Below are 115073 nucleotides of genomic sequence, written 5' to 3' on the forward strand. Positions count from 1 at the left end.
CCTGAAAAGAAGCAGATCAGGAGATGACCATGGATGCACCACTAAGCCAGGTTATCAGTGTCTGCGCTTGGGTGATCTGTGTTTTTTTGAAGAGATTGTGGGCAGAGTTTATGTGTTGCCACCTGGCCCCAAGTGGAAACGCACCAGGTTTATGAGTCAGGGGCACTCAGCTGCTCCCTTGGCTATGCCATTGCTGCTCTGCAATGATGAGCAAATAGGATCCTGCATCTGCAAGCTAGACTCACACTGAAGCACACACCAGTTCTTCCACTCTTCCCTCCCTCACTGCCCTCATGAAATGAGTTCCTTCTCCTAAAGGCCGTGGCCCAGCTGCTACCTGAGCTAAGAAGTGGGGAGCTCCTTCCTGCCCCTGACCAAAAGCTAAGCAAAGTTTATCCTGAGGTCACCTTTTCAGCAGGACACACATTTCTGAGAATGTTCCTGACCACAGAGTCCCCACCGTGCTTTGCTTCTGCTGAACTGAGCCAAGAGCCTATAGATTTCCTGCTCTTAAAATACATTAATGTAATAAAAGTCAGAATTACGCAGGCTGGTGTTTGTGATTTACAGCCCCAGGCTAAACACAAAAAGAAATAAGAACATCCTGTGGCAACTCAAACAATCTAAGTCTATTATGCAGGGGTTGAACTTTTTACCTTCAGTGGAAGAGAAGAAGTATTGAGTCTACTAGAACCAAAACAAAGTTGACAGGGAAACATCTGCAATACTTTTTTTTATTTTTTAGAGCAAATAGATCAACATTACTAATGGCTGGCCTCAGCAGCTGTCCTGTCTAATTACCAGCTGCTCTCGGGCATTATTGTCTAATATTAATACCAGTGAAATCCTTATTACATTCAGTGCATCATGATGTCATGTCTGGCTTCTAATCTGTCCTCTCTAGGTCTGCACAGTTAACCTAGAGCAATATCAGACCCTGCTTCCAGACTGAGCTGAGGATGTTTTTCAGAAAAGTGCCCTAGGGCAAGCAAGGCACTGTAGTTTTTGCTCTGTGACCAACTTTGTTCTGTCTATTTTATTATTTCCCACACAAACACCCACAACAGTATTTTTATACCCAAGCACTAGCCCTGTGACCAGCTAATGAAGCTGAACTTTAACTTTAGAGGGTTTTGGCCTGGAGATTGCTCTCATTCGCACTTACTGAAAGATTTAGGTGAACACTCAGTTCTAGAACTCAGGTACCGTATGTTTAGCACTCAGGAGAAATAACCCAGGTTCAAGACCACTGCCTTTCATATCTGCACATAAAGGACAGAGCTGTGCTTTTCTGTTAGCTTCAATAAGTGGTGAGTGTCTCATTCAGTTTAAATGAATGACTACCAGCATTTCTGAGGGGAGACCTAGAAGCTGTCCTGTTCAGGGAGAAGTCTTAGGTTATGAATTACATTATACTATTTACTTAAGATACCAAAATACCAGAGAACAGTGCATTGGGGTGCTAACTCAGGGTCTGCATACTCTCCTGAGGGCAGTATAGGCTGTAAGTATCACATTGAGATCACAGAAAATCAAGTTCTGTCTAATCTCTAGATTAAACACAAAGCAGATAACAGGAGCTGGTACATTTGTGAACAATTATTGTCAAGGATGAAGTGAAGAGTAATGTTTCATCAAAAGTCTCTGATGAACACCATGAGAACTCACTAAGAATTGCAACCACTGTCATCAAACCAGACACTGATACATTCGTTTCATAAAAACAAGGTTAAATATCTCACTGTTTTCACAATTTCGTTGCTCTGTTATGTTTTAATAAAAAAATACTATAAAAAATGTTTTGTTACTTATATACATTTTAAAAAATGTATAAATATTATATATTTTATATGCTGCTCACGACAATTCCTGTTCGCCCAGTGCAGCCCAGGTAAGCCAAAAGGTTCTGACACCCATGAATAACAGGAAAATCTTTTGCTAACTGTTCTCCTGCTGTAACTTTTGCTCTTTTCACAAGCATAGAATCATAGAATTTATCATAGGGTCATAGAATGGCAGAGGAGTTGGAAGGGACCTCAAAGATCATCTAGTTCCAACTCCTCTGCCATGGGCAGGGTTGCCAACCACTAGACCAGACTGTCTAGGAATCCATCCAGCCTGGTCTTGAACACCACCAGAGACAGAGCATCCACACCCTCTCTGGGCAGCCTCTGCCAGTGCCTCACCACTATCTGAGTGAAGAATTTCTTCCTAACATCTGATCTGAACCTTCCCTCTTTCAGTTTAAATCCATTCTCCCTTGTCCTTTCATTATCTGTCTGCATAAAAAATCAGCTCTTTTGTAAGCTCCTTTCTGGAAGATGACGATGAGCCTTCTCTTCCTCAAGCTAAATGATCTCAACTCTTTCATAGGAGCAATGAACACTGATTAGGACTGATCAAAGAGTATATATCTGGTTCTGCTTCCCTTAGCTATGTTTTGTGCTTACACAATAAACACTAAATTCCCATCAATAACATAAACAACATACATTACAGACATTATGAAAACAAAAACGAGGAAGAAAAATAGGAGAACATTTGGAATCAATTCTCATATTTTATCTTTGTTAATAAACATAATCCCCCAGAAAACAGAAGATAAGGGTTTTCATAGTATTCAGCTCTATTTTCTGTAGTACCCAGACACAAATCACCAAATGATAGTGAAACAAAACAAAAATGTGAAAGCTGGAAGCAGCTGGAAAGTTCAATAAACCAGGTTAGGGCTTGAGTTGGGTAAAACTCAAATGGACCTAAATAGTACAAATCTGGAGGCTGCTGCATCTCCAGCCAGTATACAGCAGCAACGTGGATCTTCACACTCTCCCTGGTCCTGCATTTCTGATGCCACCACCATTGTGGCACCCTGCCTTGGTTCACTCATGCTCTCTCATTGGTTTGTAGTTCTCCACACTTTTCTAAGAGGCTGTGTTTTTTAATGTTTACAGCCATGGAAATAGTTTCAGGAGTAATAAATTAATATTTATCTTGCTTTTGCCAGTGAGATGGGATTTTCTTTCAATTTCTGAGTTCAGGAGAGAAGTTGTGATGATAATTATTTTTGTTCTTGAAGAACAGAGTATCAAAGACCCACGCAGTTACTTCAGACCCCATCACTTGTATTTTACACTGATTTCAATCCACCAGTTTTCTTCAGGTGGATGTTCTTGCTGTTTTCTTGGGACCTACACAGCCACACCCTTATAAGAAGGCTCACAACACTGCCGCAATCCTCAGCTGGCTACTTGTTTTCTTGTGATACAAGTATAACCCTCAAAAGAGCTGATCTCAGTCCACCTGCAAGGAAGAACTTATTTTCTCATTCGAATGCTGAAGCAATATCAGGTAAGAAACCAAAATAAGCCAGAGAGGGAGGGCAAGAGGTCCTCAATTAGAGAACTCCAAACCACATCAGTTTTGTTGCCTCCTTTCAGCACGAGCCCCAGCTGTGCCTCATTCATTGGTGACAGAGCATGCCAGCAATGAGGAGCCAGATGGCAAGGTGGGATCTGATACTTAATCCACCCAAGCCCAGCCAACTCTGACCAAGGCCTTTATGGCCAGCAGGTCTCAGATGGTGAGGAGCAATGCTGCTTTTCTTCTCCAGGGCTGGCAATCCTCCCCTACAAACTCCTGCATTTGCTCCTGATACCTGTAAGGGAAACCTGTGTAGGTGGGGCTAGTTACGGCAGGCAGTGGAGCTAGAGCATCAACAATTTTCTGTCTTTGTGGATCAGAAAACCTTCCAAGGCCAGTGCAGCTAAAGGGCCATGAACACTGCTCGTCTCAGCAACATGGTAACAGGCCAAAAACCACAACCCCTTCATGGTGGTTGAGTTTGCTGTCTTCATCATAGCTACCAGATCTGGAAAGCGCAGCACTGCCGTCCAGCTGGACCAGAAAGCATAAGGCTGAAGCCCCATCAGCCTGGGGAGGGAGAGCAGAACCTTCCCTCCCAAATCTAAGTCTCTAGCTGATATCCCTCCTGCCTCAAAAAACCCGCCACTATGGCATGAAGAAAGCGTCTTTTCCCCCACACAGTACTGCAGGTGTCTCTTTTGCTGTTATTCTCAGTATTAGTTCCCCATATTAAGCCACCACATGAAAGACCAAATGAGATCATAAAAAGCAGCCATGTGTGTGCAGCACAGTTAAAGGTCACTACCACGTGCGAATTTACTTTTAAAAATAATTAATTGAACAACAGCCTGACATTTACCCTGTAAGGGGATTTTTGAGAGTTTGCTTGCTGAAGCCTGATGTTCACAGGCTGCAATGTTTACTGCTGGGGGAGTGGAAGATCATTGTTATTCTAGAACAAATAAAATGAAAATTGATCAAATTCAACTCTGAGTAAAGGAAAAATACCCTATAGGCAAACCTTTCATTGGATTCATTCAGCTTCGCTCTTTCCCCTCTCTGTTCCGTAGGACTGGTGACTACCATTAAGGCTGAGCAAACATTTCCAACGCAAAAAGTAATTTCCATTTGCATATAACATCTTTCCTCAGGGCTGAAGTTTCACACACCATTTCTTACCTTAAAAATATTTTCATTAATGTCATTTGCAGGAATATGAGCATAGATAATGGTCAGGTAGCTTTTTCAAGGGTAGAGAGGAAGGAGGAATAGAAAAAAGGAAATTGCATTCTCCTACTTACTTCTTTTTAATTGGTGTCTCAGTTTTAAGTGCTTCATTCCTCTGCTTCACAGGTGGGCTGAACTGAGTGGCCTGACACTGACAACTTAAATTTATTCCTTTTACACATGTGGCTGCTGCACATCCATGGGCCACCAATTTCCTGCTATGTCCACCATTTCAGACCCTGTGAGGAACACACAACAGACTCGTTATTGTTGACAGAACACAGCAGTCACTCAGTCAGAACTGTACTCAAGACTACATTCATTAAGCATTTTGTCATAAAGAGAACTAAAAACATAAATTTTCATTGTGGAACTTGGGCCAGACTCCACTCCATTTTTAAAGCATCTGAAATGGGAAGGGCAAGTGTGTATCAGAGCATCTCATCCTCTGGCCAGCTTACAGTACATCAGAAAAAAAAACCCCAAAATTTTCCTCCACAGTAATTTAGTTTCTTCAGTAACCTCTAGTGTGGAACCTTGAACAATGCTGCTTGGAAACCCCCACATCCTATCTACAAGACCCTCCTTATCCACATACTTAGTGGAACCACATGAGATTTCAGGAGAAACACAGGCTGTGTTTATATCTACACGCCCAGTGCTCTTCTTGTTTTCTATCAACCCTACTTTCTTACCACTGCTGGGAATCAGATGCACTGCTCTGTAGTTCACACAGTGCCCTCTAGAACCTCTATTATAAGGGGAGTTTACAATAGGAATTTCAACATTCCTTTAAAGAAAGAAGCTCTTCATGTGCAGTTACACTGATTTTAAGTTTTGGCAATGAAAACTTCCATTCTAGTTTATGTTCTTGTACTCATCATCAAGTCTATAATTCTTAGCATTACAGCAATTGACAGCCAAAGCTTAATTTTTCTTTATTTATCACGTACCTCGCTCAATCACCTGCTGTTTGTTGAGTAACATTCAGTTTAAAAGGAAATTCACACATTGATTATCACATTGTAGCAACTGGCATTATAGAGACAACACCTATGATCTCAATATAAAACATTTTTCTTCAAACAGCACATATTTGCACAATTAGCTTTTGTACGATTTGCCACAGGCACAGCTTCAGTCTGCTTTCTGAACACACAGCAATATACACAGTGTCACACTGCAGACTATCCAATGGAAACATACCTTCACCAGAGCTGGGAATTCTGGCTTAGGTATCATATAGTTAGAAGGGATAATCACAGAGATATTCTACTGGGCCTGGGTGGACTCTGCTGTCACATAAGACTGACTGGGAAATTGACCTTATGAGTTCTTAGCGAGCTCTGAAAGTAATGGTGCAGTTCTTACTACAGCCTTAGAGGACATTCTTAAGAGGCAGATGGATGGAAGAAAAAAAATCATTTTAGTTTCCTAAAGACATATTATGAAGCCAGTTCAACTAATGAAAAGGAGGCCAGATGTTGGCCTGGAATCACCAGCGCATCTTGATTTTGGATCCTCTGTCTGCTGGCCACAGCCATTTGTTGGCCTTTGTGCAGGTGACACTCTGGATATGGAACCCAGCGCTCAGGACTGGGGTCCTTCACCAGTCATTTGTTTCTCAAGTGTGGCTGATGCACAGACATGGCTGGCAAGATTCTCAACCTCCAGAACTAAGATTTTGCAATTCCTTTATCTACAGATTTCATCGACAGAGCTCCTCCTGTTTACAGATTTTGATCAATCAAGACATGTTTAATTCTGCACATTTCTTACCCTTGGTTGTTCTGGTGGTGCTGTTTTGAACGCCATCTGGCTGCTTTGGATTGTGCTTCAGCTCAGCAGAACAAAATGCAGCGTTGACATTCTGGAGCTGGAAACGGCTGTACAGACCTCATGTATAAGGGAGCCTCCAGACTCCTTAACGATAGCAGTGCTGACCATGGTGGTCAGACACAGCATGGGAAGTGGCACATCCCCCTCTCACTTAGCAGGGCAGTGACGAACATAATCAGCACAGATTTCCAAATGCAGTGATGCATAACAAAGCTTTTTAAAGAAAAAGTGCTCACCTGCAACTGGGAAGAAGTCTATGATCTGAAAACAGAGGAAGAGATGGGAAGAAAAATGTGGGCTTTAGCAGCCACTCTTAAAGACAAAGCAGAGTCAACAAAGAGGTCTCCAAGAAATTAGCGCTGAAAATGGTCATAGTCAACATCTTTCTCATAAATGGGAGCAAATAGTAAAAAATCACATGTTGTCACAATATTGAGCTCTTCTTTTTTGCCTATTTATGGCAAAAATTTCAGAAGAATCTAAATGGAACCAGATGGGCAGAAAATCCCAGATAAGCTATGTTATTGAGCTAAGGAAGGAAATACACTTGGGGAAAAATTAGCCTACCTACACCTACATATTGGGATGCTTGAATGGAACAGTTATAACTCAGGAAAGAGATCTTTAGAGTCATCATTGACAACTCTCAAAAACTACCAGCTCAGCATACAGGAGCAGTCCTCCTTAGGTCAGAAAACCCTAGCATGATTTGGGCATTGTCACAAAGGATAGTGAAAGCAAGACAGAAAGGTCCATTTTACCACCATGTAAGAATTTGACTGCCTACATCTAGAAAATGGCATGTAACTTGCATCTCTACTTTTCAAGAAGGACATAGTAGAATTCAAGAAAGCGACAGAGAACAGCTGAAGTGATCCAGAGGATGGTGCAGTTGATATTGGAGAAGAGGTGGTAAGAGAGAGGAACTTTGGCTTTCAGAGGACAATGTTGAAGAGCATACAGTGCAGTACTGCTACCACAATATAATATCACTAAGGGGGCGGCCATCTGAGTGCCAAATTATTGTTCACCAGATCTCACACAGTAAGAACTAGGAAACGCTCTAGTAAATTGGCTGAAAATAAGCTTAAAAATAATGTAAATGAAGGAAATTCCCTACACAAATAGGTAGTGAACTTCTGGATATTGTGGTCACAGGAGACTGTGGATGCTGGTATTATCTGTAGATTTAAAAAGGAATCACAGACAATCCACAAATGATTTCTAAAAGGACTAAGGGAATATATATTTTGTATAGTTTTTATGAGTGTGACTGTGGATGCTGGAGAAGTAGAAAGGGTGTAGACCAAAACAGATAGTAAGGCTCGCTTAATCTCTTTGAACAGCACCTGCACTGATGGATACAGACTGACGCATCATTGGCATTGATCATTTCAGACATTTCTTTTGTTCCTTACTCATATCCCAGCTACAGTCTATGAGAGTTTTGCAGTCATCTTCAGTGAGACCGCTGTATCACAGAACAAATTTAAGGTCCTGTATGGTGAATTGGACTTGTTAGCAATCCAGTATGTAACGATTGTGATAGATTAAACTCTACTTGCTAAGAAAGGTCACCTTCAGGCTCAGAAACTTCAGGGCACTTCTACAGTTTTGACTGGATAGCCCAGTTCTATCACACACAGCACAGGGGAAATTTCATCAGGTCACCTTTGGCAAAATTTGAATGTGAACTATAATACATACTGTTTACCAAAAATGCAAGATGCTCCACAGTGCGCTTCCCTGTAATTGAATACTGCAGAGCAGCACATTTTTCTATCAGCATGTTAAGGATACAGCGTCTTGACCTTCACATTTTAAGTCTGAGACAGAGACAACTCATCATTTGGGAAAGAGCCATGAACAAATTGGGATTCCTTCAGCTGCATCAAGGTTTATCTGAGCTTTTCATTCTCTTGATTTAGAGTATCACTTGAGCACGTACCATAAGGACACTGTCAAGATCAACGTTCTCATTCATATTACAGATCTGTAATATATGCCCTAACCTCCCCACCTTTAATATAATACATTTTTAAAGAGTGAGAAATGTAGACTAAAACAAAAAAGCTTGAATTCTCAGTTCACCCACCAAAATCCCAGATCACATTATAGCTTATTCATCTGCTTCAAGTTCAGTCTGTCACAAAGAATAACAAAACTGAAGGATGGGGCCGTTCGTGATAGTTTACTAGATCTTTCCTAGGCCAGTTTTTAGTTGGAAGGTGTTGTGGTTTTATGTAGTACTACTCATAGTGAACAGCCTAAATTCTATACTGTGTGTCAGTCGGTGTTGTCAAAGGTAACACACAAGAGAAACACTGATGCTTGCAGCAATTGGTGAATCCCAAGTAACTGATCAGAAAAGGAGATGTCTGATAGTAAGACAACACTGAGAAATACCAGTAAAACTTCACAGAGCTCTGTGGTAACCCAAAATGATAGTACCGTGGTAAATTATACTCTGATCACTAAGATATCTCACTCTCTAGGACCTGGTAAGCCACTGAGTCTTCTGTAATTCGGATTGGCTAATTGGAAACTACTGGCTTCAGTTTTATTATCACAAAGCCTGTAATGGCTGCAGGAATTCTGTAGGTACAACTCATATGTGCCAGCCTATAATTTGCCATCAACGTATGCTGATAAGAAGGTCTTGAAGGAATGCACATGAGCATCGTATCTCAAGAATCAGAGCTAAAATTATACACTTCCTCCAGTTAAAAGGCCTGTTTCTCATTGCAACACACATGAACACTCCCATAATCCTGTTATATTGCCTAGTGTCCCAATTAATGTCTTGCACCACCAAATCTATTCAGATCCCTACAAATTATTTTAGAGAGGAAGAGGTAGCAATGGTCACTTCTCAGTTATCTGACACAGTAACTACAGGTACTGAATACACACAGAAGAGTACTGATGTTTAGTTCCAGAAACAGTAACCTTTTACTAAGACACACAGACACCTTTAACTCCATATGAACGTGTGATTTCTTAAACTGTTTACTTCATTCCAACAATTTTCTTTGCACAAGTTCATTAGTGTTAATGATTGGCTAACAAAACACTTCACCTCTGTATTACAATGATGCATTTGTGTGGGAGCATTACAGTGATTCCTCCTAAGGTTCACATTACACAAATTCCCCCTCTACTCAGCAGCCAAGACACTTTCTGTGGAATTTCTTGGGAGGCAAATGAAGGAGCAGATCAAAACAGGCTGCTGTCTACTGCCATCCTAGGTAAACCCTTTTGAACATACTTACCTAGAAACCTAGACAGAAAAGATCTGTTCATATCGTCATGGCTTTTTGATGTGGTTGTGCATTACAGCAACCTGAATATTCACTTTCTATTTCAAAGACTCAAAGCAGTGAGGCTGAGCTTCAATTTTCTATCCCTTTGATGGAAATTTGGATCTGTAGGTTTTTTCCTAATATCCAACCTGAACCTTCCTGGTCCAACTCAAGGCTATTACAGCTTGTTCTATTGTTGTTATGTGAGAAAAGAGGCTGACCCTCACCTCTCCACAAGCTCCCTTCAGGCAGTTGTAGAGAGTGATAAGGTCTCCCCTGAGTCTCCTATTCTCCTGACTGAACAGTCCCAGTTGCCTTGGCTGGTCCCCCTAAGACTTGTGCTGCACACCCCTCACAGCTTCACTGCTCTTCTCTGGACACACTGCAGGGCCTCAATGTCTTTCTTGTAGTGAGGAGCCCAAAATGGAACCCAGCAGTCAAGGCATGGCCTCACCAGTGCTGAATACAGGGGGATTGTCGCCTCCCTGCTCCTGTTGACCTAAACTCTGAGAAATGAAGTTCCTGTTCCATATTCCTCCAGGTACAACAGACCAAAACGTATCAATCCAATATCTTCTCGAGAAACCTTTAATGTACCCAAACAAAACGCGTTCAATTTGCTAGATAAATACATTCTGGAGATGAGTGAGTCTCAGCTGCCGGGAGGTCCATGCTGATTAGCAAAGCAGCATGGCCACAGAGGGCTGGCTGCCTGCTTCCCAATTGGCACTGCAGTTCCCAGCCCCTGGCCGCAGAAGGCAGCTGGCTCTGCAAATCAGCACACATCACTGTGCCAGACACATGAAAAGTCACTACTAAAACCTACAGCTGAACCAACTATACACACGACATTGATTAGCATGGGAAATTACCAAAGTAAGCAGCAAAAAGATTATGCTCAATCTGTTTGCACGCATGTTCATCTGCACGTGTGTGAGCAGTAACCAGAAAAGGTGCCCATTCAATCAGAACAACATATACAAGTGGATTTAAAAGGTTAAGAACAAACACGCCAAATGTATTCAGTGAATACAGCTGTTTGCCTGTTTGGTTATACTTCATTTTACAGACCATTTGTTTACACCTTTAAAGTAGCCATATGCACAGAGAAAAAGCTGTTATCCAGCTATTTGCCACCACAACTATCCTTTTAAGTCTTTACTACACACAAAACAGCTGTTTTGAAGGTTGATCAAGAACAAAAGGCAGTTTTCCAAGAACCTTCCACTCCATGCAGTCCTCAAACATCACACACTGAAGAGAGCTGATGAAAGGAATAGCTTGACCTTGGACAGCCTAAGGAGAGTAAAGGAGCAGAATGTACCTATGGTGTAGAGTCCTCCTAGGGAGGCTACCCAGTGATCTGCAACTCTTAATAACTCAGATCAATGTTTGGAGGTTGCACACAGCCTAAAACTAAGCTGAGACTCCAATGTTGCAATAGAGACTGTCTCCAAAATCATGCAAATATGTCTATATATCTCTATCTATCTGTGTGTGTATATATAATGTGCCTGCGACAAGTATTACTTCATTTTTGGCAAATGCAGAGTGGATAGCAACACTCATCTGAAGCACTGTGAGCTAAGGGGAATTGACAATCTGTCCATAGCCTGCTGCAAAGTGATCTAAACAGCAAATAAAGTTATTAACTTTCAGCTGGATCCTGTTACCCTTACAAGTTGGTTGCCAGAAATAACAATAGTAAGTGGTTCAAAAAAGAGTTCCAGGCACTGAAAATGTATAATTGTTTAGAATTTCAGGCTTTATTGTGGGGCGTCTGTCCTGTAAGAGCAAAAATGAAACTTGACCCAGTGGCAAGTGAACCACCATAAACATTAACAAAGTACAGAATATTCATAACCGTGCTTGGGAAAACAGAACCTTATCTTTACCGGATTAAAGTTAAGTATAGGAATACTTGCTCACTGCTACGATAGGGAAGTAAAATTCCAAGCGTCTGAAAAAATAAACCCCTCAGAACTCGATCAAGTTACAGAATGACAGCTACAAAATTACATCTTTCAGAGCTTCACCCTCCAAATATTTCCCTCCTAGATGACCATTTGAGTCAGTTAAAAATATTGGAAGCATAAGCCCTGATGATTGACACCTCAAGGAAGAGTTGAAACAGACAAAAACCAAGGCAAATTTCATGTGACAGGGACTGCATTAAATAATGAAATAGCAACTGATAATGCATGTTAGGCTAAACTGTGTGAGTGTGGCTAAATTCAGATTGGATCTACAAAACAATGATGTTCTCTGATAAACAAAGTGTTTCCGATGAAGAACTGGAGTGGCTGTGATGCTGGAAGAGGACAATCAGAGGAAATGAGATTTTATGGATAGATAAAAGACGAATAGCACTTCATAGAAAGCTCTGAATTTGGGCTCTAGGTCCTGCCATCACTTTCCATAATGAGGGCCTGCTTCTGCTGGAGATGTCAGTGTTTTCAGACTGCAGTAATCACATGAGCTACCGCTCCAGAGGAATGCATGTTGGGCAATAAGCAGCAGCACCATCCCAGTGTCAGGGAAGGAAGAAGGTGAAAGGAGATGGAGCTCCCAGTTCCCAGAGGGCCTCAGGCAACAACCAGTACAGGTTCAACAAGTAAGTGCACCAGGGTAAGCAGATAAAATCATTTCAGTTGCAAGCACAGTCATGCAAAGCAGCTCAGAGCTTATCTGAAGTCCAGTGCTAAATTTAGGTTCAAGGCTTGGGAGCTTGCATCATATTACAGCAGCCTATGAAGTCAGGTTTAGCTGAGAAGAGATGGGCTTGCTGTGGGGACCACTGTCCTTAGAAGCCCGGCTATTTTCTTCAGATCCCTGAGATAACAGTTCAGCTCACATTGCCCTTTGCATTACAGGGCAAGTTCTTCCATATAAGAAAACCAACGAAGCAGGACAAGGAAGGAGGAAGGGTGAACAAGTGCATCCTTCCTATTAGGAAAAGACATTCCTGAAGGATTCTGTGGTTCCTTCACCAAATCCCACATGCAAAACCATCAACAGCCTGGTGAAAACACTGCCTGACAGTGCTCAAAATGTGCACAGAGATCAAACTGCTGGTATCAGCATAAAGCAAATGGATGAAGGAAAAGTTAAGCAAAAGCACTGCCCATAAACAGAGGAACAAGCATACAAGCTCAGTTGTAGCTGGTGGTCAGATTTCAGCTGTGAAGTTAGCTACTCGCAGTGGCTCAGGACCAAACCAATTGGTTGGTTTGTTGCTGTTTTGTATAAAATTTAAAAAAAAAAAAAAAATCACCCAAACCAACAACAACTAATTCTGCTTAAAAAAAACCCACATCCAATAAGAACATAGCCATTGCACTCTAGATTATTTCCATATGAAGTCTTAATTTCAAACAGATGATAGTCGTTATGTGAAGCAAACACGAGTAAAAAGCCTGAGTAATGGACTCTGAAATCTAATTATTTTAAACGGTCTACTTAAGTAACAGCTAGCATACTAAATCCACACATGGACACTTAAGAAAGGGAGGGATGAAGGCTGAACACTTCCCACTGTGGCAGTTGTACTGCCCCATCCAATGTGATGGAGGCCAGTGGCATGGACACGTGCTCTGCTCCTTCCTCACCTCTCCTGTTTGATCTTCAGCATCATCCAAGCATGGAACAGGATCTTCCTGCAACAAAACAGCAACCAAAGCCAGATCACACATAATGAGTCAAAGGCATGGTTTGAAACAGTTTCCCATCTCAGCTCCTCGGCACAAATGCACCACTAGCCATTTAGTCTCAGCTTACAGGTTCACAGTTGTATCATTATTTTAAGTTAGAAATGGACCATGAGATGTTATTCATATCCTATCTCCCAACATATATACAGCATTCTTAGTTTATTGGAAATAACAGGAAACTTACTTGCCTTCTGCAGCTCTGATACAAAAGTTCAAGACAATTTTAGGCCAGTTCTTGAAGTATAATAAAATATAACCACAGAAAGGAAACTTCCCAGGAATTACCATTATTTTCATCCTGAAGAGCACAGTGGAAGCCACATGAGACTGTGAATTTCTTACTTAATTTTGAAGTAAGGAAGACCTAGGTTTAAAGTGTAGAACACATACAGTCTCATTTTCAAGGCAGAAGTTGAGCAGAAAGTAGCTAAACAGGTAAATGAGCAAGTGACTTTGTTTAAAACTCACAGGGAAGCTGCAGTTCCTGCAGTCCTCCCACTTCCCCCAATAGAAAAAGACCATTTCAGTTTGCTTACCCACACAAGCAGAGAAGAGACCAATTTTCTGCAGTGTGAATTACTACCTGGAGCTACCTCATCTCCTAGGGCACCTGCTAAGCAAAGTCTGCAAACTGGCTAAAAGTCATTGATGACCATCTTAAGAACTTGTAACTAGTGCACTCTGTATCAAAATACGGTGCCAGTTGTAGTCTGGTTTTGCATAGCTGGCTGCAAGTGGTTGCACTGTCATCTGCACAGCTGTTTGGTAGAGCTCAGGGTCAGCTTCTTCACTCTTCGTATTCCTCTTCAGACAGAGAATGCATGACTGCTCTGGAGGAGGTCAACACCATGCTCATCCCAGCACTTCAGGCAACTGTGGCAGAATTTGACAGGACCACTGGTAAATTGCTTCTAACCCAACAAGATCCTATCATTTCAGATCACAGAACTTATGGCATTATTAGAAACGGTAAATAGTTTAGAATTTTTTGCATATGTTTTTACCTTCTCCTTGGACATCTGTACTCACAGTAACTTACGCACCCAGGTGGAATGACGGAAAATGGGGAAGCCCAAAAGTCTATCCAAAACTAACATTTCTAACCTGCTGTAAACTGTAACAAAATAGTTTTCTGTAAGATTAGATCACTTGTTGCTGTGCAGAAGGTTTTTCTTGCAGTGCACAGAAAGATCTTCATTGCACAGAGCAAAAAAAAAAAAAAGACTATTCATCTTAGGAGAAACTCACAGAATTGTGGGCATTGGTAGGGATTGAGTCCAACCCTCTGCCACAGCAGGTGTCCTAGAGTGTGTTGCCCTGGAAAGCATCCAGGTGGGTCTTGAATACCGCCATAGAAAAAGACTTCACCACCTCTCTGGGCAGCCCATCCCAGTGCTCTGCCATCCTTACCGTAAATAAGTTCTTTCTCATGTCGGTATGGAACTTCTCATGTTCCAGTGTCTGCCCATTGTCACATGCCCTTCTGTTTTGTTATTGTTGTTTGGTTGCTGCTTTTTGTTTTGTTTTGTTTTTTGCACCGTTAAAACACTGTGTCAAAACTTCAAACTGGCATCATACCCCAACAGGAACCAGTGCTGGCATCAGCCCACCACCTGGTGCCAGCAGGCATAGCTGGGTCCACATCCGTGTGCCGAGGCCTGCTCACTGGGCCTGTCATGGCCTCACAGCCCAGAGCAGGTGGCATTTTGAAGTGCAGTACTGCTGGCAGTTCCTGGTTGGAAGCCTGGAGGAGAGGGCAGTGATTTGGTCTGGTTTGCTGAGTAATAATCACATGGAACAACAGTCTGTAATGGTGTAAGCAGGAGGAGGCAGGGCTGCTGGAGTATTTACAAGTAAGGAAAGCACAGTGCAGCGAAGAGCAGCAGGACATACACACAACCCCAGCTCTGCCTGGGTTTAATCCTCTGATGTAAACACATCTTTGGCATTTGAGAGAAGGGAAAGGAGGGGTGGCAGGATTAAAAGACATGCTATGATGCCAACAAAATGAGGCTCAAACCAAACAAGAAAGAGTGAGCTCTTTGAAATGTCGTCATTTTCAAAATACTTTGCTGGTTCTTTACAAAATGAAGCACATATGCTTTAAGATTTCTTTTTTCCTCATTGAAAAGCTGCTTTCTGTATTTTTTCTCTTTCCGTGAACTAGATATTCATTGTGACAGCTGCAGAACACTGACTAGTTGGGATTTTTGTGCAGATCAGTGGAGACAAACAGGATTAAACACAGTCTTTGGCTCTCTCCTTCCCCACCTCTGCATCCTCCCTTGGTTTTCCTTTGACTATTAAGCAAACTTACTAACCTATTCTATGCATGAGAGGAAAGGGGATTTTACATTAGTAAATTCCATCAACCAGTGACAGAAGAAGGAAGAGAACTGGCCTTTCAAAGAAAAGAGAAAAATGGTTTTGGGGGGCTTTCTCCCTTCTGTCAATGAGAATTGACAAGGAGAGAGAAATAACGATGGCCATTTTGGATCAAACGCCTTTAGGAATCAAAGGAAACATCTCTGCCTGATTTCTGGGTATGATGCTGCTTTGGCCGTACCAGTACCCATCAGCCTTGGGAGTGCTCACCTCCACGAGAATGTCCCATTGACACAAATGATGCTATGGGAGTGACAAGGAGTCAGAAGAAACAGTGGGATGCCTCTTCAGTTGAGTGCTTCCCACTCATTTCTAGTTGTCACTGCATCCTAACAGTCTGCTGCTCTGTTGTCACAACACCCTGCCTCGGTGTCTGTGAGAGCACCCCAGGGCCCAGATGCCTGGGCAATGCTCAGCAGCAGGCAATGCAGTGTATCTGCAGCAACGACAACACAGAGCTGGTCTTTCTCATGGAGCCGATCACTCCTCACAGGAGTGACAGTCTCCATCTGCCTGGAGGCAGTGTGTGAGCTCAGTACCTTGTTTCACGGGAAGGATTTGAAAATAATACGTTTGAGTTTAGATGAAATCTGTAAAGATGCATCTTTTTCTAGTAGTGATTCAGGTACATTTTTTTGGCTCTACTCTCTTAATGAGAAATAATTTGTCTTTCCTAGGACTCAGCTATATGTAGAATTGTAAATTATTTGAATCAACTAGAATGAATCCTAGGACAGCGTTGCCCCTGTGCTGACCCTTAATATTTCCAGCCTAGAGCAGTAGCATATACAGCAAGAACTTGGACAAGAAGATAGGATGGTTCAGATTTTAAAAGGATTCTGTTTTCTGTTTCAGTAAGTACTAAAAAAATTAGTCTTTCAGAATTCAGACCAGCAACATAATCGGTTGTTTAGTGAGTATTTTACTATCCTCCTAACTGTGACAAGTTACTATAATACGGTCACTAGCAGGGCTGACTTTCTTTGCATGGTCTTTCTTGATGCAATTCTGAGTTCCCAACTCTTCTATTATCAAGAGAGATATGGAATCATCCAATGGTTGTGTTAACAACTTACTCTGTACCAATAAATTACTTGAAAGAGGGTTTCTTCTCACAAACAGTAACTTCATGAACACCTTACCAGTGCTACGAGTGCTAGGTGCTCATGCATCTACATGGGAGGCAGCAGGAAGACGCACAATAATACAGCCTCACTGCAGTGAAAAGTCCACATCTACCCTTAAAACACTAGTGTCCACAAAACTGAAGGACAATACAGTTCCCTTCAGTTCCTACAGCTTTAATTAGCAATATTACAGATATAGGTAACACTGTGTAATCTTTTTTGCAAGATGAAAACGTCTTGCAGGGAAAAGAGCTGTATGCTACTAAAAGAGCTGCCTTGCATCTGATGTGCTTGCCCAAGACCAAGCACAGAGGAAGTGCTTCACACAGTGCTCCAGTTTTCCACCAGAGGGTCTGAAAGAAGGGACATCACTGAACAGAGAGCAATAATGACCATCAGTACAGGCTCCACCAAACCACACTGATTATCACCACACTGCCACTATTACTGTGAGTCCAGTTCTGTCATCTCTTTGACAGATGATGAAAACTTCTATGTCACTGTCTGGTGCAACCAAAATCATATTTAATAGGCGACTTATCCCACACAGCACTGACGTGATGAACACTAACGCATCTTGTTGATGTCCAAATCGAATGCAATTAACAGACGGACCCAAAAGGCCCCATTTCCTGAAGGGAGTTGATTCCTCTGGTATTTCTTATGCAATATGTAAGAACTTAAGGAAATCAGCCCATGTATTAGGATGCTCAGAGCATGCAGTAAATGAGCCACAAGGAAATCTGAGGCTTAGTGCACCAGTATCATTGGTCAACCGCTTCTGCTGTTTACTTTGCTGTGGATATTACATCAGCCTGGGAGACAGCGTTATCAGCTGCAGGTAACACACCAGCAGCACTTGGCAAGAGGCATCACTTGTTCAGAATACGTGGCCGCCTCTCCTTTATCAACCAACAAACTGGTTCTCTTCTAAGCAAAAGCTTCACATGGAAGCACAACATTTAACCATATACCCAGACAAAAATTGGAACAGAAACTCCCACTTTACTATTAAATCTGTTCCATCAAAGGAAACATTTCAGACAGCAGTTTGTGATCTTCCAAATGAGACCATCCATCCAAGCTATTGGAATCCAGGTGTCTACCTCGGGATGAGGCAAAGATGGGCTGCCTTGCACCCACGGATTGCTGCATGGTGGCAGGAGGAAAGGCAATTGTGGGCAGGTTGTTTCCAACACAGTGCAGAGATGAAGGTGCTGAATTGGAGTGAACTGACATAGCTGAACAAGCCTCTCTAGCTACAGTTCGTGACAGAGTAAAAAAATAAAAAAATAAAAAAAATCCCCTTCTCTATTTACAAAAGGGTCAAGTGGGGCCTCTGGGGAATCTGAGGAAAACAATGGATCAAGTGATGTTGGTGTTTATTTAAGATCATCTCTGACATTTATCTCAAATCTGACTGGACTGCACTCAAACAGCCTCTTCAGTTTCCAGAGGAATGGAGTTCAGAGATCTAGTTGGAATGTAGCCTCAGAGAACTGCAGCATACCTTAAGGGACTGGTCTTGACGCATTCAAGGGATTGAGTAGGCAAGTCATTAGCTGGAAACAAATCAGACTTTGGGAGTCTGGTGTTTTGTAAAACCCCTGAATCGCACAAAGATATTACGATTTTCAAGAGGTGTTTCAGAACTGTAGCACAGGGCTGAAATGAACTTGTGCAAGGCAAGGAAACCACACAGAAAAGTAGAAATGGGATACAATGCCTCCTAGCAGCTCAAAACCATGAAAAGAAGCCATAAAAATTAAGCATTTCATCCCACCGGGGTGTTGGCACCAGCTGCATCCTATGCACAGAGAAAGACAGGCAGGGCTAAGCATGCCTGCAACAGGTAACACAGAGGTAAACTTGCTTTGAGCAACAGAGAGCCTGCACTCCTGCTGTGGGATTAACCTCAGTATTAATTGGCTGAGCTGGTTTAGTGCTTTGTCCAAATTGCTTCACAGAAATTCATACATATGCACAATCCGCAATTAAATAATTCTTTGCATTTTCTTTTAAGGATTCACATTCAAGATCACACACACAAAAATATCTAGGCCAGATCAGAAGAATGATTGGCTTTGACTACAAAGGGCAATTTAGAGAACTAGCACATTCAAAGCAGGCCATAAATATGGCTAGTACAGAATCAGTTCCTGTGGTTTTGAGCATCTGGGAAGGAGAAAATTTTTGGTTTTCAGATTTGTCTCTAGTCCGATCACCATATTAGTACAGCCACATCTGAATGGAATTACACGTGCAACTTGATCTCGCTGTCTCAAGGATACTTTTTTTTTTTTTAATATCTAATTTTATTTCACATGGGGGGAGATTCTCTACCCTGGTAATGGAAATGACACTTTTCATTCCCATCATCTTCCTGACTGAGAAGACTACAGGAGATGTTGCGAGGAGTTCATCAGCATTCAACAGGCCATTAGTTACCACGTCACAGCAATTACCTGCAGTGACAGCTGTTACATCTGAGATCCTAGCATATTTGCTATCAGAACTGCTCATTTGCACTGCGTCCATTTAATGGGCACAGGTCTGATTACCACTTTGCTAATCTATTACGTGGTTAGCTATTTGAAAACATTTTCAGACCAAAAAGATCCATTAGAGACTCACATGCTGCCATTAATCAATTCATGAACATCGAAACCATGACAGAAAACAGCAGCCAGAAAATTCCTCCTGTTTTCACAGAGTTTGAAATGAGATCTCTGCTGTGAAACAATCCAGATCTCCTCATTATGCAGCCAAGGCAACTACAAAACTTGTTCTCAAATTATTTGGTCTGAACATTCCCAGCTCTGAAGTCACCACACCAATGAAGGCTGGGCTTCTTTCCCACTTTCTATGGGCTGGACAAAAACCCAACAGTTTTTCCTGGACCACTTCACAGCATAGGTGCTTTCCTTTGCCAAAATTGAGACTGTAGGAAAGGCTTATTTGTAGAGTTCAGAGGAAGTGCTGCTGAAATCTCTTAAAAGAAAAACACCGGTTAATCTTCTTTCTACCAGCAATTCACCTCCAGTAATGCAAGCTATCCACGGCCAAATGATTCTAGACCCAGCAACAGCACAGTGACATAGCAGAGAATATTAGAACAGGAAAGATTCATAAATTACTGAAGCAAGAATTCAGGCTAGATTTGAAGTTAAAGCTGGATTCTTAGAATCAAAGAGACAAGGAAACCAGTAAAGATGCTTTCAAAGGCAGGTTACTGTCTATACCCCGAAGAGATGCTATGGCAATTACTTGGTTTATTGTCAGACATAGCAGCTTGCTTTCATCTCAGAGGTTGGTTTTGATATGGACTAGCATCACCCAGCTGAACGGCTCAGCATGAGCTCAGCATGGTAGGGATCAGATGACATGGCATGAAATGGAAGCAGAATGCTACAACTGCTTCTCTAAGATTACAAAAAAAAGTGAATTGTGCAGTGAGTTAGTTTTCATCTCAGCATCTTCAGTCTCAAGGTAATTTAATAACTATTTATGCTGCTTCGATTTCCTACATTAAAACTCTTTTGTTTTTAAACAAAGAAAATACGAATTTGCTATTCAAAGTATCATACACCGTGAATATCATCTTCACAGAACATCACAGCTGAGTCTGGTCAAACAGTTCTCAATTATCAGTGTCTAAGGGTCAGACAAACAACAATTTGCTTGAAGATGCTTGTATGGAATTCTAATACAGACCTGAAACTAAACAACTAAATGGCATTCTGATCCTGATCATTTTAACCTGACCCTAAATCTCTATTATTACAGCAGAGTTCAAACAAGGTGCAAGGTGTAAAAGGCATTAAAATCTCCTCTGTGACCAATGACCATTTCCTGCATTTTTTCACTACATTAACAGTTTTTCCATGCTCTCAGATTATGGAAAGTTTAATAACAATTTCCCAGTCTTTAGATGGATACTTGTCACTTCTTAATTGGAATGGGACATACAGCATAAGAAATCTGCCCTGCCAAGGGTCTGCTCATCTCTCTGAATCTGCTACATTACTTGAACAACCAGAGCAACGAAGACAGATTCTGCAGAGAAGGAATTAGAACTGTCACCTTAGTTTTGCAGCTAACCTGGAACATAGAGGTTCTCCCTTCTTTTAACAGTACTGTCTCTGATTATATCCACTGCAGTTACGATATGGAAAGTTAAGCTCTTTTGTACATTACCACCATAAAAATAAAGCCACTAAAATACAACTTAATTTCATATTGAAAAAAGCTAGCAGAGTAGTTACCCAAAGGTCATACCATAATGTGTAATACATGTCAATTCAGTTAAAAGGCACTGGTGTTTCTCAATAAATGTCTTTGCACAGCCAAATGAGGAAAAGATGAAGAACAGAACACTATCTTTAGAGCAGATACACTAGGAAACCTACACTAAACATACTGAAGGCATACTGAAGGCAGTACAAAAGAAGAATTTACTAATTCTCTCCAAAATATGGCTCCTGATCTTCTCACTTACCCTACATGCATTTGCTGTCCATGTCAAACAGGACATCCATGTTCTGTTTTACCTCCTACATCTGACCTGAACAAAGCAGCTCTAAGTGCAGAGGTGCTGGAGACAATCGTCTCCAGAGCCCAGAAATTATTCATATTCTTATTAACACAGATACATTACACACAACAAAAGAACAGAATGCTATTTTTCAGAACAGATTGAATGCAATAGGTACAGAGATTCTAAAAATTCCTGAAGACTTTAGCACGAGAGGAGGGATTAGATTTAAAGGAATTACGTATTTAGAGTCCACTAATACTCCCATTTGGAGCTGGGACATAAAAAATACGATGCCTGACAGTGGAGGACCAACACTGGGAGTCAGCAGGTAAATGGAGACACCAGGTTCAATGTCAGCAGTGAGCTCCACTGACAGCTGCCACAACCACTTGGTAAGAAAAGCAAGAAAACCAGGTGTGGGAGCTATTCTGTAGCTATATTTGGAAGATGTTTAATGCCACAGCATATTTGAAATGCACACCGCTGAAGGGACAGTGATTCTTTACAAAAGCCACATGTTGTCTCCCAACACAGCCTCAGCAACTGCTGAGCACAGGCCAGTGACACTGGCAAGCTTAGCCCAGCCAACCACCACCAACCAGCCCCAGTCAGCCCTGCCATGGGATCGGGGGAGTGAAGGGTTTTGAACCAGGCACCCAGAGGCTGCAGGGAGTCTCCAGTCTGCTGCTTCTCCCCCCAGTGCTCAGCAGGGAGCAATCACTAAGGTACAGGCTGCACATCACAATGAGTATTTCAGTTTTCCAAACCTGATACCTTGACATAGGAATTTTAGTTGTGCAATGATTATTATCATAATATTATCAACCAATGCATGATCTGCTGAATACAGGTCAAAATCCATCAAAGTTATGGATTGAAAAATTACAAAAAAAAAGTGTAATTGCCATGGTTTAACAGGATAAGTATCACAGAAATGATCATAAGAATTAAAAATATAAACTGAAAGTGTACTGGTTTTTAGGTGTTCACTGATGAATCATATAAGTTCCAAAGCTCTAAATTAAGAAACTTTTAAAACGTCCAGAACTTATACACTGCTCTTCTGATTTTACTATTACGCGCTCCACGAAAGCTTAGTCAATCTGAATTAAAACTTCTTTTCTTGCAATGTTTTCAAAGGGATGTAATTCTGAGCTTGGGAAAATGTTTCTGAAATATCACCTAGCCTCATGCTTAATCCCCTGCATGCTCCCCCACCCTGCTCTGCTCAAAGCTTCTTTGCTGAGATAAAGCAAAACTAAAATGCCAAACATGATCCAAAACATCACACTCTGATACAGCATCAGACTGCAGTCAGTATCAGGGTGGGCTAATATCCAGTCTCAGGTGAACATCAACTGTGCCTCATGAACAGTATAAAGACATGAAGGACAGCAGACAATGTAAGGAGCAAGAAAGCGTGCCAACTGTAACTGATGACACTGTCACCATCCCATCCTCTTCACCAACCGCACCAAAGGGAAAAATGTTTTTCCATACAACCATTAAGACAGTCTTTGTTTTAGTCCTGCGGGCACACGTCAATACCTTCCTAATAACTGCACCATGCAATTACTTTCATTAATCCACTTCTACCTCATGAGATTTGTAGCGCTTTCCAAAAGAGAGGGCTATGAAAGATACCTGTATTTAGATAAATATAACCACATCATCTCATCCTACGGATTTTAAATAGCAGTACAACACAGCAGTTTTTTCTTTAAAATTTTCCCATTGTGCAGATGAAAACTCTTGTGTACTACTTCAGAAATAGTGGAGATAACACTGCCTAAAGCAATCGGGAGCAGCAGATATAGAATGGCAGTAACAGTCAAATATAATTCCACACAACTTTTGCAGGAGTCTAGATTTAATTTGCTTTACAGGACAGTTGGCCAAACAATGACATTTATCATAAAAATATCCTCTCCATTAAGTAAATCTCATTTTTCTTTCCAAAAGAAAATTCAACATATAGCCTGAGCATTCAGTAGCTCATTTTCATCATCAGCTCACACAGATTTTTCTTAACAGAACAAAACAATTCAGTTTAAAAAAAAAATGCAGACCCATGTAATGACAGTCATATTGCTTTTGGCTATGTTAACTTAAAACCATACCAATTTAGCTATCTTTCTTTAGGTTTTATTAGAAAAAAGCAGCAGATCAACATTACAATTCAGAATCTAATCTAAATATGCACTTGACAATGAAGCACATCTGAATATGGAGTGAAAAAGGATTCCAGAAAACCTTCAGTTTTGCCAATCTCCTGCTACCCAAATCATGTATCTTCCCTTCTGGCTTTCTGATGACCAAAATCAAACAGGGAACAAAAGATTTAACGTCTATGAAAACAAAACCACAGTACAGTAGTATGAGTTCTGGGTGTTAAGTGGATTCCATCAAGTTAACTTAAGGATTTCAACACGTACTTAAATCTTCTGTTTGGCCATGAAAGTCCATGAAAGCCGGCTGACCCAAATAAAAACTGAAATGTCAGGTCTGGACAAAAAAAAAAAAAGTTAGACAGCATGTTAACCTCCAGTTTTCAGACAGTAATAAAAAGATACAATTCCAACAGCCAAGAAATTGAAATAAAAATGTTGATCTGACATTCAAGAGCTAAGTTTATTCTTACGCTCATTTTGTTTGCACCCAAAATTATTTTAGACCCACCAGGGAAAAAAGAAGTATTTATGGACTATCACACAATTGAAAAAAAGAGAATTGCATTTTGACTTGGTTATCATCCCCCCACTGAGGTATAAAATCTACATATAAATTTGATACTTCACTATAACAAATTGTACTTTTCATAGTTCTGATTTAGTTTCCATTCAACCCTGTTTACTTTTTTTTTTCTCCTTAAACTACAGAATTCTTATCTCACGTTATTGAATCCATTTCTCAGCTCTCTGCTTATTTGTAGATCTGTATTTAGTAGTCTGGTTACCACTGCTAACCAGGAAAAAAAAAGTCTTGAACTTTCTTCATTACAACAGCACTTTCAGCAGAGGTTACTGATGTGCAAGCAAACTACAACGATATGCAGCTCCTCAGAAAGAATATTTCATTGATTATGTTTCCACTGTCCAAATGTTCTCTACGTGATTTGCTAGAAGAAACTCTTTCAATCATGTAAACATCAGTGGGCGCAGTCTCACTAGTATGTGTGGTAGTTTCACATCCTTTTACAGGAAGGCTGGTTCACAGCTACAGAAAAGCTGCAGGAGTTCTAACAGGTGGCAAACTGTGGATTCTGCAGAGAAGTTTCCTTCTGTTGCTACTTAACAGCGTAGCCAAAGTATTAGCCGAGGTAGCCCAGTCAATCCTTTATTTTCTTTAGAACCTCTCAGAATATTTCTGGAAGGGTGACATTGCGAAGCAGCCACTGCTGAGAGCGGCTGCCATTGCAGTCTCTGATGCTGGGTACCTGGCTGTCTTCTTCGGTGGCTTTGTCCAGGCACTGATTACTGTTCACATGCAGCAGGGTTAATTTCTGAAAGACAAAAAGAAATGAGTTGTACAAAATCACCAGGCAGAATAAAGAAGTTTTAATGTCTGTTACAATTCTTCCATAAGTAAACAGGAGCTAGACAAGACCTCCCTTGCTTACTAACCCCAGAACACAATTCTGAAGAACACTCAAGTATGCCATTCTATGTTGTAGGTACTAAACACGTTATGTTTCAAGAGCAAGAGAACAGTCTGAATTTACAAAACAATGTTCTTTGTCAAGCAATATCCACCATTATTGAAATAAGACTGTACTGCTCTCCTCTGAAGAAAGGTTGAGGCAACTGGGCTTGTTTAGCATGGAGAAGAGAAGGCTACGGGGAGACCTCATTGTGACCTTCCAGTATTTGAAAGGAGTGTATAAACAAGAAGGGATACAACTTTACAAGGGTGGATAGCAATAGGACATGGGGGAATGGTTTTAAACTGAGACAGGGGAGGTTTAGGTTAGATATTAGGAGGAAGTTTTTCACTCAGAGGGTGCTGACGCACTGGAACAGGTTGCCCAAGGAGGTTGTGGATGCCCCATCCCTGGAGGCATTCAAGGCCAAACTGGATGGTTGGCAAACCTGCACATAGCAGGGGGGTTGAAACTAGATGATCACCGTGGTCTTTTCAACCCAGGCCTTTCTATGATTCTATGATTTCATGAGTTTTCAAGTAGTTAGAAGATCAACTCTGATAAGATGTACAGCCTTGGTTATTATAACAGTAGTTTTCATGAGATCAGAACAAACACATTGAATTCTTTTTTCTCAGTCAGGGACACAAAACTGACCTTATATTATGCCCTTCTCAGAAACGTTCACATCTACAAACGCATATATGCGTACAAAATGTGAATACATCCTGAAAAATTCTAGTGATCTTTCATCTGGATACTATCTTCTACTTCAGAACTTGGTTACTTCATTTCAAAATAAATTAATTATCATAGGCATTTAGGCAACAACAACAACAACAAAAAACAACAAGAAAAGAAATAAAACCAGCTAGCACTTACTCTTTCATGAATCACTGTTTATTACATAAACATATGACCACATACTATTACTCAATGTATTTACTTCAGTCGGGTAGACTAACGATGTTAAAAAAAAAAAAAAAAAGAACGATTCCCAAAATTTGAATTTATGCATTTTAATCAACATTTATACTCAATCACAGTATTGTCTTCAGAGCTTGTACAGCACATTAATGACCAGTGCACAAGTGCACAATGATTTCTAGATCTGTCAGTTTAACTTATGAATTTTAAAATGAGTTTGCACAGTATGGAAGAGATGATTAAAATAAAGCTGTCTGAAGCATCTCTTAAACACACTAAATGTAAATGTAAAATCACTCTTATAATTTTGGATGCTGATTTTTTAATTACAACAGCATTTCCTTTTAACCTTGTGAGACCCAAGACACCAGGTGCCAGAACTGATGACAGGAAATAATTTCTGCTATCTATGCGATCAGCAATAGATAATATTAAGGCAACCTCACCTTCAAAGAATATTGCGCTAACAGTTTTTCTTCAGAGGGTCTGGAAGCACATTAAAAACATTCTTTTTTTTGAGACCTCCTCGAAAACTCATTAGGTAATTAATCAATGCAAATACCACTTGATGAATTAACGGCAAGGGGAACATAATCCTCCTAACTTTGTTTCCTGTTCTGACTGTCAAACAGCAGTCCCACAGAGGAGTTTGTTCATGTGTAGGCTCACACAAAAACAGAAGTTGGCTAACTTTAACATCACAAGTTATTAGAAGACTTACCACTGGATCATATTCCCAAAGCTGATTTCCTTTTAGATGGTGGCACTTGAGCATTGTTACTGGGCCATTAAGTTTGGAAACGTCTAAACACAAATCATCGGTTCGAATTTCTTTGTTGGCTGTATATGAGAAAACCTACACAGAAAAATAATGACAAAAACTGAAAAAACCCAACGCAACTAAAGAATTCATGGGTATGGGACAGCAAAGGGGTGTGGTGGTAGGAGGGAGCAGAGGAGGCAGGTGTGAGTGAGGGGAACATTTGTGCGTTGCTTCATTAATACTCACTGAACTTTAATTTTCTTCATCATGTACAGAAATAATTTTAGTTTTTTAGGGGACAAATACAAACACTATAGAAGTTCTTCAAAATGACATTTTCAAATTGCAGGCTGTTTTCCACATAGGAACAGCACAGTCCCCAAGTCAGTCAATCTTTGTATACTGGAAAAGATCTGATCAAAAATTACTAATGAAACAAAAAAAAAAAAGCAACAACAAAAAACAAATTTAAGAAAGTTTCAGAAGTGGCACGTAAGCACACTGGAAATGTTAGTTCAGGTGGAAGAAGATAATTTTGTTTTTGTTTAACTAACAATGCCAATCAACAAGTCGAACCAGGAGATGGTTTCTGAGAACCTACAGGAGGGGAAGTGTGGCTTACAGCAGTCTCCTCCCCTTGTTTCACTTTTTACTTCAAAGTTTATCTAAATCATGCTACAGTCAGTCTTCAAATAAATAACAAGTGAGGAATCATAAACATATCTTCTCATATATTCCCTCTTCAGGGCAGCATCTTCAAGGTTTCACACAATGTACAGCTTACGTAAAATTTAATGATTGTTACTGAAAAATTATCCTGATGAGTAGAGTTTAAAATAATTCATTACTATCATTTAAAAAGTCACCTGATTTCCACCCATTCCATGGCAGTTAAAGATTCCAACTTTCTCATTTTCTTTTCTTGCCATGTTATCCAGACATTGATTTGTTTCCACGTTTCTTATCTGGGAGTGAGAAAGAGCACATCACAAAAGGCTGTTATTTTTAAGAAAGAACTAAGCCTGTTTCAAACCACACTGACACCAGTTCTCTCTGCTATACACCTACAGGTTATCTGCAAGAATTGTAAAGTATATGAATGGTACTACAGTGAAAGAACGCTGTGACTCAGACTCCCAGGCAAAGGATCAAGCTGCTTTGTTACAGTGTCACATTTCTTTCCTTTCTATTGGGGATCTTCCCACCTTGCGAACCCTTTTTTCTCCAAGCCTCTGCTACAATGGAATGGACTCAATTCCACCACCAGCCCAAAACTACCAAAAGTATCAAAGCACTTTCCTAGGCACAGTGAGCTTAATTTCATTTGAAGTCACAGGAGACATGGTTCAATTTCTTCAGTTCTTGAGATACAGACTGTATTACTATATAGTAAACACAATGAATAGCAGACTGCTGATAGCAGCGTAAACATCCGCTCTCTTTCATGAAATATGTTTTTTTGCACAAATACAGTACAAAATTACTCTACGAGAGGTGCAATACTTGACTCAACATGGCTTGTAGGGGAAAGTATGTGCCTGTTTATTTAGGACAACGTCATCTATGCTACCTCTACTGTCATGTGAATTAAAGAAAAACAGAGTAACACCCAGCAAAGCTTAAGAATTATTAGGATTTGCTGGTCACTGAAGAGGATTCTAAGGGTAAAGTTCAGAGTATTTATTTATTATTCATTTAGCAAAGTCTTTGTTGTTGCTCTAGTTTAAGCAAAACACTGCTCTACACAAAGAACTTTACACATAGAGTTAACCTTAACTATGTATTTCTGAATGAATATTTCTAAAGGCCTTTTCTGTGAAATTTAGTACAGTAGTAAGAAAGTGAAAACATTTCAATTAACAGAGCACATAAAGTTTGGTTTTCTGCTTCACTGAGGTGACAGATGCATCACTTTTCAGGTGATGGGGATACACATGCAAGTTAATTGAACTTTGCTGGATGTTGATGTGTCAGCTTTCTCAGTTCAGAATAGAAAAAAAACTTACTGTGCAACTTACTTTATAAATGGTAGACAAGTATGCCAGATAAAAACCTTACCTCCCCCAAAGAAAAATAATGGCGTGGAATTTGGGAGTCAGGATAAACATTCTCCAGGTACCAGGAGAAAGGCTTACACTGAAGCTTGCGTCTCAACCCAAGTCGTGATGATATGTCCCCATAGTCAACTTTAGTAACTCCTGGAGGTTAAAAAAAAAAGGTTGCATTTAATGTTTACTAGTGAATTGTATCATCCAATACAAAAGTGATTGGTATAACACACTGTTTGTGTGAAAGACGTTCTAAGAAATCATCTCTACATTAAAATAACACCTTTTTTTAAATACAGCATTATGTTGCTTATACTTATTGCAGAAGACAAGTTAATCACCACCTGTGAATTCTTTCTCCCCGTAATTATACAGAAGGTGGAATCACTACCTCTGTACTATGCATGACTATTTTTTACCTGTGGTTTGTGGAAGGATTTGAATGCTACGCCTTACTAAGTTATCAGAGAAAAGAGGCTGAAACGTATAGTTACTAAGCCATTCTATCCTCATTATCAACTGGGTGCATATCTATGTAGTATAACATAGCAATTTTCTTCTGCAAAGCAAGGAGAACTGTGTTTTAATTTAATTCTGTAAGCCAGATACCACCTGCTGGATTCGTCATTCATCTAACCACATAAAGAAATAGAAAGCAGCCTTCGTCCAGAGAACTAAGCCCTTAACAATTCAGTATTTGTTCAATAAAAAAGCAGCAGTTACAGGAATTGTGTTCACCATTAGGCTTGCTATTAATTTCTGTAGCATTTTGCCTGTCTTTATTCTCTTTTGTCCCTCATTTATCAAAGTGCTCCATTCGTCTTGTATCTACCCATCCCTTTATAGAAGCTTTAATTCCTTCTGAAAATTAAGTTGTTCAAATCCCATCTGAAAATGGGGTGAGAAAGGTATGCACAGTCAGTAAGTACTCTTTTTACTACACCAGAATTAAGCACCGTTGTTATTAACATTTTAATAATATTAATTGAAGTTAGAATAATTTCTAGCTACTTCACATTCTACTTGTATTTTCCACACTACGCTCCAACCACACAGACCAAAAAGATATACTACCTAATATATGATAAAAAATTACCCCCTCCTAAAGGCCACAAATAGGCTCAATTGACCACTGTGCCTAAAGACCTCCTCCATATATTTGTCAGGAATACCTGCACTTAGAGGACTGTAAGTTACCACAAGAATTGCTGACCTTTTGAATCGAAGTTTGCAATATTTTACAGTTGATACACCATGTTATTAAATCGACCTGCCAGCAGATGGTGTATTTCTACTCAATTAAGACAGATACCTGCATAATTTCAACTCCCTGTAAACATCAGTAAAAACATTGCTAATTTCAGTATTCTAGAAACAGGAAAATGCTAAGTCAGAATCACTGAATTGAAAACTTAAGAGAAAACCCTTTTGACTTTTGAGAAAGCGTTCTGGAGAACTACACTAATAAGGCGGAAAATGAGTGAAATCTTGTTTTTTAATAAAACTGTGAATAATATGGATGAGAACTAAGCAAACGCACATCAAAAAATAAGCAAAAAACCACAACATAAAAAAAACCCAGAAAGCTACCCTCCCCGAACCAACATGAAGATATCCTGTACACCAAAATGAGTACCATCTCAAGACACTGTACAGTAAGAAAAGAAAAGCTGCAGTTCCTCATCATCCAGTCATGAAAAGTGAAGTGGATGGATGACATAGCCATCATGCCACTCTTGGAAGAACATTACAAAATTCTTATCTTATTCATCTACAGAATTTGCTATAATGACCTTCAAAAAAAAAAAAATAGGGCTCTGTCACTTTAAAAGTGGCAAAAGGACTGAAGTCACAACTGTAAAGAATTTAAAAGTGACACCTAATTGTTTAAAAATGTATTATTTCTTGAAGTAATTTTAAATGTCACTACATAAAAGAGATGTGCCAGCTGATTTTTGCTCTGTTACACTGAAATAAAAGGTGTGGGTTATATCCATTATAACCATTTTTAATGTGACAGAACTAAAAAAACAAACAAACCAGCCAACAAAGTACTCTGAAGTCATACAAAGTCACCTACTGGCACATTGACCTGAGCACTGGATAGCTGAATAAGTACAGTTTGCTTCAGGGGTGGTCTTTAACAAGGCCAAATTGTTTTACTCTCCAAGTGAGGTATCAGTCTCTTAGCTGCTTCCACTTCCTTATCTGTATTATTATTATTCTCATCTAGCTGGAGTATCCCTATTTACAGTATACAGCACAGCAACTAAGGGGAACTGTTATTTGGGGGGAAGAAATAGAAGCAAATAAGGAAAACTGCAAAATACAAATCAAATAAAAAATTAAAGGCGTTTCTGCACCGCTATTTTCAACACACAGGTAAGAATTTCAATATGCAGTGGAGTCTTACATATGCCTTCCAGTGTTTTTGTACTTATTTTTAAAGGCTCAGCTAAAATATATACATACATTAAAACCACAAAACCAGAATGAGGTCAAATCTTCCTCCCAGCTAACTATTACGCCAGACTGTGCAGGTAGGTATATAATGAGGAAGACAATCACGTTCATCACTTGTTTTCCAAATTTTTTGGTTTTGCTCATGAAAATAGTGTTAACAGTACTTACTACTGTCCATACTTGACCAGAGTTTTTGTTTTCCTTCTCCAGAAACAAACCAAAACACCATCAAGTTTATTTTATTATATTTCAAGTCTGGATCTTCCTGGTGGTTCTTGTTATTACTCAGCTTATTCTGTTTCTTATTATTACTCAACTTGCTGTTAGCTGTGACAATCACACGCTTTTTTGCAAATGCACTTAAAGGCGTACACAGAGATTAATACTGATAGGGTGAACACATATCAAATAATTCAAAACCACCAACACCAGTCTTAGTACAAATCTCAGATTCAGCTCAGCACTTGCTGGGTGCTGTCACTATTCTTGAAAAAATTTCACAGAATTATCACGGTTGGAAAAGACCTCCAAGATCATCCAGTCCAACCATGCACATACCACCAGTATTTCCCACTAAACCTTGCCCCTTAGTACAACACCTAACCATTTCTTGAACACAACGGTTAGATGCTGTACTAAAGGACATGGTGTACAGTTTCGTATGCAATACCATGCTTCTGACGTAACAGTCTTTCCTGCTCAATCAGATCTCTTGGGTACACTTACACTTGGAAAAAAAAAGTTATCAATTTGACAAATCCAGACTTCTCATCCAAGCAGGCATTTCTGTAATTTGCTTATTAAGCATGAGAAGAAAAAGTTAGAAGCTACTCAATGTTATCACTATTTAATGCTTTACTCTATTCTTGAGAGAAAATCTCTAGACTTCCCAATAGACTGGGAAGGGAAGGAAGAGTCTTAGAAAACCATTTCAAAACTACTAAGTCCTCCACTATTCTTACAATATGTGAATACAAATCGCCTACCACTTTCATATACGTATAACAATGTCTAGCAGTAGAATACTCCATCTGAAGGTTAATTATCCTTTTGCTAGCTCATTAATAATTAAAGCTTTTCAGTGGTCATGTTGCAATAGTTCTGCCATCCTCAAAATTTCAAGAGAACTGAAGATTTGCTTGCCAAGTTCAATGTGGCAATATATTCATGCTAAACTACTTTGAAAGATGAGAAGCATGATGTTTTCATCATGATTATAAGCCACTCCATCATTTTCAAAAGCACAGTAAGAAAGCCATTTCTTTCAAAACCAGGCTTCTGTTTGAAAAAATAAATAAAAAAACCTCACATAACTTGTTTTTCTTCAGTGTTACAAAACTCAATAAGCAGTAATCATTTTAAACCAATTCACACAGTTACATATTTTCATCTCCAGTTAATGGCAATAAGAAATACTGGCTGTAAACTGGAACATACAGGACCATTCTGTTCATACTTTAAACATAGGTTTAGCTACATTGCTAAGACCAACCACCATCAACTCATCTCCCCATCAGCCATACACAGAAATTTTATCCCAGACTTATCATGTTTGGCTAAAGACAAGCATACATAGTGATGATAAACCAAGACTACTGATCCAGTTTTCAGGATAACAACCATGTCTGTCAGAGAGTTCCTGTTTACATAATTCTATAGCATTACCAATTGCACTGGTATAATCAAAGACACCTTCTGAGTAAAACTTCTGGTTAACAATAAGACTAGTTTCCATTCACACTAGGAGGCTCTCTCTAAGCTCATTAGAGCTGCTTGTTGGGATACCTTCAGCGTACAAATGGGGGTACAATAGATTGCTGAATGACAGACATTTATACTGAGACCAAGAGGCTGCAGGTCCAAGATGGAACCCTGACTCATGTAGTTTTAGGCTGTGGGATTTTCTTGTGTAATCTGTGTTTCACCTTTAGAAGAAGAATATTAAACACCGTAAGTGCCAGTTTACAATTAATTAGTAGCTACAAGAAGGTAGCTGTGGTAAGCCAACCTAACACTACGGAGCTGCTGCTGCAAAAATGGCATTTTCCTTGCTCAGCTTCAGACTGCTGCTGCGCTTCCTGTGCTGACACAGGTGCTAATTTAACCAGCAGAAAGTCTACAGAGTAAAAGGTCCCAAGGAGTTCAGTAAGTAAAACCAGCTAACATACATGAAAATCAACAAGCAAAGGGAATAAAGCACCATCCTTGCAGCAAACTGTTGGACTGACACTGCCATCTCAGAAAGCCTCCCTTGGACAATCCTTTCACAGTATTCTGGACTAGAGAGAATGAAAAAAGAGCAAGTCTAGAAATCAGAAAGAAGTGGCAAAATCCACAGCACAGGCTGACAGGAGCCAGGCTGTTCACCTGCACATGCAGGATTCCAACAGGAAATGGTCTGTGAAACAGCACCCTGCTGCAACACACAGCTGTAAGAAAAGCTGCAGGCTAACGCAGAACAACTGCAACAGTTAGGGCCATTAATGCTGCAGAGGATAGCTGCTGTGTGTGAAGAGACAGGTTGGATTTTGGCTGAGCAGCACCTGCTGCAACACTGTCCTGCCCAGCTTCCTTCTGTACTTATCTACTTCTAAGCAGAAAGATGATTTCTAAAATCCATGAAAGCTTAAAACACAAGTAGTTCCTATTAGGCAGTATTTATTAGAGGGGGAAAAAAGATTAAAGGCTTACTTTTCAAGAGGATAGCTTTCCACTTAACTACATCAACAGTAAAAAGTCTCTGGAGTTCTTATCAATCAAATAGTAAGACATTTCCTTCCACAGTTCAGATCACATGAAATGGAAAAGCTACCTGAAAATCTTAGGTTTGCATCCCTCTGTGGTTCCCTCTCTCAGGGGAGCAGAAAAGAAAGGATATAAAGGAGTTGTTCTTAATTTGACTTAATCATGTCTGCCAGTATATTACCTCCTTCAAAATCCAATTTCTTCATCCATACAAAAAAAACAAGGGTGCAGAGGTTTGCTCGTTTTCTTCTCATATGCATCCAGGCTTGCAAGCTAACATCAGCTTAAAAATTCTCATCTTGCTCCTTCCAAGAAGCTGTGACACTGTCACAGTAAGACTGAAAGTACACACTGCACTAGCAAAGTTTCACAGGCTGTACAGTCTGCCAGAGTTACTACATCACCATTCTGCAAGAACTAAGCATTTCGTTTTTATATAAGAAGGATACTTGAAAACTGAGAGTATGGCAAAATGAGCTAATGGAGAAGAAATTCACTGAGTTGGCTTAGAAATATGTACTGAAAATTCAAGGCAATATTTGCTGTCAGGTAAAAATCAGCAGTCTGCCTAACTCAGGTAAGATAGAGATAACAAAATAATAAAGGTAAGGGGTTTGTGAACTTCCCCAAATAATAACCCATTCTGATTATTAACTTCTGTTTCTGACAACATGCATGGATTTGGAGGGGAGAGAAGAAGATATGAGCAGCGCTGAGTACAATCTATTGGTTCATTCTCTAAACAATAAACATTGCATCACAGCTAGCAGTGAGTCGCCGTACAGTAAGCCATTCTTTTTCACAGCCTTGGGTAACAAACCAATTTCAGAATAATGCAACAGATTTAGGTAATGCGGCCCTATGATTCTTGAAACACTTGGAAATTCCAGTGTCAAACTTTAGCGTGGTGTCAAAGGGATATGGGCACACAAATGAGGCTGTGTGCCAGTTGGCTGGTGCAGATGCTCTCAGAGCAGCTTAGAGCTCTTGGCAAGAACACATCCACCAATCATGCAGGTTATTAGCCTAAGACAAACTGTGCAGGCACGCATCTTTCAAAAGAAGAGGCTATACAGTGCAACTACAGAGAACCGCTGAAGTTACTTTCACCATTTCAAAACTCTTATTCACATTCTATTTTAAATGATTTTTTTTTTGTAACTTTTCTCCAATAGGAGAATGTATGTATAGACACAACCCATGCTGTAAACCCATGAAAGGAAGCTGTATCAAAACAACATTTCTACATGAAAACACTAACTCCTTTTGTAGCTTACGGTTATCTCATGAAAAGAGGGACTACAAAGATCATATATAAAATAACACAGCATTATCACTATGTTGACTAATTCAACTTTGTTTTCAAGAGCTTATTTTTACACTTAGGTGTTGTCACTTAGTAAAAAAAAAAATCTAGCTTGGCATGGATGCAAAAAACCAATCTTAGCCAAAATTAATTGCAGTTATTTATATACAACTTATCTGAAAGACATTTATACATGTGATGTTTGAATTCATAATTCTTAATTAATAAAACAGCAGGGTAGCCACAAGCTATAAGATTCAGATTTCACCTAAAAGGCTTTGACCATTACCAAATTACAAAACTAATTACGAAAATTGAATTAAAAAAAATCTTAGTCCTAATCAAGAAACGCATTCTATTAAGAAACAGAAGTATAAAGCAACATGATCACCAGCTCTCACAAGTATTCTAAAAGCCTGTAATCTAAATTTGACATTGTTCAGACTCCTACTACTTTATTACAGTTTTTACATTTCAATACCAATGCAAGCTTTTAATAAGCAAGTCATAAGGGAATAGTAGCTTTAAAGATAGCTATTTGGGAAAGTAGATTTATCATATAAAACTACTGCTCAGCAGTTGAATGTCTCTAATGCCTCAAATAGCTGTCAGTGTCTGTTGCTCTCTAAAGTTTGTCTTTTGTTTAAAAAGACAAACAAAAAATAATCTGTAGTGGAAGGTACAGTATTCAGTATTTCCCAGGCTGCTTTTTTCTTTTCCTGAAAATTTCTGCTCGTAGAAAATCTGAGTTCAGAGAAAATTTGCTCTCATATTATATATTCTCTTGTTTTGTTAACATTCACTTTAAGAAAGATAATTTGTATCATCACAGTCAAATACATTGGCCATTTTGTTCCCACACTCGGGATTGCCACATGCAAATTCAACCAAGCTAGATGACCTTAAATTCTGCCCCTTCTGCTACAGGAATTCACTTACATCTATTTTGATTGGTTCAACCTTGAATGCCCACAACACAGAAGGCAGAGGTCAAACTCCATCACATTATGAGATGCACTTGGACAACTAGCTTTCAGCACTACAGTTGAACTCTGATGTTCTACTGAGCTTTAACTCCATTGCACAGAAGCTTATTCATAAGTCACGTTCACATTTCAAAAAAAAAAAAATAAAGACTTCAAAGTCTTCAGGGTACATCTCTGGATAGGCTAATAATATGTTTTAATTAAAGTTGTCCTTTTTACACATCTTTGCTGAGTTTTGTTTCATGAAATTAAAAGAAATAATATTTTTAGCTAGATACTCGTAATACTCATGTTTGTTTGTTTGTTTTTCCTCCAGCAGTAATCCATTTTAATTCTTAATAGATATTTGTTTTCATAACCAAAGACTTGCTCACCTGGGGAAATGATATAAAAAAAGTTTTTGAATTCATCCATCCAGACTTCTGCAAGCCGTCTGTTATTTTTGTTGATTATCTGCCCTGTACCTCCTGGAAAAGTATATGGTGTTGCTTTTCTGAACACATGCCCAACATGTGAACAAGTTACAATTTCCAAAGTGCCACCACACTGCCAAATCTGAAAGTGAAAGCAGAGTTACCGCATGGTTTAAACAGCTAAGAAATGTTTAAAAATGTTAATTATTTACTACTAGTCAATTTGGAGAAAAGTTAGTTGATATCTGAACATAAAAATACTATATGGAAGGGAAAAGTAAGTTTGTTTCCTGCTCAACGGGTAAGGATGCTCAAAAGCCTAAGTAGAATAGCATAAGAAGGAGTATATCAGCCATAGCATGAGATTACTTTAGAGAACTGGGCCAGCTGGTCAGAAAAGGAATGAAAAGATTCACATAAATCCCAGGAAAGTAACAGGTAGTTATCTTCCCACAAAGTCCACTATAAAACAGATTCTCTGTAAAAATAACATACATTTCCCAAGTAACATTTCTGAAAATATTTTCAGTTTCATTTTGGAACCACTTATTTGTTCTGAGCTGACAAACAAAACAAAAGGTAATGGTGCTATTTGGTAGGAATGAAAGTGAGAACAATACTGGTTAGGTCCACAACCAAATGAAAACAGGCAATCTTTAAGGTAGGCCACAAGAGGAAGAAAAAGTAACAGAGCCACTCACGTTTCACTGACTTGATAAACCATACACTGACAGTATTACCCTTAACTTATGCTCCAAGTAGATTTTCTAATTGAATTCCTTTTTAAAAAAAAAACAAATGTATTTATTCACAGTAAACACTCCAATTCCATTTTTGTCACAAGACTGTCAACTATTCATCATACACTTTTCTTCACTGACAGGTACAGTTTTTGCATGCCTCCACTGGAGGAATTTGACAGGAAGTATACTACTAGCTGCAAAAGGAGAGGACCCTGTCACTGTCATCAGGTCTGTATTTTACAGAATGTGAGACGCACTGTCAAGAATAACACATTGAGCTTTTACCTACCCTGAAAGAAATTTCCAAGTTTTCTCCACCCCAAATATCCATTCCAGCATCATATGTTCCAATTTCCTGAAAGTAATCTCTGTCTATTGAAAAAAGACCTCCTGCCATTGTAGGTGTCCTGAAAGAAAAAAAGAAGAAATAAGCATCAGTCACTATAAGGACATACTTAAATACAATTCACGTTTACACTGGCAAAATGACTTTTTATTTCTATAGCTCAGAACATGCTCCTTCTCATGAGGCTGCTATCCAAACGCAGTTACCATTGAGCTAACTCAATGGTATTTGCTAGCTCAACGCTTTCTGGAGAATGAAGCAGTTACTGACAGTTCTCATTGTTTCCTCGCTTCAAGTTTGACTCTGAATAGAGAAATGGCTGCTAATAAGCAGCTGCCACTCCTGCAGAAGAAAACTTCTGCCTCCAGTGATGGTAATTTTTAGAAAAGAGAAACTGGTTTCTTACAAGAAATGTATACGTCTGTCAACTACTCTTGAAGAATTACAAGAGGCCATGAAGTGGTCTGCGTGCTTTCACTATTCTCACTTTATACAAGGAAGTTGTACAATCAGGGTTATATTCAGATTTTCTTTACTAGTTCCTTACTCGTAAAGAAAGAATGCTTATTTCTCATACTTTAGCAAAACTTCCCAAATTTTCATTTTTTAGTCAACACGCACACAATACACAAGCTACACATTTGCTTTGCCTGCTGGTATAATTTAATAGCTCAAGTCTACAAATGACATATTTTTCTAGCATAAATCATTTCCTCACTTCATGCTTTTCCTGAAAGACACGTTAAATATAAGTTAGGTAGTCTCAATCTAACTATAATTTGTGTAGCTTTTTCCACTAAAATGGACACTGGGGAAAAAAATAATCCATTAACCACATCCTGAGAACACCTTCGATTTCTTCATAATAGAACACAAACCAAAAATACCAGAGATCACATCTTCAACCTTATATTAAGTTAATACTGCCCACTTTTCTGAGTGTTAAGGCCAGGAAATGTAAATTTGAAGTTGTGTTAAGGTATATATTACACTCCAGTTATATGTGTTCCACATTATCTTTGCAAAGATGACATACCAGAATAAATTTGCCTCCCCTTCATGCATTTGTAATATGTTTATGTATGTGCACACAAGCACATTACATAGGGTGCTCTGAAAGTAACGCCTCCTATTTATTTCTGTACAAAGTACCATAGATAGAAAGAGCACAGTAACACTATTTGCTAGAGCAAATTCTCAGCTACAACACTATTTTTCAACGTAATCACCACCATGAGCTACCCGTTTTTGTCAGCAATGGACAAGAGCCTGTATGTCACACCTTGTAACAACCTGCATGAGAGGATGTGACCTCAGTGCTCTGACCATGTCATTACTAGCAAACTGCTGCTCACACAAATCCACCTTTCATCAGCCCAAACAGGTGGAAGTTAGAAGGCACTGAATCTGAACTATATGGTGAGTGAAGTACAACATTCCTTCAAGACTGGCAGTGTGCTCCATAGTCTTCGAACTGGTATGAAGACTGGCATTACTGTGGTGCAAGAGTAAGGTTGTCTTCTTCTCTAGCCTGACTCTGGAAGTTCAAGCCTTCAGCTTAGTCAGAATCACAATGACCACTAGGTCAGAGCTGATGGTTTATCCAGGTTCCAGGAAATCCTAAAGGACCCCTTTCCTCTCTCAGAAGATACTACACTCACTGAGGGATGCAACTTGAACTTCTCCTCTGGTGGGTGAATTCACATCTTGCCACTACATGGCCATTTTGACTCTGGTTTGTAGCAGTGACACCACGTCTCATCACTGGTAATGATGCAGTCCATAAAACTGTCACCTTCTGCCTCATACTGGTTCAACAGATCCTGACAAACGTTCATACGGTGTTACTTCTGCTCCTCTATGAGATCCACCTGGTGCAAACTCTGCAACATTCGAACATTTCCAACATCACTTCCAATGCACTGAAACTCTGTACACAGCCCCCTGATTGTAATCTGCTGATCTGTGTGGATGAGCTGACTGAGATGCTCTTCATTTCATGGTGCAACAGCTGTGCATGGTCATCATGAACATGGCTTGTCTTTCATGCTACTGTTGCTACTGCTGAAACGCACCCCTCACTGTACTCACATCCACTGTTTGGTCTCCATAAATGTTCATCAAGTGGATGTGAATGTCAATGGGTGCAATTTCTTACTGCATGAAGGATTCAATTCTCTATCTTTGCTTCACACACACTTCTGTGTCAGACACCGGTCAGACTGCCTCCCTCTGCTGCCACTTGTTTCAATGAAACAAAATTTAATGAAATATTGACAGGAAGGTTCAATCTCTGCTGCCATAGCAACAACATCCACCTCTGAAATTGTGGCCCAACATTATAAAAACAGGACGCATTACTTTCAGAGCAACCCTCACAGACACCAACAAGAAAAAAAGATTAGTACATATGCAAAATATTGTTTCTCTGCTAGAGAAAAAACATAAGGCATTGCTTCAACAAAAATATATGTACCACAAAAACTAGCAAAAAGCTAGCAGTCAGCTGGTAATTAGCAAAAAAACCACAGATATAGTTCTACAGTGACATCGATAACTTTCTTCATTCCCTTCAAAAGTTACAATCAGCCAATTCATGTAAAATAATCTTTATGCTGCTCCTTCAAATAGATCAACATATTGCTACAGCAAAATTAATTGCCTACCTGTATACAAGATTAATCCAGAAAGAACATCAGATGAACATTTTAACCAATTTAATAATTACCTAACAGGAAGAGTTCGATCTCCTTTCCGTCGATCCATCTCTCTCTGAGGAACGGGATACCAACGAAAATTCAACTTCCAGTTGAAACCACCATAGGTCATATCAGAACCTGCCATGTATTCAAAGGTGTCATCACTAATTACATCAATGATGGGACACACGACTGTTCTCCTAGAAAGAAGGATGAACCAAAATCTGTTAGTACAAATTTCAGAAAAAGGTTTGTAGTTTCCTTTTTTAAACTCTATTTTTAACAAGTACTAAGTTTAAAATTTAAATGCCATTTCTCAGCAGTACACAATAAATTACTACCAGAATATCAAGCTCTATCTTGCTAATTTGAAATAACTCATCCAAATGAAAATGTGTTGCAATTTCAGTAATATTAGCTTTAAAAACAAAAGCATGTGTGTTATTATCAGTAATAATTTATCACCTTCTGCAGATGGAAAAAAACTGATCATAGCTTTCTCAATGTCAAACAGTGACTGAATGTAAAAGCAGCTTTGGTTTCTAGTTAACTGGTCAAAATAACTTGCATGTTCTTAAATTAAGACTCAAGTCATTAACCCTGGGGAAGTATTCTAAGATGCCATCAAGACTAAGAAATGAGCTACCACATAAAAATAGACAGAAAGAGGCTTCACTGTCTACTGTTCTGACATCATTAAGGCATATATATACTCAGAGATAATAATTCTAATCATCTTAACGATACTGAAATAACTCAAGTAGGCTTCCATTCATGAGAAGCTCTGCCACTAAGTTCAAAGGACTCATTTACTTAGGCTATTTGCACAATTTGAACAATTATTTACATGCATCTCACAAAAAGGATAACTTAAAGGCTGATATTGTGTCTTTGTACAGCTCTGTACAAAGGCTCTTTAATAGCTGCAGCTTTTTCATCATGTAATATTGTATTTTGCAACACGAAAACTTATATGCTTTTCACCTATAACCATAAGAACAAAACTAAGATCTGTAACACTATGCTCAGTAGCTAGCCTATTTAAAATGCTGTTTACTAACAACTAGTCTGCAACTATGGAATTACTGCTCAGAGGTATGTTTTGTAAAGCATACCAATTTCTCCTTAAAATAAAACAACACTCAAGTTTCCAACACATTAACATGCATGTAAGCATTGTGAATACTGATTTAAAATAGGGACAAAACCATGCTACTGCAGTGTAAATTAGTCCGATTCCAGTAACTATTATAACTTTATAAAATACACCCTAGAAGACTACATCACATCACAGAATTTCACACTTCCACAGATAATTCACAACCCATATTATGAAAGAAAGAAGTAATAAGAACCTGAATACAGTAAATTTGAGAGATATTTCTAGTTGTAGAATCATAGAATGGAATCATAGAACAGTTTGGGTTGGAAGGGACTTTTAAGATCACCTAGTTCCAACCCTCCGCTATAGGCAGGGACACCTCCCTCTAGACCAGGTTGCTCAAAGCCCCATCCAGCCTGGCCTTCAAGGGAGGGGGCATCCACAACCTCACTGGGCAACCTGTTCCAGTGTCTCACCGCCCTCACAGTATAGAATTTCTTCCTAATACCTAGTCTAAATCTACCCTCGCCAGTTCAGTATCATTTCATCTCATCCTCCTGCTACCTGCCCTTATAAAAAGCTTACCATGTTGTGATCAGGGCCTCCATTTCTTCTTTAAGAATATCTTCCCAAATTCATGAAGAAGGAATTCAAAAGAGCTCAAATTCTACTACTTTCCACTCCATTCAAACTCAGATCTCCCAGTTTTTAAACACATTTGCTCACACATTTCAATATAAGCTTTATTTTAAACCATGTCTCACCTTCCAAAAGCAGTTCTGTATTAGCCTTACACCAGTGCAACATACAGGACTTTCTCGTCCTTTCAGAAAGTAGATATTTGCTTTTAGGTTACATCATAGTACTTAGAAACTTCTTAAAAACCTTAAAAAAAAAAAAAAAAGATGGACCAACAGATGGATAATTACCTGTCAGCTTTGATCCTTGCCAGCAGAGGTTCTAGCCAGCCTACTGTACATTCACAATGAGCATCTAAGAAGGTGATGACCTGGCCTTTAGAAGCAGCAGCCCCCTTTAATCTAGCTCTGATCAGACCAGAACGCTGTTCCATTCGAATCACATGGACAGGTACTTTTAATTTTTTTACATAGCTCTCCAGTGGTCTTTTCAAAAAGTCTGTGAGGAAAAAAAAAATCAAACAGATGGAAACTGTCAGTTACAAAGTACAGCTTTTTTTTCTCCTTTTGTTTTTGATGAAGAGAGTTGAAATAAGGTTTCTCCTTGCTTTTCTATCTCTTTCCTCTTTTCTCAGCTAGTTTACTCTGCTGCTTATTCTCCAGTTTGCACAAAGCCCTTCTGCCCTCCCCCATGCATTTCACTTGCTAGAGCAGGAAGTTCCTTCTCTTCATTCTGTCATGATGGGAAACAAAAATGGAGAGTGTAGAATGCTTACATAAAAATATGATGGGATAGACAAGGTTTTATTATGGAAAAAATGTATGCATACATATTCTTGGGCATAAAATTATCCATCATGAAAGTAACAAAAATGAGCCAACTAGCTGAACTATTTATCTCCTACCATAATGTAACTTACAGATTTCTTTGCAGTTTGAAATATAACCAAGTGCATTTTTCAATTCTGCTTTCTCCACATATCTCTGGCTAAGATCTCTAAGTTACCACTATACCTCCTAAAAACAAAAATGAAGACAATCAACTGTATGTCAATGAGCATCTATATCACAAACAAACCTGCTTATCTGAGGATCAAGTTAATTAAAATATAACATCTATAACTAACTAACGGCTAATAAATGCTTGTAAATTCAAAATTTAGTGCAGTAAAAACAGCTGCCAAACTTCTCACTGCTCGGCATAGTCTTTGTCCATCATGAACAATTAGACTACGAAAAATAGTAAGGAAGAACAAAGAACTGAGAGGAAAAAAACAATTTACAGCCATATAAATTTGTGTAATAACATTATATAGATTTGAAATCTGTAATAGAGGCAAAGTAAGTGCTCTTACAAAACTCAGCTACCGAATGTATTACATGATACATACGAAGCATGTGAGAGTTGTAGTACAACAGGGCACTGCCTAGAGTAGGATTTAATGTAAGATATTATTAAGTCCTTCATGCAAGGACGTGTGTGACACTGCAGGGAGAAAAAGCATGGCATGAACTCTTGGGCTGTCTTGTAAATCTCAACAGGCAGAGCTGCCCCAGGGATGATTACCATTCCTCACTATTGCTCTGGTGAGCTAATTCCCTCCTCATTTTTCCTTTCGCATTGTTGGACTGTCACTAAAACCCACAGAAATAGGTTCTGACACATCTTGGACGCCGAGCTGTGTTAAAAGAGTTGGAAAGATCTTAAATATTTGTCTCAAGAGAAACTTACAACAAGTTAATTTTTTATTGTGCATACTAACAGAGATTCAAAAGAATGTTTAGTAGTAAAAATTGAGAAGTACAAACCCATTTTCACATCTGAAAATTTTGCAGGCCTGTTGGGGTTAAGCACACATCATGTGACTGATGCAGCCTGTATCAAACTAATTTCACTTCTTACTATGTAGCTTCCCAAAGCCACCAATTTAAGAGACTCGCATTGTGGAACCATTTATAGTTTAATGTATATATGTATATATGTGTATTTGCATGATTACACAGATAACATGACAGAGAAGAATTTCCCTCTATGCTAATCTGACAGTCAGAAAAATGTTCCTCCGTACATCTAAAACTTATTTGAATAATCTCTTAATGCATATAATAGATTTTGGCCTACTAGAAATGTTAAGCTTTAGAGATAACTTTATACGCAAGCCAAGTGGCTATACTTACACTAAATCCTATGTTAAACACCCAAATGAAAATATTTATGCACTACAGCGTCAGATATTCAGGATTGACCTGGGATGACAGCTGAGTAAGTTTTTAGCATTGTCTCATGCACTTTAAGCAGAGGGTGAGGTTTTGACAATACTTGCAAAAAGCCTTCCATATCAGAGACAAAACTTTCTGCTGGATGTTTCTTTTTAAACTTTTTTCTCTATGAGCATGAATAATTTTACTTATTGCTATGGACTGTTTAAAGAGCATCTTCTACGGTAGTACTAGCACTAAGAAATCCAAGATGAGAAAAAACAAATCTATTCAGTTAGAGCCAATAAGTGTGCAAATTGAAAAATAATTGGACAATTCTATTACTGAGTCACAGTTCACAAACATGAAGTAAACATTAAGTTTCAAACTAAATACTTTTATTAAGCTACAATACAGATTTACAGATTTTTAGTCACGCAGTCGCAGATATAAGAAGCACAGATACTTTACAAACATTATTTTCAGGCATTTAGTTTTAAATCTATTGCTTTGATACGCATCTATCACCAGCTTCTTGGGTGTTTTCTGTCCTGATGTAATCTGCCTTGCACACTGGGCCATTCAGTTCTCGACCTAGTTTTAAAGTACTGACTACTTCTGATTTCTTCTGTTAATGCTGTTTTCTAAAGTAGTTAACAAAGAAGTTAATACTCAAAAAATACGCAATTCTGATCAGCAACTAGAGAAGAAATGTTACAGCCATGCCTTGTTTCTCCAAAGCTTTTTTTGCAGTGTAAATAATTGTGTGATATTATGCAAATTCGTTCTTCTAAGTGTTTGACACTGGCAGGTACAAAGTGTGCTTCAGGCAGACTGAATGCTTACTTCATTCCAATTAAATCGACTCTGATGTTAGAATTCAAAATACACTGCTCAGGCTGAACAGTTTTCTTTTTCTGGAAAAAAGTCTGCCGTTTTAATTCAACACAAACAGAATATGTAAGTAGCATATGCTAAAGCCTTCATATTTTCAGACATCACATCCCTTCAGTTGTATTTAATGTAAAAGAACATTTGCTGGAAACATAGTATGTTTTTGGAAAACAAAGCATAAAAAAACCAAAACAATTTTCAGGAGCTGTTGAAAATAACTATAAAGAAAAGGTGCCAATGTGATCATCACAGAGTTCAAAATTAAAGATGCTCAATAACATCACCAAAAAATAAATAAAAGATTTGAAACGTTACATCTTTCAGCCTAGAATTATCTTGATTTTGTTACCTACCTCAAAACAAATCAGGAACACAAAATATATCTTTAAAAAGCCATTTGTAAAGTGAATTATAATTCTATATCATAATGAGGACACGGCCAGTGTTAAATAAAATTTTTGGTTGCTGTTACTGTTGTTGTTTATTAAATAGAAATTAAAGAGACAAAACAAGAAATATCTGCCTACACTATTTTAATATTAGCTTACTCTATTTCTAGGTCACATTGAAAGCTGACCTGCCACTATTAATCATTAGCAAAGATATGAATTATTGAAAGGGACTGTGTAGATAAATGAAACAGAGCAGATTTGCACTAAACTTTGTTTTTCTAGCACGAGTCTGAGCATAAGACCAACCAACCAAAACAGTACTCCCTCTATTTCATTAAGGAAACCTGTACCTGCACAATAACCTGATTACAGACACTCAAAACCCAAATATCAGCATCTGTGCTCCCCAGGAATAATCCTCAGAGTGGTGAGCAGTTTCAAAAGAAAGGTGGAACAAGAGCTTTAATAACTACAAGAAATTGAGGGGTGCCGTTACCAATTCCCTTCAAGTGAAAACAGTGAAAATTTGACCCTTCTAAAAGCTAAAAAGTTAATCAAAACTCCCATCCCATCTGGAGCACATTCACATGGTAGCTTTGCCCTTTGCACAGGCACTCCTCTTTTACCAAAGTGTGATTGCCTTTCAAGCCTGTTGCTTTTTCCAAATGGCACTAGAATTTGTTGAAGAGGCTAACACTAGTATCAGGTGAAAGAGCAAGTGTGAACAAGAAGTAAGGAACAAATACTGATACATGTGCAAACACAACCTGAGTGCATGAGCAATGCATCCCTAGGTAAACAGCCTGGTCACAACTCATTGAACTGGCATTATCTCTCTTTCCCTTGTTCATCTTCTTCACAGCCAGCTGTTCTCTAGATCTACGTGGCTTGGAATTGGTTAGGCAATATATTATATCACCATACATACATACAACCTGAAGAAACTCACACTTTTTACTATAAAAAGATACCCTACAAAAATTCTTACTCCGTAAATTCTTCAGCTGTGAATCCACAAAAATCCTGCTAGCTATTGTAATCCACATACCCTAATGCTCAGACCATATGGTCTGCAATCCAACATCTCTTCCTGTACATAGATTTTGTTTGTTCAGATGTTTGGACCTGTCTTACTGTGAAGTTGGAATTGACATAATAAGCAGAACACGTATTTTGCAATATTGGAATCAGAAGCCTCAAACTGAGATATCAGCATGATGGTTGCTCAATTCTCCAACTAAAGCAGGGAAATTACTGCTGATACAGATAAATACAGATGACCGCCAACAAATGGTGGCTGCCAAGATTTTATTTATTTACTTTAAATAGTGGCCTCCTCACTATTAATCTACTGGAAAGCTTCCAATACAGAAATATATTTTAAAAGGATTATTTCAACATACTTCAGAAAACATAATACTCTCTCATTCTCATATATATCTCTCATTCTCATATATATATATATATACACACACACACACGCAAGAAAAAATATCCCTCAAGTTACACTTCATAACCAAGAACACTGACAAAAAAATCAATCAAGAAACATAACTGATCCAAAATGAGCTACCAAGTACTGTCCAGAATATTATCTTTATTTCTACTACATTGTAATTTACAAAAATCACTGGCAAGCAAAATCTAAATAAAGTCATTTTAAGAAAACCAGCTTCAAGTTTTGTCCATTAATTTCATTACATGAGGTAATGAAACACAAGCTTTATTCTGTATCACAGAACTTTCACTCTGTCCACTGACCATTAAAAAATAGAATCTCATACAGCAGGGAAACTGAACTGCAATTTCCCATAAGCTCAAAAGTCAATACTGATCCCTTTGAGCATCAAGTTTGACAGTGGTACCAAAAGTAAATTGGTGTGTGTGTGAAGAAGAAAGTTGCCTTTACTATTACTCATCACATTGCTCAAATTTTAGATGCCCCAAGCCTTAATAATGCGTTAAAGTTCCAAACGTAGAACAAGAAAACGGTAGCAGGATAAACACAATCTCTATAATGTCAACAAAAAAGTAAGCACACAAAATTGTATTCGTTTTCAGAGCAAAATGATCCATTTGTAATTGATAAGGGGCATATTGCTTACTGCCCTTCAACCCCACTACTGTGTTTTGCTGAGCAGAGCTAAACCAGTAAAACTTTGCTTTCAATTTTTAAAGAAAAAAGAATAACAAACTGCAAGGTCTTAAAGGTATCAATGTTTATCATTACCTCTTTCACTGGCATCATCAACAAGTACAATTTCTTCCAGCATGTGTCGTGGTGACCGGTTTATCACACTATGAACGGTTCGTAGAAGTGTGCTCCAAGCCTCATTGTGAAAAACAATGACAACACTTGTTGTGGGAAGGTTGTCTGCATACACCTTTGTTTTGCAACTGTTAACCAAAAAAAAAAAAAAAAAGAGCATTTGTAATGATCAAGTCAGGACTGCAAGTCTGAAGTTTATTTCTTAATAAAACCAAACAATTTATGATGTATCAACACTGTGTGGATGTCCCAAGTGTGACAAAAGGAGGAAAAAGTGCACAAATTAATATTTCCACATTAAAAAAATCCTTACATTCATGTATACATCCAGTATTTCACCCTACCACTCAGAAAGGGAACCTTCATGGAGTAACCAGTACTTGAGATGACAGACATCCACACTGCCATCACATACAGCTAACAGTATTTATTCCCGCTACTTGGATATGCAATGCTTCACAAAACAAATATACTAACTGAAGGTGCTAATTTAAGCCTGCATTCCCTCAGAGGGCAAGGGGTAACCCTAGTACTATTACAGGGATAAAGGGGGGGAAGGGATAAGAAATGCACAAGGTAAGAAATGGCAAACTTGAAAGAGATTGCATAAATAAAGAATATATAACGAACAAGAAAAATGTAATTCATCATCGTATTAGAAAAAATTGTAGGCACATTTTATGTTTCTAACTTCATTTCAACAGAAAAGCTTTTATTAGATCCCAACTCATTCCATACAGTCATTCAAAAGCAATCTGTTATAAATACTATTAAAATATGTTAAAAAGTATCACCTGTGGCCCTAATTGAGAGCCTGAGAAGTAAACTGCGTATCTTTAACCAGAAGTATAAAAACAATACTGAAGGAACAGCCTGTCAATACAGCATCTATTCCCACCCTTCAGAAGAACTGGTGACACCATGAACACAAACCAAAAGAGGCTCGAAGCATGAATATTTTATTTGCTTGCTAACTTGGTTAGCCAGAGAGCCTGAAGCAAGAGCAGTTCTCATAACACTGGCATTTTGGCTCTATGGTAGTGACAAAAACCCTCAGTGAGCCTAGATCCCAGATAAGATGAGGTATAATTTAAGTCCAGGTATAATTTAGGAAGCATCTCAAAGAGCTTCTGTGCAATCATGCTTCCCCTTCTGAGAATTGAAACACCAATATCTTTGAAACAGGCACTATCTGTCCTCAATATTAGACTTGTCTACAATCACAGCTGACTTTAATTATTCATTACCATGAAGCAAGTGTCAAAATCTTTAGAGAAAACACTCATATCCCTGTTCCTTTTTATTTGATTCATGCATAAAGAAAATTTGTGAAGAATGTCAACTGACAAAGTATTATTTCTGCTTGAAAAATAAAATAGCTTTTGGCAAAGATGCCATGAATTTCAGATGGCAAATTCTACATGAGCCAAATATTCTTTTATTTTTCACTTGTTCGGCCCATTATGTTGCTTTAAAACCAAACCATCAGTATTTTATTCCTTCTACAGCACTGCTCCCTAGACCAGAAAATGAGGTATCCAAATGTTGACTTTCAGCCTTAACAGAAATCTAAATCTTCCAGTTGGTCCTATATTTTTTAACAGAATATTTGTAGAAAAGCTGATATAAATCTGTTTGCTGTATTCCATAAGAAGCAAAACATCTCATTCAACATGACTATCTTCCTGGGGTGGCCAAAAGCTTTATCACTGCAGTACTACATTTTGGATCTTCAGCCTTGCCTATCTTGGTTTTATGGAAGATTTATTTTATTGAGTTCCAAACGAATGAACTGGTACAAAAAAAAAAAAAGCCAGCCACAGACAAGTACATTCATAAAACATTACACTGTCTTTAGTATAAAGACATCAGAATCTTTAAGATCCATCTTTGAAAGGAAAGCTTTTATCCCTAATATGCCTGAAAGGCGTACAGAAGGTTGATGAGAACCCCCTCTCAAGCATGTCCACTGCCTGTGACCTATAGAAGCTGAACATCGCTGCATCTATAACAAGACTTGCCTATTGTCAACCACAGCCATCAGCCCTTTCTGGAGTAACAGTTTACGAGTGACCTATGCTGCCCTGTCTACTAATATTTAGAGACTCTCCCAAGAGGCAAAGCAAGTCTGTTTCATAACAGTATTCCTTTCAACTGCCTTTCTATACATACTTTGTCAATATATTTGTACAAATATTTGTGACTAGATAACAAAAAAGTAGTTTTTAATTTTGAAATTATTGCCATACGCTACTTTCCCCCAGGAACATACAGCTGCAGAACACAAAACAGAAAGAACAGTTAACCCAGAGCATCAGCCCTCTATGTAAAACCCACATTTTATCTTGAGTACCAAACCTTTAAATTAAGAATCCTTTTCGTCTTTCATTTGAAAACAAATTACCCCAGGAAGGGATTACTACCAAATTTAAAACGCAGCATTTGTTTCAACCAACAGATAAGCAACATTAGTAGCAGAACATAACTACCAAGGGTATGACACACAGGGCATGAATTAAGGGAAATTTGAATTTCAATTCACTACTAATACATTATGTTCCTTTAGTTGGATCATGCCTCAAATAGTTTTAAAATTGAGTGCATAATATCAGGAAGGCATACCATCTCCAGTAATTTAATGAAGACTCCAAACAGCAGCTGAGAGTATCTACTTCACCTGAAATACATCATCCTTTCCTTAATCTATGGCACACATCAGGCAAATTCTTGGCTAATGCGACTCCATATATTATTTAGATTGTGGAAACTCCCTGGAAATATTAGGTATTTTAAATGCAAGCAATGACTTATTACCTTATTACTTAAAGGTACAGAAAAAGAATAGGATAGACTATTTCAATACGACCAAGAAAAAAGCCTGCTTAATTTACATGTGTTGACATTCACTTTCCAATGAACAAAACAGTGAAGATTTTCTTTATTCCATATCAAGTTTCTTTTTCAGAACTGGAATCACCAGCTTCAGCCTCATTAACCGTCTTTTCCTCACTAATGTTTCATTTGTTGCTCTCAGGTAATGAGGAAATGAAAGTGGATAAAACTCGTTTCCTAATTGATTTTCCACGATCTTTCATGTCCCATCAAAATCAGACTTGAGATAAAAATGAAGTTTACAAGTTTTCAAAAAACATTTTGAAAAATGTTTTTACAAAGGAGCCACAGGACAGTAACAGATAAGACTCAGGCCTGACCTCTGTCAGATGCACATACATAGGCATTGTTCACAGAATTTCACCTTTTTTTCACTTTTGTGCCATATATTCAGAATGCTTTGGCCCACTGTTTACTCCTAGGCCTGCATTTCCTTAAGAGCACAGAAGGGCAGCGTGCTGGGTTCAAATCCTTCACTCACCCAGATTTATGTCTAACGTGTTAAAAGCAAAAGAAGGATGACAGACCACAGCAGATCGTGGATAACATTGCTAACAAGCAACAACAGCAAAAATAAAATTAGTTTAACGCCCTACAGCCTAATTTCAAAATTTTAAACTCATTACAGAAGTTTCTAAAGTGGAAGGTCAGAAGCAATTATCATTTATGCTTTTCTTCTCTACCATCATCTTTTTTATGAAGATGGTAATTGAATCATACATAGAAGCTCTGTACATTTTAGACAGGGAGATGCATATAAAAAAATCTCCAGAAAGATATTGTTTAGTGTATTTCATAACAACCTGAAAGAATCTGAAAACCCCTGAATAAACTGTTTACTCTCTTCTCTTTCAGTTCAGGCTATAAACAGTCTGTGGGAGGCACTGCAAAAAAATAACCTCAAAAAGACAAGTATTATTTGAATAGAGTTGCCTTACTTTAGTCATTAAATCTCAGATCTTAAACTCTCTTTAACCAAAAACTTGCAAAGAAAGAACTTCTAACTCCTATTAATCAGAATATTACAATTTCCATCCCATCTGACAAGATAACTTTGGTCAAGAAATAAACGCTATAATACTTTGAGAAGTTGCATATCCTAAGTCTACAGTTGAAGCTTCTAGTTGATGGTTAAAAATGACAGCCAACATGAAGGATCTCTCTGTTAAAAGAATTAACTGTACATAGTTTTGGAAGGTGGCTTTCTTCAATTTTCAATCTTTATAAAGAAATACCTAGTATACAAAAATCTACAGTTTGCTAACATTTAATTTACCCAGCCAAAAAAAAAAAATCCTCTAAACTCAAAATGTGGAATAAAAGATCTTAAAAAGAAAAACAAAAAAGGAACAACAATTTTATCTTTGAGTAAATGCAAAATGGATCATTCAGAGTACTTCAAGACCTTATGAAATGCAAGTTTTTCAAAGCATCTACACAGCACTCATGATGCTATTCATGACTGCAGATGAGTACCTCCTTGTTCCCAGGTCTGCCAAAGCTGGTACCAAAGTACTTAGCAGCACAAGCAGCAAGATTCCAGACACTGCAGCTTACAGCTTATTCTCTTCTACACCTTTTGAGTATCAGCAATGCCTGAGCCTTCAAGATGCTAAGAACTAGGGTGAGCACATTCATTTTGCGTTGCCTACATCACCACAACCATTTGTTCTCAACCCTAATTTCTAGCAGAACTGGAACTCTTATCACTTACGTTAGTGAAGGAATGAGGAAAACATACTTAACCATTGCTGAAACAGAAGTAATCTACTAGAGGATCTTAAACAATCCCTCATTTGAATTCCTCAGAAGTGAAATTCTTCTGATAACCATCCTGCTCTGCAGGAAGACCAAGGAGGCCTACCTCTCAATGTTCTACTATCACCTCTTTCAACTTACTGTTGAGATTTTCAGAGAAACTTAGATATTAGCTTAGAAACACAACACTGCAACCAACTCATGATAATATTTGGCAGTTTATCAATACTATAACACTGTAGCAGAGAACATAATTTTAAGAAATTATTCTTACAACTCAAGATAGAGTGCTATGTGCAACACTGCTGTATCTTTAAAGTCATATTTACAACATTAGAAGCAATCCATTTGCACACCCTTTGAAATCATGCTAAATCTTTTTTGGAAGTAATGTAATAAAATGGGATTTGATATGAGATATATAAGATCAGTATATTTCATAAGCTGAACAACTGTCAAAAAAATCTGCAAACATAGCAGAGATAGTGTTGGAAATCAATTATATACTACCATGATGACTATGCAGAAGGAGACTATGAGGACATAAAAACAAAAATTCAGTAGATAGGCAGTACCAAAGCCACGATTTGGTAGATGTGACATCTATTTTATACCCAGATTCTACCAGCTTTCCCAGGGAAGAAGGCACAAGCAATACAATAATTTACAATGGCTCAGAAGTATTAGCAACAGTTAAAACACTTGTGCAACCCTTGTTTTCCAAACCCAGCACACCCAAGCAAAAGCGTATCAATGAAAGACAGAGCTGGAATGCAAGCACAAGTATCTGCTGTGCAGTTCACAGCTCAGATGGGAAATCACACTAGAGCTCAGACATACAGCTCGTATGTGCAGTATGCTAATGCAATACAAATGCATATTTGAAAGGAACAACAGAAGGGAGTGAGGGGAAATGTATTTAGTCATCTTACAGATGTAGTCCAAGCTTTTATCTTGCACAGTACAAACAACGCTTAAAAATAAAAGCTGCAGTTACAAATAAAATGCATCTCAGAACTTAAATATGAGAAAGGAAAACTGTACTAGAGCTGAGGTTTTGAGGAAATGCCGTACAACACAGTGCCTAGAATAAACCTGTTTAATACTTGTGATACAGTATAAAAAGCATAATCTTTAGTATTAAAATGTACCCTGGGAAGTATGCATAAGTATCTGAAGGCTTGAAAATAAACTAGTTAATGCTAGATCACTAGAGAAGAAAATACAAACTCCTGTCATAAAACCTCTGGCTTTGATTAATAATGGCCCCATCATGCTGCAGTGCTGTGAATCTACCAGCACTCAGTTGTTTACCTGCCCATCTGCCTAAAGTTATGGTTTGCAACAAGTTAAGGCAACAAAGCTGAGGCACAGCCCTGCCCAATGCACACACTACTCCCTCCTTAAATCACAGGTGAAAACATGTTGGAAATAAGACTGAGTCACCCTGAAGCTGCTGATGCTCACACATTTCTGGCAGAGAATAACATCTCTGTAAGCAGAGGTGGTGGGAAGTGCCAAAACACTGCATCAACAACCACCAGCATTCAAATCAAGTGATGCTTTTCTGGTAAACAGTGACTTAAGTCTTTCCTGTACATCAGCAGCCTTAGGACATAATCACAAAGAAGAGCATTAGTAAATCTGCTTCCAACATAAATTTTTAGAATAACCCTTGTGACTAAAGACAACTAAGAAGGACAAAGCTAATGTTAACAGGAAACAACACAGCAAAAAGGGTTAAAAGCAGTATTTCTGAGAAAGATGGAACTGCTGACCAACAGAATGTGCCACAGCTCTTTTTATCAAACAAAACCAACCACAGTTCTAACTTGTGGCTGCACAAAGAGAAAGTACTGCACAGAAGTTTGCAACAAAACCTCACACTACAGAGGAAAGCTGCTTCTTCCAATCAGATCAGAACAATTTGTTTTAAAAAGTGCTCTTCACTTCTATAGTACGTATCACAACTCCAATTAATCTGTCTAAACTGATGACCTGAATGCCAGTAATTCTTATTTAAGCACTTCCATCAGCCTGCTTAAGTGCCTTGCCTTCAATAGCATTGCGTAATTTACCTGCCATCCTTTCTTCTGCTTCCAAAGATTTGTATATAAGAAAGGCTGTATTATCTCATGATTCAAACAGAACTCTTCTTTAGATCCTGGAAACAAAATCCAAAATGGTCCTCAAAACCACTGTGGTTACAAAATTCAAGCAGAAGTTCACAAAAGTAATTACCTACAATTGAGTGTTGTTCTCATCAAAGTTACCACAGGAAAGTACTTTGAAGTAAGGAAAAAAAGAGTTCTGTCATCAAAGATGGAAATAAACTAAGTTCTCTAGCCATATTATTTTCCATACTTAACCTACCAACTAGAATAAAGTTTGTGACATGGCTGCTCATCCAAAAATGGAAAACTCGTAACTAAAAATGAGTCGGTCAAATCTTTGTGCCATTGTGCACACACCTACGTAACTGCATGTGTGTATATGCCTACAGACAAAGACAACAGTTTGCAGGAAGCATGCTCATTTTTGAAGAGACAACTTATAAAAACTTTTTCTTTCTAGGAGAAAGATTTATAGCTGATTTCTTCCAACGTGAACATTTCAAAGTGCTGATTCTATATAAAGCCAGTAATAACCCAAATGAAAACAAAAGCCAGATGAAAAATGCAAAAGAAAAGTATCTGCTTTGAAAAACAACTGTTAAAACTTCAGTGCCTCACAAGCTTTCAGACTTACAGTGCTGCTGAAATTTACACTGAAATTGACACTGCTGAAATTTACACTGCTTTTCAGATCAGCAGATCCTCTGCAGATGCCAGACTAATTCATAGCCTGAATTTCTAGCCTGTAACATGAATATAATGTTGAACAAACTTCTGTAGTCTTCCACCATCATCCTGACAACTTAGCTCTTTTTTATTACCTTTTTTTATCACTGTGACCCAAGCTAAATGAGCAACAAACTTCACCAAGAATATCACAATTTATAAACCTATTTAAATCCCCGTGATTTTATGAGGATTTTTGCACACGCTTCCCATTGCAAAGTTTCTTTTCCCTGTATTCCACCTAAATAGCTGCAGCCCACAACTGCACCCTAAGCAACAATCTCCCCTTTCAACACCACAGTTCCAGCCCATCCCCCTCTTTACAGCAGATGAGGCAATCACACAGCTGCTGGGTGTCACTGTTGCTTCCATTTGCTGACCAACAAACCCACTCCTCCAGCCCTGGGGAATGCAAACCTCCACTCAGCCAGCGAGCTGCAAGGCCACACAACTGTTCTATCAGCATCAACAGAAGCAGTGCTGAGACTTTTGGCTGCACCCAATTATATACAATATACAATTTACACCTGATGATATACAACACGAAGCTACTCCCTTGGCTCTTCTCCTGAATTAAAATCATTAGAGAGAACACTTCTTCACAAAGCTCCTAACAGTCAAGGCTTCAAGTGTTACCACTAAAAAACAAACTATAAAACTTTATACATTGAGTTCCAACAGCTTGCTGTTACATGTATGCCTTTAGTAGTTTTACCTTTAATGAGTATATACAAATAGATTATTTTCCTCACACAACGGCTGTGTAAATTTTAGGAATTTGCACCATCTTACGATTCAAGTGCAGTAACAAAGCACACAGGCCAACCCCTGCAGTGAGGTTCTTAATTTCTCCAAACAAGAATTCTGGTATATTCTCACTTGAATATTTCAGGCTTAAAACAGACAAATTTTTTAAACCTTAAGTATGAAAAGCAAGTTGGGAGTCTCAGAGCTGAAAGCATTATATCGCATCATATAATTAGCATACGTGATGCATCCATAAGCCTGGATCTATATACTGTTCTGTCCAGGCAGAGAGATGAAAGGTGAGAATCAGTTGTACGAATGACTTGCTTAGAAATAAGCCAAGCATCATAAGCCAACCATAAACTCAGCAACATTCATACAAGCAAGACTTAGAATCTTTTTAATCATGGGAGAGAGAAGGAGGAAAGTCAACTTCATCCAGACTGTAAAATAAAGCTTCAGAGTAGGAACTGAACGGGAGCAAAAAAAGCCTTCAATATTAATTTAAACTAGCCACATTACTGGCCTAGTTGAATATTACAGGGATATCTGCTTCTTAATTTTCTAAGTTGCTGAAGCCAAAGTTTGTATGAATTTAAACCTAGTTCATTCAAATACATAAGTCCATCTGGCTAAAAACTGATTACACACTAACACCATCTGCATCACTGCTCCCACAGTACAGACAGCTTGAAAGGAGGACAGGCAATATGCAGGATTTAACAGAGGTATAGTAAGGTGTCCTATACACTTAATTCTGGTTACATTTTACAAATCTGGAATAAATGAAAAGGAAGGTGTTTTTATGCCAAACTGTACAGAAGAGGCAGCCTTGAAGAAAGGATGCGAAGGAACCCAAAGTTCTCCACATCCCTCCCTGCTTCTAGGGGAAGCCCAACATCTTTCCAAGAGATCTCAGCCTGTGCTATAAAATATTCCAGTAGAAGCTCCACTGGTGACCAGCGCTTAACACTGCACAACACTGTGTTGCCCAGCTATGCCGCCATTGCTTCCCACCCTTGATCACCTGGGCCTGGAAAAGTAGGGAGTTTTGCACTCTTTTCTGGAGCACAGAGGTCAGCACTGGGATTAAACTCTCATGCCAAGGACCCAAATGTCTCCTTAAATGTTTTGTATGTTCCACAAATCTTCACGATTTGTGAGACTACAGGCCTGAAAACTTCAGTCTCTGTACACAGTACTCATTCTTTGGTTTCCAAAGCAGCTTCAAAATCACCTCAAATAGAACTGAGATCAAACATAAGTCATGTAACACCACACAAAGTTCATGCATTTAACCACACCGCTTTCCAGCCTGATCACTGAACTAAGACAAATAGGCACAGCTAAATGCATGTTTTAGTCAGCGACACCTGTTTCAGTTGTTGCCATCTCATCTTCAGCAAAATCAAGACAAGACTCTTGCGCTCCTCATTACTCAACATTTTACTCTTTGCTGCCACGTCAAACCTACAGTTGCACTTTCCTGGCAAGTGTGAATCAAATCCCACTTTGATGACTGATTCACAGACCAGACTAAGACACGCTTACAAGAAATAATCTAGTAGCAACTTAAAACCAGTCTGCTGTCCCCAGCTGCTTGCTCCTCCACACCAACATCCCTCCAGAGGCTGCGGCCCGGGCATTTATATTAATTAAAATAACATGCTTCAATGTAGATTTATGGAAATATCCAAGTTTAAAAATATTACTACTTTTTTTTCTGTTACTTTGTTTTTGTCATTGTTTCTCTATTAACCCAACAGAAGCCTAAATAGAACATTTACTCTTGCAGACACAAAAGATTACCAATTCAGTTGTATCTCGGTGATTTTAAAGGCATTTATTTGCCTCAGTAGTTTGGTGACAAGTAGTAAAAATAACTATCAACATATAAATAAGACTAGGGCACAGCTCAGCAGAACTCAGACTAGAATTTGTGCAGACATCTGATACAGAGGAGTTCCACTAAGCTGGGCAAGCACCCAGAAGCTAAGACAAATTACATATTCTTTTTTCATTAAGAAACAAAGTTTCTTGGCCAAAACAAACATGCTTCCCCATGTGGGTTACGTACTGAGATGAAACAACGAACACACAGATGCAGAAGCACAAGACAGAAAACGGAATCTGTACAGGTAAGTGCTGCATATGGCTGCGAGGGTTTGAGCCGTGGATTCTGGTGGGACTAGAAATTAGTGTGAATGATAACACAGATACCCTCGGTAGCCGCTCTCTGATAGAATCATAGAACGGCCCAAGTTGAAAAGGATGATCATCTACTTTCAATCCCCTGGCTGTATGCAGGGTTGCCCAGCCACTAGACCAGGCTGCCCAGAGACACATCCAGCCTGGCCTTGAATGCCTCCAGGGATGGGGCATCCACAGCCTCCTTGGGCAACCTGTTCCAGTGTATCACCACCCTCTGACATTAGCATTAAATACATAAGCAAGCTGGCCTGCCTTGGCACACCTAACTTTAGTATCTTTACAAAGATTAACTAATTGTTTGGCAATCCTTTGACATCCTTATTGCAGAAGAACTGATGCTGGCAAAGAGTTATAGAACTTGAAATGGTCACATCTTCCCCCTATACCACATTAAAGGAAGCAACCCACAAAACTCAACAAGAAAATGACACAGTTGAACATCTCAGCTTGAGCATATCCCACTTCTTCAAAACTTGGCTAAAAGGAGTGGTGGCAGCTGTGCTGTAAGCACACTGATGTGGTGAGGCATGGTTAGAAATCAGCCACTCTCCTTCTCCAGAACTACTTCCATATTAGCAGGGATACAGACAGAACAAGTTACAGCAGAAGCAATTCCACAAACACAGCAGAAAGCACTTCTGACCATGTGAATATTTTAATTAAACAGATAAATATTTTTGTAAGACCTACACATAACATTTGGGCATCCTTATAATTTTCGCAATTCTGAAAATGCCTAGAGTTGCGGAAAAGTCACATTAACCCACTCACACATATTAAGATGCTCCTGCATTGCAAACAACATTTTCAGGTTCGCTCAAGAAACTTTAACAATCCCCAACTCCTTAACTTGCTTGACTTGGAGAATACATACTGAGAAGACCATGAAAAGAACTGTTTTAAGGGACTGTTTCTGTCAAAATCTACTAAAAATATGCACGTGAAGTGGATATTAGTTATTTACAACAACAGAAAATAGAGCTTTGCCCTGAGACCTTGCCTATGATTTTACGCTAAGATTTCATTCCTATACAGAAAGTACTGTAATCAATTTTTTGCCCATCCAAATGGAAAAGGTGAACAAATGTAATGCAACAGAATTTATAACTCACATCTTAGTGCAAAACACAGTAACTGCAGCATGTGGCCATGCATACAAGGAAAGTGATTAGAGCTGAACCTAATTTTAAGATTGTAATTTGACTTCTCTGCAAAAGATTGAATGATGCTTAACTAATACAATTGTAATCATTTATAACAATTTCTCTTTCCATTCCTGGTTAATTCAGGTCTAGACTTCAAAGATTACAATCAAGTCAATGTTTCAGATCCACGTGTAAGGAATGTGTTTCCTTAACTTTGTACTTACACTGTAGAAATTGCAGAAAACATGCAAGCAAGTTTTTCCAATATGAATGCTGATAAACAGATGTTATTTAATTTCCTCCTTATTTCCAAGATAATCATGAACGATTACCCGTGTTTACCTTCCAAATTAACCAGCTGCTGTAACTATCATTTCCCCAAAGTTTTGATAATTCATTCCATTTAGTTCTCCCAAAAAACAAACAAAAAAAACCCCACTAAACCATACTGAAATCATCACAAATTAGCATTCCAGCTGTGACAAAAGTCTCCAAAGAATCTGATGATATTCCTTGCTGCTAAAACAAGATTAGAATGTTAACGAGAAGTTCTCACCCCCTGTAAATAACCATTTTACAAAGAAATTTCTTATCATATAGCAGGCATTGTACAAGGCATCACATACGTGCAACTCCACGAACACCAAGAGATCCACTGCCAAATTCTAATCACGATCAGAGCAATAATGTGAAACAAGAAAAAAACACCAAAAAAACACAGATCTCCCAGTTTCAAAAGGAAACCCTACAAGTTTATGCTTTACATTCTTTCTCTGTACTGAGAAACAGGCAAGTAATGACCAGTAAATATGACTAACAGTATAACTAAAAATCAACTGAAAGTTGCACTGGTTCTAGCTCAGGAGACTTTTTTTTTTTTTTTTTTTTTAAATCCAGCTCAATTAGTGAAAACACCAGCATGCTATGGAACGTGCACACTACACAGAACCAATCAAATCATTGCTCCAGGCAAAGTTCCATATAAAGCAGCTATTTATCACCCATTAAAAATGAAAAGTGGTCAGAGCTTCATCTCAATCCTAATATCATCTTGAAAGATAGGAAATGATAAACAAATTAATCCAGCATCTAAGCCTTGTGTATACAGAAGCGATAGCTGACCTTCAAAAGAAAGATTTCCCATAGCACATAATTCTTGAAGAAGAATGCAGATAACTGATGGGCAAAATCTTATTTCATAAGCTCTGTTTCACGTTCTAAGTAAAACGGGCTAGAGGCGGAGAAGCCATCAGCTACCTGTTTAGATCAGCCCTGAGACAGTAAAGTAATCTTCGTTTTATTTAAAACAAGGCTATGATTTCCTTTTTCATTATGACTCAAATAGCTTTGAAAGAATCAATATTTCAGAGGTGAGATCAAAAATAAACTAGATGGATATTAGCAAACACTATAATGCAAGCTAAATGAGGCTTTGAACATTTCATTAGGCAAGAAATGTTTAAAGTATTTCTTTCTCATCATCATATCTTTTCTATTTCATACAACGTAGAACTTTAGTCTGCCTCATTAAAAGTAAAGCATGAAGTTTGCAAAGAAGATATTTCTTCTTGAAACACCAGTTCTTAAGTGAACTTTGTTTTCACTCGGACAGATTAATTTTTATTTCCTGAACAGCATTCGTACTTGTAATCAGATTCATCGTTAAATAACACTGAAGGAAACTGGTCTTTGCTCTTAAAGCTAGTTTTATCTAAGTACTATACATACAGGAAATTGCACTCTCCATTTATACATAGCTTTTAATACAACACACATTACTTACCCTTCTAACCGGACATCAGGTAAAGATCTGTTGAGTGCAATCATTTCACTTGCCATTAAGTTAAACTGGTTTATTTTAAACATTTCTTTCATTTTTTCTTGCTCCTCTTTTGGAATGACCACAGGCTTCCCCATCTCGCCAGGTCCTTCATGTGGTTTTTGTATGGGTTCTGGAACTAAAAACAAGTAAAACGTTAGTAACTATTTCTATGTTTGTTTATTTATATTTTATTTTACACATTAGACTGTTCTTGCTTTAAAACAGAGTTCTAAAAACATCAGGTTTTGTAATAAAAACAAATCTTTATAGCTGGAAGTTTAACAGAAGTAGTTAAACGCTGCTCTCAGAATTACCATTCATTTAAAAGAAAAAAAAAACAATTACTCATCTACCCATCATCATCATGCTCTGGAACAAGAGATATTTATGCAACTAAGTATTCAATCTTAACAGAAACTATTGTTTAAAACAAAGAAAATTGAATTTCAATTATCTGACCAAACTGATGAGGGAGAAAAAGGAGAAGAAAAGGGATTAAAATTCTTGACTTTTTGATATATTTTTTTTAATTTCTTTTAAATAAAAACATTTAATAAGGCTATTTGCTAAAAGTTCTTTACAAGCATTCGTTCACTTTTCTCCTGAACTGTTGTAACATTCAAATATTGAATTTGGGTTATATTCCAACAAGCTTAGTACAAACTTTAATGAAAAAAAATACTAATTTAAGTCCTAAACAGAAGAGCAGGAAATATTTTCATAATTAAGTCACCCTTAAAAAAAATAAAATGTCCAAGACTTCCATCCTTGTTGAAACACTGAAGACATAACATATAAACACACTAATACTTGAAATACATACATATATACACATATATGCACACACACGCCAATAAGTGAAACGAGTTGCTGGTTTGCATTTAGCATTAACCAGTTATGGCCATAATATGTTCCATATGAGGTATTTTCTTTTTCAAATATCTCAAGCAACTGCACTAAAGCAATAGCTGTTAGCAGAGAAAATCCTCCAACCACAACGGTGTTTTCTTTATACCACGTTCCCTATGACTGTAAGCTGAGCTATATAATACTAGAAGCTGCCAGCTAACCAACTGTAAATGAAAAGTGAAAGAATCAATATGTCCAAGTATATCCTCAGCAGGCTGGATTTAGGCACATGCTTTAACCATGCTCTAAATCAAGTCAGCTGTTTTGCCTCCGTACTTAACAAAGTACAGCTTGAACTTCACTGGTACAAAAGCATCTAAACTTGCTGATTTGCAACTGTGTAAACTCTTGAACTAGAATTTGTGCATTCTTAGATGGTAATTAAGATAAAATAATAACATAAAATTAGGCAATTATTTAGGCTTAATAAAAACAATGTGAGTTACGTTATCATGACTGCATTTTTATTAAATTTACAGCACTCAGTTATTTTCTGTTCAGATGAATCTATATGACTGTTTAATAGACTCAAAATCTATTAGAATATTGTTATATAAGAATCTTTTCAGAGTATTAACAGTTTTTCAACGTACCCAAGAGTTAATTTCTTATCCTAGAGTATTTCTGATTTAGAATAAAAAATTCTGCTTTATTTACACATTCACTATAACTTAGCTAAACCAGCTCACTTGAACAGGTAGATTAACTAAAAATTGAGATGCTAGTTTAACAATTCTATGACCTGAATCCAGGCATACAAATTTCACAAATTCATCAGAACAACGCTTAGGTTTCATTAGCAAATACACTATATTTGATTTCAAGTTTACCTAAATGAGATATTCTATCTCCTGTAGAAAAAGCCAGCAGCCACTAAACAAACCCACAGGCATTTTATAGACCACAGTAAATACAAAAACAGGCCAACTTGGTGTGCAAGCACGGAGATAACTTTCCAAGAAGATTTAGCCATTGGCTCTCAGGTTTCTGCATTTAGTCACCTATTTTCTCACAAAAGAACAAAGTTCTCATAAATACAAACAAAAAACATTCTTGCACAGTGACTAACATACATATTGTTAAAAGAAAGCCCTACTGCAGTGCTCATTTGTGCACTAGCTATGGAAAAAAAGTCTTTCCTTCGAAGGAATGCTGACTCACACTGATGACATAATTAACTGGCTGTTAGGTTATACTGACAAGTTTCAGCCACAGTGGACGGGATGAGTAAAAGCTTAAACCTGTGACTAAATCACTAACTCATGTAATTCCTGCCATGGTTCCCAACTCTCTGTCCTCCAGTGTCACTTTATCTCCTGAGACCTGTATGCCCCTAAGACCATTCCAGCTCCCCTTTGCACCAGCACCTCCATTTAGTCCCCTTATGGCCTCTCCCTTCCCACTTCTTTTTTCCCCTCATATCCACACATTTACCATTTCAACCAGTAGCCTTCCATGCCTGCACCACTCACTATCAGACATGAAGCCCACTATCACGCCCACCTTACAGTTCCCTATAACCATCTCCTCTGACCTTCCCCAGGTTTGCCAGCAATCATCACGGAGCCCAAGTCCTACAATCACATTCTCAATTGCCCTCTGACTCTGACAGACTGAAAAGACCACCTGAGTGGTCAGGCACTGGAATGGCTGCCCAGGGAGGTGGTGGAGTCGCTGTCCCTGGCAGTGTTCAAGAGGCATCTGAATGAGGAGCTACAAGATATGGTTTAGTAGCTTGTGGTAGCAGTGGTGATGGGAGAACAGTTGGACTAGATGATTCTGTAGGTCCTTTCCAACCTTGTGATTCTATGATTCCGTGAAAAGCAAAGCAGGCAAGGCCTTCTCGCTAATGAGCCTCAATTCAGCTGTTCTTCTCAACAGCAAGAACTGCAGCTAGCGAAGAAGATATTCACCTTCATTTACTGTTTCATATTTAGTGCAGTTTGCAAAATATAACAGTGATATAAATACAATCCAATATTAGACACAGCAGGTGAAGCTCCTAATTTAAGGTCCTAGTATCTTATGCCATCAATACCAAGGTGGAAGATTTTTCCTCCAGGGCAACTTAGAGCACGGTTTTAACTCCTATTCAGGAAAATAAACTCCTTCCATTTTCTGTATTAGAAAGCTGACCTGGTACTAGACCAGGTTGCCCAGGGCCTTGAACACCTCCAGGGATGGAGCATCCACAGCCTCTCTGGGCAGCCTGTTCCAGCACCTCACTACTCACTCTGTAAAGAAACTCCCCTTACATCCAATCTAAACCTTCCCTCCTTAAGCTTAAAACCATTCTCCCCACTGAAACACATACTGAACATTTAAAACAAATGTAATTTTAAACAACCATATTTTAAAAATTACTTCATCAGATAACTTACCATCTCCAGCAGGCAGCCCTCGTTCTTTCTTCTCATCGCATTTGTTGCATTCACTGAAGTACAGCAATAGAAACATATCCAGAAGGACCCAAACCAAAGAGGTGGCAAGGACCACCTTGCAATATGCAAATTTTTTCATGGCACTTTAAGTCAAATACAAAAATAAAAAAAAGTATAAATAAAAATATCAACAGGTTGTATTAATCCAGTTTGAGAGACCACGTTCTGTGTCTGTAAAAGAAAAAAGAAAGAAGTCACAAAAAGTTACCTGAGGACAGCAACTAAAAGCAGAAGATTTTACTACGCTTTAAAGGTAATCTAAGTTAATTCTTAGATATTGTATGTATCAAAATGAATGTTCTGGGACAATTGAAGCAATAACACTGCAGTCTTTTACTACAGCAACACTCCAACACTCATCACACACAACATTAAAATGAGTAACCAAAACACAGTACTCCGCTGAGTCACTAGAAAAGAGTTTAAGCATCTTAAAAACAAAAAACAAAAATTAAAGGAACCCTCTGGATCCTCAGGAAATCAGAACAATCTATGTGATTGAAAAACAGGAGCATCTTAAGAAGCAGTGTAACAATCAGGGCTAACCAAAGCCACAGGCCAATGCTGCTCATGCTTCTCCTTTCATACCTTAATTGTAAAGGCAAATAAAGCTGGCAAAACAAAATAAACCACCTTTTTGATGAAATAAACTAAAATAAAGCAAAGTCAATAAAGTACACAGAAATCATTTATTAGGCAAAGCTAAACACTTCAATTACTTAAAATTACTTTAAAGTTCAATTATAGACCAAACTTCTATGCATTTTTCAACATGTATATATTAAAATTTTATTTTGTCCTACTCAAACTACAAGCAAAGTTTGTCACAAAAACTGCTATTTTCATGACTGACAATTTTTTTCTTTTTCTTTTTGAAGGAGACTGGGAAGACATTAATACTCTATACAAAGAACTATAAAAGTATCTGTAATTAACTACTTGGTGATAAAACAGGAGATGAGATAACCACCAGAAAACATTGAATTATATATGTTAAGAAGAAACCCTAAGGTGGTTTTTTTTTTCCCCCATAGATACAAAGACGACCCTGAACTCTGGATAGCAGAGTTGCACTAGAAAGTGTTACGCAACTATCAGTGTGGTTATCAGCAACAGCGGAAAAAAACATTGTTATGTATTAGTAAGATGAAAAGAAACAAAAAAAAAGATAAATCATCGTTTTGCCATTACACAATACCTGCTTTCTCACCTTGAGTAGGCATGAACATCCTATCTTGCCACATCAAAAAGAATAAAGAAGGATTAGAAAAGACAAATGATAAGAGCAAAGAGATGAAGGCTACAAGGAACAGCAGCATTACAAGATGTAAGTGACCAGACTAGTGTTCTTCCAGGCTGGAAAAGAGATAACCTAAACTAGGTAGGTCTATAAAAAAACAACAGTTGCATGGGAATGGTAAACACCAACTCTTCTCTGTTTTTTTCAATACTAGGAGGAAGAATAGACAAGTGACTTTAGCAGCAAGCGCCAAAAAGAAGGTATGCAGTGGAACTCCCTGTCACAGCTTAGTGCCAGCGCTGCAAGCCTATTTATCAGCTACTAAATACAAAGTCTTCACCCCTAGATCAGGCACTCTCTCTCTTCAAATCAATGCACGTGTTAGGAGAGAAGTGAGGAACTATCATTACAAGTTCCCCTATTCTCTTCCCTATACAAATACTATCAACCACTTTCAGAAACAAAATACTGTACAGACTAATCTGTCAGACATATTATGACTACTTATACACTCTATAGAATAGTCGTCATCTTTTGCTCTGTTCTGGGACACCACAGAAATGGTCTGGAAGGAAAATAAAGTTTCACCGTTACCCTAAAATAAAGAAAACAAATGCTAGTTGAAACAAACATGCTTTAAAGAAAAGAAAATAAATTATTAATCTCAGACTATGAAAACATATTCAGCTACAAAAGAAAGCATAAAACACATAGGAGCTTATGCATTCTCAAATTAGCAAGACATCAAGAATAGGACTCTATCTAGACGTTCTATCCATTCTGTCCAATCAAATAAGGTATTTTACAAAGCTTAAAATGGCATTGTATCTGCCTTTACTGCAAGAAAAAAAAATCCTGAGTTCAATGAAATGTCAAAAAGGCACTCTGAGTTCTCTGAATCCTTCAAGAAAATTATTAGAAGAGACATCGGTGCAAAGTTCAACACACACTGGGTAGCGTAGCTCTGTGCCTTCCCCGTATCTTTAACAGAGGTCCTCATCACTTTGTGCAGTTTACCACCTCATGAGATAAGTGTGCAGTCAAACTGCAATGTTTGAAAGCATTTCTGTTCTGTTGACCAAAATAATTCAAGTCAGAAAGAACTAGGGAATGGCATCGATTGCAGTCAGTCTCCTACTCAGACCACAGTAAACGACGAATTTCGGCAGAATCACAGTTAAACAGAGAAGCCCAGGAATCCTGCTGAACCAGCCGCCCTCATCAGTACTGAGCTTTGAATCTGACAGAGCATTTTTAAGAACATCAGCAAAAGCAAGCCTGAAAATAACAGATACTTTATTCAGAGGGATGGCAGCCCTAGTGACAATGAAAAGGTTGAAATACTCAGTAATGTTTTAGCCTTGTCTCTTTTGTTACTGGTGAGGTCTACTATTGGGTGCCTCAGATCTCAGTCCAGCGGTAGCCTATGGGAGTTAAACTTCATATACAGTAGAGACATTGAGTCAGGGATCCCTTAAGCTGCTTAAGACACGTGCAGCTCCAGCGGCACCAAATGGGAGGAATTCGATGGCACCAAAGGAGCTGACTGATCTCACAGGAGAGCCACACTGCCATTTCAAAGGTCTTGGTGATCCAAAGAATTACATCAGAATCAGGAAGAAAGCTACTGTTAAGAAGAACAAGGAGGATCTAGACAGATACTCTTGGAACCTACATCCACACAAACAACAGAAGAGCCATTCACCAACAGCACGTTGTACGTTGTATTTGACCGGCTTGGCAGCTGCTTTAAGGAGATGACTGATTTCAGAGGCAAGGGAAGAGCTGTGAACGTTTTTTATCTCAATTTAAACAAGAGCCATGACAGCCTTTCAGAAACTTTGTCAGAAGTTGGAACACAGGAAATATGGATTAAAATCTCCTTCAAGAGATTGGGAAGACACCTGATCCCTTTGGACCTATTTTGTGCAGAGAGTTGGACAAGATAACTTCCAGCCATCCCCTCCAAACTCAATTATTCTATGATTCTAACAAGGTTAATCAGGGCTTTGTGCCATAATGGCAGGAAAATTCCAAGAGATGCTGAGTTTGCAGTTCCTCTGAATAATGGTTCAGTGTTTGACTGACCTTGTCGTGAAATACTTTTCCTTTAGGACAAAGTGGATCCTCCATTGTTTTAGTTTATAATTACTGTCTCATCCCCCCTGCCACGCACCTCAGAAAAGAACTGAGCTCTGCCTTCTCAGTAGCCTTCCTATAAGCAAGAGAAGATTATTTAGTCTTCCTGAAATGACTTCTTATCCAATTCAAAAAAGCTCTGTTCCCTCAAATTTTCCTTCACGCTCTCACCAGATCCAGTCACACCAGTGGTCTTTGGTTGAGTCTACCTAGGAACAGATGGGAAATGGGAAGAGTGCTCAAAACTGGACATAGCACTTAAGACGTGGCTAGCCAAAATACCTGTGCAGGCACATGACAAACTAGATTGAGAAAAAGAAGTGTAGTAGATACAGAGTTGCCAACCTCTACATCCAGTACCACACCAGATAGCAGAGAACCTCATCCAACCTGGTCCTGAACATCTCCAGGGATGGGGTAGCCTCTCTGGGCAGCCTGTGCCAGCACCTCACTACTCTCAGTGGAAAACTTCCCCCTGACATCTAATCTAAATCTCCCTTCCTTTAGTTTAAAGCCATTCCCCCTTGCCCTATCACTACCTACCCTTGAAAAAGTTGATATCCCTCATGTTTATAAACTCCCTTTAAATAAAGGAAGCCTGCAATGAGGTCTCCACACAGACTTCTCTTCTCCAGGCTGAATAAGCCCACTTCCTTCAGCCTGTCTTCCTCAGAGAGGTGCTCCAGACCTCTGATCATCTTTGTGGCCGTCCCCTGGACCCACATCTTTCCGACACTGGGGGCCCCAGACCTCCCTGTCCCTGCTGGCCCTCTCCTCTTCTGATGGAAGTCATGATACCATTGGTCTTCCAGCTCTCAAGTACAAACTGTTGGCTCATGTTCAGTTTTCCATTAACCAGGACCCTCAGGTCCTTCTTAGCAGGGTTACTCTCAAGGAGTCATTCTCCCAGTTCGTATACATACCTGGCATTACCTTGACCCATGTACAAAACCTTGCACTTTGCTTTGTTGAACCTCACTGGGTTCAAAAGCCCCACAGGGGCTTGTACAATTTAAGCAAGTAATCACAGCAATAATACCAAAATGTATAGGTTTAATAATTGCATTTACTATTGAATAGTCCAATAAACCGAAGAATTTTGAAAAAGCAAACATTATTCCTCCATTCAAAACACTGTGTAATAGATAGCAATTTTTGTGCCACAGAAAAAAAACTAACAGGAATATTAAAAACACCTAAGAAAGAATAGAAAATTCTTGATAAGCTACAACTTCTAAGTGAAAATAGGAATACTAGGTACATACAAGACTTGTTACTTCTGAAGGTCAAGTGCGTTTCCATCCCACAAAATCCACAATACGTTTGACAGCATGGGAAAAGGTCAACTTTAAAACTACTGCTCATGTAGTGCATTGTTTCACTTTACCACCTGTTTTCCCAACACAGTTGGCCTGAGAAAAAATGCTTAGTCTTTTCAGTATGATGCATGACTATTCAGTCATTTTTAGCTTTGAACCAACTTAATTGTTATTTATACTAGCAAACAGTTTCCAACAGAACTGTTTGTAACAGAGACTCGGCAGAGGACCTCATTGCCTTTATTGAACTAAAATGGGATTCTGGACTAGGTGCAGCATCTAAGCCAATAAAAAGCTGATCTAAAGTTGGACTCACAGACTTTCAGATATGAATAAACATTACCTGGCACAAAGTAAGGGCTCATCAAAATCACAACAATGTAACATATTTCTAAAGGTGTAAATATCAATTTAAACCATATGGAAAGTGATCGACTGAACAGCTTATGAGGAAAGACTGACAGCTACACTGAATTTAATTTTTGGCTTCTCAGTCTATTTAATTATGAAGGAGAAAAGACTGGTATACTCCAGGCAACACATTAGGCATTAGGCTTATGTATGAGTTTTTGAGGAAAAATTATATAAAAAAAGAACCAAATGCAAACTGCCAGCACAACCACTCTTTGAAACTCCATGTATACAAACTATGAATGCAGTCTACGCAGTTGAGTGCTTCTGTGTTTAAAAACAAAAGCAATGTTAACAAAAGCTACAATAACTACGGTTTCTGGATTACTCTTGCTGTACTGATACATTTTCTACTTTGTTACTGGTCCATGGTCTACAAATGGGTCAGCCTGAGGACAAAGTGTTACCTAGTGTCAATACTATAAAAACAAAAGTTAAAAACATTCAGATCAAAGGGTCAGCCCATCACCCGTGGAAAACAGGTCTATTTAGAGAAAAAGTCATCTTCACAGAAGAATAAAAGCATCTGGTAAATTTCATGAGGAATAAAAAAAAAGATGAGATTAGCCATGCTAGAGGAGGGCCACTAGGACGATCAGAGGGCTGAAGCACCTCTCCTGTGAAGAAAGGTTGAGGGAACTAGGTTTGTTTAGCTTGGAGAAGAGAAGGCTACAGTGAGACCTCATTGTGGCCTTCCAGACTTTGAAGAGAGCATATAAACAGGAGGGGGAATGGCTGTTTATGGGGGTGGACAGTGATAGGACGAGGGGGAATGGCTTTAAACTAAGACAGGGGAGGTTTAGGAGGAAGTTTTTCACACAGAGGGTGGTGAGGCACTGGAACAGGTTGCCCAAGGAGGTTGCGGACGCCCCATCCCTGGAGGCATTCAAGGCCAGGCTGGATGTGGCTCTGGGCAGCCTGGTCTGTGGTTGGTGACCCTGCACATAGCAGGGGGTTGAAACCAGATGATCATTGTGGTCCTTTTCAACCCAGGCCATTCTATGATTCTATGATCTCCCTATAACTCACACAAAGATCTCCTCATCAGAGGGCTACACTTGTTTGTTTGATGGATTTTGGAAGGTTTGCGCATTCAAGAGTCAATTCTTCAGTACAATTCAACAGCAGCAAGTTTTAAAACAAGTGATGAGAGGAAACAGATCTTATTTACTTAGCAGTAAGAGAAAGTTCCTTTAAAAAAAAATACATCTAGTGCTCAAAAATCTGAGAAACGTAGCTCAGCATAAAATGAACTCTTATTCTTGCTCTGCATAGAAACATTACACAACAACAGCAGGAAAACAGAACAGATCATACCTAAGATGAACTATTAACAATTGAGATTACCTAATCTAACACAACTTGGATGGCATATGTAATCCTTTCAGTAAGATCCTGAAATAACTGTCATGTCAAATTTTAAAGTATGATAGCAGCAGTCAGGTAGTATGTGAGTATCACATGTAACAACTAATAGTTTGGAACAGGCAGAAACGCAAGAATATTCAGAAGGACAGGAAATTGTCCAGATTTATATTCTCCTTACAGATGGGTTGAGGATAAAATAATAGATTATTCATGGAAGTCCTCAAACTAAAGTCTTTGAAAGGCTTTCTTAACTTACTTCTTTCCTCCTGCCAACAGGTGTTTGTTATACTGTCTTTAAGCCTCATGTTACTTGCAGAAAGAAATTGCAAGAGACAAGGTTTCAAAGGATCAGATGAACAATATTTTAATCAGATCAAAGTTCAAAACCAGTTTAATCAACTTTTAGAGTTGCATTCTTTCCCACTACAAGCTTTGGTGCACAAGAAAAAGAATACATCCAGTTCAGAGACAAAAATATTCCCCCCTCAGAACATCACTGTAAATACCACTTGAGCTCAAGAGGATTGTTAAAATTTGGAAATCAGTAATGCAGTATAAGTACTAAGACTACTGTTGTCATATGAACAGCAGAGAGACACTAGCTAGACTCCTACTTCCATGGTTTTAATGTAGCTTTCAAATGACTGAGGCAACAATTGCAATTCTTCTGTCTGCTCTCCAAGTTGAAGGAAAATTAACTAAAAATAGACAGATGTATTCAGAAACCCTTCACAAATTTCCATTCTCTCTTCAACTGCTTTGCAATTTAAAATGTATTTCTATTATACCCAGTGAACAGCCAGCATATGTTTCTTAATATACCAATACTGTACAAATACACACACACGTATCTTTTTTACATTACGGCTTCGAACATTAGGAGTACATCATTAATTCAATTTAATTACAACACATAACAGCATGAATACACAGACTTATTGTACCTGAAAGTTCATAACAGCAACTTTTTTGCACAGGAATTCAGCTATTAGGTATGATAGCACCGGCAAGTTATGTTCAAAGCACAGTCATTCAAATCTTTTCTTTCTTACACTGAACAGCAGATACAGCCTGTCCTGACAGGCTCAGAAGAGGCAGCCCTTTTAGAAAGGCAGACTTAGAAGCCAACGCAGTTGTTTCTTTTCCTGAAAGAACCATAGTCTTAAATTGGGCTTCCGACAGCTTAGACGCTGACAAAGGGAAAACATCCCTCTTCAGAGCCATAGCTTCTTCACATGCACTCTCTAGGAGGGCTACCAAGTGTGCTTGACTTAAGAGTAACAGCCAGAGGATACAGGCAGTATTTTCATTAGTGAGTACTGCGGGCAGCATGAAGACAGTAATTCATTCACAAGTGAAAAGCTTTTGTTATCAACAGCAGCAAGTGAGAACTTTCATGCCAGCACTAGCAATGCACAAAGCTCATAAATCCCTGACAGACAACAATTAATGTCTATGATGCATCAGTAAGACCATCAGTAAGCTTTCCACTCCCCACACAGAGGCCTAGAAGGTTGAGATAGGACTTTTTTCTTTATTTTTGGAAGATTCACAGTTGGTGACCTAGTCATAAACTATAAACTGAGCTATAAACTGACCCCAGTTATTGATAAGTCTCCAAAAGCCACAGTGGCTGGTCTTCCAACCCTGAAACTACAGGACTGGTAGAGGAAAACAGAGTTCACATCAGCACAGGTGCTCTAGGTGACCACTTCCATTTCCTCCACAAAAACAACTCTGTCACGTGGGCTATATACCCTGTAAGTTCACCACTACTCAGAATTATTAAAAGCTAGGTGATTTGACCTTGACTTCCAGAGCCAAATGCAGGCTCCAAGGTTATTTTCAGAAATGAAAAGCTTAAGTATTCAACATTTATATTACACAGCTGCGGTTTCATAGTGGCAGAGAAGGCTGTTAGTATACTCATCACTTGCAGTTTGTTACAAAGACATGTAAACACCTCCATATATTTTAGATCCTCAGGCTTGTGACATGATGTAAGACAGCATGAAGTCTTCAAGCCATAAGTAGCATCACTCGGCCTTCACTAATACCAAATGCACACAAGCACTGAAGAATTTCTAATAATCAAGAAGTCACACACTCCAAAGCGACTTTTTAAATCATCTGCAAGTGCGATATGAGCTATAAGCAGAACTAGCAAGCTGACAGGACACTTTAAAATTAAAAAGTTAAAATTCCTGGTTAAAAAACAAAATAACAACAGGATAAACAACAAAATAAACAAAATAAAATCACTATTGAGAACAATCTTCTTAAAGAAGAGAAATCACATGCAAAAGATTAGATTATATGGCAGCAAAAACAATTGGAAGTTGTTCCATGGTCTCAATACTCATATCATCCATTTTCCTTTACGGTGTACCTGCAGTCTGGAAAAATCAAACTTTATACCGAGATTTGTTTAAAGTTCTACATTAAAGTGTCAAGCTAAATTCAGTTTTTATCAGCGGAGACTGAGCTAAAGTGAATACTATCCTCATCAGATCACTCTTCATACAGATGTGTCAAATACTCAATAGAATTTTCTGCAAATGATTTTCTTCAGTCTGCACATGTGAGTTAAAAATACCAGGTAATATTTGCTTCTGAAGTATTCTGTGGAAATGTGCAGAGATTCTTTTCAACACCAACGAACAATAAAGAATGGAATTCACATTATATTCTGCTACTAACATAGAAGCTACAAAGGAAGTAAAATAGAGGACCAACTCAGGTGTCAGTAAAGAAGAATCACAAATTCCAAGGGGAAATCTTTGACTAATCAGAAGTCAGAACTCTCTGTTACGCATTTTTAAAAGATGGTCAAAGACCTAAGCAGCCTATGAACAATCAAGCGAACAAATGTTTCACAAAACATTCTTGAAGTTATCCTCATATGTGAGGAGAAGTTAAATCTTGCAAGCCAAGTCTCAAACATCTTAAAATATCCAGCCCCCATATGGCTTCTGATTGTTTAGATATGTATCAAAAACAAAGCTAGAGTGGAATAAAATTGTTCATTAATTCTTCAAAAGCTTTTAAAGATTGCATAAAATCACATAAGCAAATAGTCATCATTAAGGATGAATCACTAACAGCCAAGAACTTGGATGAAAGATAAGCAGTCAGCTGATCAGAACAAAAGATTATAGATTTCTGGAAAGATAGGATAAAATGCAAAGGACAGAATTAACTGCCTTTATGGGACTAACTCCAGAAACCTCTAACCTCCAAAGCTTTCTGCTGTAGATTAATAAGGAGAATTGGAATAAACACAAAATATAATTGAAGAACATTTTTCCTCTACATGCATTATTTGTGGAAAATACTCAAAAACTTGTAGGTCTTCTAAAATAAAAGAAGATTTGAAAACTGTATAAAGAAAAATGCTCGGGTAACATCCTAGAGGAACCACCTGAATTCTGCCTAGAATAACTGTAGAACTTGCTGACAAATCAAATGCACACAGATATAAAGTTAAGAAGCACTGCAGAGAGAACAGTTCTCCACCAAAAGAAAAAAAAAATCAACAATCCAAATCCTCTGAAGAAAACGTTTTCAAGATAAAAAAGTGTTTCTCTAGACAGGAAATCTGACCAGACGTAGCAAAAAGAAAAGCTAGAATTGTCCAATTTTATGATACATTCATGAAATCATTGCAATGCTTCTCAAGAAGCTTGTCATCCCACTGATATAGACACATGTGAATATAGATTCTACATAGAAACCAAATGGCTGTATTTTTGCAGACAGGTCCGCACAGCTGCCAAGCATATATTAGCACACAAAAAGTCATTTCAACACCATACAGCTGTTCCCTCAGCAGGTAACTTCTGCTGCCAATAACCGTTTTGTACTTAGATAACAGGCACAGTACTGCGTTGAAGTTAAGATGCTACTCATTTGCTCTTCCCTTTTCCTGTTACTCTTTTTTTTTTTTTTTTTTCAATAATTCTGTCTTCCCAGAGATTTCTAGCAACACACAGCACGTTATTTCTGACAATTAAGTTTTTCATTTCCCCTGTCAAGCCAAGCAGAGGTACACACGGCATAGAAAGGCATGTGTGAGATTTTCTTCAAGAACTCGTGAAATTGTCCAAGTTAGGTGTTTCTGAAGTAGACAATCTTTGTATTTTGGGGCCCTACTTTGTACAGCTCAACAAGAAGAAAAGATCTGTCAGCAAAATAGGCAGACTGACAAAGCAGAGTTGCGGAAAACTGTAAAATTCTGAGTTATTTTTACCTTGGAGAGGGAAAGAAGAAACTGAAAAGAAGATGCCCGAGGATTTTGCAATAAACCCTGATATAGCAATAGACCCTGTCCAGGACTAGAGTTTTTAGAGTTCTGGATACTTTCTTTGTCCCTACAGTATCTTGGTCTACTGCGCACGGACTGATATTTCTACAGGATCAGAACATAACCTCCATAACTCAAACTTCAGGTAAGCCAGAGAGCTTTATTTACTGAAGAACTTGTGAACCCTAACAGTACAAAGGAATTTATAGAAGTATCGGTACTGTCCATACTCAGCTGTTGTAAAGGCTAGTTTGAAGTTAGGGGATGTTTACACAACAGAATTCTATTCTTTCTCCTTTCCACTGCATCTTCCCATGTGACATTCAAGCATGCAATCAGTCTTTATCCCTCAAGCAGGCAGCAGCTATGACCAATTCTGCTTCCTGCAAGCAGACACTCTCCCTCACTGCTCTTTCAGCTACATCTCCTAGGCTGCTACCATACAAAAAAGGATGAAGTAGGGTCAGAACAAAAAAGCAGTCTTCTGCTGCTGCCACAATTGAGATTGCTTAACATGAGAAAGAGGGAGAAAGAAGAGAAAGAATGGAGTTAGGATTCTACTCCTCTAAGAAATATACAGCTGCCCATACGATTAGAAAAACCCTAACCATACAGTACTCACCCATCAAATGAACATGGCTTTTCTTAAGGCTTTATGTAAGTAATTATAAATCATGCAATCATAGAATCACTCGGGTTGGAAAAGACCTTAAAGATCATCGAGTCCAACCACAACCTAACCATACAACCCTACCTCTAACAACTCTCTGCTAAATCATGTCCCTGAGCACCGCATCCAAACAGTTTTTAAACACATCCAGGGATGGTGACTCAACCACCTCTCTGGGGAGCCTGAATGATGAATCTAGCTAACAATACTGCAAACTGACCATTGGCATGTGCCTAGCTCACTGTAAGTTACCGGTAGGCACAACTTCTGCAGTCTCATTAAGTGCAAAGGAGAGAATCCTGACTGGGCCATGTCATATGCTAGTCCTAATGCTAATAAATCAATCAGTTTTTGCATTAGTAGTCCCTACAAACATGAATATGTGAAAAGCTCAACGCACAGACAAAAAAAGCCCAACAAAGCAGCCACGAAAGACTGAAAGAAGCTTGATGGCAAATACAAGACAGAGCTAGACAGTAGAGTCAAATCACTTTTAATTGCAGAATATAGAGACTACAAAGGAAAAAAAAAATTGGGACTAGGAAGGACAAGAAATTCAGTCTAGTAATCTCACTGTGAACAGCTTTGTCTCATCCCTCCTCTCCAGATATAGTAAATAACCTCAGTGAAAAAACAAACAAGCAAATGTTTAGACATCAAAACTTCAACTGCCAAAATGTCCAGACAAACTAAATGCTGGCCACAATGACATCTCCCATATCACTATTTTAAACCTCTTTACATTCATTAGAGTAGTATTTCCAAGCAAATAAGCAAAACAAATAAGAAAAATATCCACTAGTTAAAATCAATTTGCTGAAACTTAAAAACACAAAATATTAACATTTAGACCAAGAGCATGTTGCATTTAAATCCAGTCAAGTGTGACAAAATGTGGGTTTTTTGTTTTCAGAAAGAACATCCAACACTCTGAGCACTTGTTTATAAAAAGATAACATTATCAATGAAGGCAAACATAACAAGCAAGAGGCCTATATCAAACATGGATATTATCTTTAAAGAAGCTCCTGGGTAGCACTTCTAGGATGCTGCAACCATCTGTAGAGGAAATTCCAGTTTGGTAATCCAAGGGTTAAATAGGTCTACTGAGGAATACAGCACAATACAATGAGGAATCCACTGAGGAATACAGTGGAACCGTTTTGCAAATTCAGCTATAATTGGGGACTACAATATTTGAGTAATGCAATTATTTCATACTTTAATTTGTAACTTAAATCATAATTGTATAGTCTCCTTCAAAATTCTATGTTCCAATTTTTTTTTGAAATTACTTTACAGTAACTTTACTTAGAAATTTCTTCTTCCCTAAATAAACTAGAATGTTTTCAAACAAGAATGACTAGGGGTGCTTGAGAAGGCTGTATCAAGTGCTTATTGTGGTTAAAGATTCACCAACAGGCCAGCCTCCTGCTTTGAGAAAAAGTTATGCTACAATGCAATAATGTAAACCAGGGAACTGATACAAGAGAACAATCAAGAACATCTGTGGTTTGTCAACCACATCAGTTCACCAATATTTTCCTAGACCAAAGAATGCAGAACAATCAAGTATTGTCCAACAGCATCTATTTCCATACAAATGTTTTACCTGACTAAACTCACCACCAGAGCCAACAGTCACAGAACAGTTGACTAGGCTACAGGGAAAGTAACAGCAGGGAAGCTTCTGCTAAAAACACCATGATAAAATCCAGAAATAAAAGCTATAATCCACCTTTTTGTTGTTCTTGACGCCGATTTTCTATTCTGAGTAGCTAATACTACTTAGCAGTGTTAGGAATAAATTTTGAACAGATTTCACTCCCTCTCCTGAACTGTTTAAGACATACTTTTAAAGGAATTAATGTAAGATATTTGAGAATTTAAGATTTTTTGACCCATACCAAATTATGATGTTATAAAGTTGTCTGGAGATTCCCTTAATCCTGAAACGAGCCCTTCCCTTTTTGTCCCACCAGACCTGAACTGCAAAGTTGGCCCAAATGAGTTCTTTGGACTAAGTCTGTGAAAATCAGCCTTATGTAAGTTGCCAAATGGTTTGTAGGAAGAAAAAAAAAAAAAGGACGCTTTAAGGAAACTGTGACTGTAGGAAAAAAATAAATAAACAAAACCAAACAGGCTTAGCTGCTGTTCACTATGATAATTATGTTTCTGTTAGAAGCAATGGCCCAGAAGTTCTGTGTTTGAAGAGGGATCTGAATTCTGACTCACTGACCTAGATCTCTTCTCAAGATTTCACACTAATGAAGTAGAATTTAGGAGAACTGAAGATGCAGTGCTTTACTCAGATGTAGAATTTTTCTCTACTAGCAGTGAATAGTAACTGATAAACTAGTCTTGTGTAAATAGTTAAAGAAATTAATTGGTTTCAGACAACTGAACTGGTCCCCAAGGGACCTAAGCAAGTAGAAAAATAAGAAATACATAATGGCAACTTAGCAGTATACGTGCAATCTCTACACTGTATGATGCATCCAAAATGGACAAACGTTACCAAAGTGTCAAAAATTCCTGGATCCCGTTTCATACTAACCTCCTCTGCAGGTTTACAGCCATCTGGATGGTCCACAAGACTGGTGGCGAAATCCCACTGCACTGCAGTCAAGCGCTTGCGGTAGGAACCATAGAGTGGCAAAGTGATCTAGGTCATTCTGACATGAACACAGAACCACAGGTCTTCCATCCAAAAGGTCTTAAGGCTGTCCTAGAGAAGAACAGAAATTCAGATAAGTTCCAAATTCAATTCTGGCAGAGCTTGAGCTAAAAGGGGAAGGTCACAGAAGCTTTCCAACTATTTAAGACTTCAAAATCTAAATTTTTGTACAAGGAACGAAGAGCCAAAAGACTGCTGCTAAAAAGAGCCTGCGAGGAAAACAACATATGCAGGGTAGAGTGGAGAGGTGGAACAAGTCATCAACATTTTGTAGCCTTTCAGATGATATGATTTGAGTAGGAGGACTGCCTGTCCTCCTAAATAAGCAGTTATCTATTTTTGAGTTCTATATATGTCGCCCTCTATCCAATCATGAACACTTAGCACAGCAAACTGGGAATTGTTCTCAAAAAGGCTAGAAAACAGCCTCTTCATGGCACACATTTACGCGAGCAGCTCCCTAGCAGATCGCTCATTTGGGCTACATTTTTCCAGCTATATTCTAACTCAGAGATGCAGTTTTTCTTACACTCTTTCATCTCTCGCCCACAATTAAAACATCAGCATTCATAATGACAGCTTGGGAAGAGAGAGGGAGCATTATTAATCTACACAACCCTGATCCTTACAAACTAATATATTTTCAAATATCTCTTAGAATGTGACACCTGAAAAATGATGTCTGAGGCTTTCCAAGTGTTAGAATTTAGCACTACTGAAAGAAGAAATTCCCTCCAATCTCCTCCTTTACTCAGTTAATACAGCAATGTCTGAAGAAAATTCTAAGCAGTCGAAAAGTAAACAAAGCATCTCAACAGATGCAAGAAAGAAAATTTTCCAGTTTTTAATGCAACTGTAACTCGTCTACGCTTAGGTAATAATTGCCATGTATTATGAGCTTATTTGTTGTATTATATATGAACCTACTAAGTTATTCACGTTCGTTGTTCCATCTGTGTAAACTGACAGCTCACTTGTATTGCCTATTCCAGTGCAAAAACATATATAACAGAGAAGAAAATTAAGATGCTAGCACTATGTTAACATGACAGTATGGATGAAATATTTGATAAGATAAGCTAAGACTGGCAGTAAAAGATGCCTGTCAACTGCTGAATCGAAAACATTATTACTTTACCTGCTTCAATATAGGGATAATACTCAACTGTTTCCTTTTTTTTTTTTTTTTTTTTTTTTTTTTTTTTTTTGCATATCAAAGCAGAAAAGACAAATGCTTCATCTCATAGTTTTTCTCTGAATTTGAGAATAAATTACCAAAACATTGGTAATATTCCTATTCTATCAGTGTGCATTTAAGTAAGTCTATATTCACAAAAGGTGCATGCAGTCTAAGTTTTACAAGAAAAGGCTCAGGATCTTCTATGACTTTTTTTTTTTTAAATGTGAAAAAATAAAAATGGGGAAGTTTCAAAGAGCCAGAAGAATAAGGGCTCACAAGACAACCCAAGGCACACCCAGCAGGACACACAAAGCCTGACTGCTGTGCTTCTGGAGGTATTAAGATATCATGACACAAGCTTAAAGGCTTTTCTCTGAGTTACAAAAATACTAATTCAATCAATCATTCTTTCTACACATATCATCTTTCCTAAATCTCCAGAAAAATTAACTGTGCTTACAACCTTCTTGAAGTTCAATGGCCAAAACTGATCCAGCACCTCCCCATAAGCAAAACAGCAGGAAGTTTTGCCCTACAGATTACACCACATTTTATTCAGGCCAATACACACACACCCCCTTGTCTTTATAAGCAATGCTGCATCATGAATTCATAACCCATTGGGGTGGATGATAGGCCGGAAGAACTGCTTCAACAGTTCTCCCTCTTCTAAACACAAAACATTTCATTTATTCTACTAATCACAGCCTATCCTTTCAAGCTATTTTTTCACTCAAGATTCTTTGGTATTGCCATCTCAACTTCAGATGCACCCATTTATTCTCAAATGCCATTTGTCCTGAAATTTCATTATCCAGTTCATGAACATGAACAATAACTGAAACAGCTACTAAAAGAAAGCCCACAGAATATTCTCTCCCTTCTGAAAGTGAACCACTGAAAAACAACACTAGCTTCTGCTAACCTAATGATTTCATACACTTCTTAAAATAGCTTTTTTTTTTTTTTTTTTTTAACATCTAGGCTACATTTCCTCAGCTTGCTCTGTCAGAGTATTACATGTGGCTTTCTCTAGTCCACAAGCTTCCTGTTGCAGATGAAGTTAAGTTGGTTTGATTGTGTCTCTGAGCTTCACAACAAGGCTTTGAAATTTGCTTCCCTAAATTGCACAAAGAGAAGACTGTCTTACCTGCAATGTAAAGAGAAATCAAGCTGAAGCTGCAGTGTTCCTTTTTATTTTCTTGATGTAAAATTTAAGTAATCAGGAAGCAGAGACAATCTATACACGCTACTGATGTAGACAGGCAAGTGGGTTAGGAATCATGGATGCCAGAAAATGCAGGTAATGCATTTAGCACCACAGTGGTTAGGACTACCTATATTGGGGTACCAGATATGTAGCAGCATAACATGGTATGGAACACTGATAACTCAAACTAAAGTATCGCTTCAAACCCTGCATACAAGTAGTCTACAGACATAAAATGAAGTTCTTTTAGCATTTGGAAAAAAAACAAAAAACAGCAACCAAGCAGCTTCTGCTTGTAGGACATTCTCACATTACATTCAAGTATTTAACAGAAGCAACCAATGACACCCAAAAAAAACAGAGCATACAACACATGCACCATGGCTTTATTCTATAATTCTCCATGGCTATACTTAATGTAGCATGAGAAATTATCATTTCCACTAAAAAAGGTTCATTCAATAGATTTAAACATTCTTCTTGCACATAATTTTTCAAAAAATGTTTCACTGGCATCATTTACATTATAATCAGCAAATAACAAATACATGTATGTTTTCAAGAGGCGTAAAGTACATGCTGCTATCGTACTATCTATCTCCCCAGAACTTACAAGAAATTGTCAAGGAAGCAGTCACTTCAATCAGGCTGACACCTGAAGCAATGCCTTTGCTTTCCTTGGCTGTCATCAGTAGGCTGTTCACCAACAAAGAAGTCATTCTGGCAAGCACAGCCTTGCAAATAGCACAGCAACACCCTCCTCTCACAGGCCCTCTGTCTTCTGTTGTTTGAGGACACTGCCTCAAAGCAACTTGAGCCAGCCCACAGTTTTTTCTTTAAGTAAATATTATTTTTTATAAGTCAACTGGAAAATACACTCCCATCCTCAATCAAAACTACAGCAACACTCATTTTCACTTTGCTGAGAGTACTACACTCTTGGAAAGCACAAGTAAAAAAAAAGCAAGACAATCTACTGTTCTCAGCAGCAAACTGTCTGCTATCACATTCACTGTCATTACTAGCAAATCTCTCTGGACTTTAAGATATACTATTTTCATAGCTGTAACAGTACTGACTCAGAATTGTGTAACTTCGAAAAGCTATCACAGCTGGTCTCCAAAAAGCCCAAGAAGAAACAAACTATGTTCACGACAGGAGCAGCACTACAGCTTGTGGGGTTGGTGGAAGATTTTCTTAACTCTCGGGACAAAAAAGGCCAGCAAACGGACGAGCACAGACGGTTTATTTTGACAGTACTGATGTATACGAGCCTTAAGCACAGCACATCAGTGGCCCTGCAGCATGCTTACTCTCAGCATGATCACGAACAAAGAGCCGTGTGTTGGCTGTGGGGAGCTGGCAGCCCCTCTGCACCTTCCCTTGCTCACCGGGAACACTGCCTGCGTTGTTCCACACGCTGCAAATCCACCAGCAAATCCTGAGTCATACGGGGGACGCGGGACACAGCACACGACACAAAGGGCACCTCTACTCCCTCAGCTGACAAAGCATTCACCGGGGACGAACAGAAGAGCAAGGAAATACAATGTACAGTGGACCTGCTCTCACTGTGCTCAGGTGGCACTAGCAGCAGATGGCTGACTGACATTACAGAAACACACTTCTTGCAGACCGACTTTGGACTTCAACAGCAACTGCTTTGCCGCAGGAGTCACCAGAATCTCATGAGACAGGGTTTAAATTGCAGGTGGTGCTGGGTGAAGCCAGGAACTGGACTCAATCATCATTATGGGCCCATTCTAACCTAGGATATTCCACAGTTCTACAATGCAAGCAAATGCCACATTTACACAGTGCTTCTCAACATTTACAAAGGATCTCAATACCATATTTTCCCATGAAGAGTACTAAGCAGTATAGTCCCCAGTGTAAAACCACTGCTTCACACATCTAATTGTCTGCTTAGATGCTGAGAAATCATTCCTCCCAGCACTCTGACATAAAAGACAAGTTTACTTTCTTAACCTTAATTGCGAGAGAAATACTAATATTAAAGAGTACTCATTCTAAACCACGTTGTTTATGACTATACACATAGTTATGAAAGGCTGTTTATATATTTACTAACTTAGGAACCAAATCTAACTACAGAAAGACTCATAAGAGAATACTTCCTATTTCACTTACAAGATGTAATTAGAAGTTGTGAAAGGGGAAAACAGTATTCTTGTCCAGGGTTTAATGAAGCTCTATATTATCACACATTGGAATGTTAGTCCCTGAGGATGTCATGGAAATATTAGTCATCTGTTCAAGAATGAACAAGCAGATTGTTACTCCAAGGTCCAAAACAGCACAACCACTTATTAGGACTTTAACTCAAAGAACAGTAAGTTTACAGAACATAAAAGTAAACCTTGAGAAAAAAAAAACTCATCTGTGAAAAATTTCTGCACACAGAGCACAGAAATAGTGCAGACTCTTCCCTACAAAAAGGTCCAGGCCATGGATCCAGTTCTCTGAGAAGTTTAGTATTTCAGTGAAAGAAGTCATGGGGAAGGAAACGTATGGAAGCGGAGAAGGAATGGTTTTCTGCCTTCCACCAGACTTTAAAAATTCCACTGAGACCGTCTGTCAGTGTCACCAGCAGCAGTCTACGTGCCCTAAAACAACAATCTGCTTAAGTGAGCATATGTCTTCATACACATAAACACCAAGCCTCCCACAGAAACTCCAGTTTCGAATATCTTTATCTGTCTCCCAGCAAAGTTCTCCTGCATGCAATACTATCAGAAATTTGGCTGAGCCAACAAACGAATATCACTTCCCATTTGCAAAGCAGGGAGATCACTTTAAAAACAAATAATTTTTTTCCGTTCTTCCACACACAAGCAGGCAAACAAACATTTACTGGCTGCAGGTGAGACAATGGTCCCTTTTTCAGGAAGTTCTGTCTACCACAAAGGAACGCAGGAAACATTATGTTATCATGCTTAAAAAAAACAATGGATGCACTGAGTAACACTGATCAGAGCTTCTTGTCTGTCCATCTCTGTGCAGCCAGTAACAGGTAGCTGCAGCCAAACGCTGGGAGCTATTAACACTGTCTGATGACAAGGACAAGGAAACAGCAACAACAAACCCATGAAGTAGCCCTTCTAAAAAAAGCACTGCTGTTTCAATGCAGCCTTTGGCAGTGCTGCAATCCAGCATGCAGTTTCCCAAAATCGTGCTGCAAATCTTTAAGTTCCTTCCTAGAAATAGTCCATTTCCCTCTGTTTACTAATTGCTGAGTTAGCCAGCTGTTTGCAGTGCCTCTCTCATTTTTATATTTTTAATATGTGCACAAACCCAAGAGATATTTCAGTATCCAGGAAGAAAAGCGTGCAGTTTGCATACGCATCTTGCCAAAAATCAAGAAACAGGAACACTAAAAATCAGCACAGCTCAAGGAAAGCAACAGTCCATCCCACTATCCCCAAGCACTTCTCAGACACCACTACATCTAGACACAAGTTAAAGCCAATTTAACATAGAGATGAACTGTAGTCCAGAAACATTTACAGTCTATATCACAACCAAAGGAGGGAAAAGAACAGCCAGGTAAAGGAAGAGGAAAGACTGCTCATTTCAGCAGCAGCTTCTTCAGTTTTGCAATCTGCCATTGCTACTGAATTACATTTAAACATGGTTGTTCCTTGGTAATTCTCCCTATTTTCTCCAATTCTTTGTTTTCCAGTTACTCTAACTTTCCACCGTGATTTAAATGCCCTTTAGCAGCTGCCATAGACCAGAAACACTGTGAATTACACCACAACAGCAAGAGGGAAGGATTACTGATCTGTTACCTGGTAGACTGCTTCAGATTCTGAGAAACTTTCACTGCTAGCAGCTGTTCTGACAAACCCAACCACTGTGCATTTTCCGTAACTTGAAGGACATCAGTTGTATAAACACTTGCTTCACCAACACACTGGGCTTGTTCAAGGCTAAGGAATATTTTTGGTTTGAACATTCTGTGAATGGATGCAACAGGAACAACCCATGTAGAAGCTTGTCATGGAGCACAGCAAAACTAGGTTGCAATGTGAAAACACGCAGGATGTCTAAGTTCGAAATCAGCCCGCAAAACTGAGGTCACTTAAGATAAAATAACCAAATTCCTGAGACCAGGTTAAGTACTAGGTGCTAGGCAAGGGACATGCTATTTCATACGGGAAGATGAGACAGAACAAACAGTGGCTTGCAGAAAAAATACACCTGAACATTTGATAGCAAGTATGTTATACCACAGAACACCTCAGCAAGCGCACAAATTAAAGATAACACTTCTTATAAATACAGCTAAATAAGAAACAATGTAAATACGAATGCTCTATGTCTGATCACTGTAGTGTTCTTAAGTTCTTTAGAAAGATGAGGAAATCTTTGGACATACTGTCTTAAACCACTTAGTCCAAAATGCTTAAGATGACATCAAGAAAAGCAAGCAGGACATACCCAAAAAATTTGAGTGCCTCATGGTACACCAAAACAAAGCCTTCCAACTGATGGCATTTCAGCTCAACAGTTAGACAAAAAACGATAAACAAACCACTTCTTAACACTGTCTCACATGGAAACTACCATCAGACCTTTTGGACACATCAGAAAATATACTCTATTTTTTAAGGAGATTCAAATCCAAATCATCATTAGTAACCAGAGAAGCAAAGCCAGCTGAAAAAGCATTTTTAAGATCCTCATCTGCAACTGAAAATTTGAGGCTTGCAATTACCTCTCAGGAAGGCTCCCAACAAAACAGAAGTCTACTCATCGAAATACCTAGGCTGGATTTCCATGGTACAATGCATGAATATTTAGCCTTGAATTACTTGGATATAAAATTACTAAGAGCCAACTTCAGTAGCAGCTCAAGTGCTCTACCAGCTTCCAAAAAAAAAATAGCAAATGCTGAGGACAGTTATTTACTTTGCAAGCTGAAGTGTTCTACAAACCAAGTATACTCAAACCACTGATTTGTCAGCATTGTTCTCAGATGTGCATCAAAAAGTGTTCCGCACTTCAAGAAAGTAAGTTCTGAACAAACTCTAAATAAAAAGATGATAAAATATAACACTTTCAGCAATAGCTTTATCAACCTTCCATATCCCTAGGAAAAAAAAGAAAAAAAAAAAGGAATACAGAATGGAAAATTCAGTTATATTTTTATACCATTTTAAGAACATTCTACTTATCAAGAATGAATGCAGCAAATAACTTTGCAGAAGACTAAAACTCAGTGATATCTTCAGCACACGCAACAAAAACCAGAGAAGTATTTAGAGAATGTGCCAGTTTAATTTCTTATATAATTACCTTGTCTGTCTGGTCTAGACTAACAAGAACTACTTTGCTAAAGAGATGCTCTATCTTATCCAGATACATCAACAATCTCATCCATCTCTTTGAAGATTACTCCAGCCCACCCCAGTGCTTAACAATGCACCCCATGCTGTAAGCCAAAGTGCAGGATATGCTGGTAGCACATTTTATTGGAGTATGCAAGTCCCTCCTATTCCATGTAAAGATTCCACTGATGTTTTCCTGAAAATTATAGCTAGCTTTAGCCTGAATTATATCCAATTCTCCAGCATTTAGAGCACTTACTTCAATTCTTTGCTGCATTTCCAGAAAGCAAGCAAGCACTGAAAGGTGAAGAACATTTAGTCTTTTGTCAGTGAGTCATGAGGGGGCAAGAAAGGAGGTCAAACTGATTTTTTCCTACCTGAAACTGGCTAGACAGGTTAAACATACCAGTCAAAATATTATCTACCAATAGGGAGATTCTCCCCACAGTCATTACTTATATAGCCTATTAATAGTTCTGGGATTTGCAAATTCTTTTACTAATTAGTTTGCTGCACAACCGTAGCTGTCACTATTAGTCAAAACAGCTAGTGAGATACCATTTGGCCATTTAAGCATTTTTTTTTTTTTAATTCTCAAGAGCAAGAAATCTACATTTTATTCTTTTCCAACTATTCTGCTCTCCCTTCCTTACGGAGTCCTCTGTTTCCTAGCTTCCATTCACTTATACTTGGAGCCGCTACTTGTCCCCCTCAGGCAACACATTAAAATGGAGTCCCTCCAACAACGTTTAGCAGTTGCAGTAAACTAACAAGTTGAGCAGGGAGATGTCACTGCTTCTTTCACAATGCCCAGTGCAGAGATTGGAGATGGTAGCTTTAGGCTCATCAGTGGGATCTTCTCACAGAGCTCTTGCTTCAAAGCTGTTCAGACGCTACCAAAGTCTGTAATTGTGACTGCCCACTCTCTCATTCACTTTTAATCATTAAAAAATGATAACATCACTTAGGACACCCAGGCCTAATTTTGCTCGCTTCAAACATTTACTTGAGGCAATCTACTTTTTTGAAATAGCCTTCAACAAAGCAGTGTGCACAAGTGGCTGCTACAGGTAAGAAGTAAACCTTCTACTGCAGCAAGGCATGGTTTAACTGTAGTGGAGGAAATGCTAGCACAGTGAATTGAACTTTGGTCACTTCTTTTCCTCGTGATATTCAGAAAAATCCGGATGATTACACTGCCTTAATTGCATCATCTTATGTACTTTACACGTATGAACAGTACATTAATCTTATCTTCATCTTGCCTACAGTACGCTTTCCTGCTGTTCTTTTGTTTTTTCAAGAGAAGAACAACAGGAGATACCTACCAAACAGATACTGTATAAGCAAAATCTCTTTTCAGAGACCAAAATCCAAACTAACCCCATTTAAATATACACGTTTGCATTAAGTTCATAAGAAAGCTATGAAAGCTCTGTGCTAGAGAGAAGAAACACTACCAACTATTCATTAACATAAGCCAAGTGACTTAAGTTGTAGGACCATATTCTTCTAGAAAACCTAATCTGCAGCAACAGCAGGCCAGCTTTGTAGGTTTTGTTGTAAATTTAAAAGGACCAGCTGCAGTAAAAGCAGCAGCATACCGAAAAATATCTTATGGAATGTTGATGCTTAGAAATAAATTAGTCCATCTGCAAGCAGCCCTTGCTAAAACAAGCTATCCTACCTTCTGAAAAGCAGAACTAGTGATCTACTCTCCCAGTCATCAGCAATAACCTCACCATCTTGATGCTGGCCTTTAAGAGCTCTCTTATTTCCCAGTTCTCGAAACCTCCATTCCCCACATGATGCTATCATCTCTCTCACGTCTCTTAATTAACAGCTCAACAAGAGATATCACACGCCATGGTTTGTTCTAAGGTTTACATATACCATCTGGTCAGCCTAAATGTAGAAGTATTCACTGGTGAAACACCAAGCCATGAAAAAAAAAACCAACCAAACAAATCCCAAACAGGTATACAGGCAACCCTTGTGCTTACCCCATGGCCTCTGTAGAGAACATTAACGCTACTTTCTTCTGCGTCAGTACCAATTTTCTCCAAATCCCTGTACAACTTGCTATCTGTGGGACTTTTGCCATCTAACTGTGACTAAAAGCAGCCTAACAAACCAAGGATGAGAGCCCATGGGGAAAACCAGTGAAGGACTGAAGGTGAGATCAAAGTGCATCAAATAGCAACTCTTCTCCCACCAGAGAGATTTTGATGCCTTGACAGGGCAAGCATTCATCAAGAACTATTGTTTGTTTTTATAAGGAATACAACAGAGTAAGAAGTTACCTTATTAGACAAGTGACAAGAAAATAGAGAAGTTGCAAGCAAAGAACTTACGTCCAGCCAACACTAGTATAGGGCTAGGGAAACATTCCCTTCCATCACTTGAGGGCTATACATTTAATGCATATAAGATACAGCCAAAACAAGTGCCTTCACATTTTTTAAAATCTTCTTCCTATATTGAAGTTTGTTCTTTAATTCTCTCTTCTTGAAAGACCAACATCAGAAAACCAGCCTTTGGTGGCTGCATTTGTCTTCTCTGAAAGTCTTCATTTACAGTAGGTGAAGGGTTTCAGACATACGGTTTTTTGATATTAAGACTCTTCTGATTACCTTCCCAACCTATATACAGTAGACTTCATAAGTTTTGAGAATTTTCAGTAATGTTGTTCTATAAGGATTCAACCTTTTATTTATAAATACTTTATTTCTCCCAGCTGAAACAGATAATCTCTATGGAAAAGGAAGGCGATTCTTCAACAACTGTTTGCATAAGACTGGCTAAAGTTTCTCCTGCTTTGCCCGAAAGTGACTGCTCAGCACACAACTTTTCTGATGTAAAAGTAATTGCAGCAGTTCTAGCCATCACCAAAGAGCCAAATTAATCCTTTTTTTCTCCAAAAAGGAAGAGTGAGACTTGGAATTATTTAAACAGGAGTTGAATGCAGTAGTCCAAGAGACATTTTCTCTTCAGTGCAGCCACCCAGAAATTGATTTCAACTTACTTCAAGTGAAGCTGATCATCGCTTTTCTCTCATGTGAGTATCGGCTCCCTCTCCCAATGTATCTTTACTTTTTATGTAATGACTTAATATGTTTTTAAAACACAAAAGAACTCATAAAGTCATTCTGAATACATGGAAAATATCCAGCAGGCTATGTCAAGAACTTGTATGAAGAATGCAAGACATCATGCATTTTCTGAACATGCTCAGTGCAGTAAAATACATTCTCCATAACTTGGCTTTAAGGTAATTTTCGCTCCTTTTCTTCCCCCTCTATCTTTTTCACCTCCCTGAGAATGTCAAATTACATCTAAAAAGTGATGACTTTCAAAAAGCCGCATAGTTCATTTTCAAATAGCCGGGTCTAAGATGGATCAAACTAGATTTCAAAAAACAAAAAGTCTTTTATTTGAACTTCTTTCAGATACATTTCTCCACACCCAGTATTAAATCCACATCCTTCTGAATAAAAATCAACAATACATTCAACCACACATTACAGACTCCTACAGGCGAGGAGAAGTCACAAGTTATTGAAAATCATTGAGTTGATATGCTCCAACAGTAGCTGATAAGAGTTGTTTCCAACTAACAATTAGCCAGCACGAGTTACAAATAATCGATACAGCAGCAGTCTCTTAGAATAACAAGAAATTGCTCGTTTCTGCTCCATAGAAATAGACTGTACAGCTCACCTCCGTGGGTGGGAGCAGTAGTGAATCACAATTTCATTAGCCTCCACAACAAAAGATGGTCTGATTATAAGAAAGTTGGCATCAAACATATTTACAGTCTCAACGTTTAAAGTTTAGCTATGCAGATACCAAGGTCAAAGATTTGATTTAGAAATGAGAGCCTGGCTTGCATGCTATTGAAGTCTGAGCTCTTCTGTACAGAAGCAACAATAATGAAAGGCTGTTCACTTAATAAAAGAAAACATCCCATTGTGGTTTCTTTGTTTAAAAACACCAGCGGATTAGTGCAGAATAGTGACTGCAACTCGGTGCTATTCATTAACTCTAGTGAAAATAACACGAGGTATGTTCCAAAGAAATAAAAGTCATTGTTTTCCTAGTAGAACTCGAGAAGTTTTATGACATTTTCAACAAAGAGAAAAATGTGGTTTTTAAAAAAAAGTCTTTAGATATCTTTCAAATATACATAATGCTCATGAAAGGCAGAGGAACTATTGTTTCGGCCTCGAGTCCTCAGTGTTTGGGAAAGCACAATTTGTGGGAAAAAAGGAATAGTCAAGATGTCTAAAGCTGTGTAAGAAAGCTGTGATATAATCCAGAGCACGAAAATTATATATTATTGTATTTCTGTGAATTAGATCACAGCTGAAACGGGAACAATTGGTTTCTCACACACACAGCAGATTTCAAGCCCTAACTGGTTGTAGCAAAGTGATTCGTTTCCTGGATGTGGAAAGACAAACTAAAATATGTGATTTGACAACTCTGCAAGATGCAGAAGCTCCTAAAGAGAAAGAAACATTAGCAAAGAAAGAAATTACACTTAGAAACAAGGGCCTTGGTTTTCTGTGGTTTTTTTTTGTTTTGTTTTTTTAAGATTTAGCAGATTCAAAGTATAACTAATACCTAAAAAAACCCAAGCTGCCATATTTTATTTTAAAGTTAAAAATAAGAAACACAGAAGTTCTTACGATTTGCCACAACAGTGAAAAACTAGGCATACACCATAATTAACACACTCTGAGAGAGAAAAGTTTCATGTTGGACCATCATACAGAAGGTGAATCTTGCCTTAGCTGGTGATTTAAAGTTCTGCTTACTCACCAGACTCACCGAATCGTTCATGATGAGTTTTAACACCTTTTTTCCTTCTATGAGATGACACCATAGCAAAATCATGAGAAATAGTGCTTGAATATGTAACATCAACAAATAAAAATAAAAATAATCCTCCACCTTTCAACAGGGTAACCATATGTATTTCAAAGATTTAAGATTTTTCTGATGCTTCCATCACTTTCAACTCCAATTCTCCTGTACTGCTTTTAGATATATTTCTTCCAACTATACTTTCATAAGACGTGATGGATTATTTAATATCTTCTGAGGCAGTCTGTTGGTGCTGCTGGACAGTCTCAGTACAAATTTTGCCTCATTCTTTAAAGCAACATTTTGTACAACAAAGTATTTCAATAAGAAACATACAAATGATCTTAAGAAGTGTTAAAATATTAATGCAGTTCCTAGCAATTCAATGTGTCTATTCACAGCTGAACATCAAACGCATGTAAAACCTACAACAAACACGTTTTTCTAACGTAATATGATCGATATTCCTTAAGCTCTCAGCCCATCGTTCTATTTTGAAGGACACATTATCAACCACTTACTTCTGGGACTACACGTAGCCAAAGCAGTCCTCATGCAGATTTGTGCTCTTTGAAAATATTTTAGTCCAACACTCATAGAATCAGTGATACCATGCGTTAGAACTAACTTGAAGCTGAGAGAAAACCATTTTGATGAGAATGCCATCTAACCTACCAGCAGCTGCTCCACTCTGTTGTGCTTTAGCAGGAAACTTGAGCTTTTACAATGAATAAAGGATTCCTGCGCATCCTTTCTATCACGTTATTCTCCATATTCACTTCAGTGCCCAAATAAACCCCAGCAGAAGTTGAAGAAAGGAAACCACTGAGCAGCTTGGAGTTGCCCTAATACAGCTATATCACAGCACTTTTCCAAAATTATCAGCCAGCAGCTTGTTCTTTGAAGAGGCCAGATACTGAGATCAAACCTAAGTCCAAAGCAAATAGAAGTCTAACCTAGCATACTTCTCCATCCTCTCTGTAACTTTTTTTTTTTTTTAAACCACATGAAGTGATAACACAAAGTGCTTGGCAATGGAGCAAATGGTAAGCTGTGGTAAGAGCCTGAAGGCCTCCCACAATTTGTAGGAAGATACAAAGCATACATCCTTTTAGCCTACACTAAGGATCCTGGAAGTGGCACTGTCCCTTCCTGCTCCCCAACGTCACTGAACTGCACGACTCAGTACTCTGCGTGCTGTTTCCCAGACTTTCAGTTTAGGAAATTTTCCTCAAAATCAAAGAGTCAGAAATGTCAGTTTGAAAAAGGACTTCAATTTTACAACTCCTCTCTGCAGGCAAAGAGCTTTCTGTGGCAGTTCCATTTTTCTTAAGATATTTATTTCAAATAAATGTACTTCAGCTGTAGTATCTCTCTTCACTTGAAGTACTAGAACTTCAAACTGTCTCTAGGATTTGAAAACTGAAAATAGGCTTACTAAACTTTCAAGAAATACATGTACTTAAATTAGTAAACTTTGGATCTGTGGGCCCTACGGAAAAAACTACAAGAAGGTATTGGAAAAGGCAAGAACAAAGACACACTGTTTCCGTTGGTTTTCTGGTTGAGTATTCCCATTATTCCAAATCTCACTCCAGTACAGGACTGCTCTGGCACGCTGTCTTCAGCTGTTTTTCAGAGATAAAGACAACAGACATTCTCCTCACTCACATGACACTATAGACATTAGAGTTCAAAGCCACAAAATGGTCTTAAAAGAAAAAAAAAAAACAAAAAAAACAGTTCTACAGAAACATTTCCTTAACAATCAGTAATTCACAAACAGGACACTCCAAGCAGCATCCCAGCCAGCACCAACTGAATCATCTCTTACAGAAGTGCTGTCTGGAGATAACAGTCAAAGCTGAGTTCTGCCTTAGGAATTAGAATTCAGCTTCTTTGTTTGAGAAGTGTATCGATTCCAATTACTTTAAGTACATAATGAACTGAAAATTAAATAAATTCATTACTTTAATTTTAACTTAAACGAGTCCTTAAAGATGCTGAACATTCGCTCTTTGATGCACTTAGTGTAGAAATGTCACAAACAGGATATAGACAATTGCAGGCTGTTCTCTATACTTTATTTATTAATAATGGTAATCAAACTGTTGAACATGAGTGAAAGCACAACTCAGACCACTCATATTTAGCCTACAACTAATTTGCAATTGAACCAGTTCAAGATCCAGAAGTCTGTTGCTTCCAGATAATACCAGCTAGCACAGCTAAAAAATGGCCACGTGAAATTACATCAGATAGTCATCCACTTATGGCAGGGGTGATATTTTATGTGGCAGGGAGATATTTTATTCTTGCTTTCAGTCAGTGCTGATCCGGGCTGCTACAGTTACACTCATTTCAGAGTCCTGTTGTAGAGACACCGGATGAAGACCAGTAATAGATGCCTTTCTCCTTACAGAGGTCCAGGGTCATTTACTCAACTTTTTCATTCTGCTTTTTAGTCAGCTGCTTTCCTTGGCTGCAGGAGCACTTCCAAATCTCCCTCTACCTGTTGATGGTCTACTTCAACCTGTTACCAATGTTCTTCCCTTTGGGTATGCTTCTTGCAGAGCCTTCCAAACAACTAAAACCTGTTTCCCTCCCCCCATAAAGATCCCACTATCATCGCTTTCTAATTCTCAGTGCAATCCTGGCTTGCCATTCTCAAACTGCTCTGAAGTATTACTAACACATACAGAGCAGCCTCAGATGGCACAGAGAAACATAATGACGAGCTGTGGCTGCAGAAAAGTAAACAGATTGAAATTCTGCAGGTTCTGCAGGCCTTAACCACACTATGCCTGCAAAAAGAGACTAGCACTCCTCCTTTTTGCAGAACCACCTAACATGGGGTACTTAGCACTGCAATAACGGCTGCGGCTGCTAGGACACACCAGCAGAATCTGGGAGTCTCTTCCAACACAAAGTAAGAAGCGCAAGATCACAACACACCTTCTTACTTGTCTTCAATGAGTTTTCAGAGACAGCTTGAGCATCACACCAACTCAGCTGATCCATGTAACTTGGATGACAAATTTTGTCATGTGACTTCAGGGATTCTCTTATGTGAGGAACTATTGGAACTTAACATGAAATACTACATGTCTCAAATACGCTAAGAGTTGAACCATGGTAAGAAATCCCATTTAAAGAAAAAATCACCAGTGATTCCATTGCTTGTGTAGCTTAACCAATGAATGCACAGCACTAATGAAAGCAACAGAGACCTTCTAATACACTGACTTGCAATTTCCAGAACAAATATTCAGAAAGCAAGACTAGAGCTGTTGGACAGCAGAGCCAAAGGAAGCCAACTCTCTTTCAGCTGGGCAGCAGCACAGCAGCTGACTTAGCTTCTTGGGAAGCTTTCTAGCAGAGCAAAGCTTCTGAAAGTTGATGCCAGCATGGCACAGGAAGATGTACGAAAACGCTTTCCTCCTTAGCTGAGGATGAGTTTCACAACAGCTGTATAATAGGACATCAGCTGCTGCATACAGACTGAGCTGCTGATGCTCCGCCTCTCTTTGCAAACCTAACCTCTTCCTGGGAAATAAAAACAAACTTGAGCACCAGAACATGTAGAACAGCAGTCCTCAACACACAGTGATAGTACAGCCACCTCTATACACGTGCTGACCGTTGGGTAAGATCTAATAACAAAGAAAGAGCACAAGAGCTGAAAGCATCAGTGAGAGTTGCAGTGGCTATTAAATACCCATTCAAGTTGAGAGGGGAAAAAAAACAAACACTACAAAGCTCTATCCAGGTGCTACCAAAATCAAATGCCTCAGGGGAAGAAAAAGAAAAGTTTTCAAGTCGATCACTCCACAACCAGGTTCCATAGCATAGTTACCTACCATTTAAAGTAATAAAGAAAAAGAGATTTTATTTAATGCTTGAAAATAAAGCTCTGGGCTATAGAAGTCCAGTGAGATCAGGAGATGATCTACAGAGATCACCTGGCCAAGGGCACCTTTTCTGAACCAACCAGGTCTCTCTGCACACTGGCTTTCAGTGACAACTGAGGTCATCACAATTTGACTGCTCATCTCCTCTGGCTTTTCAAACAACAAGAAATCAAAAGTCATCTTCCTGTGAGAAACCAAGAAATGCCACTGAGTAACCTGCAGAGTTCTAGAACTCAAGTTCATATCAGAATGGACTGCACCTCAAGGAGCTGGGGCTTAGCACAGCAACACACGTGCAAGATATTTATGCAGTGTTCAAAGTCACAAGCTTCTAATGTAATTGAAAGTAAATGTCCCTTACAAATACCCATATTTCATAGTGCAAAACCATATTTAAACAATCAAAAAGTGAGTAATAGAGCAGTTAGCCAGCTCTTTAATACATTAGCTAAAAGTATATCAATTACATTGATTTTTATGATGGGCTGACTTCACATAATGGACTAAGCTTACTAGAAGGATTGTAAAAAAGGGAAAATGCTCTTCTGGAATTAGTGGGAGATGGTGTCAAAATGCTTTTAAGACAGGCACGCAGTTAAAACATTTTATTTGGGGATGTTAAATTTAGCATACTATTCTCAAGAATGGATATGGTGCTCAAGGAGAGTAAAAGCCATGATCACAACACTGCAGATGTATTTTGCAGATTCCTATGATATTTGGTTTTAAAGACTGTTTTATTCCTAGCTAAGAAGAAGGAAGGTTGGACTAGGAGCACAGTGGCAAAATTCAGCTCTGCGGAAGGCTAACAGCAGGATGGCTCCAGGAATCCACAGAGCAGGCTGCACTTAAGGGCATTGATTAAAGATTTGAAAAGCAGAAATGCTAACAGTCAGGGTAGTTTCATCAGTGACAGAAGACAACTGAAAATGCAATTAACTAAGGGCTAATCTGCCCCAGTGCACAAGTGACACAATGGCAGATACAACTCAGCATTCAGAAACGCAGATGTGGAGATGAAAATCAGACAAGTGCTACTATGGTGAGCAACTTAGTAGTGAAGTACACTTAGTATAAACCAAAAGGTTGTAAGCATCCCTGGGAAATTCCAGGAAGATTTCTGCTCAGTATGAGCATAGTGCTGAAAATGAGAAATGCTCAGATGCAAGAGGAGCAGCAGCAAGTACTAGCAGGACTGTAATATCTTCATAAAGCTACTTGTTCACTCTCAGCCACTACCTGAGAAAGGCTGCTCTCATTTTATACCACACGTCTGAAGAATCTTGGATGAAGAGGTCAGAAATTATTACTGCTAATATAAATAACAAAGCAAGACATGAAAAATACATAGCTACTAGCAGACCGCACATCGGCCAGAACAGAAACAGCTTACACTTTAAAAATTAAGATGCCACTTGGTGAAAGCGGGAAGCAGACCCTTCAGAGCTACGCTTTTTTGGCACAGTGTATAAACATACTTTCACAGTCATTGCTTTTGTGCGATGTTATAACCAAGAACACTGGTGTGAGGCCCACAGCAGGAGCACTCAGTGATCCTCTCATGACCAGCCATAGGCCTGCAGCCACAGGGATGCTGAGTACCTCCACTGCACAGCCCCAGTGCTACAAGCACCCCTGCTGGCAGGGGAAACGATGGTCCTCAACTTACAGACTAACTTCAGAAGTCAAGGTCATAAAGAGCAACATGAACCACAATGGGAAACATACAGTATAACTTGGTCTAAAGCATGTCACTAGAGATTCCCAAATAAAAGAATTCCAGAACTCTTGTTCAGAGAGATCTGTTTATAAGCACAGTGAAGCCCCATGCTCATAGGTATCACTCCAACTCTCAGAAAGCACCTTAGGGTTACCTACATCGCAAAGGCTTTGTATGCAGGTCGAACAAAGCAACAGGTAGGGACAGCAGCAGGACCCCTGTGGCCATGTGAAACAAACCTCTGTCCCAAGTGGGGCTTACAGGAGCACTGGAGAAAGAGCACAGAGACAGAAGACAGGAAAACACAGAAGTCCAAAGCCAACACATGGTGCTACCTATAGGCACGCAGCATAAGAAGGGCAGTACCAGCAGTGGGGAAGCTCTCCCAGCAGGATGCCAGCAGGGCTGAAGCAGCACCTTAGCCACGCAGCACCGCCCTCCACCCCCCATTCCTGAGGCAGACCCAGCCCACTTTACCCAGGAGAGGGATGCGCTGCATAGCAGAAGTGGAGCAGCACCCCTCAGTGCCAATGGGCTCCGCAACACCCGTCACATGGCACGGCCACCACATCTCTGTGACTTTCAGTAATGTCACTGGGTGCTGCGCTCTGAACTGAGGAACCAGGCGGCTCTGCTCACACAGCTCAGGGCTGTGGGAAGCCAGGCAGCACCCAGCAGCAACCCCACTGCTGTCACCGTCACCTTGATCCCAAGGGTGGCTCGCTGCCGGCGTCCTTGCCGAGTGATGCCTCTGCCACTGTCCAGGGACACCACACCACTTGGGAAACACCTCTCTCTGCTGTGCGCACGTGTTACAGACAAGGGGAGCTGACAGCACGCTCTATGCTGACACAGTACCACTCACAGGAAGACACACTGAGACCGCAAAGCACTGGGAAGCGAAATGCCTTCTGCAGCATAAGCAGCCCTTTGTATTGACAAGGGAAACGAGTGCTGCGGCGTTCCATGCGCCTGGGGCACCCCGAGCTCGCTGCCCCCGCAGGGAGCAGAGCTGGGAGCAGCAGCGCACCAGAACGCGGGGTTCACTGCACGCTGCCGCTCGTACAGCTGCTGGCCGTGCCCACGTACAGCTCATAAACACCATTTACACAAACGGGAGATGCCGCCTCACTCCGCTCGTTGCCATAAAAGTTCTTTCTCCCAGCAGCCGCCGCACAGCAGTCGGTTTCCATTCCCGCACCTCACTCCGTGCACCCACAGCTCCTCCGGGCTGACGCCGGAGGGACCCCAACCCTCGGCCGTGTTCAGAGACGGGGTCAGCGGGCAGAGGAGCGCTCCTCAGAACGGGAGGAGAGGCAGGAGCGCTGCTACACGGACACCCCCCGCGAGAACTAAGTTACTTAGGGCACCGCTCACAGGAGAGCCTCGCTTCGCCTCGATCCTCTCCGGCTCAAGGAAAGAACGAGGCTGAGCGCCCCGAACGCTGCCCAGTTACGTAACGGCCCCTCACGGCCAGAGCGGAGCAGGGCCGGGCCGCCGCCCGCCGCGGGGCAGGCACGCCGGTGGGAGGCCGGCAGGGAGGGAGGGAGGCAGAGAGGGCAGGCTGCAGCCCAGCACGCGGCGCTCGCCCCGCGCTTCCCCCCGCGCGGGCCGGAAAGCGGAACCCGCGACGCCCACCGCCCGCACTCACCTCGGTGACGTTCGGAGCCGGCGGGAGACCGAGGGCGGCGGCGGGGCCGCCCCGGCCCGGCTGTCACCGGCCGCCCGGGGCAGAGTCCCGCGGGGCGAATCCTCGGGCGACGCCGGCGGCGGCGGGAGGGACGAGCCGCCCAGCGCCCGCTCGCCGCCGCCGCCTCGCAGCGAGTCGATTCGCGGCCGGCCTCGCCGCCGTCGCGCGGCCGGGCGCTGCCGGCGGCGGCCGCTACGGCCGGGGCACCGCCGGGCACGGAGCGCCGCCGGCCGCCGCCGCCTCGGCCCCCTCTTCCTGCGGCCGCCGGCGGCCGCGCTCGAGGCGCAGTCACGCGGAGCACCGCGGAGAAGCCGCCGCTTCGCTCAGCGCCTCGGAGCCCGCCGCCGCGCTCCCGCTCCGCATCCCCCGTCCTCCGCGCTACCGGCGGCGGCGCCTCCGGCCGCGCCTCTGCCGCCCGCTCTCCCGCGCGCGCCGCTGCCGCCCGAGCCCCGCTCAGCGCCGCGTCTCCATCGCCAGCGCGGGGGCGGGCGCAGGGAAGGGGGCGGGCGCGGCCCCAGCCGCCCGCGCGCCCGCGCCCCCTAGGTGGAGCCCGCGCGCCCGCCCCGCCCCGCCCCGCCGGAGCCCGGATGTGCCGCGGGGATGCCGGCGGGGCGTGCGGCTCTCCCCGGGCACCCGCGTTGTGTCGAGGTGCGAGGGCGACTGCGGTGTCTCCCGGCGACTCTGCCCCCGCCATTTGGTGAGCGCTGCGCGCCCGCGTGTCGGCAGTCGGTGTGCCAGCTGTCACCTGGGGATCCGACAGCAAACGAAAGCATCCCATCGCATCCGCAGCGAGCGCTGAGTAACCCCCTGGGTACGGAGCCCACTGCAGCATCAGTGCGTTAGATGTGCATCCTATAATGATGCTTTTAGAGCATGAGTGTGTAACAAGGCTAAAAAGCTGCTCCAGAAACCAAACGAGGAAAATTCTTTAACGCTTGAATTCTGGGAGCTGCTTTATCTTTCCCTACTCTTAAATGCCACTTTTTTAAGGTTATAGATCAAAGTTTATAAGCTCTCTTTGAAAAGTGTAGCTAGCAAATGAAGTTTTCGTGAAGGAAATACTGTTCTTCCTTGAAGAGTAAATCTCCTCTTTCAAATAACGTATAGCTTTAAAGAGTTTGTTTACAGAGCCCAAAAGCTTAGGTTTACAGAGCTCAATAACTGTGTTGTGCTCATTACAAACATATCTAACGAGTTCCCTGTCAAAAACCCTGTACTTTAAGAACAATTAAATCATAAAATCATAAAGGTTGGAAAATACCTCTAAGATCATTTAGTCCAAATGTCAGCCCATCCCCACCATGCCCACTGACCATGTCCCTCAGTGCCACATCCACACGGTTCCTTAATGCTTTTAGTAATGGTGACTCCACCCCTCCCTGTGCTGCTGCCTCACCGCTCTTTCTGAGAAGAGATTTCTCCAAATATCCAACCTGAACCTCTCCTGGCACAACTTAGGGCCGTTAACCTGGGTGAAGAGGCCACCTCTTCACAACCTGCCTTCAGGAAGTTGTAGAGTGCAGTGAGGCTCTCCTCTGAGCCTCCTATTCTCCAGACTGAACAGTTTCCTCAGCTGCTCCCCAGAAGACTTGTGCTCCAGATCCCTTTTTTGTTGCCCTTCTCTGGACACTTTCCAGGGCCTCAATATCTTTCTTGTAGTGAGGGGCCCAAAACTGAGCACTCGAGGTGTGGCCTCACCAGTGCAGAGTACAGAGAGATGACTACCTCCCCGCTCCTGCTGGCCATACTATTTCTGATACAAGCCAGGATGCCACTGGCCTTCATGGCCACCTGGTCAACAGCAGGAAGGAAAAAAAAAAAAAAAAGATGTGCAGACAAATTAGGTGCATGCATTTTAAAGGTGCTTAGACTTCCCACACATCCATTTTTTCCTCATACAGACAAAACCGGTGTATTAAGAGTCTGCCCATGTGCTCACAGACAAGCAGTCACTTTGGTAGGTGGAGCGTGCCGGGGGCCTGCATCTCCATGTATTTTAATGCACTGACATTTTGTCAGCCACATGCCTGATCCCCAGCTACAGTCTCACTGGGTGAGGAAGGTGTTGGCAGTAGGCTGCTAAGGAGGGGAAGCTGCCAGCCGGGCAAGCTGCATGTGGCATTGGGAGTGTCTTTGCCAAATACTGGCTGAAGTAGTCTGATGATTCATGGTAAGATAGAGAGTATTTTGAAAAATGCTTGGTACTGCAGTCAGGTGACAGAGGAAACTTGCGTGTAGAAATGCCCTGTGGGACAAAGAGGCATTCTTCATGTAGGCCCCAGTCCCACATGGTGCTCACATGCGTGCTCGCTTTCAATAGTGGAATCAGATTCCTTCTGCACTTATACAGTCGAAGCACTGGAGCCGTGCTGCACAGCTCAGCTGACACATTCATTGGGGACTGTTGTTTTGACAGGCAGTTTCCCTTGCAGAGGTAATGCACACCGGCACAGGAACTGCAGAGCTGCCCTCATTTAGCATTTATAGGCTGAGGAACAAGTCTGCATGTGTTTGTACACAGCCGGATAATAGAAGTAGTATCAGGCTTTCCTATGCCAAAATTGTGTGTTTCCAATTTACGCTCACAGTTTTAGCAAGAATGATTTATTGTATGCAAGCAGTTTACCATATGCAAGCAGCTTAACACTTGTTCCTTGATGACTGCTGATGCCGTAGGACGTATCCCAAATCCCTCTGTGGAATGTCTTCATGCCACCTCGATTATCTATGCTATTGCACTGCAACCGAGTCTCAGAAATTCACTTAGCAAAAATGTCATCAATTTCATGAAAAGCAAAAGTCAGTGTGAAACCTCCAGATACAGGCAAAGACACGTTGAGAAGTGAAATAAATTCACTAAACCATGCAGATAAAAAGATGTAATTTTTGGAATAAGTGTACATTCAAAAATGCAGTCTATAATTTAAGGACTAGGTTTATGGCTTTTGTATTAAAAGAAGTACATCAAGAGTCAAGTTTACGGATTGTGGAGTCCTAGTAAATCAACTCTGTAGAATTACTGTTGGAGGGATCTTTTCCAATATGTACATATTCAAGTCATGAGAACAAATAAACAGATTTCTAAAATCTTTGTGATGGTTTGTAATTATAGCCAATGCTATCCTTCTGATTTCATGAGACTCAAATTACATACTGCACAATGCCTGGGGGGAAATAATATGAGATTTTTCTGGCTTTGGTTAGATATTTGTCAAGTCAGCTTAAGGCCAAGCTGTGCCACTCCTCTCATGTGCCCAGAACACCACAAAAGACCGAATCTGGGACAGCCGGCCAGTATAATGCAGAGGGAACCTCCCGTGTAGTTTGCGCTGCAGCCAGCACTAATGGGCAGAGACACTTGAGCAAGTCTCCACCCCACCTGCAGCTACAGAAAATGGGCTGAAGGGAACAAAGGGGCCTGTGAGCTTTCCAGGAAAATCCCAGAGCTCCCAGGGTCAGGACAGATGAGAACTCAAGTTCAGGCTACCTGCAAGGTGAACAGAGACAGAGCATGACCAAGTGTCATGGTGACAAGTGATGAGCAGCCTTGCTGAAGAATCCTCACAGAGCTGGGATTAAGGTGTGCTGTCACTGAAACAGGTCAGTGTGTCAGGGTTGGGCAATTGGCTGCAGGAAACTCTGATGCAGCATTCCATTTAAGCTGAGTGCAAGCAAGTGATCAAAATGAATTTAAGGGAGGTCATCTTGCACTCCTTCAGCGTTTAAATGGCGTTTTTAAAAGAAAATTATAGAAATAAAAAGCTATTTATATGCCAGATACAATCATCTCTGGAAAAAGAAAGAAATACGTAAGTACTGTCTTCATGTCAACTTGGGGAAGTGTTTGTCCCACTAGAGCTAATTGCCAATGAAGAAACTGGTGTTTATTGTTGAGGATGTTACAAAGGGGGTCATAAAATAATTTTATTACAGCGAATGTCGATCTGTATTTGCATTATTTCCATCAGATTGTCTTTGTTTTACAAGCTGTCTGCAATAGCTGTTCTTGGAAGGTCTCCAACAAAGCATTCTCTTTGGGGCTACTAACTGCAAATAAGATTAAAGCTTAATATGTCTGGTAATCAGTTTTCTTTTAAAGAGCACAATTTGATTTCTCACGGTCAGCTGGGATCCCCCATATCCTCTTCTTTGTTTTCAACTTGCTGCTCTCAGTAACCCCCTCCTCCCCCCAAAAGCCAATAATCTGCTCGCAGCTGTACTTTCACACTTTTTGTGAACTAGGAGGCAGTCATACACGACTTCTACTCCAGAGTCCAAGAACTTCTATCAGTTTAATGCAACTTGCTTTTGTTTGGTTTTGTTTGTTTGTTTGTTTTGCCTGCAGCCCAGGCAAGAACAAAGTGTTTTATGTCCTCCATTTGTTCCAGTGTCATGCAATGAATTTAGATAGCTAGAGCTCATTTACTCAAACCAAGCAAACAGAAGCAGGTAATCTCTCTACTCCTCACCTATACCACCAATTTGTTCCAACAGAGCTGCAGTTGTATTGGGTGAATCTGTCTTGACAGGAATGAAAATACCCTTTTTAAGGAATGGCAAGAAAGAAAGAGAGACACTAGATGGAGGGGGTGATCCTGCTCCTCCAATTCTGCACAGATGAGGCTTCACCTGGAGTACTATGTCCAGGTGTAAAGTCCTCAATACAAGAGAGATGTGGACATGTTGGAGTACATCCAGAGGTCCACAAAAATGATGTGAGAGATGGAATCCCTGTCTTCTGAGGACAGTCTGAGAGAGCTGGGAGATTCCTCCCTGCTCCCTCAAGCTGGTCTTATCTCACCTCTCTTGTAAGGATGGAAGAAGAAAATGGCTGGGATCCATGCTGGCTCCTTGGAGCAAAGGGTAGAGCCTCACTGTACCTCACTGTACCCTCATTTCTCAGGGTACAAGAATTGCAGTGTGCTCACTTTCCATCGATACCTCCTGAGCCCAAGAGTGCACAGCTCTTTTGCGCTTTGCTTTTTCTGTGGTTATCAGGGACAAGACATCTCCTTCACCCGTTCCTTCTCCAGTGATGGACTGGAACTTTGACACTGCCCAATATTTTGGGAAAAAAGTTAAGAAAGGAAAAACAGAAGACTGCCAAAATTGGACTGTGTAAGCCTAACCCTATGGATATCACATCAGCTTGTCGACCCAAATTACTGAATTTGGTACCATGTCCAAACAGAATAGCAGCTACACTGTGTTACCACCATTTGGACTACATACTGTACCACAGAGGAAGGTCAGGAGTTGCAGGAGACAATGAACCATTAAGGAAAGCACTTGGTAAAAGAGGATGCTGTTAGTGAGTCTTAGTCATTTTTTCAAAATTCCTAGAATCTATTCTGACTGTATATTATATCCTATTTGATCTACTGGAGACCACCATTTCCAGTGTGTTAGTCCCTCATCAGGAATTAGTTTATCAAAACACAGTCCTCAATCTTTAACTCTGTTAATTTTCCAACTGAAAATCAACTTTAGGACAGCATTAGGGCAAGTTGGTGTATTTGTCAGTTTGGTTGTCAGAGGTCCAGGATGATTTAAACCAAGTTTGCTAAAGAGCAAATTTGCTTCCAGATATTCCATTTCAAAGAATATAAACAGCAGTATTCAAAATGCTTTTGAAAGGTTTTGGCAGGTATAGAAGTACTTCCATTTTCATCTACATTAAACCTGGAGCATATTCATTACTCTTACATAGCATGTTGTTATTCCATATGTCATAATTTGTTTTGATAGTTACTTCAAAGTTTGTGTTAGAGGGAAATAAAAGAAGAGTGCTGTATTTCCAGGATATTCCTGGCACAACAATGAAATGTTTCAATATATTAGAAAACATTTAATCCAATGAGAGTATCCACAACTATGAAATGTGGATGTTTAAACCACAAAAGAAAAATAACTATCACATTTCACTCAAATATACATGTGACCTCAAGGGCTGAGGATTTATCACAAACAGCTCTAGCCTTTACAAAGTGAAAGGGATTGGTCCTATGCTGGAAGAAATATGAATGAGCTTTCTTCCAAGAAAAATAGAAGTGGCCTGAGGGCAACATAAAGGTATAGTAAACCTCTAAAAGATGAAGTCTCTATTTTATTTTTATCGGAGTAGCTTTATGCTATGGATAAACAAAGATGAGGTATAATTTTATGTAGCCATCAGAAAGTTTATAAGCCTGGTTAATGTGACTTTTCTCAAGCAGCCTTAAAAACAACAGTAAAACCAGCAGATAATACGTTTGCCTGATATACTGTTGAGTCTACATGATATCAAGGTCTGCCTAACAGTGTTCATTCTTCCAGCAGATGAGATCCCAGTGTTCCTATTTCAGCAGGATGTTTTGGTCATTGGCTTAAAAAACAGTAAGTGATTAAAGCAAAAGCAGATACTAAATGTTTTCAAATAGGAGCCTGTAACAGATTTGTCACCCAAATGGCTCCTTCAAAATGTGCCAGCACTGTTAACACAGTGGGTCAGCAACACCAGTTTTTGTCAAACATGAAACAAGGCAATTTGGGGGGTGCTGGGGCCACTTAGAAAACTTTTCCATAAGAGAGATGCAGAGTCTGCAAAAGTGGCAGCCACGGGCTTTAACTTTACACCTCCTTGGTGCAGACAATAATTAGACTCAGATGCAGAAGGGCAAAGGAGAGGAAGGGAGCTTCACAGAGGCAGGTCTGCAAAACAGAGGTGCTGTCTTCTCAACACCATAGATTAACCAGAATAAAATGCTGAATACATTAGTGTAGAGATGCCCTGCATCACTGTGTTATGCTTTCACTGACATCTGAATAGTCCATTTGCCTTCAACAAGTTCCTGGTGGAGGCAAAGATTGGAACTTAATAAACAGTTTTGTTAGAAAGCACTATTTATTATATATATGGTTGTGAAGCACAAACAGCAGAAGAAAGCAGGAACATTTCTTTTCAGTTACAAGCTTCCAAAGAAATTATTGGCAGATATAGGAAGGAAATAGATTGATGTGTTTAATGCACACTACTTACTCACTTTCCAGGTGAAACAAGCCCTCAGTAAGTACCTGGTAGGTTTTCCCATTAGTCTGGTATTCATACAGTGAAGTGTGCATTGCTTAGCAATTCCACATATTATTTTCAGCCTAAAGACTGCAGCCATAATCTAGATTCAAGTTTTATTGTCCAGTTAAAGCCTCAAAATAGTCAACACCCACTGCAATTCAGTTATTTAATTATGTTTACTGCTTACCTAAATGATATTACAAATGAATTACACCCACATGAATGGCTGGTTTGGATCAGGCCATAGGTTCTTCTAGCTCAATATCTTACCTTGACATCCTTAGAAGTTGGGTGCCCGGGGCTAGGACAAATGCATGGTGGCACCTCCCCTGCTTCCAGATAAACCTTGGCTTAGTTTCTCTTTTCAATATAAAGGTGATTTGCAGCTCACTTTTCTCTTCTATGAGATCTGCAGAGACAATAATCCTCAGATCATTCTCAGCTAGGTCTCCATATGCATATGCGTTTAATAGGAATGTACTGTCCATACTTAATTGCTGCATATGGGCTTTGTAAGCACACAGGCTGCTGGCAAAAGCAAAAGACATGTATAATCTCTATGTCTTAATTCCCTTGTGATCCCACCCAGACTACAGGAAGTCATAGACTTTCCCTAGGGTTTTGATTTCTGGAATCATTGGATGACGTATGTGAAGTAAAGGAATGTAGCTGAAGTATAGAGAGGCTTTTCTGTAAAACCAAGGAATAATCCACCGGTCAGACTTCTTTGTTAATAATTTTCAAGTATTATAAAGTTGTCTAACATTCTTACAGCTCTTATTCTTAAGTCCTTCCACTCCACAATGTCAAAGCATAAAACCTTTTACCCAACATACCTTTGGGTAATGGGATTCTAACGGATTTTTTGTCTTGCTGTGCAGTGAGGACTTTGCTATTTGTACATTCACCGCTATCCTTCCAGGAACGCGCTCATCTTAGACAAAGTGGATAAAAAAATCATTCCATCTGGAACTGTTTTAATGCTCACCGTCCGATTCCTAAATGCTGCACCAGTACTGAGCACACCATAGCTGAGCACGAGGCCAGCATGGAAGGATTAGAGAAAAAAATGCAGCACCTCAAGGCAGTGCTCAGCAGCAGCTGTTTCAGCCCTCCAGCTACAGCAGCTGCCACAGCCAACAAAGTGCTGCTTGGAATGGGCAAAATAAGGAATTGCTGCTTGAGCTGTCGATCTGTTTCTCCCTTGCCACCTTGTGACTTGCCTGCACATTTTAACCCCCTTTATGCAGTACAAATAATTCTGCCTGGGTGGTAATGTTGTGGATCCAAGAGTAAACCTCTTTTCATCCGTGTTAAACAACACAGCCACAGAAACCTCCCCTCCCTTTTCCCCACATCCTTTTGCTGCTAAATTAAAATAAGCCACATTTTTTGGATATATGCTCAGAGATTCTAGCACAGGTGGACAGTACAGAAAGATTATTTCATCAGATATAACAAGCAGAGAAACTATGCAAGCAGTGAGCTATACCCTTAGGAACAGATGAGAAAAAGCTAGAGCATATACTCTACAACTAGGACAGCAGCACTTAAAGTAAATGTATGTATTTAATTTGATATGAATCTATTTTCATAACTTTATTTTCCTCAGCCAGTTCTAAAATAAGGCTTAACCCTCCAGAGTGCCATTTCTGAGACAGTTTCCCGTCACGCAAAAGCCTATGAGCTTTCCAGTGCACATGAGCAGCAGATGTGTGTGTGCAGAGAGCTCCGTAAGTACGTATTTCCAGAGAGCTCAGATAAAGGGCTTAATGCAATGCCCACATACCACCATTCCCTGTGGGGCCCTGATGCCCACTGGGGCAAAGAGCTGATGGAAGAAAGCCAACAGCAGCATTTCCTTTCTGAAATGGCGTTTCCCTTCTGAGCCCTCCTGAAGGGCTGACAACCCGTGTGGAGCCTGCTGGTCTGAGCAGTTTGACAGCATGACACAGAGCCGAGTGGTGGACATGGAAGACAGCAGTACCCGCTAGGTTTATGATCTGCCTTCCAGCTGCCCCATGCCACAGCATCTTGGCTCATATTGCCAGTAGAGCCAGGGACTAAGCACAGCATCAGCATTTCCCAAATATTGTTGGGAAGTTGCACCTTTGCATCTCAACAAAATCTTGTTCCTCCTCCTCTAACTGCCTCAATGTACACAAGATCTGAGCATTATGACACACTGGGAGTATTCGCACTTAGCTGGGTAAACAAGCTGCACACAAACCACCTTTCTTACCCAGAGGACTCAGAGATTTTGCTAACACAGTTCAGTCCCATTCTTGCTAGACAAATGGCTACACTTACACCACAGCCAGTAGGTGCCATGCTGAATCCTACCTAGCTTCACATCACCCTGCAGTGCAAGCAAGGTAACTCTTCTTTATAGGGAGGCAAAATGGGGAGCCTGTAGCTGCAAAGTGTGGCAGTGGCGAAGGGCCAGAAGGATCTAAGCTCTTACCTCTCATTCCCATCCACTAAACCACGCTCTTGTTACTCATGTCTCTCACATATCACTGCTTAACAGTAATACTTGTTTTATATTTGAAATATCCTTTTGCAAGTAAAGAGAAGACTTAGTGACAACTGATTTCTTTTAGGACACGCTCCTGCCTTGCAAAGTAAGCGTTAAATCTCTCTAGTATCAGTATCTAGTATCTAGCTGAAAGACCATCTATGGTCTGCACAGTTACTGTTTCATTGTATGACATCATCTCTAGCACATGCACAGCCCAGAATCATTCTCCCTGAAAATTGCTTTCATTACCCTCAGATTGTTAAACATCACCTAATGGCAGATCAGTAACTGATGTATGTGGCCAAATTGATTTGCTTGCTTATTTCTTTCGCTACACACTGAATTCTCTTACCCTTTGTGTCTGCAACAGAGCTAAAGGTGTATTTTAGGATGCAGGCAGTAAATCCTGCTAGCCTATTTGCTTTTTTCTAAAGCTGCATTTGTTTACTTTTTAGAAAGCTGCTTATTTTATACAGCAAACAATATTCATTTACACACTGCTACACATCCTCTGGTATTACCTCAGCTGCAAAATACAATTTTCCACTCAACACCTTTGATGTGGGACTCCAGCCTTGTGTGCAGCCAACTTCTGCCGACAGCAACCCTCTCTGTCTCTGCAAAGGAATGACCTTTTAAAGCTGAGTGGCTTTATTCATTCATTACTACTGCTCCAACCAGCTGAATGGTATCAGCATGATCTGAGGTGTCTCTAAAAGCAGAAGGTTTAATCAGAGCCCCTCGTTCAGTCTTTGGGAGCATTTGTCAGGAAGACGATGCAGGCTTAAAACTGATTTCTTGCAGGACCCTGAGTGGCTGCTGTGAAGAATAAGGAGATGGCATTGATACAAGTCCCACAAGGAGACTCACTTTAACCTGAAGAACGGTAGAATTCCTTAAAGCTGAATGTCATGCAAGCTATTGCCTGAGAATATGAGCAACGTTTAGATAGTTTTGCTGTTACCCTTTTTTCTCCTAGGTTTTGAAGTAGCTCTCCCCTTAGTTCCAACAGCAAAGCCAGCACCTGTAGTTCGCTACTGGCTACTCAGCCAAGCAAACACACTTTGGCTATAGTGGGTCAGGCCCTTAATCTGAATAGTACTGTCTGTAACGAATCAGGTAACCTCCAGGGCATTTCATTTTCTTAATGCACAGTTATTTACTTCTATATAAAGCATGTTTTTGAAGACAAAAAGCACAGCACTTCTAACATGCAAAGGGCAATGAACTCCTATTTACATATTCAAACAGAAGAGGAAATGCCTCTCTTTCTTAACTTCTTCCAGCTACGCTGTCGGTCAACCACAGTTTGCATCTGTACTAAATTAGCAGTTTTTCCTTCTCTAACACGTCCACTATATTTTTGTTTGGGCTCTCACTTCTCACATTTCCTCACCTTGCTACATCCCAAACAACAGCTCCTGATGTAAACAGTGCCTTTATTAGTGGTGGGGCTTCAGGGGCACTCCTCTGGAAATTTGATTATATTTTTAGATGAATATAGATTCAGAGAAGAAGAAAGGAAATGTGCAAAACTGATTATTTTTCTGTTTGAAAACTAGTTTTCCTGCTGCTCAGGACAGATGGAGAAGAAAGAGATGATACTTAATGAGGTGGGACATATTGTACTTCTTGACAGCAGTGCTGAGGCAGAATACAATATTTTTAACGTGAAAACCAAAGCAGTAGATAACAGGCCTTTCAAATACTGTTTTGAAGTGAAAACCAATACACAAATGAACTCATCTCACCTGATTTTCTCATCGCAATAATAGACTGGTTTGGTTTTATTGGCTACATTTGTATTCATTACTGCTGTCTCTTCCTCCTATTTCCTACACCCTCTCTTTTTTTCTAAGAAAATTATCAGAGGATGAGATGCTTGCAGAGTAACCCTCAAGATAAAAATATCTTCAAGAGCATGCACAGCTTCTCAGAATTCTTCCCAAGCCTGCTGCTAAAGCGATATGGTCATGCATTGTAGGCCTCACACTGAGCTCTGGTCAGAGTGCGTCATGGTTTTGCACCACCATAATAGAAATACTGTTCTGACTAAATCACTGTACTTACAAAGTCTGTAAACGCTCTTCTGGCAAGGTTGAGTTGTCCTCTGCCCTAAAACTAAAAATCAAAACCATCTGGGAAGAAAAAATGATGACTCCATTATCTAAAAATGAGATTGCATATCAAGTATTGCTTATTAATAAATACACAGACTTCACCTATGCTACTGATTAAATCCAGCCTGCAAGAAACTTATTCTAGGGATGTGATTTGGGAAGCTTGTAGAAAAGAAGGCTTATCCAAAGGTGGTGAAGTCAGCTGGAAGAATGCCACGTACCTCTGGCCATCAGTTCTGGAGCTTACAAGAGCTGCATTGCTCTACCTTTACTAGTCTTGTCCATTCATAGCAGCCAGATTTACCTTGACCATCATTGGCCATCAGCACGTTGGGGAATTTAGTATCTGTGGTCTATATTCCTTTCTTTCTCTAATATCCTCATGGCTATGTGATTTTTTCCTGTTCATGCTAAATCAGATGAGCTCTGCTGGTATTAAAGAAGTAGCTTTTGAAATTTCACAAAGCCTACTCAGATTATTCAGATGCAATATTGCAATAATTCTAATTTAATTGTTGTCTTCTGACACATGGTTTTTGTGCTTACGTATTTGAATTATCATTTTCAAGCCAAAACCTAAAAGCACTTTGCTATAAGTAACAGTAGATGATAATGTAAAAGCTAATGGAGATTGTGCTTACCACTGAATATGGCAAAAAGGAAAATAAAAGTCCCAAGAAATTTACCATCTATGGGATCATAAAATTCAGTGGGACCACTTCCAAAATTAAATTAACACTTCTGGGCTAAGTATTTGTGAGATCAGTTTCATTTTGCAGATGTTAGACACAAAGATGCCCCCTGAGACTGGGAGAATAATTCTGCCTAACAGGAGGCATGAACCCACCCTTATTAGAGTCAACAGCAAAACTTTAACAATAGCAGGAGAGCCCTTCAGATTGCTTTTTTATCTCTGTTGCATAGCATATTTTGGCATATAGGCATAGGTTAGCCAGCAAAGCAAGTGGGCAGTTAGAAGAGAGAAATACTTTTTCACAGCTTGCCACTTCGTTCTCACCACATATTCACAGGAGAAGTCTTTTAACTTCAATAATTAGCATTACATAACCTACTTGAGTAAGTGGAGTAACTCTTGTCTTTGGATGAATTCTCACTCCCACAATGGTCACTGAAGAGTTTTCCTGTTTCCCAGAGGAATCCGAGCAGGTCTTGCCCCATCAGAACAGAGATCATCTAGAAAGCACCATAGCAATCCTGCTAAATTGGGTCTTGTAGTGTCACAGTTTGAAGGACTGGATCATTTGTAACCACCAGTGAGGGGAAAATCTGCTTCTTACACAGACTGCTTCAGACCCAGCAACATTCCCTCTTTCAAACTGTGACACAGTTTTAAACAGTACTTTGTGAAATTGGAAATTGATGTTGACCGCTGCTTCAGGAGAAGGTGGATTAACAGTCTGGCTAGGTATTCAAATCTAAAAATTACAAGGTGTCATACGACCCACAGGAAAGTCCCCAGCATCTCACCATGCTGTTCAAACTACTTCATGATATTAACATGGAACTCCTACCAGGCTGAGGGTTTTTTTCTGTTTGTTTTAACACTAAACTGAGATTTATCCAAACATTTCTCAAACAAAAGGAAGCTATTTTATCTTTTAAGTAGGAGACTGAAAACTGCCTACATGCCTACCACACATCATAATTGCTTCACCAGCTGAAATTACATCCCAGATTGGTCTCATTTAATCAAAAGCCAGTTTTCTTAAGTTACTAAAAAGATCTGGCTTCTTGACACTAGCTATTATCTACATTAAACAAACAACTAAACCAGAGAAAATAAGGCAAGTGCGAAAAGCAGAAATATTTTAATACAGTTGGAGCAGACATCTTTGACATAGAAATAAGAAGGAAAAAAAAGGCAATACTCAACAAACATTGGTGGAATGCGCATTGAGAAAATCAAGAAAATTAAGATTTTGTCATGGCAAAAGTAAGATAGCATCAACATTTTATGTTTTGTAACATCTGTTTACAGCGAAGATTATTTTATTTGAAGCACTATAAATTAGCAATTGTTTATCCACAGTAATGGACCCAATTACTGCTTCCCCAGATTACGCAATGAGCATATTCAGTAACTGAGATAATTAAGCAATAAACATATACTTTGAGCTACAGCAAAGCTTTGCCAGCATTCATTCCAACAAATCAGAAGACAGGCAGACATTGCAGTGTCATTTATTTGCACTGCGTTTTTCAGTACTTTGTCCTCCACTCTAACACTTCTGTAATGCTAATGCACAACTGCTTTGGAAATAATTAAAATTACAGCCTGACCGCATGCAGTTTGAAGAAGTTAGTGTGTGACCTTCAATGCTACACAGGAACACCTACATGTCAAACAAGGTTCTGCAGCACCAGAGGAACATCTCCATGCAAACTCACACACTTATCCTAAGCAAAACTTTGGCAGACCATTTTCATTACACAAATATACGCGCACCGTAGAGTTTTACATTACAGAGAGTTAATTATAAAGAAGTCTCCCTCAAAATCTCAGTTTAAATGCTATCAGTTACACCCAGCCTTCAAATCTGCCTGAAATGTTCTTTATTTCCTTTATTTCTTTGTGCTTTTTTTGAAGGTCTGATACTTAAGTTCCTCATGGTTGCTTTTGGAAACCTAAACCTCAACTTTACTAGAGTCTGCGTGAGAACAAAGCTGCTTCATGCAACCAAACCTGCAGTATCTACCATCTCTCAGAACCCACTAATTGAGAAAGACAGAATGTCACTGCGGATTAATGCGCCTTCTTTCACTGTGAGCACCTGAGCTGAATCTAATCTGCAAAAAAGTGACTAAAAATCAATCTAATCTGACAGTGGTGAAATTATTAGGTATAATTATATGCATTCTCAGTTCGTTATATGGAGAAGACAGATTCCTTAGAAGCTTTGCAATGAAGAATTTCAATGGTTACGTGTAGGGGTTTGGTCAAAATAGTACAGAAAACATTTGTTTACAATTTTAAAAGATTAAAAGTGATAAAGACAGTATCTTCTGTGCATATCTGTGTTTAGTAATTGCTACAGGAAACAGCACACCTCCATGTCAGAAGCATGTTCTGGAGGAAGGAAGGAACTGGGGGAAGGGGAAAAACCTTGAGAAGAACCCAGATGCATCGTTTTTAATTATGCAACAGTGCACATTACATTTTTAGTGATGGACTCCTCTTTATTACAGGAGAAGAGATCTTAGCTTGCTCATGCTGTGAAATCATTTGCAAAATTCCCTATTTACTATGGGCTGTATGTATCTACCTAAGGCAAACAAACGAATTCAGACCTTTTCAGATGTGACAAGGAGAGCACAACTCTGACTGGAAACTCTGACTCTCACTCAAGTTTGCTGAGCCACATTCAACAACAATTAGAAAATTTAAAAAAAGACGCTACAACAGGCTGACATAAACTTTTTTTTTTTTTTTTGAACAATAATCTCAACAATAACATAACACCAAGCAGCACTGACAAAAAGAACCTACTTCGTTTAATTACTAATCAAGCCTATTGAAAAGCTTCAAATGTTTTTGCGAATCTTTTTTCTCTATAACATGGCACATTCAACAGCACACTGTTAACAAAGTTCTTCCTTGAAATCTTTCTAGTGGTAAAATGCATTCATTTCAGTATTCCAAAACTGAAGACACCAATGATGAAATCACTGTATTCTGAACACTGAAAAGTAGAGTAAAGCAGTGGGTCAGAACTAGGAAAGTACTACTGTGATTCAACTTTAAAAAGTTGCATTTGGAGAGAAGAATAGTTTCTCGTGTAAAAGAGAATGACATTCACTACTACTGCTTTATTTTTTGGAGGTGTCCACAAGCATATGGACAGTGGAGATCCAACTGATAAAGTATATCTGGAATTCCAGAAGGCTTAAGGAAAATAAGCACCTCCAAAAATAATGAAGGTTCGCACAAAGACTAATAATTTGCCAAAAAAAAAAAAGAATAGTTCTTGCAGATCTCACTGGATCTATATGCAAGTAAAGGTGATTAAAGTTGCTGATGCTACCTGATTAGTTAAGAGTAGTGAAGATGAAGGCTCATAATGAAAAACTACATACAGACCTCATGTGACTTACTAATTAGGCAATAAACCAGCACAGGAAATCCACTATAAACATGAAAATATACACAGGAGAATAAAGCTATTTAAATTGGAAATGTACAATGAGTTGACCATTATTATTATTCAGGAAAAGAGACCTTAAGGTCATGACAGACAGATTACGGAAACATATGCTTAGTGCTCAAAAGCAGTCAAACAGAGAAAATCAATTATTGGAAAAAGAATAGAGAACATAACAGAGAATATTTGCAACTTCGCAACCCTATAGAGTGCCTGCATTTTATGTATCATGTACATTTTGTGCCCTCCCACTCAAAGAAGGTACTGAAGAACTGAAAATGTTCCAAACAGTACAAAAAAAAGCAGAATACAAGCATCATCTATATAGGAAA

The 115073-nt window shown here is 39.4% G+C and overlaps 1 protein-coding gene across 2 annotated transcripts; it reads right to left on the reverse strand.

Annotated features, from left to right (window-relative positions):
• Nucleotides 1–23342: 23342 nt before the first annotated feature.
• GALNT1 (polypeptide N-acetylgalactosaminyltransferase 1) lies at nucleotides 23343–99001 on the reverse strand. 2 transcript variants are annotated; one of them, XM_031589152.2, is made up of 13 exons: nucleotides 98851–99001; nucleotides 78836–79006; nucleotides 64769–64999; nucleotides 61440–61614; nucleotides 48025–48191; nucleotides 42601–42808; nucleotides 40599–40769; nucleotides 37814–37931; nucleotides 36743–36923; nucleotides 28879–29018; nucleotides 27687–27785; nucleotides 26779–26913; nucleotides 23343–24992 (listed from the first exon to the last, which is right to left on the reverse strand). In XM_031589152.2, exons 3-13 carry the CDS (start codon nucleotides 64905–64907, stop codon nucleotides 24846–24848), a joined length of 1680 nt encoding a protein of 559 aa, XP_031445012.1. In that variant the 5' UTR covers nucleotides 64908–64999; nucleotides 78836–79006; nucleotides 98851–99001; the 3' UTR covers nucleotides 23343–24845. The 2 variants fall into 2 exon arrangements, with proteins under 2 accessions (XP_031445012.1, XP_089993331.1); XM_090137205.1 differs by having other exon boundaries at nucleotides 78836–79001; nucleotides 98851–98987.
• Nucleotides 99002–115073: the final 16072 nt, after the last annotated feature.

Source organism: Phasianus colchicus, chromosome 3 (genome assembly GCF_987193195.1).
Source record: "Phasianus colchicus chromosome 3, bPhaCol1.hap1.1, whole genome shotgun sequence".
Classification (NCBI taxonomy): domain Eukaryota; kingdom Metazoa; phylum Chordata; class Aves; order Galliformes; family Phasianidae; genus Phasianus; species Phasianus colchicus.

Bases quoted from the DNA above. Each gene is read 5' to 3' on its own strand.
- GALNT1 (XM_031589152.2), bottom strand. From the start codon at position 64,907: ATGAAAAAATTTGCATATTGCAAGGTGGTCCTTGCCACCTCTTTGGTT. The intron at 37,932-40,598 runs GTAATTATTAAA...TTTTTCTTTCAG, and splicing joins GATCGAACTCTTCCTGTTAG to GACACCTACAATGGCAGGAG. The intron at 26,914-27,686 runs GTGACTTTTTAA...TTTTCTGTGTAG, and splicing joins ATGGAATGGGTGGAAATCAG to GTTTTCTCATATACAGCCAA.